Consider the following 137,858-nt stretch of genomic DNA (forward strand, 5'->3'; position numbering starts at 1 on the left):
TGCAAAGTTCAAGGGGGCTGAATACTTTCGCAAGGCACTGTAATTAGTCATTATTGATTAAAAAAATCCCTTCACAAGTAGGCTTCTTCCTTGCTGAGTAGCCTTTCAGGTTATGTCGATATAGGACTAATTTTACTGTGGATATAGATACTTTTGTTCTTGTTTCCTCCAGCATTTTCTCAAGATCCTTTGCTGTTGTTCTGGGATTGATTTGCACTTTTCGCACCAAAGTACGTACATCTCTTAGTATATATAAACTTCTGACTTCAACTGTATTTATGACCTTTGTAAAATCTAATGTGGGAGAGAGAATGAGATAGTACCCTCAAAACACCAGTCTCAACATTTAAGAGGTGACTCTGGGATGCTGATCTTCTAGGCAGAGTTCCTCTGTCCTGTGTCTGTGTTCTTTTGCCAATCATAATCTTTTGTCTTTTTATTGGCCAGTCTGAGATATGGCTTTTTCTTTGCAACTCTGCCTAGAAGGCCAGCATCCCGGAGTCGCCTCTTCACTGTCGATGTTGAGACTGGTGTTTTATTTAATGAAGCTGCCAGTTGAGGACTTGTGAGGCTTCTGTTTTTCAAACTGTATTTCTGATCAATTTGATGTTCTTTTAATGGACAAAAAAAATATTTTTCTTTCAAAAACAAGGACATTTCTAAGTGACTCCAAACGTTTGAAGGCCAGTGTATATAAAGTGTAATATTGGAATGCAAACTCAAAATTGAATACATTTCAACTCTATATCTGATGTGGTACAGGTTTCTTCTTTTTTTAAGCCAATAACCATGTGTGTGAGGTGTATACTTTTGTTTCAATGTATATTTGTTTAAGACTACCAAGAAGCCCTCTGTGTGACCCTGATTTAGCCCATTGCAATTAATATGAAAGGCGAATCCTAAATATGAAAATACTACATGTCATGTCTCAAACCTGATATACATCTTACCCCTGTATTGGTTCATGTCCTGTGGATTGGAGAAGAAAATAGACGAGTTCAGCAGGAAAGTGAGCTAGTCAGGTAGCCGGGAGCCTTAATTCTTGCACAAAATCCAGCCTAGCTGACAGATGCACTTTTTCTGATTTTGGACCACTTTTTTTTCTCTGGCCTCCATTGATTTAGTCACCCTAATTCTGTGGTTTTTGATTGGATACCCTATGTAAATGAAGAATGCGTGTGGGTGAATGACAAATCAACGGTTTGTGACTTTGTAGTGCCATTAGGACAACAGACTGTACCACTGGCTCACTAGTGGATTCTATCCAGGCTCCATGGTTAAGCATGAACCAGCGAAACCATGTCAAGGCCTATCTATCCACCGCAGGGTGGCCCTGGGTAAGTTGGCAGTATTAATCTTATTATACCTGCATTCACATTTCAACCAGAGGGAGAGCGAAGAGAGATGGAAATGCCCCTCTTTAAGTATTCAGGTCGTGCTGCATATTGTTTGATATAATCAGTGTGGGCCTGGAGGTAACGCTAGCTAGCACAGCACTCAAATACACAGCTCTCCCCAGGGTAATATAAGTCTAAATAACACCGGCATGATTTATGTGGATCCAACACATGCTGTGGGAGATACTACATGTGAAAGAACATGGCATATTTCCCCCAGCTCTTGGTTGACGATGTTACAGTATGAATTTGTGTGTGTGTGTGTGTGTGTGTGTGTGTGTGTGTGTGTGTGTGTGTGTGTCGGCGTCGGCGTCTAGATCAGTTATTGCATGGTTTGGTAAACAGAAAGAGGATTGTGCCGATGGGTGTATTTGGTGTGCATGGATGAGAATCACAAAGCTGGCCCACATTGTTATGCTTCACCTGAAATGTATTTTTCTTCCCACCAGTGGCCCTGCTACCACAATACAGACAGACACAGGGAGAATACAGTGCAACATTTAGGCTCACACACTCTATACATTTCCACAGTAAGCTTAAGATTCATGTAGCCTTGGAGAGGTTAAGGTTCCACATGCCTGGGTCTAGATGAGACTTTACATATGAATGGAACGAGTCGGGTGTCTCAAGTTTGAAAAACAATGGACTTATTCCTCGATAGCACCAGATCCCTCTTCAGACAATAATCTGTTTGGTTTTGAATGTGGACTTAAGTTTTTGAGTAATGTTGACTGTTGGGGCCCACTAACCCATTTTAGTGGGTTGAGTTGTGGGTTGAGTGCTTGGTGGAGAGGGACAGACTGGAGGAGATGATAGGTAACGTAAATCATGGCCAGTGCTTCAGTATTATGTATTGTTCAATATTGTGTGTGTGTGCGTGTGCACGTGTGCATGTGTGTGTGCGTGTATTGTTCAATATTGTGTGCGTGTGCATGTGCGTTTGTGTGCGTGTGTGTGTGGAGCAGAGAGAGAGTGATGGGAGAGAGAGAGGGAGAGAGGGAGAGAGGGAGAGAGAGGGAGAAGCCCCTATCACTCCCCTCTGCTAATTAAAACTAACGACTCCAGGTGCTGCAAGGAGTCGGACAGAAGAGGGGCCGGGCGGCTGTGTTTGTGTTGGTGGTTCTCCTTCGTTATGATCTCCATCCATTCTCTTTAGGAATCTCCTCACTATCGACTCCATCACGCTCGACGTCCAGTATGCAATCCAAGAACAGGGGTGATCTAAATGCAAATGACATGACATGATGTATTATGATGTGATGGAACTATACTATAGATAGGCGGTCGGAAGACATTTTTTAATGACATAATCTCAATATTAGCTGTCAGTCAATAGGCCTCGGTTATTACCCTCTAGCAGTAGGCCTACTGTTGGAGAGTATTTCGACACTCTCTATCCTCTGTCTCTATCCTCGACACTCTTTATCCTCTGTCTTAACCCATTCAGTGCCCTTAGAGCTCAGAATAGATTGAGATAGAGAGATAGAGGGAGAGGCAGAGAGAGAGGGGCAGAGGGGAAGAGAGTGAGAAAGGCAGAGGGAGATAGAGAGGGTGAATGAGAGAGCAGGAGAGAGGGAGTGAGGCAGAGGGAGAGAAAGTGAAAGTGAAGAGGGGAGGCAGAGAGAGAGAGGGGGAGAGAGGGAGAGAGGCAGAGGGAAAGGGAGAGGCAGTGTCAGAGAGAGAGAGGAAGAGAGAGGGAGAGAGGGAGAGAGGCAGAGGGAAAGGGAGAGGCAGTGTCAGAGAGAGAGAGGGAGAGAGAGGGAGAGAGGCAAAGGGAGAGGCAGTGTCAGAGAGAGAGAGGGGAGAGAGAGAGAGAGAGAGAGGCAGTGTCAGAGAGAGAGAGAGAGAGAGGGAGAGAGGCAGAGGGAAAGGGAGAGGCAGTGTCAGAGAGGGAGAGAGAGAGAGAGAGAGGCAGTGTCAGAGAGAGAGAGGGCGAGAGGGAGAGATGCAGAGGGAAAGGGAGAGGCAGTGTCAGAGAGAGAGAGGGAGAGAGAGAGAGAGAGAGAGAGAGAGAGAGAGGCAGTGTCAGAGAGAGAGAGAGAGTGAGAAAGGCAGAGGGAGATAGAGAGGGTGAATGAGAGAGCAGGAGAGAGGGAGTGAGGCAGAGGGAGAGAAAGTGAAAGTGCAGAGGGGAGGCAGAGAGAGAGAGAGGGAGAGAGGCAGTGGGAAGGGGAGAGGCAGTGGCAGAGAGAGAGGGAGAGAGAGAGGGAGAGAGAGGCAGTGTCAGAGAGAGAGAGAGAGAGAGAGGGAGAGAGGCAGTGTCAGAGAGAGAGAGAGAGAGAGAGGGAGAGGGCAGTGTCAGGGAGAGAGAGGAGAGAGAGAGAGAGAGAGAGAGAGAGAGAGAGAGAGAGAGAGAGAGAGAGAGAGGGAGAGAGGCAGTGGGAAGGGGAGAGGCAGTGGCAGAGAGAGAGGGAGAGAGAGAGGCAGTGTCAGAGAGAGAGAGAGAGAGAAAGAGAGAGGCAGTGTCAGAGGGAGAGAGAGAGAGAGAGAGAGAGGCAGTGTCAGAGAGAGAGAGAGAGAGAGAGAGAGAGAGAGAGAGAGAGAGAGAGAGAGAGAGAGAGAGAGAGAGAGGAAGTGTCAGAGAGAGAGAGAGAGAGAGAGAGGGAGAGAGAGAGAGAGAGAGAGGCAGTGTCAGAGAGAGAGAGGGAGATGGTGAGAATATGTTTATGTTAGACCCAGATAGAGCCTGGCTCTCAGTATTAACCTATTCTGTGGCCTTTTGGAGAGAGAGAGAGTGAGAGTAGGAGAGAGAGAGACAGAAAAAGCTGAGTGTGCCCATGTTTATTCGAATGTGTGACATGTTGAATCACACTTGAATGAACAGTCATTATGGCTATTGCTCGAATGGGAGGCCTATTTAAATGTCACAATCCATGGTGTCTAGCACTCCCTATATGCTGAAAACTGTATTACACAGAATACTGAGCAACAATGTCAACCACCCTCCCACCTCAAAGGGTTACCAGGTGCAATAGACTGATCATAAAACATTGACAACTTAGACTCAGAACAGTCCAGGAATGAATGTGTGTGTGTGTGTGTGTGTGTGTGTGTGTGTGTGTGTGTGTGTGTGTGTGTGTGTGTGTGTGTGTGTGTGTGTGTGTGTGTGTGCATTCATACCCCTTGACTTACCACACCTGAACCACCCCCCCATAAAAAAAAAATCTAACCCATCTACACACAATACACCCGAATGACAAAGTGAAAACATGTTTTTGGAAATGTTTGCATATTTATTGAAAATGAAATGCAGATATGTCCTTTCCAACAATGGACGATGGAGCAGCACCTGGGGAGGGGTGCTCCATGGCGGCAGAGAGGCTACTGGAGGCAGTGCATCGGGAAGATGGTAGTGCAGTGGGAGGCAAGTTACACGTGGATCGGAAATTCAGTGAGGCCTTTGGGAAGAAGGGTTTACATCTTGTGCCCTTAAACGTCCGAAGCCTACTACCGAGGATTGATGAGATATGCTTGTTGGTTTGCAAATCAGAGGTGGGAGTCTTATGTTTTACCGAGACATGGCTAGATTCATCTGTTTGTGACTCAGAAATTGAGATAGTCAATTACTCTGTTGTCAGGAAGGATCGGAACGGTGGGGGAATATGTGCGTTTGTAAGATTGGACATTGCTTTTAACGTCAGATCGGATTTAAGCGTTGATCTGGAGATTGTCTGACTGGATATCTGCCTTCCCAAAAACCAAGCCGATTTTGTTGGGGGTGTGTTACATGCCGCCCAATCAGAATTCCTTCTATGAAGGTCTCGAAATTGTGTTGTCAAACTGTAAAGATTCCCTGGTGAAGGAAATCATTTTGTTTGAGGATTTCAATGCTGATGTCTGTAAAAAGGATAGCCCAACCCACAGTGTATTTTTGTACTTCTGTAGATCACTTGCTCTGACCCAAATGATAAAAGATCCCTCCAGGGTATGTGAAACAGTGCCAAGTACAATTGACTTAATGTTGGTGTCTGATAAATCCAAAATATCGCAGAGTGGAGTAATAGTATATGGAATCAGTGATCATTTTATTACATTTTGCAGAAGGAGGGTTTTTAAATATACATTTCTGTGTCACAAAACCGTTAGAATCAGAGGACATAAAATACTGTGTTGAAATGTTTAGGGAGCAGGTGGGTAAAATTGACTGGTCACCTGTGTTGGATAGTGTAGGGGTAGACAGTGCCTGGGAAGCCTTTAAATGTAGATTCCTTGATGTGGTGAATGTGGTGGCTCCCATTAGACGGGTCAGGGTAAAACAGAGATCTAGCCCTTGGTTTAATCATGAGATTCTAGAACCTATCCAAGCAAGGAATAAGGCCTTTAAGAAATGGTGAAGTCTCAAGAGCTGCCTGATTTTTTCCCTATATAAACGTCACAGAAACAAAGCACAGAGCAGGATGGATGAAGCTAAGAGGGGTTACTTTGTTGAGAAAATAATTGAGAACAAAAATGCTTTGGAAATCATTTAAGGAACTAGGCTGTAGTAGTACTACCAAAAACAGACTAAACAGTATTGGACTGAACATCAGGGGGGAGATGGAATATTGCCAGCAAGCCGGTTAGCAAGCTGTCTACCAGTTCTGGTTTGTATGGAAACAACCAAGTCAAAAAGTATTAAGCCGAGTTAGGGGTTCAGCCAAACTCTTTTTCTTTTGAAAAGGTAACAACAGACAAAATAGTCAGTATGCTAGCGGAGCTTAAATATTCCAAAGCTGCAGGCCTGGATAATATTCCTGTATGGTTTCTTATAGATTCTGCTGAGCAAATTCGCCCTTATATTATGCATATTGTTAATCTCTCTTGAACAAGGCATCTTTCCCAGGGACATGAAACAAGCTAAAGTTATATCTCTGTATAAGAAGGGGTCAAAGTCTGATAGGCCTGTATCTATTCTCAGTATAACATCACAGATCCTGGAGAGAGTTGTACATGAGCAAATTTATGAATATATCAACTAACAAAGTCTAATATATGATTTTCAGTTGGGTTTTAGAAAAACATACTTCACCGATTCATGTCTACTTTACTTGACTGACTACATCAGGAAAGAGATTGATGAGGGAAATATCTGTGGAATGGTACTGCTTGACCTACAAAAGGCCTTTGATACAGTTAACCACTGTCTCCTAATCTCCAAAGTAGAGGCACTGGGGTTAAGCATTATCCCTCTAGGCTGGGTAAATTCCTATTTATCAGGTAGGGAGCAAGTAGTAGAGGTTAATGGGAGCAAAACCAATGAGTTGTGGTGTTCCGCAGGGGAGAGTGCTTGGGCCTCTACTGTTTTTACTGTATATTAACGATATGAAAGATGCTTGTTCTTGACGTCTTTTCCTTTATGCGGATGACTCTACACTTCTGGTGTCTCACAAAAGTAAAACTATGTTGGAAAGCATACTAAGCACAGAGCTTACTAACATTAGCAAATGGCTTGGAGATAATAAGCTAAGTTAGAATGGTGAGGTGCTGACTACTAAAACCTCTGTTAGCTACCTGAGATGTATCCTTGATGGAAGCTTGGGAGGTGTGTGCAAGTGCTAGGGAAGGTTAATGCCAGCACTACGTTTTTGGCTAGAAAGTCCAAGCTGCTTGATAAGGACTCCACGAAAGTGCTAGCCACTGCCCTCATTCAATGCCATTTTGACTATGCTAGTAATTCCTGGTTTGGGGGCTTATCTAAGCTTATGAAGGGGAAGCTCCAGATAGCCTAGAATAAGCTGATCGGGGTAGTATTGAAGGTGAGTCCACATACTCACATAGGCAGGAGCTGCTTTCAGGAACTAAACTGGCTGCCTGTTGAGGCAAGGGTGTCCCAGATTAGACTAGGTTTCGTTTACAGGAGTAATTATGGATCTGCGCCCAGATATCTAACTGATTACTTTCCCCGTGTTAGGGATGCACACAATCACAGCACCAGATCAGGTGTTGCTGATGTGTGCTTATACAGAATGCCCTTCTTTCCGAAGCATTGGAAAACCTCCCTGGTCTTTTTGGTTGAATCTGTGTTTGAAATGCACTGCTCAACTGAGGGACCTTACAGATAAAATTGTATGTGTGGGGTACAGAGATGAGGTAATCATTCAAAAGTCATGTCAAACACTATTATTGCACTCAATGAGTGTGACTTGTTAAGTGCATTTTTACTACTGAACTTATTTAGGCTTGCCATGAAAAAAGGGGTTGAATACCTCTTCAAAGAGTGTGTTTGTTTATGTAAAAACAAATCATTATAAGAAGTGATTTAACAAATCATTATCATTGTTACGAAAACAACATCTTAGAATGAAAACATTGTACAAACTAGATTTTTTAAATTTGATAAAATGTACAAAATAGAAAATAAAAATCCTCAGTTAATTCAAATAGTTAAGTATTTTTCTTGTGTCATTACAATAGATATACGACATGATACAAAACATTTATGTACAAGACTGAGGTTGTGCAGTGAGAAAGACATCAATGAGATAGCATCTTCTCCACAGAGTCCAAAGGAAATGTAGAAGAATATGGGGGAAATTAAAGGCAATAAGTTAATAAGATGGTTTTAATGCAGGCAGGTCCTCAGAATTTGCAGCAGAAGCCACAGCCCTTGTTGTGACAGCAGTTGCAGCACCAACGGCACAGGGAGAGGTGGCTCTGACGCTTGAACCTGAAGTGCTCCTGTATCCCGGCCAAGAAAAGAAAATGAAAAAGGTGAGAACAAGCTCATGGTAAGTACTTTTGTCCAAGTCTCCACTTCACAAGCACGTTGTGCACAGTTCGCCCCGAAGCCCTCTCTAACGGCTCACAATCAAACGATAACAGGTAGCGCAAGTAGGTTAATTCAATTCTGCGGGGCAAAAGCAACCACGTCGATTTTAATTTGCTAAAGGTAATTACTTCATTAATTCACTCAATTGAACGTACTGGTGGACGCATGGACTCGCCGCCCGGCTGTTGATGTTCCCCAACTGGACTGTCAATGCTTCCAACCTCCTAATTTTTTCTCCTGCAAATACATTTTGCACAAATGAATAATGATCAACCTCTTAAATAGATGCAGACATGTTTGAAGTGAGTTGGTGTTAGAAAATTAGCCATACCTCAGAGAAAGGAACAGCGGTGTTTTCAAGGATGAACATACATGCGAGGTTGACTGCACATGCAACACCGAAGGCCTCCATTCTCGGTTTTGTTAGGAAGGTTATAGCCTATTTAAAAAGTCTGGTTGAAATCAGTTGGAATTCAAGTGGCAGTTCATAAAGAAGATCAGAACTCTTCAATTTTCCCATAAAGAGACACTCTCCAACGCACAATTTTAAATGCAATAGATGAGTCCCAAGTTAGTTGATGGTCCTTTTGGTGTCTGTGGTTGAGGGACTTCTCTGTCTTTTGTTGAGACTGTGGTACACCGGTATTATACACACTTTGGCCACTATTGTGCAATCCTGCCACTTGACCCGATTCCCACTAGATGACACAGCCACAAAGTCAAAACAGCTTTCCCGTTTTGCCGCTCCGGCGGAAGTAATCAATTGACAAATATCCCAGCCAATCACAACACTGTAAGTAATACTGTGAAACAATATCATTCCACTATTACATCAGATATATTATGGACATTTTCATTACACTGCAATGCAAAAATGAAAGAAAAAAATTCCTCTGTGGCACCTTTCATTCAGTTGTTTCAAGTGTTATTAGGAATACAAGAATATGATATTATTAGGTGGCAGGTATTGTATTATGTAGTGTTCATCAGACCTTATGAAAAATACATTTATTTAAAAGGTCTAGGTAGGCTATATAATAGTGATTCATGCAAGGAATTATTAGGCAATGGTCATTTTGTAGTTGAGAAAAGGCAGCTGTAATGGCAGCTGAAATGTCTTGTGTGGCTCAGTTGGTAGAGCATGTTGCTTGCAATGCCAGGGTTGTGGGTTCAATTTCCAAGGGGGGAAAAGTATGAGGTTAATACGCTTACTGTAAGTTGCTCTGGATAAGAGTGCATCTATAAAAAAAATGTACAATGACACATTTCATGCTATGCTGCTATATCACATTTCATTAACACAAAATTATAGAAAATTGTTATAGAAAATTGTAATTTGCATCCTCAAAAAAGTCTGATAAGTGGTTAATAGCCTAATAATAACAAATTGTAAGTGCTCTCAGGGGCTCAACTTGTTTGATACTATACTATTACATTGGAATCCATTCAATAATTATTTTGTTGGCTGTGCCCAACTTGTCTCTGTAAGTGAAAATAGCATTGTTGTGGGGACCACTGAGCCCATCTGTCTTGTATACAGAGAACCCTTTGCCATCGTTTGTTGACTTTGGGTGACTGGAACATCAGTGTTAACAAATATAACCACGAGTGACTTCACGTTGGAATCCACCCACCTAGCTTCATTTGTTGAGTAGTCGTGAAAGTGGGGGTGAGGGAGGAACTTTCTGCAGTGTCACCAGCCGCCAGCACTATCTTTGAGAATCTTCTGGTCAAACATAGCTCGGCTCCAGTGGGGCGGACACAGAGACACAGTCAGCTAGACAGGCGCCAGTCCACCACTCGCTCCTCCTGGGCCGGTGCATTGGCCCCCTGTTTCCCCCCTCTGTCATTCTAACTACCTCTGTCTCCTCCCTCCTCCCTCTCATGTACTTTATTTGCCTGGGCACTTGACACAAAATGTCCCAAAAATTAAGTTAAGAAAAATATTTACTAATGAAATAGCCAACCGCCAAAAAAATACAATTGGCAGCTTTTTTCCAACCCCCACCTTCTCCAGACCAGCCAGAAAGCTTGTTGGCTTGCACAATTGCTGTGGCTAATTTGTTAATGTAGAACTGGGTCACTATCAGCTCATTATTTGAAATAAAGGTAAACAATATGCTAATGAACTCCAGTAGTGTTCAGTGTTCTAAAACCCTACAGCAACTCTGTCCAACTAGTCCCCTGTTTGCTGGGACATTCTCTGCCTCATGGGGCAGTGTTGAGCACTGACTGTTTTTTTAGGCTGTACTAACAAGCCAGACCTAGTTCATACAGGAGATAGGATTTTCAAAGTGCATATACTAATCCCAATTTCAGTCTCCTTTTAGCAGAGTAGTATGGACTACACTGAGTGTACAAAAAAAGAACACCTTCCTAATAGTTGCAAATTCATCGGGGCATGGACTCTACATGGTGTCGAAAGCGTTTCACAGGGATGTTGGCCCATGTTCACTCCAATCCCACAGTTGTGTCAAATTGGCTGGATGTCCTTTGGGTGGTGGACCATTCTTGATACACACAGGAAACGGTTGAGCGTGAAAAACCCAGCAGCGGTGCAGTTCTTGACACAAACCAGTGTGCCTGGCACCTATTACCATACCCTGTTGGAAGGCACTTAAATATTCTGTCTTTCCCATTCAACCTCTGAATGGCACACATTCACAATCAATGTCTCAGTTGTCTCAAGGCTTTAAAAAATAACATTTTACCTGTGTCCTCCCCTTCATCTACACTGATTGAAATGGATTTAACAAGTAACAACAACAACAGTATCAATAAGGGATCATAGATTTCACCTGGACTCACCTGGTCAGTCTATGTCATGGAATGTGTGCCATTCAGAGTGGTTAAATATCCCTATTTTGAAATACAGTCCCTTCAGAAAGTTTCTCATACTTATTTCAAATTGTGTTGTGTTACTTACTGCCTGAATTCAAACGGTATTCAATATATTTTGTTCACTCACCCATCTACATACAATACCCCATAATGACAAAGTGAAAACATGTTTTTTAGAAATATTAACAAATGTATTGAAATTAAATACAGATATATCTAATTTGCATAAGTCTTCACACCCCTGAGTCAATACTTTGTAGAAGCACCTTAGGCAGTGATTACAGCTGTGAGTCTTTCTGGGTAAGTGCCTGAGAGCTTTCCACACCTGGAAATTGCGCAACATTTGCCCATTATTATTTTCAAAATTCTTCAAGCTCTGTCAAATTGTTTGTTGATCATTGCTAGACAACCATTTTCAGGTTTTGCCATAGATTTTCAAGTAGATTTAAGTCAAACTGTAACTCGGCCACTCAGGAACATTCACTGTCTTCTTGGTAAGCAACTCCAGTGTAGATTTGGCCTTATGTTTTAGGTTATTGTCCTGATGAAATGTACATTCATTTCCCAGTGTCTAGTGGAAAGCAGACTGAACCAGGTTTTCCTCTAGGATTTTACCTGTGCTTAGCTCCATTCCGTAAATTGTTTATCCTGAAAAACTCCCAGTCCTTAGCGATTACAAGCATACACATAACATGAAAATATGGCGAGTGGTACTGAGAAATGTTTTGTATTGGATTTGCCCCAAACATAACACTTTGTATTCAGAAAAAAAGTGAATTGCTTTGCCATATTTTTTTGCAGTATTACTTTTGTGCCTTGTTGCAAGCAGGATTCATACTTTTCACTCTGTCAATTAGGTTAGTATTGTGGAACAACTACAACATTGTTGATCCATCCTCAGTTTCTATGAGATTGCCATTAAACTGTACAACTGTTTTAAAGTCACCATTGGCTTCATGGTGAAATCGCTTAACGGTTTCTGTCCTCTCTGGCAACTGAGATAGGAAGGACGCCTGTATCTTTGTAGTGACTGAGTGTATTGATACATCATCCAAAGTCTAATGAATAATTTCAACATGCTCAAAGGGATATTCAATGTGTGTTTCATTTTTTTCAACCTATCAACCAATAAGTTCCCTTCTTTGCTAGGCACTGGACAACCTCCCTGGTCTTTATAGTTGAGTGTTTGAAATTCACTGCTTGACTGAGGGACCTGAAAGATAATTGAATGTGTGTGGTACTGAAATGAGGTAGTCATTAAAAAATCATGTTAATTAACCAATAACAGTCTAAGCCCTTTCTAAACTATAATGGAATTGTTTTAATACGGTCATGACAAGGATCATTTAGCGATTATATTTTAAGACCCCTTGAAGTAGCCTTAAATATATATAGAAATATATTTTATGGAAAAAAAATGTTGGGCCTTATTGTTATTAGCCCATACAAATGCATTGAATAACAGATTCACTACATGGAACAACAGATAGTCCCCAAAATAAATCTAAAGAAAGTTTGTTCTGAAGTGTCTGTCCTATATTTGAGAGATATAAGAAAGATCAGGAAACACACACACTACTGTTCAAAAGTTTGGGGTCACGTAGAAATGTCCTTGTTTTCCATGAAAACATAAATTAAATGAGTTGCAAAATAAATAGGAAATATAGTCAAGACGTTGACAAGGTTATAAATAATGATTTTTAATTTAAATAATGATTGTGTCCTTCAAACTTTGCTTCGTCAAAGAATCCTCCATTTGCAGCAATTACAGCCTTGCAGACCTTTGGCATTCAAGTTGTCAATTTGTTGAGGCAATCAAAGAGATTTCACCCCATGCTTCCTGAAGCACCTCCCATAAGTTGGCTTGTCTTGATGGGCACTTCTTAAGTACCATACGGTCAAGCTGCTCCCACAACAGCTCAATAGGGTTGAGATCCAGTGACTGTGTTGGCTACTGAATTATGGACAGAATACCAGCTAATTGCTTCTTCACTAAATAGTTATTTCATAGTTTGGAGCTGTGCTTTGGGTCATTGACCTGTTGTAGGAGGAAATTGGCTCCAATTAATCGCTGTCCACAGGGTATGGCAAGGCGTTGCAAAATGGAGTGATAGCCTTCCTTCTTCAAGATCCCTTTTACCCTGTACAAATCTCCCATTTTACCACCACCAAATCACCTCCAGACCATCACATTGCCTCCACCATGCTTGACAGATGGTGTCAAGCACTCCTCCAGCATCTTTTCATTTTTTCTGCATTTCACAAATGTTATTCTTTGTGATCTGAATACCTCAAACTTAGATTTGTCTGTCCATAACACTTTTTTCCAATCTTCCCCTGTCTAGTGTCTGTGTTCTTTTGCCCATCTTAATCTTTTCTTTTTATTGGCTTGTCAGAGATATGGCTTTTTCTTTGCAACACTGTCTAGAAGGCCAGCATCCCGGAGTCGCCTCTTCACTGTTGATGTTGAGACTGGTGTTTTGCGGATACTATTTAATGAAGCTGCCAGTTGAGGAATTGTGAGGCGTCTGTTTCTCAAAGTAGACACTCTAATGTACTTGTCCTCTTGCTCAGTTGTGCACCGGGGCCTCCCACTCCTCTTTCTATTCTGGTTAGAGCCAGTTTGCGCTGTTCTGTGAAGGGAGGAGTACACAGCGTTGTACAAGATCTTCAGATTCTTGGCAATTTCTCGCATGGAATAGCCTTCATTTCTCAGAACAAGAATAAACTGACGAGTTTCAGAAGAAAGTTCTTTGTTTCTGGTCATTTTCAGCCTGCAATCAAACCTGCAAATGCTGATGCTCCAGATACTCGACTAGTCTAAAGAATGCCAGTTTTATTGCTTCTTTAATCAGGAAAACAGTTTTCAGCTGTGCTAACAGCAAGATGGTTTTCTAATGATCAATTAGCCTTTTAAAATGATAAACTTGGATTAGTGTCATTGGAACACAGGAGTGATGGTTGCTGATAATGGGCCTCTGTACGCCTATGTAGATATCCCATTAAACATTTCCAGCTGTTTCCAGCTACAATAGTCATTTACAACATTAACAATGTCTACACTGTATTTCTGATCAATTTGATGTTCTTTCAATGGACAAGAAATGTGCTTTTCACTTAGACACTTCTAAGTGACCCCAAACCTTTGAACGGTAATGTACAGTATACTGTTGAAGTCGGAAGTTCACATACACCTTAGCCAAATACATTTAAACTCAGTTTTTCCACAATTCCTGACATTTAATACTAGTAAAGATTCCCTGTCTTAGGTCAGCTAGGATCACCACTTTATTTTAATAATTTGAAATGTCAGAATAATAGTAGAGAGAATTATTTATTCCAGCTTTTATTTCTTTCATCACATTCCCAGTGGGTCAGAGGTTTACATATACTCAATTAGTATTTGGCAGCATTGCCTTTAAATTGTTTAACTTGGATCAAAGGTTTTGGGTAGCCTTCCACAAGCTTCCCACAATAACTTAGGTGATTGTTGGCCTATTCCTCTTGACAGAGCTGGTGTAACTGAGTCAGGTTTGTAGGCCTCCTTGCTCGCACATGCTTTTTCAGTTCTGCCCACAAATGTTCTATAGGATTGAGGTCAGGGCTTTGTGATGGCCACTCCAATACCTTGACTTTGTTGTCCTTAAGCCATTTTGCCACAACTTTGGAAGAATGCTTGGGGTCATTGTCCATTTGGAAGACACATTTGCGACCAAGCTTTATCTTCCTGACCGACGTTTTGAGATGCTGCTTCAATATATCCACATAATTTTCCTCCTCATGATGCCATCTATTTTGTGAAGTGCACCAGCCCCTCTTGCAGCAAAGCACCCCCACAACATGATGCTGCCACCCCCGTGCTTCACGGTTGGGATGGTGTTCTTCGGCTTGCAAGCCTTCCCCTTTTCCCCCCCAAAATAACGATGGTCATTATGGCCAAACAGTTCTATTTTTGATTCATCAGACCAGAGGACGTTTCTCCAAAAAGTACCATCTATGTCCCCAAGTGCAGTTGCAAACCGTAGTCTGGCTTTTTTATGGCTGTTTAGGAGCAGTGGCCTCTTCCTTTCTGAGCGGCCTTTCAGGTTATGTCGATATAGGACTCGTTTTACTGTGGATATAGATACTTTTGTAGCTGTTTCCTCCAGCATCTTCACAAGGTCCTTTGCTGTTGTTCTGGGATTGATGTACACTTTTCACACCAAAGTACATTCATCTCTAGGAGACAGAATGTGTGTCCTTCCTGAGCATTATGACGGCTGCGTGGTCCCATGGTGTTTATACTTGCATACTGTTGTTTGTTCAGATGAATGTGGTACCTTCAGGCATTTGGAAATTGCTCCCAAGGATGAACCAGACTTGTGGAGGTCTACAATTATGTTTCTGAGGTCTTGGCTGATTTCTTTTGATTTTCCCATGATGTCAAGCAAAGAGGCACTGAGTTTGAAGGTAGGCCTAGAAATACATGCACAGGTACACCTCCAATTGACTCAAATTATGTTAATTAGCCTACCAGAAGCTTCTAAAGCCATGACATCATTTTCTGGAAGTTTCCAAGATGTTTATAGGCACAGTCAGTGTAGTGTATGTAAAGCTTCTGACCCACTGGAATTGTGATACAGTGAATTATAAGTGAAATAATCTGTCTGTAAACAATTGTTGGAAAAATGACTTGTGTTATGCACAAAGTCCATGTCCTAACCGACTTGCCAAAACTATAGTTTGTTAACAAGAAATTTGGGGAGAGGTTGAAAAACGAGTTTTAATGGCTCCAACCTAAATGTATGTAAACTTCCGACTTCAACTGTATATATTTGTACATGTAGTTAACCCCTTATTTTTGCACTAAACAATTTCCATATATATAGTACTTCCATTCATTTTTTTCAACTGGTACCTGGGGACCTTCAGACGAGTCCCGTGAGGCCTGTGGGCGTCCTAGCGCAAAACAACCAACATGTACGTGTTTGTTAGAGTCTCACCTTCCATGGAGGAGTCATTTTAGCCCAAACGGTTCAGAAGCTACAGACAGAAGTTGGCAGACTAGTTGGCAGACTAGTTGGCAAACTAGCTTTCCCAGAAAAAAATGGAGAAAACCATCATGTTTGTGAGAGTCTCATCTTTCCATAATAGTTTGAAGGCCAAAGTTTTCACAACAGAGGATTTTGTAAGAAGACCAATTTTCAGGAAGTCTCATGATCTGACAAACACTGCTATAGCTCTGTCACCTTACACCACAGATGCGGAAGTGCAACATCGGCGGATTTAGTGGATGGAGATGCATAAAAAAAACAGATATCTCTAGCTTAAACTGACAGATTTTTATGGGGATTTTATTATGCCATTTTTTTCCCTGTGGGGGCTTGGATTTCCGTTGGGGCTCGGACATCGACTTTAGTTTTCTTTAAACACTATTATTGCACACAGAGTGAGCCCATGCAACTTATTGTGTGACTTGTTAAGCACATTTTTACTAGTGCATTTATTTAGGCTTACCATAATAAAAGGGTTAAAGACTAATTACTTCAAGACATTTCAGATTTTTGTTTTTCATTCATTTGTAAACATTTCTAGAAACATAATTCCACTTCGACATTATGTAGGCCAGTGACACAAAATCTCAACTTAATCAATTTTAAATTCAAGCTGTAACACAACAAATGTGGAAAAAGTCAAGAGGTGTGAATACTTTCTGAAGGCACTGTGGATTCCATTCCCAGACGCGACTAATTTGAATACGCCTCTGGCTGTCATGCCTGAACATTTAGCCACAGGGTACACATCTATAGCAGATTCATAATTCAGAAACAACCATGTTTGTTATTCAAAGAATGTGTTTATTTATATTTTAAAAAGTGTCACTGTAAGAAATCATTTAACAAATCATTATCAGAGCTACAAAAACAACATCTTAGAAAGAATATATTGCAAACATGTACAAACTAGAAAATGTACAAAACAATTTACACATAGAAAATAGAAAATAAAAATCCCCACTTATTTCAATTGGCTATGTCTTTTTCCTGCGTCATTAGGCTATACAACAGATATACAACATGATGCAAAACATTTATGTACAAGACTGAGGTTGTGCAGTGAGAAAGACATCAATGAGATAGCATCTTCTCCACAGAGTCCAAAGGAAATGTAGAAGAATAGGGGGGAAATTAAAGGCAATAAGTTAATAAGATGGTTTTAATGCAGGCAGGTCCTCAGAATTTGCAGCAGAAGCCACAGCCCTTGTTGTGACAGCAGTTGCAGCACCAACGGCACAGGGAGAGGTGGCTCTGACGCTTGAACCTGAAATGCTCCTGTATCCCAAAAAGAAAAGAAAATGAAAAAGGTGAGAACAAGCACATGGTAAGTATTTCTGTCCAAGTCTCCCCTTCACAAGCACATTGCACACTGCTCACCCTGAAGCCCTTGCTAATGGCTCACAATCAAATGGTTAACAACTAGCGCTCGTAGGCTAATTCAATTCCAAGGGTGAAACGCAACCACTTAGATGTTAATTTGCCAAAGGTAATTACTTAATTCATTCACTCAATTGAACGTACCGGCAGATGCATGGACTCGCTGCCAGGCTGTTGATGTTCCCCAACTGGACTGTCAATGCTTCCAACTTCCTCCGTTCGCACCTGCAAAGACATTATGTACAAATGAGTAATGACCAACTTCTAATATCGATACACACATGTTTGTAGTGGGTTGGTGTTGGAGAATTAGCCATACCTCGGAGAAAGGAACAGCGGTGCTTTCAAGGATGAACATACATGCGAGGACGACCACCACTGCAAATGCAACACTGAAGGCCTTCATTCTCGGTTTTGTTAGGAAGCTTATAGCCTATTTAAAAGTCCTGTTGAAAACAGTTGGAATTGAAGTGACAGTTTGTGATGAAGATCAGAGCTCTTCAATTTTCCCAAAAAGCGGCACTCTCCAATGCACAATTTTCAATGCACTAAGACGAGTCCAAAGTTGATTGATTGTCCTTTTGATGTCAGCAGATGAGGGACTTCTCTGTCATGTGGTGAGACTGCGGTGCACTGGTATTTATACACACTTTGGCCACTATTGTGCAATCATGCCCCCCCATTTGGACAATGGAGCGCCTTCCCGTCACATATTACCTAATCCACTTTCCCGTTTTCAAAAATGGGAAATTGTATCGTTTTTTTTTGTCTTTCCTTTATGATAATTTATTTCCTCTGTCGAAATCTGAAAGAATTGTGGAAATTACCCAACAGCAGGAGTCATGGACGAATAGTTACTGGAAGTGCATGGCTGGCTGCACAGCCCTTTTGTCTGACCTGGGAAATCCCTCCACATGAGGGAGTGAGCCATTACAGTATCTATTCCTCTGTCTAAAGGACGCAATTATAACCCTTCCAATGGAATAATTAGCCCTCTTTTGACATGTAATTAGCAATGCTTTCATTTGACGTATAATGTGGTGTAATGTGAGGAACCTGCAGTCTAACAGAATAAACTTCATTTGAAAGAAAAGGAGCAGTAAAAGAGTAGAAAGGAAAAGAGAGGTGCAAACTGATCACTTCATTCAGGGTGTTTCAAGTGTTATTAGAAATAGAGGAATATGACAATAATATGTGACACGCATCATGTTGTGTTCATCAGACCTAATGAAAAATACATTTCAAAGGTCAGGCAGGCTATATAATAGTGATTCACACTTGAATTGTTTCATAAAGGTATTTTGTAGTTGAAAAAAAAAGAAGACGCATTTAATATCCTGCTATGCTGCTACACTGAGTGTACAAAACATTACGAACACCTTCCTAATTCATCGGGGAATGGACTATATAATGTGTTCGAAAGCGTTTCACAGGGATCCTGGCCCATGTTGACTCCAATACTTCTCACAGTTGTGTCAAGTTGGCTGGATGTCCTTTGGGTGTTGAACCATTCTTGATACACACAGGAAACTGTTGAGCGTGAAGAACTCAGCAGTGTTGCAGCCCTTGAGACAAACCTGTGTGCCTGGCACCTACTACCATACCCCGTTCAAAGGTACTTTTTTGTCTTGCTCATTCCCCCTCTAAATGGCACATGTACACAATCCATGTCTCAATTGTTTTAAGGCTTAAAAATCCTTCTTTAATCTGTCTCCTCCCCTTCATCTACACTGATTGAAGTGGATTTAACAAGTGATGGGAAGAGCAGGTGTTCTTAATGTTTTGTACACTCAGTGTAAATCATATTTCATGTACACAAAATCATACTGCAAATTGTAAGCCTGTGAATGCCTAATTTGCATCCTCAAAGAGTCTGTGATGAGTTGATAAGTGGTTAATAGCCTAATAATAATTAATTGGATGTTCACTCAAGGGCTCAACTTGTTGGATATTATATCATTATACTATTAGGTTTTAATCTATTCACTAAGTATTTTATTGGCTCTGCCCAACTTGTCTCTTTAAAGGGATACTTCAGGAGTTTTACAATGAGACCCTTTATCTACTTCCAACTGCACGCGGAGACATACAAATGGTATTAATCCACAATTAATCTCACTCTGGGAAAGTAGATAAAGGTCCTTATTGCCAAAATCATCCCAAAGTATTAAGTGAAATAACATGTTGTGGGAACCCCTGCGTCAGTCTGTCTCGTATATAGAGAACTCTTTGCCATCACTTGTTGACTTTGGGTGACCGGAACATCAGTGTCAACAAATATAACCACGAATGTCTCCTCAATGGAATCCACCCAGCAAGTTTAATTGGTTGAGTATTAGTGAGCGCGGGGGAGAGGTAGGAGGTTTTTGCCAGTGTCACCAGCCGCCAGCACTATCTTTGAGAATCTTCTGGTCAAACAGAGCTCGGCTCCAGTGGGGCGGACACAGAGACACAGTCACCTAGACAGGCGCCAGTCCACCACTCGCTCCTCCTGGGCCGGTGCATTGGCCCCCTGTTTCCCCCCTCTGTCATCCTAATTACCTTTGTCCCCCCCCCCTCCCCACTCTCACCACCTCATATGTACTTTATTTGTTCTGGCACTTGACCCAAAAGTTCAGAAAAATCATTTTTACTCCTGAAATAGCCAACTCCGCAAAAACCCAATAGTCATATTTCTTCCGACCCCCCACCTTCTCCAGACCTGCCAGAAAGCCTGTCGTCTTGCACGGTTACTGTGGATAATTTGTTCATGTAGAACTGGGTCACTATCAGCTCATTAGCGAAAAACGTAAACAGTATGCTAATGAACTGTAGTAGAATTTAGTATTCAAAGACCCTGCCCTAAACCTGACTATAGCAACTCTGTCCAATTAGTCCTCCTTTTGCTGTGACATTATCTGCCTCACGGGGCAGTGTTTTCCCTGACTGTTTTAGTAGGCTGTACTAGCAAGACAGACACAGTTAGTACAGGGGTCAGGATTTTCCCAGTGCAGATACTGTGCTACTGCGAATCTTCTTGGGAAATTCCAGTCTCCTTTTAGCAGAGTAATATGGACCAAGTTAAATGTTCAATTGAGAAATGGACCGTCTTGCTTCCCATTTGTCTAGCAGAACCTACCAGAGAAAAACTGAAATATCCACATAAGCAACGCAGAGAACTTGTCTTGTAGGTCCCCGTGAGCACATGACTTGTCCTTCTCACCACTGATTGGCCTGTCTGTCTCGTTGTAAATAAGAAAAGATGTATCCTGTAGTGCTTACTGTAGAGCTAGATCAGAGTCTGTGGAGAATAGAGGTACTGGGGGAATGTGAATCACTAAAGCTCTTCTGCTTTGCACTCTTGACACGAACAAGCCTCAGACTGACAGAGCTGGACAGGCTGAGTTTGGAGACCATACCCGTTGTTGAAATGCAATTTCTCTAAGGTAGAGAACATCTCAGCACACAAAGGAGAGAAAGTCATTCATGCAATGTTTTCGAACTCTTGAGTGTTAAGGGTTATTCATTGGGCCTACAGTACAAGAGCGTATTGAGGACTGTGGCATTTGTTGGAGTCAACCATGCATGTTTATTACTAGCCAGCAAATCTCGCTGGGTAAGCATTGTAATTATAAAGACATCCTGTTCAAATTCTCCTCGAAGAATTGAGGACAGTTGTGCTGTATAGTGCTATTTAAGGCCATACAAAAATAAGAATAGTAGAGGTAGCTAGTGGGGGAAAAGGTGAATCTCAGGTATGATATGAAACGCACCCAGACCGTTTCAAACAAATAACCATATGAGGATTCATAGTTCTACTCAAACACTATAAAAGAACAAATAAGTGACCTAACTATATTTATTACAGTATTACAATAAATGTAGCGATACATTTCTGACATATTATGTCAGCCTTGAGGACATCCCACTGGGTACAGACTGCAGTTCAACCTCTAGTTTTGATTTACATTCATAGCGTGAAATCAACTAAAAATATCACCCTTTCATTGGATTTAGGTTCAAAATTGAGTGAAAAAAAGCAAAATTCCCTTACGTTGATGACTTTCTGCAAATCCAATCAGTTTTCCACTATGATTCAACATCCACACATTTTTTAAAAAATAATTAAAAAGGGGGGAAAAATAAATACATTTGTTTGGTAAAAACACCGCAATATTATGGCAGCCTTGGTGACATTCTGAATAACTACAATGTTTAAATGTCCCTATTTTGTCATATCTAATGAGACCATGTTGATTCTTAACATGGTATCTATGTTGACATTTTTAATGCTTATTATGGGGTTGTCCGATGTACCATAACTCAAACCCTGTACGGCTGCTACTCTTTGAATAAGCCAGTTGTCTGCATCGGTCTATTAGAGTACCATCCCAACTGTGGGGAAAGAAAGAGAGAGAGAGTATGTCTCAATCTGAGGTACATGGGATCAGAGATCAACCCATTCAAACAGAGCAGGGGGCACACAGGCGCCTGGCTGGCTGTGTGTGTTTGATTGGCGGCTGTCAGACTGGCCGAGAGACAAGCACAGAGGGAGGGAGTGAGGGAAGGTGGAGGGGGAAGTAAGGGAGGCGTGTGGAGGTGGTGAGATCATGTGGCAGAGGAGAAAAATGAGATGCATCAGTATTAATAAGGATCGTGGTGATTTTGCAGCAGCATCTGTCCATCTGTGAGGGTTGAGTGACGGACCGTGCAAATTTAATTCATATCTATGATGAATTTACTGGTGATAAGATATTGTGGTTACTTGTTAAATTCATTGGATTTTTCATATAAAGATGTAAATAGAGAGAAAACAAGACAAATGTGAACTGTCTAACATTGTGACTTTCGCGCTAAATATGTATTTTTTGTGCTGTACATCTGATTATGTAAATAGATGTATACATGCATCTAGAGACTAATATGCTGTACGATCATTTATTAATGAATTCACCAAATAATAATTAAGAGTAACCCAAAAATTATACTTGGAGACTGTTTACGATACTCTCTGTTTGTGGAGATGGAGGTCCTTTGGATGAAGATCCTGGTCATTCTGAGTTTAACTGTTACTGTGTTCTCTGAACCAGCTGGCGACAAAGTCTCTGAATATCTTAAAGTCCCCTGTATATGAGCCAGGGATGGGGAACAGTTTCCTGTCTCATGTGGGTTTTGTATGTGTTACAGAGGCACGCCTCTCTGCGAAGACATACACTGTTATACATTGTGCAACGACCCTTACACACAACCAGGACACTGCTGTGGAGAATGTAACCAAAGTCCTCAACAACGGCCAGTCAGAGGGGTTGGGTTAAATGCGGACCACACATTTCAGTTGCATTGCATTGAGTTGTACAACTGACTAGGTATCCCCCTTTCCCTTTTCCCTTTCATTCCCTGACCCAAGAGACTCTTGCTGGAACTGCACCTGCAATGACGGCTCACAGATTTGTGAGAGGACGACGGAGTGCCCCAATGCTCCAAAGGTGGAGAATGAATTCAATAAGAACATTATCTTCAGCAACGGCAGGTCCATCTCTGACCCCGAAGACTCCTGCAGAGTGTACCACTGCCATTATGCTGCACAGTAGTGTACAATGAAGAAACCGTGTCCCACTGCTGCTACAGAGAGTGTAAGTGTACGTACTCCTACACCGACCGTACGTACACCTACACCGACCGTACATACTCCTACACCGACCGTACGTACACCTATACCGACCGTACAAACACCTACACTAACCGTACATACACCTACACCGACTGTACGTACACCGACCGTACATACACCTACACCGACCGTACGTACACCTACACCGACCGTACGTACACCTACACCGACTGTACATACACCTACACCGACCGTACGTACACCTACACTGACCATACAAACACCTACACCGACCGTACGTACACCGACACCGACCGTACGTACACCTACACCGACCGTACGTACTCCTACACCGACCGTACGTACACCTACACCGACCGTACATACACCTACACCGACCGTACGTACACCTACACTGACCATACAAACACCTACACCGACCATACGTACACCGACCGTACGTACACCGACCGTACGTACACCGACCGTACGTACACCACCGTACGTACACCGACCGTACGTACACCTACACCGACCGTACGTACACCTACACCGACCGTACGAACACCTACACCGACCGTACGTACACCTACACGGACCGTACGTACACCTACACCGACCGTACGTACACCTACACCGACCGTACGTACACCTACACCGACCGTACGTACACCGACAGTACGTACACCGACACCGACCGTACGTACACCTACAGCAGTGTCCCCAACAACAGCCAGTCCACCCGTGCCCCCAAACATCCGTTACATGTACAGTACCAGTCAAAAGTTTGGACACACCTACTCATTCAAGGGTTTTTCTTTATTTGTACTATTTTCTGCATTGTAGAATAATAGTGAAGACATCAAAACTATGAAATAACACATATGGAATCAGGTAGTATCAAAAAAAGTGTTAAACATATCAAAATATATTTGGGATATTTCCAAGCAGCCACCCTTTGCCTTGATGAAAGCTTTGCACACTCTTGGCATTCTCTCAACCAGCTTCATGAGGAATGCTTTAACAACAGTCTTGAATGAGCCCTTACACAGGCTGGAGGAGTGTTTTGGGTCATTGTCCTGTTGAAAAACAAATGATAGTCACAAACCAGATGGGATGGCGTATTGCTGCAGAATGGTAGCCATGCTGGTTAAGTGTGCCTTGAATTTTAAATAGATCACAGACAGTCACAAGCAAATCACAAACACACACCATTACACCTCCTCCTCCATGCTTCACGGTGGGAACCACACATGTGGAGATCATTCATTCACCTACTCTGCGTCTCACAAAGACATGGCAGTTGCAACCAAAAATCTCAAATTTGGACGAAAGGACAGATTTCCACCGGGCGAATGTCCATTGCTCATGTTTCTTGGCCCAAGCAAGTCTCTTAGAAGTGGTTTCTTTGAGGCAATTCGACCATGATGGCCTGATTCATGCAGTCTCCTCTGAAAAGTTGATGTTGAGATGTGTCTGTTACTTGAACTCTTTGAATCATTTATTTGGGCTGCCATTTCTGAGGCTGGTAACTCTAATGAACATATCCTGTGCAGCAGAGGTTACTCTGGGTCTTCCATTCCTGTAGTGGTCCTCATGAGAGCCAGTTTCATCATAGTGCTTGATGGTTTTTGCGACTGCACTTGAAGAAAATGTCAAAGTTCTTAAAATGTTCCGTATTGACTGACCTTCATGTCTTAAAGTAATAATGGACTGTCGTTTCTCTTTGCTTATTTGAGCTGTTCTTGCCATAATATGGATTTGGTCTTTTACCAAATAGGGCTATTTTCTGTATACCACCCCTACCTTGTCACAACACAACTGATTGTCTCAAACGCATTAACAAGGAAAGAAATTCCACAAATGTACTTTTAACAAAGCACACCTGTTAATTGAAATGTATTCCAGGTGACTACCTCATGAAACTGGTTGAGAGAATTCCAAGAGTGTGCAAAGCTGTCATCAAGGCAAAGGTTGGCTACATGCGCAATGCCAAGCGTCGGCTGGAGTGGAGTTAAAGCTTGGGGCCATTGTTCTCTGGAGCAGTGGAAACGCGTTCTCTGGAGTGATGATGAATCACGCTTCAACATCTGGCAGTCCGATGGACTAATCTGAGGTTGGCGGAGGCCAGGAAAACGCTACCTGCCCCAATGCATAGTGCTAACTGTAAAGTTTGATGGAGGAGGAATAATGCTCTTGTTTTTCATGTTTCAGGCTAAGCCCCTTAGTTCCATTAAAGGGAAATCTTCACGCTACAGCATACAACATTTTAGACAGTTCTGTGCTTCCAACTTTGTGGCAAGTCTGGGGAAGCCCCTTTCCTGTTTCAGCATGACAGTGCTCCCATACACAAAGCGAGGTAGCTACAGCAATGGTTTGTCAAAATTGGTGTGGAAGAACTTGACTGGCCTGCACAGAGCCCTGACCTCAACCCTATCGAACACCTTTGGGATGAATTGGAACGCCGACTGCGAGCCAGGCCTAATCGCCCAACATCAGTGCCTGACCTCACTAATGCTCTTGTGGCTGAATGGAAGCAAGTTCGCGCAGCAATGTTCCAACATTTAGTGGAAAGCCTTCCCAGAAGAATAGTGTCTGTTATATTAGCAAAGGGGGGACCAACTCCATATTAATGTCCATGATTTTGGAATGATATGTTTGACGAGCATGTGTCCACATACTTTTGGACATGTAGTTTACTTTTGTGTTGGGTGTTTTCAAACAACAAAAAATACTACACATTTTTGGTAAACTAAGTCTTATGGCACTGGATCAGTGCACAAGCTTGAAAGAAAGTTAATGCACATGGATGTACTTCCAGAGCGAGGATAATACAGTGAATTTGGTCCTAAAGGGAGAAGTTAACTGGACTTTGAAAGCGAACACATTATGTTATTATTGCCACACTGTCACGACACTCACTGGTGTCTCGTGCCTCGACTTTCATTCAAACACCTTTGCACCTCAGATAACATCACGCTCATGGTCACAGCATCTCATTTCTGACACTAATGCAGTGAATTTGGAATAGAGGGCCACAAAGCTATGAGGACTAACAACTGTGTCATTTGTCTGGGCTATTGGTACTGTTCATAGCATGTTAACCAAGGGTCACAGTTTGTTTTATAACTATACTAAACAAACATATAAATGCCGCATGTTAAGTGTTGGTCCTATAATCATGAGCTGAAATAAAAGGTCCCAGAAATGCTCCATACGCACAAAGAGCTTATTTCTCTCTAATTTTGTACACAAATTTGTTTACATCCCCGTTAGTGAGCATTGGGGATAATAAAAGACCACTCTAAAATGTGTAGTTTTGTCACACAACACAATGCCACAAATGTCTCAAGTTTTGAGGGAGCACGCAATTAGCATGCTGACTGTAGGAATGTCCACCAGAGCTGTTGTCAGAGAATTGAATTTCTCTACCATAAGCCGCCTCCAATGTCATTTTAGAGAATTTGGCACAACGTCCAACCGTTCTCACAACTGCAGACCACGTGCAACCACGCCATCCCAGGACCTCAACATCCTGCTTTTTCGCCTGCGGGATCGTCTGAGACAAGCAACCCGGACAGCTGATGAAACTTAAGAGTATTCCTGTCTGTAATAAAAACCCTTTTGAGGGGAAAAACATGTTCTGATTGGCTGGGCCTCCCAAGTGGGTGGGCCTGGCTCCCAAGTGACTGCACCCAAGACCAGTCATATGAAATCCATAGACCCATAGATCCTAATGAATTCATTTCAATTGACTGATTTCCTTATATGAACTGTAACTCAGTAAAATCCTTGAAATTGTTACATATCGAGCTTGTATTTTAGTACAGTATAATTAAGGAGGGTACTTGCCAATGTATTTTCTATATTTTAAATTAAATATATTTTGGCAACAGTATTTTGTATATTTTGGTCTTTTGTATTTTTATGAATTTTGCCCATCTCAGCCCCCAAATCCCTGCTGAAAGACCACCTGAAAGAGGGGCCCAGGCAGGAGTTGCCCCAATGCCTATGAGATGTCCATCTACACAGAATGAAACACATGTGTGGATGTGACACCACACACCTGCTGCTGAACATAGTTAAATAAAAGGATCATCTTCTTATTAAAGATGACCAGATTTTGGATTTATTTCAGGAGAAAAAAAATGAGCAACCATCTGTTGCAGCTTATAATGAGAACAGCTCTTCTAGCTTTATCATTATTCATAGCCTGGGCACAGATCAGTTTGTGCTTGTCTACTCCATTGCTGTCAGTGTCAAACATGTTATCTTTGGCCTGACAAGTCCAAAGGGAGTTGGCAAGAGCAGAAACAGACTGGCAACCAGGCTACATTATTCACCCATGTGCCCTCAATGTCTATCACTAATTCTCTTCAACCTTTGTTATTAATATACAGTATTAGTAGGCCTTCCTTCATCCAAAGTATTTTAACAATTATGAATACATTAGAAGGGAAGACATTCTGTATAGGGGAAAAGACAATGAGCCAGAACACATGCTGACAAGGTTATTTGAAAGTCAATTATTTATTTTTCTGCCATTTTACTTATAAAAAGTCTTATAATCTAACCTGAGAATAGCACGTCTGCTACAGGGGATAGAGGCTGGTAAATTTCGCTTTTGATATTTCAAATAAGATCAAATTAACTACAGCCAACAATTTCCTTTCGCTACCTTATTTTCACCATAATTGACCGTGCTCACTTCCCACTAAATGTGTAGAATTCAACTGCAAAATAAAACATTATCAGTCAACTTTGGCTTATTCAGCTGAAGAGCAACAGTTCTAAGAGACGGTAGAGCAAAAACAGGATAACAATTTTATTCTGCACTTACAAAAGCACAAGGTCACAGAGTAGGAGAGCTTGTCGAGGTGGAATCATTGAGTATACATTACTTTTCACCGGGTTGAGTATTAGTGCTGCTTTGCTGATTCCGGAGCCAGACAGTACATGCCTAAAACACCCTGATCAGAGACTAAAACACAAATTGACCTATTCCCATTTCCCCAAATTCAGGACAAAAATACACAATGCAAATCCAGTCATCAGTAACATTGGTATCATCATCAACTTGCCTGTTCGCACGTTGAACACATTTCAACTAGGTTATTGTCCTAGATGGGTGAAAGAGTGTCTGAGATTAAAATGTTTTCCCAAGTCTTTATTAGCATCCATTCGTTTGCAAGGAGAGGCAAGTCAGAACACAGAAACAAGGTGCAAGAACGGGAAGTTTCTCTGTTCTTGGTTTCTATCTTGAGCAGTGAGTTGGTTCATTTATTCTCTCCAGAGTCTTTCTCCCTGGGTGCATTAATCTCCATTTGATGTGTTGGTTAGAAAAATAAAAGCCAAAACGCTAGACATGATACTTGTGGTTATTCTTACACATATCAAGACAGATGCATCACACACACACACACACACACACTCGCGAAAAACATCCAGACTTCTGTAGCCGCTAAATTTAGCTCAGCAGTGAACTCAATGCGCTTTCTCAAGAGTGAGTTTTAAACGTGACACAATGTTGAAATTAAAAACTTGGTGGTGTCTGAAATGGCACCCTATCCCTTACATAAATCACTGGTGGTCAAAAGTAGTGCACTACATAATAGGGTGCCATTTCAGATGCAACCTGTGATGTTCCACCCAGAATCATATACATTTGCAGTCACTTCATATGTCAGGTGACATTTTAAGAGCTCCACCTTTCTCTCAGAGGCCGTATCAGTGGTCTAGCAAATGCTCTATGATCGAACCCGGCCAGTCTCAGACCAGCCTTAAAGATTGTGTATTAAATTGCGTAATTGTAGAAAAGGGCCAGCGTACACAGTAAATTAATTGATTACCATTTATTTTCCCACTAACGCCAGTGGCCATTGGCTTTACTTCAACATGACACATTTATATAACGTTGCATTGATGCTATTTTAACAACAACTCTGTTAATGCAAGCACTGTAAAACTGTGATATTGGGCAAAGCACAGCTATTCCTCTGGGTATACCAAAATTGCATCCTTGAGATAGTTGTTTTGGCTCTGTACTCCAGCACTTTGGATTTGAAATGATGCTATGATGGAGGTTAAAGTGCAGACTGTCAGCTTTAATTTGAGGGCATTTTCATCAATATCGGTGCTGTTTAGAAATTAATACACAAATGAATGTCACAATACTTTTGGTCCCCTAAAAATCAGGGGGGGAACTATGTAAAAAAAAAATATTTAAAAAAAATAGATATGTAAAATAAGTGCTGTGAAGTACTCAAAGGTTTAGTATTTGGTCCCACATTCCTAGAACGCAATGATTACGTCAAGCTTGTGACTACAAACTTCTTAGATGCATTTGCTGTTTGTTTGCTTGTGTTTGATGATTACGGACAGCCCTGAATGAATCGAGAACAATGACGAGTGAGAAAGTTAGAGGCATAAACATCATACCCCCCAAAATACAATAACCTCCCGTTATCGTAATGGTGAGAGGTTAGCAAGTCTTGGAGTTACGATATTTGTGCGTCTAACTTTCACTCATCATTATTCACGATTCATTCAGGATTATCCACAATCATGGTAGCATCCACATTCACGTACAAGTGTTTAGAAATGTACAATAAAAGGGGCTCCAAAATGACAATATTTACCATTGTTTCAGATTATTTTGTGCCCAATCGAAATCAATTAAAACAAATGGCATATGCATCCAACAAGTTTGTAGAGTCACAAGCTTTATGCAATCATTGCATGCTAGGAATATGGGACCAAATACTCAACTTTTGACTACTTTATTACACAAGTGAATTCATCCAAATACTTCTGGTCCCCTAAAATGGGGGGACTATGTACAAAATGTGCTATAATTTCTAAACGGTTCACCCAATATGGACGAAAATACCCCAAAACTAAAGCTGACAGTGTGCACTTTAACCTCATAGCCATTATATCATTTCAAAGTGCTGGAGTACAGAGCCAAAACTAAAAATGTGTCACTGTCCCAATACTTCTAATAATATTGGCAACTATCAAGGCAATTCTTTCACATAGTTCTGCAATGCAGCGGTTTATTTGTATCGTGTTTCTGTTCTACTGGCTGGTAGCCTACCACTCACTCACACATCATCTATTCCTCCAGGATACATCAGCTTTTCTAAATGAGTCTTTCTGGGCAGATTTTTAACAATACACAAACTAATAAATTAAAAATGGCTAATGTAACAAAACTGTAATATGACCCTCAACCACAAATGCAGACTAAAATAAAACATGACTGAAGAGAATGGGAAAAGAACAACTCAACAACAAAATATCCAACGTCACAGTCCACAGGTGAGGAACTAAATAAATATAGAAAGGGAGGGAGGAGTTGTGCAGTGGGTTTCTCTGGGCTAGTAGAGGGTTTTTCTCTGGTGGTTGTGACCTCTTCTCTCTCTGAGACATGTCTATGGTCTACACGGTGGCTTCTTTTGTCATTTCGACTGATCCTGGATCAGTCGAGTGCAGCCAACAAAGCAGCAGGAGCCTGCCAAGAGTCTCGGATGCAGCCTCAAAGACGAGGCAAGGGAAGACTGTCTAACTGTCAGCGACTGTGAAAAAGAGTGATTCGTCAGTAGCTCGTTCGTTTTGTTCTGCTCCTACGTGTCATCACCAGTCTGCCTCGTCCTCCTCTTCCTTCTACCCGTCCTGCTCTCCCAGTCTCCCTCGTTCATTGCGGCGGCGTCTCGCCCACGCTCTCGATGCCGTGCTGCTGGAGTTGAGCTCGGAGAAGGGCATTCTCATTCTTCAGCTCCTCGATCTGAGACAAACAACAAACAATGTCCGCCGACGAACAACAAATGGGTGTCCTCAATGTAATCAATGAATTAGCAGCGACTTAGCAAAATACAAAGTCAACTTCTAGGCCTCACTTGTTCTTTCAATGATTCTAGACAGAAACATCTGTTGTATACACTTTTCAACAAAAGTTTTAGACAATTTTGGCCACAACAGCCATCTGTTTTAAATCTCAAGGTACTGTACTATCATCCCAGTTTCTCCTCTGGGCTATCACACACTCACTGCCTCTCTCTCCCCCACAGGACTGGAGACTTCACTTCTGAGCATTAGAATGAGGACATGAAGAACAGTGCTTTGGGATTCAGTAAGGAATGAAAAGGAAAAACTCTCTCCGTGCAAATATATGCTATAACTTAATTTTGAAGTAAAAACGGCACTTCGGTCATCAGACGTAAAATGAATGTTAAACATAATCAAACGCGTACGTACATTTGTTCGAACATTAACCCTTTCTGATCGCAGGAATGTGATCCTATGTGATAGCCTGGTCCCAAAAATCGGTTTGTGCGGTCTTGCAAACTCCTATGTTGTGCCTGACAATGACCATAGAAGTTGGCACGACGGCACTAACAGATCCAGGTCCAGGCTAGGCCTCTGATTCTTTGGGATAGCCTTCTTTCTAGGCTGTTTTACCTGCTGTCTGCAGAGCTCGTTGTCCACCTGTACTCTCTCCACCTCTTTGACACTGTCCAGGAGCCTCTGGTTATTCTGACGGAGCTCTCGGATGTAGTCACACGCCTTAGACAGGATGCCCCCTTTACTCTGGGGGAAGGAGAGAGGAGTTAATTAAGACATCCTGCCGTGGGGATGACAGGAAGAGTAGCCGCTGCTTTCGCAACAGCTGTTGGGGATCCTAATAAAATACCAATTCGTGCATGCACACACACGTCTAAATGAATGCAAACACCCCCCCCACCCACAATTGGTTCCAATTCAAAATCTTATTTTCCCTAAGCCTACCCTTAACCCTAAATCTTAACCTAACCCCTAGGCTTAATATAGCCTTTATAAAAAGGGAGGACTGGCAATATGTCCTCACAGCTTTGAATTTAAGATGGTTTACCATTCTTCTGGTACTCACAAGTATATTAAAATGTGTACACACACACACACACACACGACAAAGTTGCTGAGAGTGCCTTACAGAGTGACTTACAGCCCCCGTCTTGGTGCTGTCTATGTTGCAGTCGGGGATGATTTTGGAGAGCGTGACGATCCAATTGTTGATCTTGTCTCTCCGCCGCCTCTCAACTGTTGACACACAGAACAGGTTCAGAGAAAGAGGAACAATAGGGATACATATGGGGAGTGGTTAGTGTCTACATGGATATTTTTCTCTGTATGCCTTGAATAGTCACTTAGCTAGACATGTGACATTGTGGGAACAGACAGTTCAACAGCAGCATCTAGTGGTTGATTGATATACAAAATTAAATTCCCAAAAAGTGCCTCCACTTGAGAAGAGTCTTTGGGATAGAATAAGAAAAAAATATCTACTGTCCACTTAACGTGGCTTTGGCTTCAACAAACAAAACATCACAAGGTGCAACTCATGTAAAAAGAAATTCAACAAGATATTGCATACACTACATGGCCAAAAGTATGTGGACCCCCCTTCAAATTAGTAGAGTCAACCATTTCACCCACACCCGTTGCTGACAGGTGTATAAATTTTTTAAATTTTTTTAAATCGAGCACACAGCCATGCAATCTCCATAGACAAGCATTGGCAGTAGAATGGCTTGTACTGAAGAGCTCAGTGACTTTCAACGTGGCACCTTTCCAACAAGTCAGTTCATCAAATTTCTGCCTTGCTAGAGCTGCCACGGTCAACTGTAAATGCTGTTATTGTGAAGTGGAAACGTCTAGGAGCAACAACGGCTCATCCGTGAAGTGGTAGGCCACACAAGCTCACAGAACGGGACCAATAAGTGCTGAAGCGTGTAAAAAAATGGTCTGTCCTCGGTTGCAACACTCACTACAGAGTTCCAAACTGCCTCTGGAAGCAACGCCAGCACAAGAACTGTTCATCGGAAGCTTCATGAAATGGGTTTCCATGGCCAAGCAGCCGCACACAAGCCTAAGATCACCATGAGCAATGGCAAGCATCGGCTGGAGTGGTGTAAAGCTCGCCGCCATTGAACACTGGAGCAGTGGAAACGCGTTCTCTGGAGTGATGAATCACGCGTCACCATCTGGCAGTCCGACGGAAGAATCTGGGTTTGGCAGAAGACAGGAGAATGCCACCTGCCCGAATGCACAGTGCCAACCTTAAAGTTTGGAGGAGGTATATTGGTCTGGGCCTGTTTTTCATGGTTCGGGCTAGGCCCCTTAGTTCCAGTGAATGGAAATCTTAACGCTACAGCATAAAATGACATTCTAACTTTGTGGCAACTTTCCTGTTTCAGCATGACAATTAGTGCACAATGCAAAGTCCATACAGAAGTGGTTTGTCAAGATCGGTGTGGAAGAACTTGACTGGCCTGCACAGAGCCCTGACCTCGACCCCATCTAACACCTTTTGGATTAATTGGAACACCGACTGTGAACCAGGCCTAGTCGCCCAACATCACTAATGCTTGTGGCTGAATGGAAGTAAGTCCCTGCAGCAATGTTCAGACATCTAGTGGAAAGCCTTCCCAGAAGAGTGGAGGCTGTTATAGCAGCAAAGGGGAGGGGGGGGTCCAACTCCATATTAATGTCCATGATTTTAGAATGTATACAAAAGTACCATATACTTTTGCCATGTACAGTGCCTTGCGAAAGTATTCGGCCCCCTTGAACTTTGCGACCTTTTGCCACATTTCAGGCTTCAAACATAAAGATATAAAACTATATTTTTTTGTGAAGACTCAACAAGTGGGACACAATCAAAGGCCAGATTTGTGCAATATACGACTGATTGTTGTCCTATGGACAGAGTCTCCCACCTCAGCTGTAGATCTCTGCAGTTCATCCAGAGTGATCATGGGCCTCTTGGCTGCATCTCTGATCAGTCTTCTTCTTGTATGAGCTGAAAATTTAGAGGGACGGCCAGGTCTTGGTAGATTTGCAGTGGTCTGATACTCCTTCCATTTCAATATTATCGCTTGCACAGTGCTCCTTGGGATGTTTAAAGCTTGGGAAATATTTTTGCATCCTTCACAACAGTATCTCGGACCTGCCTGGTGTGTTCCTTGTTCTTCATGATGCTCTCTGCGCTTTTAACGGACCTCTGAGACTATCACAGTGCAGGTGCATTTATACGGAGACTTGATTGTATTGTATTTATCATCATTAGTCATTTAGGTCAACATTGGATCATTCAGAGATCCTCACTGAACTTCTGGAGAGTTTGCTGCACTGAAAGTAAAGGGGCTGAATAATTTTGCAAGCCCAATTTTTCAGTTTTTGATTTGTTAATTTTTTTTGAAATATCCAATAAATGTCGTTCCACTTCATGATTGTGTCCCACTCGTTGTTGATTCTTCACAAAAAAATACAGTTTTATATCTTTATGTTTGAAGCCTGAAATGTGGCAAAAGGTCGCAAAGTTCAAGGGGGCCGAACACTTTCACAAGGCACTGTAGTGTATCTTGGAATGCAGAAGTAAAGCACAGAGTTGCATGGTTAAGATAGAATGGGGCGGCAGGTAGCCTAGTGGTTAGAGCATTGGACTAGTAACCGAAAGGTTTGCAAGATCGAATCCCCGAGCTGACAAGCAAAAAAATGTTGCTCTGCCCCTGAACAAGACAGTAAACCACTGTTCCTTGGCCGTCATTGAAAATAAATACGAATTTGTTCTTAATTGAGTTGCCTAATTAAATAAAGGTAAAAAAAAGAAAAAAGATTGGCTCTGAGAGAACATTAAGCTGGGAGGATTGTGGGTGATGTAGGCCCTTCTCTTTGCTCACCTTCATTGTGTTGAGCTCTCCTCCTCTCATCTCTGGGTGTCCGTGGGCCATCCATTTTCCTACAGACAAAAACAAATAGCACATTTCAGCCATGTTCTAAACCCGGGAGTCCTCAGGCCACCTCCGTACAAAACAGGTGCAACTCTTCAGACTAAAAGAAAATAAATCTTCAGACTACAGCGCTCCACGCAACTAATCTAGTGCAGAAATCCCCCACCAGAACCACTATCTCAAAGCACCTGACCCTTTTACAATTACACTCCACTCAGGCACCAGAGCCGTACTCTGCAGGGGGGCCGCCCTGCACTGCCTTGGGCAGCCGTGCTGATCTGAAGCAGCCGTATGGGCCAGTATATGAGGCAATAACACCACCTTGGTGCTGACAGCGAGACGCAGTGACTGGAATTACTGTATTACTGATTTTCTGACGGCCGTCTGGACAGGCAGATTTCTTGGAGGTGTACGTGCCCTTCCTCACTATACCTCAGGGAGTCTAAGGCGCGGGCATCATTATAATCCTAAATTGCGATGTTGTCGCATTGTTGTCCAGAGTAATGGCTAATGACAACTGTTTTTCATGTGTGTGTGTGTGTCTTCCCCGAGGTATTCTTTAATTAAGTTCCCCATACGTGACAGCCAGATGAGCTCATAAAGGCACTGGGGCCGAGATGCGCAGGGCCGTGGCAGTAAACTAATACAATTCAACAGCACTTACTTTGACAAAGCTTTAATCCGTCTAATGAATTGTGTCATAAATTAAACCAAAACGGCTGGTGTTCGCACAGTGCACTTACCTTTTTCGCATCTAATGAGTAAAAGCAATTAAAAGCCAGCAAAAACAAAGTGGGCTGTTTATACTTTACACTAGCTCTTCAACGTCTTACAGAACTGAACTGAAAACAACTCATGGCAATACTGCATCAGGACTACCATCAAAGAGTACACACACATTTTCCAATGCTAAATGTAGCTCAATCACATCAAGGGTCTAACATAATCACCAGGGAGTTGTACTAAAGGGACTGAAGGGGGAATAGGGAGGTGGTATGATTGTTCCTTCTTCTTTGTGGTATATGATCAAGGCCTAATTTGATTGGTTACAGTGGGAGATGTGGAAGTTGTCCTCACCAGTTTAAACCGTCATGTTGCAGCATCTCGGTTTCGTCTCTGCGAACGGCAGGTAAGCGGTGGAAGTTTTCATTTAATTTCATGTATTTGAACAGATCAAATATGTTCAGTCATGGATTAGTTTATGCGTTGTTGATGTAAGAACAAATTTTAAAAAAGACAAATTAATCACACACAAGAAAAACATATGGAAAGGGGGAATAGAATGGCAAACCACAGAAAAACAAGTCCTTCCTAGACAACAGCACACACTGCAGTGGTATCCAGCCCTTTAAGACTGTATATTTAACAGTGAAGTAGATAAAAGCTTTACTGGTATCCCAGGAGACCTGGGGAATCACTGCAGCCCGACACTAGAAACTCAACTGGGATAGTCTTGTACGAACGTCCCACACAAAAGCCCCAAGTAGCCTAAAGAACTTGGGAAGAGTCAAGATCAGTCCTAATAACAAACCCATAGCCCCACCTTACTGTGTACAAATTGATGGCCATCCCCTTTACCTAAAGCTATATTGTAAAATGTATTTTTCAGAGTATAAGAGGTGCAAAATCTCCATGTTGTTCTACAGGCCTGAGAATAAGAGTTCATCACATACAGGCAGGGAAATTGCAAGGGATATCCATTCAGTCCAACACAAATTACAGTTCAGAGGATCATGCGTTCGTTCTGGATGGCAAAACAAGCACGGCATTATGTCAAATTTTTAAAAAGCACTTTGACCTATTCTTCCAAACCATTTCCCTTATGTGCACAACTATAGAAACACAATCTCATAAACACACAACTCCTTGTTTTATATTCAAACACTTGCCTGGCACTCCCACCTTCTAGATTATGTCTAGTTTATGAGCATGTTTACAATTTACTCACACCCCTTGGCACTGGGCATGCAGTATGTCTTCGTTGAAAAATAATTAATTTCCTAAATTAACCAGAACACTAATGTCAAATTAATTCACTGACACACATATCATTAATCATCCATTTGGCATGAGAGATTATTTTGATTTTCAGAATGGATTAACCAGATTTAACAGTTTGGTTTTGATTCAGTGTTACTCATTCAGAGTGGTTTGAGGAAAATAATTTAATCACATGATAATGATATTGATGATTGAAAGAGATAAACAAATGAGGAAGTAGACAAGGAATTGGGAAACCAGGGCAACAAGGACAGGGACACAACAACCCTGTGATGACATCATCCATCCCACAAGAACAGCTGAGTGTTCAAGGAAACCACACACACACACACGTCTGACCCAGGTCCAGGTCACTCTCTTGCTCAACCCAAATCTCTGTGAAAGTGAATGGGGGGGGGCAGTGCAACTTTACTTTCAGATTTTTGGAGAGAATAGTCAATATACTATTTTTTCAATAGTCAATATCAGTGACTTATCGTTTTCCAGGCTAACTGATACATCTCAGAGTCGATGTAAACCAACTCTTAGATGCTCTTGGAAAATCCAGTCAAATTACTTCTTAACAGGTCATTATTGATGAAAAGTTGAAATTATCACATAACACCTAGGGGTATAGGCTAGGTTCTACTTGCAAAACATGTCTGACATGCTTGTGGAAGATGAACTTAAGGACTGCATAGGTAGGTTTTTGACTGCTTAACATCTGGAGTGGCTCAGACTGCTGTGTGCATGGGCTCTCCTTTCAGAGTCCCCCTAAAATGAGGGACATAGGAGGAGAGGAAGAAGCAGTGTGGTTGATACTCACTCAGGGTAGGGGTGTGTGCGTGGGGCTATGGTTCGCTGTGTGCCTGTCTGTAAGATGTCAGGAGGGGTCATCATCACGTAGAACTGACCTGTGGAAGAAGAGATGACATGGAAACGAGAGCGAGAGATGGGGCAGGTTGGAGATCTCAGTGACAAAGTCTTAAGGGAGAATTTGCTGAGTGACACTGGACTCCAGCACCGAGACAAACCTTGTGGCTGAGGGGATGAACAGTTAATCTCTCTCAGTCAGCACTGGGTCATGGTACTCAAAATGTCAATTTGATAAGTGGTCATTCTTCTTTATGTCTGTTTGGACTTGAACCAAAAGCGAGGGACAGTATTTTGCCCTCAGAAGACTGCTAGACTAGCGTTAGAAGTAGAGCTGACTCACCCCCGGCCTGAGTGGGGTCGGAGGTGGTCTGCACAGACACAGTGCCGTCGCTCACAGCCGTAGCTGGGAAGTAGGCAAAGCGCGTCTCCCCTCCCAGCGTCTCTCCCACGGGGCTACCCCCATTACTGAAAGGGTTCTGGATCACAGCCTGACAGGGAACAAGGTGGGAAGGGTTAGATAACGATCAATAGTTTGACACATTGAAGTATGTCAGGCTCCGTAGCCATTAGGGAACTGTGTTATTGTAAGGGGTGACAGTAGTGGCCTCGGTTCCTGGTGTTCTGATACCTACCTGGGCCACTGCTTGAGGAGCGCCGGGGAAGGCAGCCGTGGAGACCACGCTAACCGGCCCTCCCCCGTCATCTCTCCCCTCCAGCTGCTGGTCAGTTACCTGGACAACGCGGTAAGTCACCTGAGGAAGAGAGGGAGACAGAGATGGAGAGACAGAGAGAAACCAGTCATTAATTCTACAACAAAGAGCGTGGGATACCTTCTAGCCTGACCATGGTCATTTTAATGTCACTGTGTTTTCAGTACTTGCAGGTTATTTACCACAAACTGATGTTCACACCCTAGGCTATAGTAGTTAAGACCTTGCACATCGAATGATACCACTAGGCCTATAAGTGATCTACGCACCCAACTTATGCTTATATGGCAGAATGTGCCTAATTCAATATAAAAACAGCCAGATCCAGAAAAGCACGTGTTCGTTTCAAAATAATCAGTATTTGTACCCCTTCATCGTGTGACTCGCCTCCTGACTAACATGTGACACCAGCCGCATGCCAATCCAGGAAGGGGATTGGAATCACATGATCACTCACACCAGCTCTGTTTACTCCAAATGAGCAGCGAAAGGACCAGCTCTAACTAGCTTATTCCTTCACCCTCCCAAAAAAAATGGTTTATGTGAAGATATAACATTTTCTGTGACAATCCACAAAAGCGTAGACGTAAACAGTCACAATTAAGAACCAATTTGACATCCAAACCTGTAGGCCTATATCAGTGTCCTGGCCGGTTCTATTGTCTGTGTTCAGAGCGAACGCACACAAGGCTCTCAATTCAACGGAGAGGCTAGTGTTACAGAGTAATTCAGGGTTTTCCATTGTGTGATACGGTTGATTCTCTAGTGGAGGGATGGACAACACCAGTCCTCTGGGGCCTGATTGGGTGTCCAGCCCCAGCTAACACACCAGATTTCCAATAATCAACTAATCATGATCTTAAGTTGATAATGCAATTTGTTCAAATCAGCTGTGTTTGCTATGGATGGGGGGGGGGGGAAAGAGTATGACACCACTCTGGCCCCTGGGGACCGGAGTTTCCCAACCCTGTTCTAGTGTGAGAAAGTGATATAGTAAACTGACCTCATACAGCATAAACAAACCTATGTGAATTCAGCTAGTTAAATGTTTCTAAAATCAGCAAAACGCTGTTCACAGGACACCCACCTGACCACCCTCCGAGCGGAACTGGTACTGAATGTTGTGGTCCGCGAATGCCTGGGCCTGCTGAATACTGCCTATGGTAACAGCAGTCTGCTCCCCTTCCCCGTCTCCTGAGAGAAGGACAGTGGAATGAGAGGATCGATAGAAGAGAAAAATAACACTCATATATCCATTGATGAGAAATTAGTGAGGCAAGGTGCATTATTGCAAAAAAAGCTAGGCCTAAAACTATGACACTTAAGCGTGTGTTTTTGGTCTGTTCTTTGGTCGGTTTTTAAAGCAGGTTTTTCAAGAGGATGTCTGAAACGTCAGTACTTTGAAATGTGTGAAAGAGTCAGAATGGTGAAGTTACGCACAATGGCACACATGCACCCGAAATCATACATCCCAACATAAATTCTTACCTTCTAATTGGACGACCTCCTCTTCTTGTTTTTCGTGACTAGGAAGACATAAACAAGGAACAATCCTAAATATAGGCAAGCAAGGTCTAGCAGACAAGGTTAACAGAGTAGGGATGGCAGTGGAGTACAAATGTTACAGTGACCTGGCTAATTGCCAGCAGTGGCAGAAAAAGTACCCAATTGTCATACAGTAAAGATACCGTAATAGAAAGTCAAAGTATTTGGTTTTAAATATACTTTAGTTTCAAAAGTAAATATAATTTCTAAAAAGTAAATATAATTGCTAAAATATACTTAAGTATAAAAAATAAAAGAATAAATAATTTCAAATTCCTTATATTAAGCAAACCAGACTAGAGGTCGACCGATTTAAAATCGGCTAAGCCGATTTCAAGTTTATTACAAATCGGTAAATCTGCCTTTTTGGACGCCGATTACATTGCAATCCACAAGGAAACTGAGTGACAGGCTGACCACCTGTTATGCGAGTGCAGCGTCAAAAGGACCTTGTGGCTGCAAGGAGCCACGGTAAGTTGCTAGCTAGCTAGCAGTAAACTTATCTTATTAAAAAAAAGGATCAACCTTCACATAATCACTAGTTAACTACACATGGTTGATGATATTACTAGGTTAACTAGCTTGTCCTGTGTTGCATATAATCAATGCGGTGCCTGTTAATTTATCTTCAAATCACAGCCTACTACAACTTCGCCAAACGGGTGATGATTTAACAAAAGCGCATTTGCGAAAAAAGCACAATCGTTGTACAAATGTACCTAATCATAAACATCAATGCCTTTATTAAAAGCAATACACAGAAGTATATATATTTTTAAACCTGCATATTTAGTTCAAAGAAATTAATGTTAGCAGGCAATATTAACTAGGGAAATTGTGTCCCTTCTCTTGCGTTCAGTGCAAGCAGAGTCAGGGTATATGCAATGGCTTGGGCCGCCAGGCTCGTTGCTAACTGTGTGACCATAAATAATTTTCAAGGAATTTTACATAATTATGACATAATATTAAAGGTTGTGCAATGTAACAGCAATATTTAGACTTAGGGTTGCCACCCGTTTGATAAAATATAGAACGGTTCCGTATTTCACTGAAAGAATAAATGTTTTGTTTTCGAAATGATAGTTTCCGGAATTTGACCACATTAATAACCAAAGGCTCGCATTTCTGTGTTTATTACATTATAATTAAGTCTATGATTTGATATTTAACAGAGAAGTCTGACTGAGCAGTGGTAGGCAGCAGCAGGCTCGTAAGCATTCATTCAAACAGCACTTTCGTGTGTTTGCCAGCAGCTCTTAGCAATGCTTGAATCACAGCGCTGTTTATGACTTCAAGTCTATAAACTCCCGAGATTAGGCTGGCAATCCTAAAATGCCTGTAAGAACATCCAATAGTCAAAGATATATGAAATACAAATGGTATAGGGAGAAATAGTCGATGCGTTATAATTCCTACAACCTAAAACTTCTTAACTGGGAGTATTGAACCACCAGCATTCATATATTCATGTTCTGAGCAAGGAACTTAAATGTTAGCTTTTTTTACATGGCACATATTGCACTTTTACTTTCTTCTCCAACACTGTGTTTTTGCATTATTTAAACCAAATTGAACATGCTTCATTATTTGAGACTAAATAGATGCTATTTACGTATTAAATTAAGTTAAAATAAAGAAAAGTGTTCATTGTTCATTCAGTATTGTTGTAATTATCATCACACACACATAAAACCAGACGGCATCCTTTTATTGTTTTATTTATTTATGGATAACCAGGGGCATATTCCAACACTCAGACATCATTAACAAACTAAGCAGTATTTTTACACCACTGCTCCCTCCCTTACATCAGCTTCATTAAAAGGCATGGTCATCGCCTCCTCAATCACAACGAACAATGGCAGACTGGGGCAAGGGGCCGATGTAGAAATCGCTCTGCCATTTCCTGGTTGCTAAAATTCTACACTCGTCACACAATTTGAATAGTGTAGGGAATCATTCTGCAGGGAATAATCTAAATCGCAGGACAATACATTTTCAATAACAACAACAAAAAACATGGCTGTTTGAAGTTGGTGAACTTAAAGTAAAATAGTCTACACCATCATCTATGCAATCTTGAATCCTTGGGGAGGTAACCACCATGGTCTACAGTATGATATCTGGGATCCTTGGGACATTAACTTCCTCACAGAATTGTGGGAAAATTTGATGCAGGGAAGGGGGAAGAGTTGTTTATATTCAAAGTGTTGTTGCAATTCACCTAGCATCCACATGGATGAGATATTCTAAATGTAGTATGTTTAATTCTTCAAGAATCAATGGGACGCGTTTTCCTCTATTCATTTAGCAGTGGTGGCCCACTACTGCTACATTATTGCCACTGCTGCAAAAAATATGATTTAAAAAACCAAACACACACAGAGTACATCAAACATTAGGAACACCTAAAGGTGTCAAAGGCATTCCACAAGGATGTTGGCCCGTGTTGACTCCAATGCTTCCCACAGTTGAGTCAAGTTGGCTAGATGTCCTTTGGGTGGTGGACCATTCTTTATTACTATGGGAAACTGTTAAGCATGGAAAAACCCAGCAGTGTTGCAGTTCTTGACACAAACCGTGTGCCTGGCACCTACTACTATACCCCATTCAAAGGCACTTAAATCTTGGTCTCGCTCATTCATCCTCTGAATGGCAAACATACACAATCTTTGTCTCAATTGTATTAAGGCTTAAAAATCATTCTTAACCGGTCTCCTCCCCTTCATCTACACTGATTAAAGTGGATTTAACAAGTGACATCAATATGGGATCATAGCTGTCAGAGCAGGTGTATACTCATATACTAGGTGTGAATGTTTAAACGTTTACCTGAAGTTGGGATCATGAACATTAAACAACATCCCTAACCTAAAAACACCCACTCCCCCCACATAATTAAAATCACAGGGCAGTTATCACAAAACATTATTTTCCCTGTTATAGCCCAACTAGACAATAGAAAATAAAAGGCCTGGGGAAAGTTGTGTAATTTAAATAAATATAGGGAGGAAGAGGCAAACTTCAGTGAATATACGAGGCATGCAAGACAAAACATTGCGAGGTGCAGATACCAAGAGATCATATAGGCATGGTTCTGCCAGCTCCATCCTCTCTCCTGGGCACTGCCTTGCCTGAGCATTTTCATGGCTAGTGATGCAAGCTTGTGTTCAGTCTTCGGTCTGTTGCATGTAGAATAGCCTAGCCTGTATCAATTACACTTGAAAGCGGCTCGGCTGTTTCTTTGTCTTTTAGGGTAGGCTACACTACGGCTTATTAAAATGCTGACACAAAACCTTCTCTGGATGTATGAAGCGGGACTAACGTCCATCACTAGGCAACCAGAACTGTCAATCAAATAATATAGACCACACTCTCCTAAAAAAAGTACTTTAATGTTTGTGAAATACTGTGGCTTACCAAGCAAGACATTTAGTAGAAAGAAAACACATCTAGCTACCCTACCATAACAAACATCAGTACATTGAATCAGCAAAGTTTATTGTTGTCATGGTAAAAATACAGATAATTCTATGCCGGAGCAGAATTCTACGGTCTGAAATGGTAGGCCTACAGACGCTTCTGATGCGTCCCTTTTTTAAAATTCTCTAAAAAGTACATTGTTGCTATCGAGTAACATATCTATCGCAACCCTTTACAGACATAACTTCCTCACCCGGCCGTAGTGGTCATACATAGGCTACGTCATATGATCATTATTCTGCATCGTGAATTGACGTGGAACTTTATGATTAATATATATATATATATATATATATATATACACACACACATACACACACAGTACCAGGCAAAGGTTTGGACACACCTACTCATTCCAGGGTTTCTTTATTTGTACTATTTTCTACATTGTAAAATAACAGTGAAAACAAAACTAGAAAATAACATATATGGAATGTAGTAGTCACAACAACAACAAAAAAAAAAGTGTTAAATAAATCAAAATATATTTTATATTTGAGATTCTTCAAAGTTGCCACTGCTTACTGGAAGCTGAAAATGTCCCAGTTCTTCCCTGGCTTGCATACTCAGACATGTAACCCATTAAACATGTTTGGGATGCTCTGGATCGACGTGTACTACAGCGTGTTCCAGTTCCCGCCAATATCTAGGAACTTCGCACAGCCATTGAAGAGGTGTGAGAGGAGGTACTGACTGGTTCTGATCCACACCCATACCTTAAGGTATCCGTGACCAACAGATGCATATCTGTATTCCAAATCATGTGAAATCCATAGATTAGGGTCTAATGGATTTATTTAAATTGACCAATTTCCTTATATGACCTGACCAAATTCACATAGAATAATACATTATAGATGTGTCACTCTCATTGAAAGCAAATCTATGAAGCAGCAGATCTATTCTCTCTGTGCCATTTCTATTCTTCCCGGTCTTAAGTTTCGTTTTTGAGTCTTTTACTTTCAGTTTTGTACACCTCCTTCAAACAGCAGAAAATACAATATGTTTGGTTATGGAAAATATATTTCACTGTGGTTTAGATGGTACTATGATTCTCTACACTATATTTGCTTGTTTTGTGGCAGAGCGATTTCTACATAGTGCATAGTGCATATTTAATTTTTAAAGTCCAAAATTGGATGTAGCAACTACATTCTAGCTGTAAACTAGCAAGTTAACTTTGGATCTCTAACTAACGTTAGTTTAGTTAGTTAGCTGCCTAGCGTTACTACTAGCAAGATGACTTACCTACTGTAAATTCACTACCGTAGATAAGTGTTTGCATGAAATGCTACAATCGTTTGCTATACTGTAACCCTTTCCTATTTGGATTTGCTAGATTAACTGTGCAAAAATATTACAAAATTAAACCACTTTATTGTATCTAGTTTATACTACACATAATCAAGCTGTTCTCTAGAAAATGGAGGCCAGGCCTTCGCTTTCTAGAGGAGACTTCCGTACATGATGGAGAGGAAGTGGTGGACATTGTATTACCTTGTCGCGGTGTCCAGACTCTGTTCGAGGTGCATATCCATCAGGGTTGGAATAAAATGTGATATTCACTGACACAGACGCGTAGATGGAAGTGCTGATCACGGGAACAAACACTCGGGTCATGTGAGAGAGACAGTCCAAGACACGTGAGGCATAGATCGGACTCGAAGTTAAAATGGAGACCGCTGCCGCTGGCTGGGGTTTATGTCGCTCTCGAAGCCTTCGTTCTCACGGGTTCACTCGCGCTACTCGCACTGCTAAATTGAGTCAGTGTCGTCAGGATAGCAACTTGGACTGTTGGAATTGTTTCGTTGCAGGGTTATGGCACAGTGATTCGTCGAGTAATTTCGGTAAATGTTTTCTCACGCTCGGTTTTTTTAATCCTCTCAACCTCTGCAGTAAACCAGCGTCCGTCGTGTCTCACAAAATATGGAGTGGACTGTTGGTGTTAGCTAAATTTAATTCCCCGCCCTGCATCTATTTTTGTTCAACTTTTGATCTTGGAAGAGGAGTATGTAGAAATGTGTTTTATGTACAGTAGGCTACACAGCAATGTTGATTTGATGTGCCCCTGTTTGAAATGAATGTCAACCTTCTCAATTCCATTCTATCCATTGCGTGCCAACCATTTGTATCATTACACAACATTACAAATACACCTCTGATTATTTTTTTTCTGTCTACATTCATGTCTGATATTTACAACAAAGATGGTTTAGAAACTGTGTTCGGAGTACAAATCAAGCTCATGTGACATGATGCTGCTGATCACGTTGGTTTACTCAGGTGAGAGCTGAGATCGAATCCGGGTTTTTGCTTTAACCACATGACTACCCTTTTTAAATAAAAGTGATATACGATAACAAATCGCACCCTTTTGTGGGGCATTGAGCAATTTGTAAACATTGAATCAATAAAAATAAAAATCGTGTGCAAAGTCTACCTAGAGACAGTGGTTGATATATAATAGTTCCATTTAAATAGCTCAATTTAAGAGGATATGTGTAGGAGATTCTTCTTCCACTAATATTTTCTATTGACCAAGGAACATGTTGCATATTTGATATGATTTAATACGTTTTAGATTGTGTAAGCATGATCATTTTCTTGACAGCTTCCCTAAATATGATCTACAGTAGCTCAGTCTTAGGAGTTTGCCAGAGATCAAAGATCCCTAGTGATAAAGCAGCTGAAATTGTGTGAGTAACTGTGTTCTGGGCCTATTAAAGACCTGGGCCCAAAGAGTGTTCCAAAGAGTGTTTTCTCAAAGTCTGAGAGGCCTCCAAAGAGTATATATTTTCAGGTATGATTTTAACTGAATGTGTGATTGTTTGGCCAACATGTTCATAAAAGTACCGACAGATCAGTGACGGTATATTTGTATTTCTATTACAACATTTTGGATGATTCTCATTCATATTCCATTCACCAAGTTCAATGTAACAGCGATAGGTTTAGGCTACTGATACTCAAATTTCCCTGTACCCATTATGAGGTTGCTTCAACCTAGTCTATCAATGAAAGTTTACAAAGTAGGTGCAAACAAGTCGAGAGCCAAATTTGAGTTGACTGACACATGAACATACATTCAATACCGCCTTGCAAACTCTTGCCTGCATCTCGCTGATATAGGATGTAATACACCCCTGACCAGGCGTAAACACGTTGTATTCCTTCTTGCATCTATGCGCTCTCCTCTCACCTCTCCCATTTGCTTCTGGACTTCAATGCACAACACATCAGCTCAGCTGTGTGACCATGCGAAAAACCTTTCCAAGCCAAACCGCTACACACATCGTTGTCACCATATTAGCTAAAGTAACGTCATTGTCAGCATAGCTAATAGAACTAAGGCGTTAGTAAACCCGCTACAATCATGCAGTAACGTTACAGTGTACAGTCAGTCAGCAGTTACACCGGAGGGCCCCGGTGGCAATAAATGAGTAATAGCAAAAGCTTACCTTGACTTGGAAGAGTTCCAGTGTTGTGTTGGAAAGTCATAGCCAGCTAGCTAACACAGCATCCTTCTGTTTAAGCAGGGTGTTTCAGTAGGCTACACTAGGTAGCTGCATTTGCTAGCTAAGTAAGTGATACTGAAATTGATTAAAAAAAATAAAAAATTCTCCTTCATTTTGGAAGAAATTAATTTATTCAAAACTGTTCAACTATTATCTTTCTCGTTGAGTCAACTACTCACCACATTGTATACACCGCAGTGCTAGCTAGCTGTTGCTTATGCTTCCAGTACTAGATTAAATCTCTGATCCTTTGATTGGGTGGACATCATGTCAGTTCATGCTGCAAAAACTCTGATAGGCTGGAGGACGTCCGCCAGAAGTTGTCATGATTACTGTGTCTAAATCTATGGAAGGGGGTGAGAACCATGAGCCTCCTAGGTTTTGTATTGAAGTCAATGTACCCAAAGGAGGGCAGAAGCTAGCTGTCCTCCGGCTACACCATGGTGCTACCCTACAGAGTGCTGTTGAGGCTAATGTAGAGCTTCTTTGCAAAATGGTTAGTTTTAATTGATTATTTGGTGACGTGATTGTATTTAGTATAATTTTATTTAAAAAATATAACTTTTTAAATGTTACAATATTTAACATTTTATGAAATTCACTGAGGAGAATGGTCCTCTTTTCCTCTTCTGAGGAGCCTCCACTGCTACAGACAATCTTGAGATTACCTGCCTGCCCTGTTTGAACCAGACTTCTATTCCCATAAAACATTTTTTTACTATGAAGTGTTATTGAACCCTATCCATGCATAGTCATTTTATCCCTACCTAAATGTATATATTCATACCACAGGTGTAGACCTTACCGTGAAATGCTTACTTACAAGCTCTTAACCAACATTGCAGTTCAAGAAATAGAGTTAAGAAGATATTTTCTAAATAAACTTTTTTTTAAGAAAAAAGACTATGCATAGATAAAACAAAGGGGGGTCAATGTAAATTGTCCATGGCCATTTGATTAATTGTTCAGCAGTCTTATGGCTTGGGGGTAGAAATTGTTAAGGAGCCTTTTGGACCTAGACTTGATGCTCCGGTACCGCTTGCCGTGAGGTAGCAGAGATAAGAGTCTATGACTTGGGTGACTGCAATCTTTGACAATTTTTGTGGCCTTCCTCTGACGGAAGGCCTGGATGGCAAGAAGCTTGGCCCCAGTGATGTACTAGGCCATATGCACTACCATTTGTAGCGCCTTACGGTTGGATGCCAAGCGGTTGCCATACCAGACAGTGATGCAACCGGTCAGGATGTTCTTGATGGTGCAGCTGTAGAACGTTTTGAGGATCTGAGGACCCATGCCAAATCTTTTCAGTCTCCTGAGGGGGAAAAGGTGTTGTCGTGCCCTCTTCACGACTGTCTTGGTGTGTTTGGACCATGATAGTTTGTTGGTGACATGGACACCAAGGAACTTGAAACTCAGCTCCACTGCAGCCCCGTCATTAATGAGGGCCTTTTCGGCCCTCCTTTTCCTGTAGTCCATGATCAGCTCCTTTGTCTTGCTAACATTGAGGGAGGGGTTGTTGGCCTGGCACCAGACTGACATTTCTCTGACCTTCTCCATATATAGGCTGTCTCGTCGTTGTGGGTGATCAGGCCTACCACTGTTGTGTCGTCAGTAAACTTAATGATGGTGTTGGAGTCGTGCATGGCCATGCCCTCACAGGAGGGGACTAAGCACGCACCCCTGAGGGGCCCCAGTGTTGAGGATCAGCGTGGCATATGTGTTGTTGCCTACCCTTACCAACTGGGGGCAGCCCGTCAGGCAGTCCAGGATCGAGTTGCAGAGGGAGGTGTTTAGTCCCAGGGTCCTTAGCTTAGTGATGAGCTTTGTGGGCACTATGGTGTTGAATGCTGAGCTGTAGTCAATGAACAATATTCTCACATACGTGTTCCTTTTGTCCAGGTGGAAAAGGGCATTGTGGAGTGCGATTGAGATTGTGTCATCTGTGGATCTGTTGGGGCTGTATGCAAATTGGAGTGGGTCTAGTGTTTCCGGGATGATGGCGTTGATGTGAGCCATGACCAGCCTTTCAAAGCACTTCATGGCTACTGACGTGAGTGTTACGGGGTGGTAGCCATTTAGGCAGGTTACCTTCGCTTTCTTAGGTACAGCGACTATGGTGGTCTGCTTCAAACATGTAGGTATTACAGACTCGGTAAGGGAGGGGTGGAAAATATCAGTGAAGACACTTGCCAGTTGTTCCACACGTGCTCTGAGTACACGTCCTAGTAATCCATCTGGCCCTGTGGCCTTGTGTAAATGTTAACTTGTTTTAAGGTTTTGCTCACATCGGCTACAGAGAGCGGTATCACACAGTCGTCTGGAACAGCTGGTGCTCTCATGCATGCTTCAGTGTTGCTTGCCTCGAAGCGAGCATAAAAGACATTTAGCTCGTCTGGTAGGCTCGTGTCACTGGGTAGTTCGCGTCTGTGTTTCCCTTTGTAGTCCGTAATAGTTTGCAAGCCCTGCAACATCCGACGAGCGTCAGAGGCGGTGTAGTGGGATTCAATCTTAGTCCTGTATTGACGCTTTGCCTGTTTGATGGTTCGTCTGAGTCATAGCTGGATTTCTTATAAGCCTCCGGATTAGTGTCCCACTCCTTGAAAGCGGCATCTCTTGCCTTTAGCCAGGTGCAGATGTCTCCTGTAATCCATGGCTTCTGGTTGGAATATGTATGTAAGGTCACTGTGGGGACGACGTCGTCAATGTACTTATTGATGAACCTGGTGACTGAGGTGGTATACTCCTCGATGTCATTGGATGAATCCCTGAACATATTCCAGTCTGTGCTAGTAAAACAGTCCTGTAGCGTAGCATATTACCTCAGTTACCTCAACTAACTTGTACCCCTGCACATTGACACGGTACCGTTACCCACAGTATATAGCCTCGTTATTGTTATTTTACTGTGTTACTTTTTTTCTAACTTTAGTTTATTTTAAATTTTTTGGCAAATATATTCTTACCTACTTTAAAAAAAAAACTGCATTGTTGGTTAAGGGCTTGTTGTAATTGCACCGAATACCTGCTGTATTCGGTGCAAATACATCTATATTTTTTTTACATAAACAGTTGTTTTCACGTCATGTAAGTAGTTTATAAAGATGAGATATTCCTTTAAATACACCATGACCTTTACCCTAGTTGACCCAAGAGTGGAACACATTTCCTGGGCTTTGTGTCCGACTGAAATAGCAGGAGCACCAGCTTGTTCTCTGTGATTGGTTACAGGTCACTTTTGCTGACAGTCTTCAATTTCACATAGTTTTAATTGGTTCCAACAATGGGCGGTCCCGTTTAGACCCGCCTTCTTTCTTTTCAACGGAATCGCTCTCAAATCTTTCCGACCTCTCCTGCATTTACCGTTCTCCTAGCAGCAGTATGATCATGGTTTTCTTTTTCAAAATAATAGTTCCCCCGCAGAGACACGCAAACTTCGATTTTTTTTTTTATCACAAGTATAGTACAACTGTTTTTCACAGCATTGCAACCCACTCTGAAAAAATGTATTGCTAATTTGACGTATTTTATTTGCAATATTAAATTATTTATCCCAGTATGTTGAAAATTATTGTGTAGGTGTAACGGATGTGAAACGGCTAGTTTAGTTACCGGTGGTGCGCGCTAAATAGCGTTTCAATCGGTGACGTAACTTGCTCTGAGACCTTGAAGTTGTTGTTCCCCTTGATCTGCAAGGGCCGCGGCTTTTGTGGATCGATGGGTAACGATGCTTCGTGGGTGTAGGTTGTTCATGTGTGCAGAGGGTCCCTGGTTCGTGCCCGGGTATGGGCGAGGGCACGGTCTAAAGTTATACTGTTACATAGGCTATATTTAAAGAAATACACTTTTAATAAAATACAAATATATGTTATTGGGAATACTCAATAGAGTCTGCAAAACTTGAATTGGTCTTGTGCTGGGCAACTAGTTTAATACAGAGTACTGGTGACTCCTTTACTCCACCCACTCCTTTCACTGCAACGCAATGCACGATAGATGGGATACTTATTGGCTTGTAGAGAGAAAACCTTACTACCTGTCTCAGCTAAAGTGGGGTGGGAAATATTATGTAAGGTCTCTACCAACCAAATATGTATAGTTTTGGAGGGGGACTGCTGCTGGCTGAGAACGAAGTCCTTCTGGATATGTACAACACTGTCCCACTCCAAAACGAACCATAATATTTGGTTAGTAGAGACCCTAATTAATATTTCCCACCCACTTTAACTGAAACAGGTAGAACATTTATCTCTATGAGCCAATATGGAACCCATGTACAGTCGATTACGGTGTCTTGCATTGGGGGCTATTGGGGGGGGACACAATAGCCCCCAGTGTCATGTATTTTTCATTATTGGTATAAAAATAAATAATTTAAAACATGTTTGGGATTTGTTTTCATAACTTACTCATTGCATTTTCTTGTTGTCACAATGGAGGTGGCTATTGATTACAATTCAATGTCTTTTGAATGAGTTATCCATTTAGTTGAAAGGTTTCCTCATTACCATACCGAAGTGACGTTATCATTTGTGCTGCTAGCAGAATACGAGTCTCCTGCTTCTTGGGTGAAGGTTCGTTGTGGTGACTCGGTAGCTACTGTACATTGTTGAACCGAAGAATCGCTAACAATGTCGCGGGTTCTTGTTGGAGTTAAACGTGTAATTGACTATGCTGTCAAGGTAGCTACTTCCCCACTGTCTTCTATTTTAAAACAATTCAACATTTCACGTGCGGAATTTCCATTCGAGACTTCATATGGCTATGGTAGCTAGCTAACGTTAAGGTGGGTAGATGGATGAAGGGTTAGTTTAGCAAGCTAGCATTCATTGTTTGAATGTCAAGTCTGTTCAACTAACAACCATAACTTCAAGGAAAATACCAAGGTCATTACAGGGTTGTCTAGGTAACAGTTTAATTTGTCTAGCGTGCTACTTCTAGAATTGGTAAAACGATAAACGACTGTCAACATTAAAAAAGAAAGCTAGCTAACAATACATTGTCACTGTGTTGTGACAGTGTATTGCAAATATTAAGCTACATGTATAATCATCATTCAGGCTTCATCAGAGTGATTTAAAAACATAAAATCAACTAGGTGTCACAGCATCAGGACAGTTAACTTAGTAGGCTATCACTATCCAAGCCACTCCTATCAGATAGTTCCAAGGTAATATTTTTCTGTAAAGGAAGCCTAACACCATATCTATTACCAGTTATTTCATACTACATACAGTCTGAGCACTCCTGCTTCAGCTGCACCCAACTAGATCCCTGTAGCTGTCTCTCCATGCACTCGGTTAAGCTATGTTTGTACTCTTCCCCCGTCCCATATGCTGCCCCAACTCTTATCAGACAGAGGAAGGGAGGAATGAGGGTGGTGTGTTTGTGAGAGAGAGACATAGTCTGGGCCAGTCATGTATTTATGAGGTGACTAATGTATATGGGATGGACTTAAGACAGAATCTTGGCGTTTTAAAAGGTTTATTTACAATGGCTGTTCCAATACTATTGGGATAGTGGCAGACTTTGAAAAGTGTTCCAGAGTTGGTTTGACTGCCTCACATACTCAATTGGAAAGCTCTGAGAGCACACCTACATTGGGCCCACAGCAACTATTTCCAAGTGCCCAGACTGCACAGTGTCCCCACACTCAACTCCGGCACATTGACTGCATGCACTTCATGTCTCCAGCCTCTGTCTTTGTCTGTCTCTCTCTGACCCTTCTGAGTGACTATCCAGTAGTCACTTATGTTCAGTAGGGCAAAGCTCTTTGAAACTGAATTAGCATTTCTTATTGAAGTTCAGGTAGTCCCACCCCTTTTCAGTCTGTTTTTTTTCTGTTTGGTGCCTAATGAAGACAACCCTGCTCTCTCCCCTAGATCCGCGTGAAGCCCGACCACAGCGGGGTGGTGACAGATGGCGTCAAGCACTCCATGAACCCCTTCTGTGAGATCGCTGTAGAGGAGGCCGTCAAACTCAAGGAGAAGAAGTTCATCAAAGAGGTGGTGGCCGTCAGCTGTGGGCCCACGCAAGTAACGGTAAGAGTGACGGAATGCTCTGGCGACACCATTTTGAAGTCAGGTGTATTCAACGATGCAGAACATTTTCCTTGTTCTACATGACATTATACATATCTGTTCTACTCTATTCATTTCTATCTTAAGATCCTGTAGTTTTAGGCTTCATTTCTACCTGAACGTTCTGTATCATTAGGCTTCATCCTCCTTCACAGGCCTTCAATAGCTAACATTTGGAGGGAAGCTTTGGATCTTGTTTCTTCATTAGGATAGCGGTCATGAGTATGTTTTCATTCTATTGTAAGATGGATTCTGCAGATGGTCTCCTCCAACTTGACTGTGCCAATGATTGTATTATTCTGTCATTGTTCTCAGATGGTGTTCTTATATATTTTTGAGAACCCTACCGCTCAAGTGTGTGTGTGTGTGTGTGTGTGTGTGTGTGTGTGTGTGTAGGAGACCATCCGTACTGCACTGGCCATGGGGTGTGACCGCGGCATCCACGTGGAGGTCTCAGGAAAAGACTACGAGGCCATGGGACCCCTGCAGATCGCCAAGATCTTTGCTGCCCTAGCAAAGAAGGAGGAGGCCTCACTCGTCATCCTGGGCAAACAGGTCATCCGATGCAATAGATTGCGCCACTGCCACACCAATGCCAGTTGACTTTGAAATCAAACCTCATGATCTCATGTAATGCTCACTGATTGTGTTGGTATTTTTTGACAGGCTATTGACGATGACTGTAACCAGACAGGTCAGATGACGGCAGCCTTGTTAGACTGGCCTCAGGTCAGTAGTGGTTTCTTCTTGTTGTAATCCTTTTTCTCAGCAGGAATCACTAAACTGATCTCAGAGCATAGAGGCCTAGTTTACTGCTGACTTGGATACCATTGTAGTCCAGACCAGGACCTTTTCTCATGGTCTTTATAAGCATTAGCATATCGATGTAATGTCAGGTGAAGAGACCAGCTGAACTAGCAGGCCTTAGATTATGTCACAACAGTCAACACAGTCTGCACTGAAAAGTAGACCAAAGGCCAAATGAAGGGCAAAATTAGGGTGTATTTACATGGTTAAACCACCAGATGTCACACTTGGATTGCCTTGTGGCCTACAACGGGTTTACAGTTGTCAGGTAACATAGGAAAGAAGGCTTTGTTTTAGTTATAAATTCATTTGTTAATTTCAGATAATATTTAATCTCAATGTGGATTATGACATCTACTAAATGTAGGACCTCCCATTCTTGCAGGGCACATTTGCCTCTGAGGTGACCATCGATGGGGAAAAGGTGAAGGTGGTGAGGGAAATCGATGGTGGTCTAGAGACCATCAAAATCAGCATGCCAGCCGTCCTCACAGCAGACCTTCGACTCAACACCCCCAGATACGCCACCCTGCCCAACATCATGGTAATACACACCATGTACATTTCCTCAAAGTGTACACACACACACACACACACATAGCACTTTAATTTCTCATCTCCTTCTCCCTCCACCTACCAGAAAGCCAAGAAGAAGAAGATAGCCAATATGAAACCAGCAGACCTGGGGGTGGACATGGTGTCGCGAGTGGAGGTGTTGAGGGTGGATGAGCCCCCAACGAGACTGGCTGGAGTGAAGGTGGAGACGGTGGATGACCTGGTCGCCAAACTCAAGGCTAACGGAACAATCTAGAGGCCCTGTGGGAGTCAAAGGGGGAGTGCAGGGGACACACAGGGGTAAGTCTCAATACCTAAAAACAGTATGACTGTTTGAGATAATATTTGTAACCCATTAGAAAATGTTAGAGCACTGATGAATTTCATTTTCATGTAACAACTTACTCTTGTGAATGTTGAGAGAATTTTTCATTTTTGTGGAATAGTGAAGATTGTACAATCATATGCTTCTTCCACCAAATCTCCTCAACTGTAAACGCAGACCTTTGCCATAGTGTGCTGTACTTGACCAAGCTCAGTGTTTCTGTTTCTATTTGGCTGTAATATGTCATTTCCCCCTTTCATTTTGCAGGTCTCTGTTTGAGAGATGGAACAAAGTAATTTAGCAAACGTGGAGGACTGGTTGCATAAGGCAGAACCCATCGTCACCCGGCTCTCTGTGTTTAACTCTGACTTCCATGATAGTAGCCTACTGACCTGGAATAAAGGGACACTGAGAAACACTGTCCTATAGGAACCCACACAGCCCAGAGGGTGAAGAAGAAGAGGGTCTGTTGTTATTGTGCAATTTAATCCACATGGTACATCTGTATTGTAATTAATGTATCTTGTATGTGAGTATAGGTAACTAGGTATGGAGGACCTAGACTCAAAAAATGCACAACTTCCAAGCCAGTAATATGTCAGTAACTTTCTTTCACCCATGTTTCTATATGTGTTGCACTGTACATTCAAGAGTGTCACAATAACATTTTCATCTGTAACATGGACCTATGAAAACCCTATCACGAAGCCCTACAATGACACATCTGGGCTATGCAGTTTGAGTTGGATGCTATGTGTAAATAAGAACCCAAAGCTGCAGTGCTGAATGTGCATTCAGGGTTTGTGATATGTCTACTGACTCGGTTTGTATAAAGTTTATATAAATATAATTATTTCTGAGTTGGGTGGCAGCTCCGGTTGGACAGTGTCTCTCAGATGTGGGAAAATGATTTTAAAAACACACGCAGTTTACTTTTAACCATAAGCGCCTCTTCTGTTTAGATTGTACAGCATCCTACCATAACAATAAAGGTATCTTTTTCATATCTACATCTGCTGTTTTCCACTGTCATTCTATGTTGTTGTATTCTGTCTTTCCATATTGTTTTGGTTTTAAGATAGTCTCTTGAGTAGCAAGTACTTGGCAACAACCATCCAGTCATTAGAGGGCATGTTCCGAACCCCCTAAATCCCTGAGGAAGATGGTACTCTTATCTTAAATGGTTTCCTAACTGTAGCAAAAGTAATTTTATAATGAGAGGATTTGCTTATCTGTCCCAGGTTAGCCAGTGGGAGGAATTTGCACCAGGTGAAAAGTAATTGCATTTGTTTTGGAACCGGGCTGCCTCCCGGGCGTGAGCCAGGGGCTGTTCAAAGCCACAATGAAGTCTGCTCAAGACAAAAGTTGTGCAGCCTAGGCTAGTGGCACATGGGAGTAATGAGTTGGATTCTGTTTTTATATGCAAAAATGATTGCTTTTGATAAAAATGCCTTCTCAATGAAAACAACTTGATTTGAAAATTCCAACACAACATATTTTATGGAAAAGAGATGCATGTTTCTAGGTGATGCACTGTGCTGCCTTGTTGACAACCTGACCATGAGGCACAGATTACTGTTCGATTTGAGAAGGGCGCTCCTCCCTCTGCTTTTGCCCATTCAAGTCACGGGCCATTGACGGGTGCACTGCAGCTCAGGTTAATAGAACTCCCTCAATGGAACTAAACTATATCAGTGGTAACCAATAACTGGAATAGCTGTTTGTGATTGGCCCATTCCTTGGGACCAGACACCAAGGTTGTTTCTCCAGAGAGGAATAGTCCAAACTCAGCAGGAAATCTTTCTCCCTCCAGCAGGTGGCGTTTTTGTATTGAGGTTAATGAGTGTCGAATTTGGTCAACAACAAAAACATTATGGCATATTTGCTCCATAAGGTTTATTTGATCAAATAGAAATGAAAAAATCTTAAATTATTACGAGTGTACCGATAAGTAGGAAACGTGACATCCCGGCAACCTTGAGAAAAACAACAACACTTTAAATCGGAGTTGTCTCAATGACTCAATTCATGGCATGAAGCTAGTATCATAGCCTCTCCATTGAATTACAGACGGTTGACGTCAACAACTCTCCTCGAATATTCAAAATAGATGACAATATTGAGATGTGTCCACCAATCCAAAGAAAGGATAGGCGAGAATTAGGCAGCCAAGCCGTGTTGCTTTGTGAACAACAACTCTGGTTGTTAAGGCGGGGAGATCTTTGGTTTCTCCCAGAGGACAAGCGCAATAGGTGATGGAAAGAATGCAGTCCAACCGGTTACCTTTCATTAATCGGATCATTCTGTTACAATAGACCTGAAACACTGGTAAATCACCAGCCTACATCTTTTTATTTTGTGTCAACGTCTAGGTGACTGCGCAATAAATCATATTCCTCTTTCTCACATTACTGTTTGGTTGAATATGCCATTCTAGACTAGTTTACCTGTAGATATTGATATAGTAAAGGACTGTCCCGCCTCAAAGCTCAACAAGCAGTCACGTTTGCATTGTTTATTGAACGTTTTCCTGTAAAAGTAAAGCCCACGTTTACCAATATTTTACCAATCAAGGCTTTGACATCGACACAGGTGAATTGCTCTCGAATCTTGATGACAGATAGCCCGGACATCTCGACAGTGAAGCAAGGTTGAGTGCAATAGAGGACACAACGCAGGAGCGATTGTATTACATCAGTTGTCCGTCGAACTTTCACAAGGACTACCCAGATTTTTTTTTTGTGGTATCTTAAAAAGCTAAAATGTGGAATATTATTTTTACGTGAAAGCTGTGGGCAATTTATGGTTTCGGTTTTCGTGGATTTTTCTTTCAAGTAAAAAAAATAAAATAAAAGAATAATGTCCTCAGACCAGTTTGGTGTCCACAAATGGCACATTTTTAAGTTCATTCTATTGATATTTATGATTGGAGGTAAGTTTTAATTTATCATGCTGTTTAATTTTGTATGTCACGTGCCAATAAACAAAACTAGCCTGCTTTCTATAGGCCTACACCATATTGTAAACCTATAAGTTATACAATAAACAAATGATTGATTCACCTAATTAACTACCCAATAAATTGTGACCATATAGAATGTATCACGAGATGATTGAGATCCTATTTTTGTGTAGGATTTAGTTACAATTTGTGACCCTTAATCAACTTTGTATTAATGTTAACATTTCCATTAATTCTTTGCTTCATCATGATCAACTACAGGTGTAAACTGTGATTTGACCATCTCTACCCTGGGACCCTCACTGGTCAACACCACTGTTGGCAGCAATGTGACTCTGGTAGTGACCATCAGTGGTGTACCTGACCCTGTGATCACATGGAAGATGGGGAGTTTACCTGTGGTTACCTGGACCCTTGGCTCCAGTGTTGCACCAGACATAGCCATCATTCACCGTGATGTGCTGAAGATTGAGACCGATGGGTCCCTCACCTTCCAAAATGTGTCATTTGCCTACAGTAACACCTACACTGTGGAGATAGTCAAGTCTGGATTCAAAACTGTCTCAGCCACATTTGTGCTGAAGGTCTATGGTGAGTATTGATCATTTGGTGCCAGTTTCCCAGACTCAGATTAATCATATTCCTGTAGTAAAAAGCAGTTTCAATAGATATTTTCCTTTGAGCACACCTTTTAGTTGAATGTTACACATTTTAGTTGAATATTAGACTTCATGTAGAGTTTAGTCATGTTAGGATTTCATGTACGTCTCTTTTACCTGTTCAAAGAATTATGCAGCTCCATTGTCCTCCACCATGGAGAAGCAATATGGTTTGTCCATCCATCTGTGTCCTTTACCCCAACTTTCTGCTTTCAGACTACATCCGGAACGTGTCTGTGAACACAGAGCCTGCCGATGCCTTAGAGGGAGCCGAAAAGTTCACTTTGCAGTACAGCACACTGCAGGGTGAGGCCGACCAGTGGAGGTGGTACTTTAACAGTGTGGAGATACAGAACAACTCTCACTACACAGTGGGCCAGAAGAGCCTGGTCATCCATCAGCCCAACCGGAACGACACAGGACCTTACACCCTGGTCCTGACCAACCCTTTCAGCACTGTCACATTTCATAGGAAAATAACTGTTCTCTGTAAGAAGGAGTATTTGAATCTCGCTTTATTTGTCCGAAGCATTAGTCTGAGCATTACTTTTACTCTACTTTATTAGTTATGTTCTGTCTTGTGCACCCGTAATTACTCGCATGTCTCTAGTTTTGTAGTTGAATCCTTTATCCTTTACTGAAAACAACATGTTTCCCTGTCTCACAAATCCACTTTCCCACTGCATGTTTTTATTTTCTTCAAGTCCTCTATATGGAACTCGCATGTGGAAATGGCAATAGTCCTCCTCACTTTCTTACTCTTCTACCCTACACTGCACAAAACATGCTATTACACAAATGACATCCACTTTAACCAGCCATTTGATGACACCGATATGCCCTTAAATGGTCATCTGACTTCCCTTTCCACTACCTGTCGTCTACCGTAGATGGACCAGACGAGCCCATGCTTGGAGCCAGTCCGTCCCAGGCCTTCTTTGTTTCTGGAGATACCCTCTCTCTCTCCTGTCAGGCCGAGGGGGTTCCCCAACCCTCCACCTCCTGGATGTTTGGGGGTCAGACCCTGCCCGTTTCCCAAGGAGGAAGTCTCAATCTGACCAATGTCCAAACTAGCCAGGGGGGCATATACACCTGTGTGCTGGTCAATGTGAACACTGGAGCGCAGCGCAAGAGGAACTTGACAGTCAACGTTTATGGTAGAGTATTAGCGTCTGTTGAGGGGTAATACGGTACACATGTTTTGTGGTGGTTGATATCATTGATCTTAGCGTAAGGGGTCTTTTAAACATCTGGATGGACCATTGTGTCTGTGCTATGCAACCTGTGTGTGTGCGCCAAACCGATAAGCTTTTTGCATTTATTTAGGGTGCAAGTGTTCTAATTACCACGTCTTCCTACCATTACAGAGAGCCCGACAGCCAGCCCACTGTGCTCAGTCAGTGCAGTGAACGGAAATGTCGACCTGCAGTTCCACTGCAGGTGGCCAGGAGGCACCCCAGAAGCTCTGCTGTCCTTTCCTGCCTTGACTAACGCCACTAGCGGTGCTGGAGACGTCAATCTGACCATACCCGCCTCTCAGGACCTCAATGGGAAAATGGTCCTCTGTAGGGCCAATCACCCCCTCCGTCAGACACGGTGCAATATTACTGCCAGTGAGTTACTTATTCCATACTAGACTATGTAAGGTCCATGCATTTTGCAGGTCTGCACAACAAACAATGTTTGAGGATCACACAGGATAACTAGTGGTCTCATTACTCCTTAGCTGGTCCTGCAAAGTTTTTACCGATGGTCTTGACCACAGTGGACCGAGAGGGTAAAATAGTGGTCACCATCCACTGCAACAGCCAGGCCATGCCCAAGGCTATGGTCACATGGTCCAAAGGTACCGAGCTCTTAGCCAATGGCTTGCAGTACCAGATCAGCGTGGACACTGCGCAGCTCAACATCCATGATTTTAACACCAGCACCGCTCAGCTCTACACTTACACCTGTAACTGTAGCAACCCACTGGGCAACAATGGAAAAAAGACTCAGTTACTGGGTATGTCATCGACCAGTTTCTCAGGTGGTGGTTAGTGGCCTGTTTCTCTTGGCTCATGGATAGAGTTAGAGCGAAATACATGGTTTTGCTTACTTGTTGGGTCACTGTGAAATTTGAAAGACTTTATGTAAGATTTTGATCCACTGTTATAGTAGTGTTTTACGCTATACAGTAGTTACAGCATGTGGTTAAACATACATCATGTGATCTCTGTGCTGAGCACTGAGAAGGAGTTGTACTGTTTTTAAATGACTGGAGAATCAGATGTTATCTGAAAGTTTTGGAGCACTAGAGTTACTCGACTGAAGCAGCACAATGGGGTCTTAGACTGTGTAAAGAAAAACATGCTTTTAAAAAAAATTTTTTTTTACACAAAGCTCCATAGTATTCCTCTCACCCCTCTCCAGGCCCCACCATCTCAGATTCAAGTCTTTTCCCTAATCAAAATGGAACCATCGTCACAATGACCTGGGAGGTCCCTCCCACCTCTGTGATTACAGGTAAAGCTGCCGACGTACCTACTCTCTCAAATGTTCCTGTAAAAACAATATTGTCAGAATCTAAGAATAGTGTTTTCCATTGTTATTTGACAACCTTTTGTTCAAATTATTTTGATCTCACTGCTGAACTGCTCGACCTCACCAATAATGCGGGTGGGAAAAGATGCAAATCCAAACACAGTAGATGGGGGTGTACTGTAAATATTGCTTAATGTCTGAGACCATCTGGACTATCCGGCTTTGTTCTAGAGTGCAAAATTCTTTGGTGTGAGAAACTGATATTGTAGCCTAATGGGTCTTAACCAATTCTTTTTTTTTAAATGAGTGCTTTCTTGTTGCCATTTTCCTTTTATGTTGGATTTGGTCTATAAGTCTGTCTTCAAGCAGTTGGCTGAGAACCTTGTATAATACCACTCTGTAGTAACAGCTTGGGGATACAATTTGACATTTGACCTGGTTTTCCATGTATCTTGACTGTAGTTAATGTCAAATGATATGGAACATCCCTTTAAGTACTGCTCAACACTGGTTTCTGTCCCTCTGTTGCTTTGAAGGCTTTGACATTCAGATGAGCGGACCAGACCTCCTAACTGTCACTAAAAATGGCAGCCGAAGGAAAAGAGCCATAGAGGGATTCCGGAGCATTCAGCAGAGGCCCGGTTCCTCCCGGAGCACTGATATCTCTGTTCTGGATCCCAAATCCACATACTACTTCCGGGTCATCCCCATTGCTGGCCGAACTCAGGGGGAACCATCAGCGATGCAGAGAATTGGACCCGGTATTTGAACTGACCCTATTTAGATTGTTTGGAGGATGCTAATCTGATTGCCACTTACTAGTAGGCTTGGCGTTGTTTCATGTGAAGCAATGCATTCATTTCTTTATAAGATAGTCTGTTGTATTGTTGAATGAGCTGGATGTTAACATAAAGGTAGACTTCTACATGATACTGGTAAAGTTAAACTTCTAGTAAACATTATGCTTCCATGTCGCCTTTGGCGCATCAGTGGAGAGTAGGCTCTGTGAGTGCTGCTCTAACAGATTGTACTGTGTCTGTGCTGGTATGACAGGTGGTCTGAGCAGACCACAGATTATAGGCCTCGCTGTCGGGATCCCCTGTGGCCTCCTCTTCCTCCTCCTCCTCATCGGCCTCATATACCTCTGTGTCTACTGCTGCAGGAAGAAACGTAGGAGCACTACTCTCAATCCCCTGATCTTCCATCCTTTTTTTATTATCACATCCGGAATCAAGTGGCTTTCGCTCTAAAATTGTGTTTCTGTTTCATAGGTCAACAGAACAGATATCCTGTGCCCAGAGCTGTAGAGAAGGTAATGTCAGTAACTGGGGAAATTTGTTATTGCACCAATGTCATGTTCATAGTGATAACCCCCCCCCCCGCCCGCCCCATGCAGGTGGTGTCAACCCAACCAGACGTAAACACTCCCAACCACCTGCTGACTGGAGGACTCAAACCACTGCCTGATTACAACAGAATGACATCGCAGGCGGTAATTCACCACGCCTTGTCATGACATACACTTTCAAAATATCTGAAGGGCCCGTATTCACAAAACATAGTTGAGTAGGAGTGCTGATCTAGGATCAGTTTAGCCTTTTAAACCATAATGAATAAGACTCCAACTCTGAGACGATTTGTGAATATGGTCCCTGTGGAATTGCTACTGGGTTAGAACATGTAGGAATGTGTATTCAGAAATGATTTACCAGCCATGCTTTGTATCTGATATCTTTTCCAGGCTCCGGCTGAGCGGTCAATCCCTCTCCCCACGTTTGTCGCTCCTCCCCCTGTGAGAACTGCCACAATTGTGTAAATGAATAAAACGGTAATTTTCAATGTGATGTGCAATATTTTATGTCTTGAATGTTTTCATATTTTATATTCTTGATATTATTTTATCACTAATGTGAAAAGCTCATATGTGAGGTTGATTTTAATATGGGGATATGTTGCTCTCTGTAACTGCAGAACTGACTATGGTGTTTCTTTATCAAAATTGTAAATACATGTATATCCGAACGCCAATCTCTGTGATCAGCAAACTTTGTACTGATGTTTATTTTAAATAAATATTATAAAAATGGCAGTGTCTATTGTATAGATATACTGAGTGTACAAAACATAATGAACACCTGCTCTTTCCATGACAGACTGACCAGGTCAATCCAGGTGAAAGCTATGCCCTCTTATTGATAACACTTGTTTAATCCACTTCAATCAGTGTAGATGTAGGAGAGGAGACTGGTTAAAGAAGGATTTTTAAGCCTTGAGACAAAGATTGTGTGTGTGGGCCATTCAAAGGGGGAATGGCAAAGCAAAAGCTTTAAGTGCCTTTGAACGGGGTATGGTAGTAGGAGACGGGCACACTGGTTTGTATCAAGAACTGGAAATGCTGCTAGGGTTTTCAAAATGCAACAGTGCCCCATGTGTTTCAAGAATCGTCCACCACCTAAAGGACATCCAGCCATATTGACACAACTGTGGGAAGCATTGGAGTCAACATGAGCCAGCATGAGTTGAGTAGAGTTACTTTATTAATCTCAACTTGGGAAATTGTTATATCACAGCATGCATGCATCATCAATGACAGAACCTGCAACCATGGCCAACACACGATCAAAAATAGAAACCCATTATTAAGACAAAGGCACATGAACCAACGATAGTATCCCTAAAAGAATAGTCTGATTCAAAATTCTGTTTTCTATCCTACTCTGGGAAAACAGGCAACAACATTTTCCAACAGAAAGACTGCATAAACAAGTTATTCCACGACACAAAGCCTCATGACCGTCTTAACCCCTGGAACATCTGGGCAGGATGAACCTGCTACTCAAGCTGCTCCTGTGTAGGAATAGAGTGATGTGGAGTGGGTGTGTGTCATCAGAGTGCTGTGGAGTGGGTGTGTGTCATCAGAGTGCTGTGGAGTGGGTGTGTGTCATCAGAGTGCTGTGGAGTGGGTGTGTGTCATCAGAGTGCTGTGGAGTGGGTGTGTGTCATCAGAGTGCTGTGGAGTGGGTGTGGGTCATCAGAGTGCTGTGGAGTGGGTGTGTGTCATCAGAGTGCTGTGGAGTGGGTGTGGGTCATCAGAGTGCTGTGGAGTGGGTGTGGGTCATCAGAGTGCTGTGGAGTGGGTGTGGGTCATCAGAGTGCTGTGGGGTGTGTCATCAGAGTGCTGTGGTGTGGGTCATCAGAGTGCTGTGGAGTGGGTGTGGGTCATCAGAGTGGAGTGGGTGTGGGTCATCAGAGTGCTGTGGAGTGGGTGTGTGTCATCAGAGGGCTGTGGAGTGGGTGTGGGTCATCAGAGTGCTGTGGAGTGGGTGTGGGTCATCAGAATGGGTGTGGGTCATCAGAGTGCTGTGGAGTGGGTGTGGGTCATCAGAGTGCTGTGGAGTGGGTGTGGGTCATCAGAGTGCTGTGGAGTGGGTGTGTGTCATCAGAGTGCTGTGGAGTGGGTGTGGGTCATCAGAGTGCTGTGGAGTGGGTGTGGGTCATCAGAATGGGTGTGGGTCATCAGAGTGCTGTGGAGTGGGTGTGGGTCATCAGAGTGCTGTGGAGTGGGTGTGGGTCATCAGAGTGCTGTGGAGTGGGTGTGTGTCATCAGAGTGCTGTGGAGTGGGTGTGGGTCATCAGAGTGCTGTGGAGTGGGTGTGGGTCATCAGAGTGGGTGTGGGTCATCAGAGTGCTGTGGAGTGGGTGTGGGTCAGTGGGTGTGGGTCATCAGAGTGCTGTGGAGTGGGTGTGGGTCATCAGAGTGCTGTGGAGTGGGTGTGGGTCATCAGAGTGCTGTGGAGTGGGTGTGTGTCATCAGAGGGCTGTGGAGTGGGTGTGGGTCATCAGAGTGCTGTGGAGTGGGTGTGGGTCATCAGAATGGGTGTGGGTCATCAGAGTGCTGTGGAGTGGGTGTGGGTCATCAGAGTGCTGTGGAGTGGGTGTGGGTCATCAGAGTGCTGTGGAGTGGGTGTGTGTCATCAGAGTGCTGTGGAGTGGGTGTGGGTCATCAGAGTGCTGTGGAGTGGGTGTGGGTCATCAGAGTGCTGTGGAGTGGGTGTGGGTCATCAGAGTGCTGTGGGTGGGTGTGGGTCATCAGAGTGCTGTGGGTGGGTGTGGGTCATCAGAGTGGGTGTGGGTCATCAGAGTGCTGTGGAGTGGGTGTGGGTCATCAGAGTGCTGTGGAGTGGGTGTGGGTCATCAGAGTGCTGTGGAGTGGGTGTGGGTCATCAGAGTGCTGTGGAGTGGGTGTGGTCATCAGAGTGGGTGTGGGTCATCAGAGTGCTGTGGAGTGGGTGTGGGTCATCCGAGTGCTGTGGAGTGGGTGTGGGTCATCAGAGTGCTGTGGAGTGGGTGTGGGTCATCAGAGTGCTGTGGAGTGGGTGTGGGTCATCAGAGTGCTGTGGAGTGGGTGTGGGTCATCAGAGTGCTGTGGAGTGGGTGTGGGTCATCAGAGTGCTGTGGAGTGGGTGTGAGTCATCAGAGTGCTGGGTGTGGGTCATCAGAGTGCTGTGGAGTGGGTGTGGGTCATCAGAGTGCTGTGGAGTGGGTGTGGGTCATCAGAGTGCTGTGGAGTGGGTGTGTGTCATCAGAGTGCTGTGGAGTGGGTGTGGGTCATCAGAGTGCTGTGGAGTGGGTGTGGGTCATCAGAGTGGGTGTGGGTCATCAGAGTGCTGTGGAGTGGGTGTGGGTCATCAGAGTGCTGTGGAGTGGGTGTGGGTCATCAGAGTGCTGTGGAGTGGGTGTGTGTCATCAGAGTGCTGTGGAGTGGGTGTGGGTCATCAGAGTGCTGTGGAGTGGGTGTGAGTCATCAGAGTGGGTGTGGGTCATCAGAGTGCTGTGGAGTGGGTGTGGGTCATCAGAGTGCTGTGGAGTGGGTGTGTGTCATCAGAGTGCTGTGGAGTGGGTGTGGGTCATCAGAGTGCTGTGGAGTGGGTGTGGGTCATCAGAGTGGGTGTGGGTCATCAGAGTGCTGTGGAGTGGGTGTGGGTCATCAGAGTGCTGTGGAGTGGGTGTGGGTCATCAGAGTGCTGTGGAGTGGGTGTGGGTCATCAGAGTGCTGTGGAGTGGGTGTGGGTCATCAGAGTGCTGTGGAGTGGGTGTGGGTCATCAGAGTGCTGTGGAGTGGGTGTGGTCATCAGAGTGGTGTGGGTCATCAGAGTGCTGTGGAATGGGTGTGGGTCATCAGAGTGCTGTGGAGTGGGTGTGGGTCATCAGAGTGCTGTGGAGTGGGTGTGTGTCATCAGAGTGCTGTGGAGTGGGTGTGGGTCATCAGAGTGCTGTGGAGTGGGTGTGGGTCAGAGTGCTGAGTGGGTGTGGGTCATCAGAGTGCTGTGGAGTGGGTGTGGGTCCTCAGCTGTGGGTGTGGGTCATCAGAGTCCTGTGGAGTGGGTGTGGGTCATCAGAGTGCTGTGGAGTGGGTGTGGGTCATCAGAGTGCTGTGGAGTGGGTGTGGGTCATCAGAGTGCTGTGGAGTGGGTGTGGGTCATCAGAGTGCTGTGGAGTGGGTGTGGGTCATCAGAGTGCTGTGGAGTGGGTGTGGGTCATCAGAGTGCTGTGGAGTGGGTGTGGGTCATCAGAGTGCTGTGGAGTGGGTGTGGGTCATCAGAGTGCTGTGGAGTGGGTGTGGGTCATCAGAGTGCTGTGGAGTGGGTGTGGGTCATCAGAGTGCTGTGGAGTGGGTGTGGGTCATCAGAGTGGGTGTGGGTCATCAGAGTGCTGTGGAGTGGGTGTGGGTCATCAGAGTGCTGTGGAGTGGGTGTGGGTCATCAGAGTGCTGTGGAGTGGGTGTGAGTCATCAGAGTGGGTGTGGGTCATCAGAGTGCTGTGGAGTGGGTGTGGGTCATCCGAGTGCTGTGGAGTGGGTGTGGGTCATCAGAGTGCTGTGGAGTGGGTGTGGGTCATCAGAGTGCTGTGGAGTGGGTGTGGGTCATCAGAGTGCTGTGGAGTGGGTGTGGGTCATCAGAGTGCTGTGGAGTGGGTGTGGGTCATCAGAGTGCTGTGGAGTGGGTGTGAGTCATCAGAGTGGGTGTGGGTCATCAGAGTGCTGTGGAGTGGGTGTGGGTCATCCAAGTGCTGTGGAGTGGGTGTGGGTCATCAGAGTGCTGTGGAGTGGGTGTGTGTCATCAGAGTGCTGTGGAGTGGGTGTGGGTCATCAGAGTGCTGTGGAGTGGGTGTGGGTCATCAGAGTGGGTGTGGGTCATCAGAGTGCTGTGGAGTGGGTGTGGGTCATCAGAGTGCTGTGGAGTGGGTGTGGGTCATCAGAGTGCTGTGGAGTGGGTGTGTGTCATCAGAGTGCTGTGGAGTGGGTGTGGGTCATCAGAGTGCTGTGGAGTGGGTGTGAGTCATCAGAGTGGGTGTGGGTCATCCGAGTGCTGTGGAGTGGGTGTGGGTCATCAGAGTGCTGTGGTCATCAGAGTGTGGGTGTGTGTCATCAGAGTGCTGTGGAGTGGGTGTGGGTCATCAGAGTGCTGTGGAGTGGGTGTGGGTCATCAGAGTGGGTGTGGGTCATCAGAGTGCTGTGGAGTGGGTGTGGGTCATCAGAGTGCTGTGGAGTGGGTGTGGGTCATCAGAGTGCTGTGGAGTGGGTGTGGGTCATCAGAGTGCTGTGGAGTGGGTGTGGGTCATCAGAGTGCTGTGGAGTGGGTGTGGGTCATCAGAGTGCTGTGGAGTGGGTGTGAGTCATCAGAGTAGGTGTGGGTCATCAGAGTGCTGTGGAGTGGGTGTGGGTCATCCGAGTGCTGTGGAGTGGGTGTAGGTCATCAGAGTGCTGTGGAGTGGGTGTGTGTCATCAGAGTGCTGTGGAGTGGGTGTGGGTCATCAGAGTGCTGTGGAGTGGGTGTGGGTCATCAGAGTGGGTGTGGGTCATCAGAGTGCTGTGGAGTGGGTGTGGGTCCTCAGAGTGGGTGTGGGTCATCAGAGTCCTGTGGAGTGGGTGTGGGTCATCAGAGTGCTGTGGAGTGGGTGTGGGTCATCAGAGTGCTGTGGAGTGGGTGTGGGTCATCAGAGTGCTGTGGAGTGGGTGTGGGTCATCAGAGTGCTGTGGAGTGGGTGTAGGTCATCAGAGTGCTGTGGAGTGGGTGTGGGTCATCAGAGTGCTGTGGAGTGGGTGTGGGTCATCAGAGTGCTGTGGAGTGGTGTGTGTCATCAGAGTGCTGTTTTGGGTGTGGGTCATCAGAGTGCTGTGGAGTCCAGGGTCATCAGAGTGGGTGTGGGTCTTTGAGTGCTGTGGATTTTGTGGGTCCTCAGATTGGGTTAAGGGTCATCAGAGTCCTGTGGAGTGGGTGTGGGTCATCAGAGTGCTGTGGAGTGGGTGTGGGTCATCAGAGTGCTGTGGATGGGTTTGGGTCATCAGAGTGCTGTCAAAAGTGGGTAAGGGTCATCAGAGTGCTGTGGAGTGGGTGTGGGTCATCAGAGTGCTGTTTGTGGGTGTGGGTCATCAGAGTGCTGTGGAGTGGGTGTGAGTCATCAGAGTGGGTGTGGGTCATCAGAGTGCTGTGGAGTGGGTGTGGGTCATCCAAGTGCTGTGGAGTGGTGTGGGTCATCAGAGTGCTGTGGAGTGGGTGTGTGTCATCAGAGTGCTGTGATGAGGGTGTGGGTCATCAGAGTGCTGTGGAGTGGGTGTGGGTCATCAGAGTGGGAATGGGTTCAGTAAGTGCTGTGGAGTGGGTGTGGGTCATCAGAGTGCTGTGGAGTGGGTGTGGGTCATCAGAGTGCTGTTGGGTGTGTGTCATCAGAGTGCTGTGGCGGTGGGTCATCAGAGTGCTGTGGAGTGGGTGTGAGTCATCAGAGTGGGTGTGGGTCATCCGAGTGCTGTGGAGTGGGTGTGGGTCATCAGAGTGCTGTGGAGTGGGTGTGTGTCATCAGAGTGCTGTGGAGTGGGTGTGGGTCATCAGAGTGCTGTGGAGTGGGTGTGGGTCATCAGTGGGTGTGGGTCATCAGAGTGCTGTGGAGTGGGTGTGGGTCATCAGAGTGCTGTGGAGTTGGGTGTGGGTCATCAGAGTGCTGTGGAGTGGGTGTGGGTCATCAGAGTGCTGTGGAGTGGGTGTGGGTCATCAGAGTGCTGTGGAGTGGGTGTGGGTCATCAGAGTGCTGTGGAGTGGGTGTGAGTCATCAGAGTGGTGTGGGTCATCAGAGTGCTGTGGAGTGGGTGTGGGTCATCCTGAGTGCTGTGGAGTGGGTGGGTCATCAGAGTGCTGTGGAGTGGGTGTGTGTCATCAGAGTGCTGTGGAGTGGGTGTGGGTCATCAGAGTGCTGTGGAGTGGGTTGGGTCATCAGAGTGGGTGTGGGTCATCAGAGTGCTGTGAAGTGGGTGTGGGTCCTCAGAGTGGGTGTGGGTCATCAGAGTCCTGTGGAGTGGGTGTGGGTCATCAGAGTGCTGTGGAGTGGGTGTGGGTCATCAGAGTGCTGTGGAGTGGGTGTGGGTCATCAGAGTGCTGTGGAGTGGTGTGGGTCATCAGAGTGCTGTGGAGTCAAATCTGGGTCATCAGAGTGCTGTGGAGTGGGTGTGGGTCATCAGAGTGCTGTGGAGTGGGTGTGGGTCATTGTCCATGGTCATGTGTTTTTACTTGAAGCCTTTTTATGAACATGTCCTGCATCGATTCCAGGCTGCAGCCAATTGTAGCACTGGCTTTGTTAATGATTTTGTCAAGATTGTTTAAGTCTTCCTTAGCTAAACTCCCTTTTCAGCAAACAATGGGATGGGTCACTACACTCGCCACAACACTGCTATAGAACATATGAAGCATTTTGTCACATAATTCAAAAGATTTAAGCTTCCTTAGTGCTTTTTAGTCGACACTGAGGATTCTCCTTCCAGTTCAGTTTGTTGTCCACCATTACACCCAAGTACTTAAAAGAGTCAACAGGGCCAATCTCTTCACAATTAATAGAAATGGGATTCAAAACATCTTTCTTTATTCCTAAAATCTACCATGGCTCCTTGGCCTCACACCATTTCACAAAGGACTCTGTTGTATCCCTATGATGAGCATCGTCTCCCCCACATGACACAGTTTACTATAGCAAAGTCATCAGAGAATTTCAGTAAGTGTCTCAGTTCGTTGTTGTGTGTGAAGTCATTTGTGTAAAGAGTAAACATTAAGAGTTGAGGCGGAAGCCTATCTGGAACCTTTGCAATTTGACCACCGCCCAAAAACTGGTGTTGACGATGCTCTGCTCGGTCTGGAGAAGCCCGGCTGTGTGGCGAGAACAATGTTCTTCCACTTCTCAAGTGCTTTCAATACCATACAACCCCACCTGCTGGCCCAAAAGCTAAAGGACATTCATGTAAATCCACATACAATCAAATGGATTGTGAACTACCTGACCAATTGACGACAGTTTGTAAGACCGAACCAGGCAGTATCAGATCGGATATGTATATGTACGGGAGAAGTCACCTTTTTTAAGGATATTAAAAACCGCTCAGAGGTTTTCATGACCTGTGATGTCAAAGCCACTGGTCTAAATGATTCCTTTGCAGTCCCTCCTGATTTCTTTGAGATGGGCACCATGCAGGTTGTTCTCCATTTAGTAGGAATATCTGATAGTATGAAGGACAGGTTGAAAATATACTGCAGTATGAAAGCCAGTTGATTAGAACATACCTTGAGTATTCTGGTTTTAACCCCATCAGACCCTGCTGACTTGCTGGGATTGATCCTCTTCAACTGCTTCACCACTTGTTCCTCCAAGATGCTCATGGGCTCAGTGCTTCCCAGATCAGAATCCAGCACCCCCCCCCCCTATCTGCTACTGCTCTGCTGAGAAATCATACTCATCAAATCTGGTAAAAAAAACTGGTTGAAATCTGTGGCTCTGTCCCTTCCCTCATCACTCTGTAGTTGTCCCCTGGTGCTGTATTCTGTAGCCTTCTTCATACCATCCCAGACATCCTCAATGTTGTTCGCTTGCAGCTTGCGTTCTAGCTTCAGTTTAATGTTTGCCTTTCCTGATCAGACCTTTAATTTCCTTCTGTACTACTTTCAACTCATCCCTATTTTCCAGTTTCATCCCTTTGGAACGCATTCCAGCTTAATCCCTGTGGAACGCATTCCAGTTTCATCCCTGTGGAACGCATTCCAGTTTCATCCCTGTGGAATGCATTCCAGCTTAATCCCTGTGGAACGCATTCCAGTTTCATCCCTGTGGAACGCATTCCAGTTTCATCCCTGTGGAATGCATTCCAGCTTAATCCCTGTGGAACGCATTCCAGTTTCATCCCTGTGGAACACATTCCAATTTCATCCCTGTGGAACAACGCATTACAGTTTCATCCCTGTGGAATGCATTCCAGCTTAATCCCTGTGGAACGCATTCCAGTTTCATCCCTGTGGAACGACGCATTACAGTTTCATCCCTGTGGAATGCATTCCAGCTTAATCCCTGTGGAACGCATTTCAGTTTCATCCCTGTGGAACGCATTCCAGTTCATCCCTGTGGAACGACGCATTCCAATTTCATCCCTGTGGAACGCATTCCAGTTTCATCCCTGTGGAACTCATTCCAGTTTCATCCCTGTGGAACATTCCAGTTTCATCCCTGTGAACAACGCATTCCATTCCAGAGTTTCATCCCTGTGGAACACATTCCAGTTTCATCCCTGTGGAACGCATTCCAGTTTCATCCCTGTGGAACGCATTCCAGTGTCATCCCTGTGGAACAACGCATTCCAGTTTCATCCCTGTGGAACAACGCATTCCAGTTTCATCCCTGTGGAACAACGCATTCCAGTTTCATCCCTGTGGAACGCATTCCAGTTTCATCCCTGTGGAACGCATTCCAGTTTCATCCCTGTGGAATGCATTTCAGTTTCATCCCTGTGGAACAACGCATTGCAGTTTCATCCCTGTGGAACGCATTCCAGTTTCATCCCTGTGGAACAACGCATTCCAGTTTCATCCCTGTGGAACGCATTCCAGTTTCATCCCTGTGGAACAACGCATTCCAGTTTCATCCCTGTGGAACAATGCATTCCAGTTTCATCCCTGTGGAACAACGCATTCCAGTTTCATCCCTGTGGAACAACGCATTCTAGTTTCATCCCTGTGGAACAATGCATTCCAGTTTCATCCCTGTGGAACGCATTCCAGTTTCATCCCTGTGGAACAACGCATTCCAGTTTCATCCCTGTGGAACAACGCATTCTAGTTTCATCCCTGTGGAATGACACATTCCAGTTTCATCCCTGTGGAACGCATTCCAGTGTCATCCCTGTGGAACAACGCATTCCAGTTTCATCCCTGTGGAACAACGCATTCTAGTTTCATCCCTGTGGAACGACACATTTCAGTTTCATCCCTGTGGAGCGCATTCCAGTTTCATCCCTGTGGAACAACGCATTCCAGTTTCATCCCTGTGGAACAACGCATTTCAGTTTCATCCCTGTGGAACGCATTCCAGTTTCATCCCTGTGGAACGCATTCGATACCTTGTAGAGTCCATGCCATGACGAATTGAGGCTGTTCTGAGGGAAAAAGTGGTGCAACTCAATATTAGGAAGGTGTTATTAATGCTCTGTACGCTCAGTCCGATGTGATTGCAATGCCGTTCAGTCAGTTACACAATATCCAGTTTTTTTCAACACTTTTTAAGCAACCCATGACAGTTGATATTTTAAGAAATTCCTTTTTCCACCAATTTACAAGTTTCATAACTAGGGGGATTATTACAGTTCATATAACCACTCTGTTCTGGTTTTAAAGACGGGCCTATTTTATTGTCTTTAAGGGCTACTTATGGTTGTGCCCCTTGTACATATAAACGTGGTCATCTCTGACAACCACTTTCAAATCCATTTCTATCCTCTGCTCTTTGAAAAGAGCTTCCTAGATTCAACAATGAACTCAGCCTTGAATGGGTGTACAATCTGGCAGATAAGACAATGTATTGTTTCCAAGATAAATGTACATTGGATCTTTATATTCTCAATATCAATACACATTTTTGATACATTTGAGCCCACAAATTAAATGTTTTCTGGAAGTTGTTTTATTATTTTGCCATATATGACAGCATTCAGCTATCAAACAATACTCATCAAATGTCTGTCTTTCTCTCATTTCTTTTCACCCTCTCTCTTTCGGTCCAGTGTTGTGGTGTGTGTTGGTAGTGGCTGAGGAGTGGACCGTGACCATATCCTAATCAGATATCTGGCCTGACGGGGGTCTTGTATCCTCATCCCCTGTTCCTTCACACACCCCAACTCTTACATCTCCACTAATGTCACCTGGTACCAGCATTCCAAGCTGCCTGGTAAATACCCAGTCATCTTCAGCTGCACCAAACCAGCAGATATCATAGAGCACTACAGTGGTAGAACTGAACTGGTGGGAAGGGCCTCTGATGGAGACTGCTGCCTGATGACCAATGGAATGATATTAGAACATAACGGAGAGGACATTTGCCCCTGGGTTGATGAGGTCCACAAGTCTGTCTTTGCATTCTTTCAGTGGAGGGTGACACTGGAGGTTCCAGGTAATGAATTATGCAAAACCTGACAAAAGGGCTCCTGAAGATGGATTGAGATTTTTTAAATTAACCAAATATGATAACATGAATCCAAAAGAAAATGATTCTTAATGTAGTTTTTGACCGATAACACAATGAGTGAACCCATAGTTAGTGTCTTAGACTTAGTGTCTCTTGTTATTTCCAGATACAGCACCAAGGCCACAGCTGTCACTCAGTGAAGAGCAGAAGGAGGGGGGGGGGCAACATCACTGTTTCCTGTACTGTCCTCCACACCTGCCACTCCTCCCCTCCCTCCCTCTCTTTCAGGGACCAGAGGGAGGTGGTCCAGGGGTACCACACCGAGGAGATACAGGGTTGATTGCGCGTCCTCTCCACCATCTCGTTTGTGGCCCGAGCAGAGGATCATGAGAAAGTGCTGGCGTGTAACGTGACACATCCAGGAGAACAGACAGCTGCAGGGCAGGTGGTGCTCGACGTGAGCTGTGAGTTTCAGCTAGAGTCACTCTACTCTACTCTTACTGTTCCATTTGTTTCTATTCACTGTGTACCTTATCATTTAAATTGTAGCATTACATCAGCTAACAGAGGTCTTTGAGTGAGGTTCTAGATCTGCACAGCAGATGTTGCAGTATCGCAGTAGGAGCTTTGCTTTTTAGGCTGGGAACATTCTGTGATACAACTTGGGACATAGGAACATCCGATTTGAAAATTAGGAGCAATTCCCCCATCAATAATGAACGATGAACTCCATTTAAAGGCTCACTGTGATATTTCCAGCATCTCTCCTTTGTCCCTCTTCTCTCTCAGATGCCCCCAGGTCTGTGAGTGTCTCAGGGGGAAGCACTGTGGTCCAGGTTGGCACTAACCTGTCCCTGTCCTGTGTGAGTGATGCCAAACCCCCCTGCCAGCTCCTACCTGTGGTATTTTCGGAGAGATGGCCTGGTCATGCCAATGAACCACAGCACAGAGACCGCTGCGGTCACAGACCTGGCCCCAGACGAGAATGCGTTCCACTGCACAGCTATCAACCCTCTGGGGAGGTCCAAGCCCTCCTCTAGTTTTGTGGTCACTGCAGAATGTGAGTTTTAGGTTGATCTGTGGTTTACTGAATGGATATGTGGATTTAGAGTCTTGAAATCAAATCTATTCCAATGAAAAAAATGGATTAAAAAGAGAAAATGTGTTTGTCCAGAATTATTCCACCACTACAAAATGCAGACCATGGAGGGGAGCGCATTGACTATTACTGCCAACATATGGACTGTGAGATTTTGTTTAATATGAAGTAGGCCTAAATGTGAACTTTGATTCATAGTTAATGGAATTAACACTGAACGTATTTTCATTCTCCAGACAAACCATCTATATTGGCAAACTCCAGCTGATCCTACCACACTGGCCAAGTCATCTGCAGGTTTCAGGCCCGGGCTTGACCAAGGGCCACAGTGCTGTGGATGGTGGATGGATGACCCCTGTTTCCCGGCTCTGACTCAACCCCCCTCCCCCCAGAACTACATGGTGATGGATATCTGGGCTGCAGAGGGCACCTATGAAAATATGTCTGTCACCTGTCTAGTCAACAACACACATGGCCATGATAAGCTTCTCCTGAGTGTATTTGTGAAAGGTATTATGAAAATGTCCTCAGTGGAGTGGTAGACGAGGGTCTCCTTTTGTAATGGTCATTATTAATTGAATATGTCGTATGACTTATGTTCAATTAAAGAAATTAGAGACTGTACACTCAATTGTGACATTTATGCTTTCCACAACACTTTTTCTACTCAACATAAATGTACTTGAAGATTATGTCACTGTGAGAGCTATTGGATACATTTTTAACATGCCTATATTTTCCTCAATGTTTTGTCTTCACCAGCACCACCCACCAATGTGTCTATCAGCCTGCTCCCAGCCCGGGCTCTGGTTTTTTAATTTATTTTTATTTGCGAGAAAAGGTCACTCTGTCCTGTCTGGGTCACGGTCACCTCCCAGTCAGCTCCTACAGGTGGTACCGTGTGTCAGTCAGTCCTGCTTAGAGAGGATTCTGGGAGTTTGAGTCTCTCTGTGACCAGAGACGTGGGGCAGTTCCGCTGTTCTGCTCTGAACGAGATGGGAGAGTGGAGTTCAGACACCACGCCTGTGAACGTTGAGGGTATGTATCATTATGCCATAAACATTTTTGTAACCACTTTATAATCCATGTTATATATGGACGTTTGCCACAGTCGTTTTGTCATTTTCTCTCTTTCCATTTCTCTTCCTCTCTTTTAGATGCTCCGGCTGTATACCTCCCATCTCCTTCTGTTCTGTGAATGATGGGGAGGTGAGGTGTGCCTGTGTGGTGGACTCTCACCCTGTGGCGAAGATCATTTGGACACCATGGAGCATCCAGGACAATCAGACTCACAACATCACTGACCTGCTCAACTGCAGGATCCTGAGGTCCATTCTCATTGGGCCCAAGGGTGATGACATGGGAGATGTCCTCTGCAATTCAACCAATGAGCATTCAGGGTAAGTTTGGCCTTATCTGAGTGAAGGACATAGGGTAATTGGCAAAATGTTAAAGAAATCAATATCTAAAGGACAGACTTAATAGTGAAATGTGCCATCTTTATCAAGCAGAAGCTATACCACATTCACTAGAACGTAGTGAAGAGAGTCAGATAAATTCAAAGAGTGAAAATGAAGCTGGAGTGTTATCGTATCGTATTGTTACTGTAGCGTCTGGCTTGCCCTAATGTACCTTTGGAGATTGAATGAATCCAGACGATATTTCATGTGAATGTAGAACGTTGGAAAGCTCCAAGTAGTAAGACTGATGATCCCTTTGTGGATTTTTCAATAGCAGGTGAAACGTCTGCCCAGCAGTCCCTGTTCTATGTAGGATTGGGGAAGCCCTATTGCTGGTGCTCTCCTTTCCCTCCTTTTTATTTTGGAGATTTTACTCCACCAAGAGGTGAGCACGATGATAAAACACCATAAGTTACTGATCTTATAAACGTTTCCATAACCAATATTGCAATATTGCACACCACAGCCTCAATTGGTCGGGGCATGGACTCTACAAGGTGTCGACAGCGTTCCACAGGGATGCTGGCGCATGTTGACTCCAATGCTTCCCTTAGTTGAGTCAAGTTGGCTGGATGTCCTTTGGGTGGTGGACCATTTTTGATTCACACGGGAAACTGTTGAGCGTGAAAAACCCAGCAGCGTTGCAGTTCTTGACACAATATACTACCATATCCCGTTCAAAGGCATTTCAATATTTTGTCTTGCCCATTCACCCTCTGAATGGTACACATACACAATCCATGTCTCAATTGTCTCAAGGCTTAAAAATCCTTCTTTACCTGTCTCCTCCCCTTCGTCTACACCGATTGAAGTGGATTTAACAAGCGACATCGATAAGGGATCCTAGATTTCACCTGGTTAGTCCATGTCATGTGTTTCCCTGAAATACTTTATTTAGGGTATTTTGACATTTTATTGGCAGTTGCATATCAGAATATGAGATGGTAGTGTTTATTGGGGATTGGCGGAACGGGTGATCAAACCGTTGTGGTCCAAGGACAGCAGCACTACCAGTTTTTCAAACAGCTTATACACTATACACTTATACACAGCTTACACACTTATACACATTTATCAGGTATCAAGGTAAGACCCAGGTGCAGACTGTGTCGAAGTAACAATGTTTATTACAGGGCGCCGACAGAGATGGCCGCCTCGCTTCGCGTTCCTAGGAAACTATGCAGTTTTTTGTTTTTTTTACGTGTTATTTCTTACAATGGTACCCCAGGTCATCTTAGGTTTCTTTACATAGTCGAGAAGAACTACTGAACATAAGAGCAGCGTCAACTCACCATCAGTACGACCAAGAATATGACTTTCGCGAAGCGGATCCTGTGTTCTGCCTTTCACCCAGGACAACGGAATGGATCCCAGCCGGCGACCCCAAAAAACGACTTCGTAAAAGGGGGAAACGGAGCGGTCTTCTGGTCAGACTCTGGAGACGGGCACATCGTGCACCACTCCCTAGCATTCTTCTCGCCAATGTCCAGTCTCTTGACAACGAGGTTGATGAAATCCGAGCAAGGGTAGCATTCCAGAGGGACATCAGAGACTGTAACGTTCTTTGCTTCACGGAAACGTGGCTCACTGGAGAGACGCTATCGGAGTCGGTGCAGCCAACTGGTTTCTCCACGCATCGCGCAGACAGAAACAAACATCTTTCTGGTAAGAAGAGGGGCGGGGGCGTATGCTTCATGGTTAACGTGACGTGGTGTGATCATAACAACATACAGGTACTCAAGTCCTTCTGTTCACCTGATTTAGAATTCCTCACAATCAAATGTCGACCGCATTATCTACCAAGGGAATTCTCTTTGATTATAATCACAGCAGACACAACGATGGCTCTGAACGAACTTTATTTGACTCTTTGCAAACTGGAATCCATTTATCCGGAGGCTGCATTCATTGTAGCTGGGGATTTTAACAAGGCTAACCTGAAAACAAGACTCCCTAAATTTTATCAGCATATCGATTGCGCAACCAGGGCTGGAAAAACCTTGGATCACTGCTATTCTAACTTCCGCGACGCATATAAGGCCCTGCCCCGCCCTCCTTTCGGAAAAGCTGACCACGACTCCATTTTGTTGATCCCTGCCTACAGACAGAAACTAAAACAAGAAGCTCCCGCGCTGAGGTCTGTTCAACGCTGGTCCGACCAATCTGATTCCACACTCCAAGACTGCTTCCATCACGTGGACTGGGATATGTTTCGTATTGCGTCAGACAACAACATTGTGCTGCCATCCTGTTAGAAGGTAACAGATTATTTTATTACAATGGTTAAATTGGATTTTCATTGTGTTCAATGGTGTTATTTGCCCCCTAGTGGCGCTTTCTGGTACTTAGAAAGACGACGCAAACAGGAAGTACAGAATTTGTTTTGCACGCATAGAAGCAGCTACAAACAACGCTACGGTGCAGGTCTTTCAATGTAGTTATTTCTTGTCACGCTTCAGCCTTGGAAAATATTTGTTTGTAAGTTCGATTCAAGCATTTAGCTAATGATGATAATCTTGTTATTGACAGAGTTGCTTACATATCAATGTTGGTTGCATTTACTCACAAATTGCAATGCCTTTAAATGTATGTCGTTAGCTGTATTACTTTGCTCGTGCGTCATGCAAACGAATTGTAAAATATACAATACTGTAGTTTTGTTACTGTTTCTAGTGTAATATGCTTTGTTATTCTACATAAATGGTTGTACATTATTAGAGTAATGAAAGGAGCCAATTACCATATGGTTAACAATTAGCTATATGGTTTGGCATCATGCCAGATGCATGGTACCTTAGCGCGTGCTTTGTATTTATGCAACTTCAAACGTTTAATGTACAGCTACAGTATGTCGGTGTGAATTGAATACTAAAGTATATTCTTTTCTGTATTTTGCAGTTTCACAACATAAACGTTTTCAATATATTTATTCAAGAAAAGTCACGCCTTGGGAGTTTTATTGAAGACTTAGTTGTTAGCTATCTGTCTAGTTTTGCATGGGAACGCAACTCAAGGGCAGACTAAACATTGACGAATACGCTGATTCGGTGAGCGAGTTCATTAGAACGTGCTTTGAAGATGTCGTTCCCATAGCAACGATTAAAACATTCCCAAACCAGAAACCGTGGATTGATGGCAGCATTCGCGTGAAACTGAAAGCCGAACCACTGCTTTCAATCAGGGCAAGGTGAGTCAGTATAGAGACAAAGTAGAATCTCAATTCAACGGCTCAGACACAAGAGGTATGTGGCAGGGTCTACAGTCAATCACGGATTACAAGAAGAAAACCAGCCCCGTCACGGACCAGGATGTCTTGCTCCCAGGCAGACTAAATAACTTTTTTGCACGCTTTGAGGACAATACAGTGCCACTGACACGGCCCGCAACTAAAACATGCGGACTCTCCTTCACTGCAGCCGACGTGAGGAAAACATTTAAACGTGTCAACCCTCGCAAGGCTGCAGGCCCAGACGGCAACCCCAGCCGCGCCCTCAGAGCATGCGCAGACCAGCTGGCTGGTGTGTTTACGGACATATTCAATCAATCCCTATCCCAGTCTGTTGTTCCCACATGCTTCAAGAGGGTAACCATTGTTCCTGTTCCCAAGAAAGCTAAGGTAACTGAGCTAAACGACTACCGCCCCGTAGCACTCACTTCCGTCATCATGAAGTGCTTTGAGAGACTAGTCAAGGACCATATCACCTCCACCCTACCTGACACCCTAGACCCACTCCAATTTGCTTACCGCCCAAATAGGTCCACAGACGATGCAATCTCAACCACACTGCACACTGCCCTAACCCATCTGGACAAGAGGAATACCTATGTGAGAATGCTGTTCATCGACTACAGCTCAGCATTTAACACCATAGTACCCTCCAAACTCGTCATCAAGCTCGAGACCCTGGGTCTCGACCCCGCCCTGTGCAACTGGGTACTGGACTTCCTGACGGGGCGCCCCCAGGTGGTGAGGGTAGGCAACAACATTTCCACCCCGCTGATCCTCAACACTGGGGCGCCACAAGGGTGCATTCTGAGCCCTCTCCTGTACTCCCTGTTCACTCACAACTGCGTGGCCACGCACGCCTCCAACTCAATCATCAAGTTTGCGGACGACACAACAGTGGTAGGCTTGATTACCAACAACGACGAGACGGCCTACAGGGAGGAGGTGAGGGCCCTCGGAGTGTGGTGTCAGGAAAATAACCTCACACTCAACGTCAACAAAACTAAGGAGATGATTGTGGACTTCAGGAAACAGCAGAGGGAACACCCCCCTATCCACATCGATGGAACAGTAGTGGAGAGGGTAGTAAGTTTTAAGTTCCTTGGCGTACACATCACAGACAAACTGAATTGGTCCACCCACACAGACAGCATCGTGAAGGCGGCGCAGCAGCGCCTCTTCAACCTCAGGAGGCTGAAGAAATTTGGCTTGTCACCAAATGCACTCACAAACTTCTACAGATGCACAATCGAGAGCATCCTGTCGGGCTGTATCACCGCCTGGTACGGCAACTGCTCCGCCCACAACCGTAAGGCTCTCCAGAGGGTAGTGAGGTCTGCACAACGCATCACCGGGGGCAAACTACCTGCCCTCCAGGACACCTACACCACCCGATGTCACAGGAAGGCCATAAAGATCATCAAGGACAACAACCACCCGAGCCACTGCCTGTTCACCCCGCTATCATCCAGAAGGCGAGGTCAGTACAGGTGCATCAAAGCTGGGACCGAGAGACTGAAAAACAGCTTCTATCTCAAGGCCATCAGACTGTTAAACAGCCACCACTAACATTGAGTGGCTGCTGCCAACACACTGACTCAACTCCAGGCACTTTAATAATGGGAATTGATGGGAAATGATTTAAAATACATCACTAGCCACTTTAAACAATGCTACCTAATATAATGTTTACATACCCTACATTATTCATCTCATATGTATATGTATATACTGTACTCTATATCATCTACTGCATCTTTATGTAATACATGTATCACTAGCCACTTTAACTATGCCACTTTGTTTACATACTCATCTCATATGTATATACTGCACTCAATACCATCTACTGTATCTTGCCTATGCCGCTCTGTACCATCACTCATTCATATATCTTCATGTACATATTCTTTATCCCCTTACACTTGTGTGTATAAGACAGTAGTTTTGGAATTGTTAGTTAGATTACTTGTTGGTTATTACTGCATTGTCGGAACTAGAAGCACAAGCATTTCGCTACGCTCGCATTAACATCTGCTAACCATGTGTATGTGACAAATAAAATTGGATTTGATTTGATTTTTGAGCATCGAACCCACAACCCTGGCGTTGCAAACGCCATACTCTACCAACTGAGCCACTCAGGACACTAAAAGGACATTATCATAATTTTCACACTATTATTCCAATCGAATAGTGTGGAAATATATATATTAAACATTGGAAAATCACGTTTTGGACTGCACTAAACTATAATGTCAGCGATGTCATCTAATAACTGTGGTTTTCCCATCACAGAAGAGATTGCCGCGTTGCACTGGAGGAGGTTGAACTGAAGGGGGCACTGCAGGTTATACACCATGAGCCTACTGACTGCCCAGGTAATACACTCACTCTGATGGTGTCAGAAGAGGACTCCCCCTATAATGTGTGTGACACCGGGTACAGTGTTCAAAATGGCTGTCTCCTCCTTTGTATAAAGCTGGGAGGATCAAATCAAATCAAATTTATTTATATAGCCCTTCGTACATCAGCTGATATCTCAAAGTGCTGTACAGAAACCCAGCCTAAAACCCCAAACAGCAAGCAATGCAGGTGTAGAAGCACGGTGGCTAGGAAAAACTCCCTAGAAAGGCCAAAACCTAGGAAGAAACCTAGAGAGGAACCAGGCTATGTGGGGTGGCCAGTCCTCTTCTGGCTGTGCCGGGTGGAGATTAGAACAGAACATGGCCAAGATGTTCAAATGTTCATAAATGACCAGCATGGTCGTATAATAATAATAAGGCAGAACAGTTGAAACTGGAGCAGCAGCACGGCCAGGTGGACTGGGGACAGCAAGGAGTCATCATGTCAGGTAGTCCTGGGGCATGGTCCTAGGGCTCAGGTCCTCCGAGAGAGAGAAAGAAAGAGAGAATTAGAGAGAGCATATGTGGGGTGGCCAGTCCTCTTCTGGCTGTGCCGGGTGGAGATTATAACAGAGCATGGCCAAGATGTTCAAATGTTCATAAATGAGGATAATATTGGAGATATTAAAAAACACACTAGCACACAGACCAATAGATATGGAAAGATGTTTATTAGAACAAGAGGTCAGTGAGAAATGGACTCGAGAACATCTTTGAATGATCATCATAGAATCATTTCCTGTGTTTGTTTAGGCAGCCCAGATGCCCCTTGTTCACTGGATTTTAGGTCTATGAGGCCTGGACCTAAATAACTGAGAGTCAGACACACAATCAGTTCTGTTTCACCCTCTGTGTTGGTACAGTTCACTGGTGTATTTATTTATCATTAAAAAAAATTATCCTTGAATTCTGGGCATGAATGTTAATACTTAATTAAGCTCCTTATTGACTGATCAAACCAATTTGTCTGACTGCAAGTTATCTAATATGCATGCATGGAAATTCTGTGTAAATAATAATATTGTAATTACTTGGCAACAGATCATTTTGAATAAATTAAAAGTGATCATCATTGGCTGCGATGTCAGGATGATACTGCGTATGTATGTTGACATTGTGTGTGTCTGTGAGCATGTGCATGTGAGTACATGTCATTGCGTGCGTGAGAGAGCGAGAGGGAGTTCATCTAAGCCATGCGTGTGGGCATGTATCTGAGCGTGTATCTGCCATCATGGCCATACCCAGGTGACAGTTGCCTCCTCCAACTGAAAGAAAGTGTGAGCTTCAGCATGTTGCATTGACCACCCCCAGTACTGCAAGCCTCTGCACATTCACAGTTCTAGAACACCAGATACAACAACAGAAAGGAGACCAAGGCACACCGGTGGCGCCCCCCCCAATCCACCACTGTCCCATACTATCAACCCAATCCCCCCTCCAACAATCCCCATGGTCGCTCAATGGGAAAGAGCCACGTGCCTCTGCGCCCACCAGCTCACGTGCATTTGTTCTCGCTGATTGTTGTTGTAAAGGATTTGCCTCCATAGACAGAAAAGAGGAGCGGATAACTTTTTGGAATTCGGCCTAGGGGGTCCTCTTTGACTTTTTGGAATTCGGCCTAGGGGGTCCTCTTTGACTTTTTGGAATTCGGCCTAGGGGTCCTCTTTGACTTTTGGGGCCTAGGGGTCCTCTTTGACTTTTTGACTAGGGGTTTTGGAATTCGGCCTAGGGGTCCTCTTTGGGTCCTAGGGGGTCCTCTTTGACTTTTTGGAATTCGGCCTAGGGGTCCTCTTTGACTTTTTGGAATTCGGCCTAGGGGTCCTCTTTGACTTTTTGGAATTCGGCCTAGGGGTCCTCTTTGACTTTTTGGAATTCGGCCTAGGGGTCCTCTTTGACTTTTTGGAATTCGGCCTAGGGGTCCTCTTTGACTTTTTGGAATTCGGCCTAGGGTCCTCTTTGACTTTTTGGAATTCGGCCTAGGGGTCCTCTTTGACTTTTTGGAAAGGGGTCCTCTTTGACTTTTTGGGCCTAGGGGTCCTCTTTGACTTTTTGGAATTCGGCCTAAGGGGTCCTCTTTGACTTTTTGGAATTCGGCCTAGGGGTCCTCTTTGACTTTTTGGAATTCGGCCTAGGGGGTCCTCTTTGACTTTTTGGAATTCGGCCTAGGGGGTCCTCTTTGACTTTTTGGAATTCGGCCTAGGGGGTCCTCTTTGACTTTTTGGATTACGGCCTAGGGGTTCCTCTTTGACTTTTTGGATTACGGCCTAGGGGTTCCTCTTTGACTTTTTGCTCACTCCAGGCTTGCACTCTCTCTCTTTCTCTCTCAGTCTTTCCCTGCGGAAAGGTTGACACTTAAGAGGGTTTATTTATCCTGAAGAACTCAGGTAAGATGCATCATGGTACTTTACTCCTGGTGCTGTTATGTTGTGTTGCCAGATTGGGCCGTTTGGACTGATTGGACTAATAAGCAAGCGTATACAGTAAATCTGTGTGGAGTAAAACATTGTAGCCATATGGGGCACAGGTGGGCAAAGAGGGACACTTCTGTCCATGGAGAAAAATAGCAGAGCTCCTGAATGTAAGCATATTTTTCGAAGACTAAGGAAGACTTGGTCTGAAGGGCAATTAAATGGTTAAGGGCTAGTTAGATTGAAATCATTCAGTACTAATCAGAATGAGATAATGCTTGAGTCTCTAAAGCGAAATAAGTAAATCATTTTTCTTCAATCATTGTCATTTTATGTCAAAGTATGCATTAAAATGAATGCAATCACAACCAATTGAGCATTCTACAGATATTGACTTCAACGCTTGACCTCAAGAAACGTTCAATGAAAGCATGTTGAATGTAGCGCATGTCGTACATGGGCTGGATGGCCAAGATGGATGCAAAAAGTATGAGGCATCCATTAGTCTCTGCAGTACATAGGGCCTTGGTGAATGGTCTGACTGTGTTGCAAATAGTATTCACTTTTGCGTTGAACCACTGAACTGAATGTTTATTTTCTAGTTCCGCCTCGGGTGCAAGATCAATGAGTAAAACAGTGAGCTCTTCGTTTCCTCAACCCTGAAGGAACCTCTATGGACGTTTTATCTTCTGGAAACAGGTGTTCCAGAGGTGTTATGACTGTTGGCTGGATGGTCATGAATCACTGTCTCAGGAAATACCATCCAGCTTTTATATCCATCATTTGTTGTTGGTTAGTTCTACATGAGCCGGGAAATACTTACAGCACTGCCCCTCCTCCACTCTCACTTTGAAATGTAACACTTCCATATTTCAGTATAACCACTCTTGTGGAGTGTTTGTGTATTTTTGTATGCGTTTGAGGTTACTGAGCTGACGTCTCTAAAATGCATGCGGGTAATGGAAAGCGTAAGTGGATTGCACAGTGTTGACAGTGATACAGAAATTGAACATGTACAGTTCAAAATAGGGTCCATACGGTCTCTGTGCAACTACAGAGACACTTTGCCATCCTGTGCTATTGAATATGACACATGTTCACGTGTGTCCCTGCAAATAAGGAAGTGATACTGTGTTGCTTCATCTGGTTTGTGCTGAGTGTGTGTCATGTCTCTGCGCTGTTGCTGAGTGAAGCACTGCCTGCATTGTCTGGTTCTGTGCACCATTGATGCGTCTGTCTAGGTCTGTGTGTTGTGCTTAGTGTGTGGGCACAATGTGTGGCATTATGGCCTGCCGTACTGGGGTCAGTTCTATTTAAATTCAGTCAATCCAGGAAGTATTTTTTTTTTTTTAATAATGATAAACATAAGCAGCTATTTGTAATTCTGGACATGCAATTCACTTCCTGAACTCTCTGAATTAAAATGGAATTGACCCCAACCCTGGCTGCCTGCAACTTTGTGTAGTAGGACCTTGAAGGCATCCGCAAAATATTGCATTGGTCAATAGCTAACTCTATTGCCTGTGCCCCATGATTGACTGTGTTGCCTGTGCCCCATGATTGACTGTGTTGCCTGTGCCCCATGGTTGCCTGTGTTGCCTGTGCCCCATGGTTGACTGTGTTGCCTGTGCCCCATAGTTGACTGTGTTGCCTGTATTGACTGTGCCATTGACCCTGTCCCTCTGCCTTGCTGTGCGCTGCAGTGCGTAGAGCCTCGCCACCGTCGCAGTGTCACTCAGGATGCACAGCTTTATGGGAGGGGGAGCCTGTATGGGAGGGGGCCTGTTCTGCGCCATAGTGGGGAACATCCTGCTGGTGGTCTCAACTGCGACAGACTACTGGATGCAGTACCGCCTGTCGGGCAGCTTCGCCCACCAGGGCCTGTGGAGGTATTGCATGTCGGGCAAGTGCTACATGCAGACAGACAGCATCGGTGAGTGGGGCGCACTGGGGACCCATAGCACCACTGGGACTGCCTGTACGGCATCTATATTAGGACGTCCCTCAGTTGTCAGACGAAACTCCCTTAGTTGAATGACTTCCTAATGTGAATGCTGTATGCCTGTCCTACCCATGTTCAGGACTACCAAGGAGGACTGTAAATGAAGGAGACGACTGAATGACTGAAATAGCAACATGTGTCATTAGACTCAGACTCAATAGAATCAATACGTTTTTTAGACTCAACATGTCTTTACAGTTAACTATGGAGGCAAATCATGCACCCATTGTCCCTAATTGGCTGGTACTAGTTTAGGTGAAAAATTATATTTGGAGCATTAGACTGGCGTGTGGGCTTGCGACTTTCTCTAATCTTTGAAATTGTATCTGTCCTCTCTTTTTCTTGTTTTATTCCTCTCTCTCTCTCTCTCTCTCTCTCTCAGCCTACTGGAATGCCACCCGTGCCTTCATGATCCTGTCGGCCATGTCGTGCTTCGCCGGCATTATAGCAGGCATTCTCTCCTTCGCCCATTTCTCCGCCTTCGAGAGGTTCAACCGCTCCTTCGCTGCAGGGATCATGTTCTTTGTCTCCAGTAAGTCCCACTGGACATTGCGAAGCTAACAGAGCTAGACACAATACACAAATAGTCACAGCTTCAATACACAAATGTAAATGAATCCAGGACAAATCATTTTGTCTCTGTTTACAAGACCCGATCGCTATTTTACCTAGAATTCTGTCTACTGTAAATTGGGAGTCCGAATTTGTCCTGTATTAACTCTCCACCAGCTCTATTTGTTCTGCTTGCAATGGCCATCTACACTGGAGTGACGGTGAACTTCCTGGGGAAGCGATTCGGTGACTGGCGCTTCTCTTGGTCCTACATACTGGGCTGGGTGGCACTGCTCATGACCTTCTTTGCAGGTAAAAATGAAAAAAAATATGGATAGAGGGCACACTTGCCAGAAAGTCTGTTTTAGCATGGGCAGCACCTGTTTTACAGCACAGTAGGTGGCTGTATGCACTTTGTCCTTTTGTTTACAGACCGCCGATAAATGTATAGAAGAAAATAATATGCCAACTACTTTATTCTCTGTCCCCAACGCACTAGACGGACAGTTTTGATAGCCTTTAGCCGTACCCTAATCCTACTCCTCCTCTGTTCCTCTGGTGATGTGGAGGTTAACCCAGGCCCTGCGTGTCCCCAGGCGCTCTCATTTGTTGACTTCTGTAATCGAAAAGGCCTTGGTTTCATGCATGGTAACATCAGAAGCCTCCTCCCTACGTTTGTTTTACTCACTGCTTTAGCACACTCTGCCAACCCTGATGTCCTTGCCGTGTCTGAATCCTGGCTTAGGAAGGCCACCAAAAATTCTGAGATTTCCATACCCAACTACAACATTTTCTCTCCAGAAAATGTTTCTCTTCAGAAATAAGTATCTCACTGTTGCCGCCAGTTATATAGACCCCCCTCAGCTCCCAGCTGTTCCCTGGACACCATATGTGAATTGATTGCCCCCCATATATCTTCAGAGTTTGTTCTGTTAGGTGACCTAAACTGGGATATGCTTAACACCCCAGCAGTCCTACAATCTAAGCTAGATGCCCTCAATCTCACACAAATGATCAAGGAAACCACCAGGTACAACCCTAAATCCGTAAACATGGACACCCTCATAGATATTATCCTGACCAACTTGCCCTCTAAATACGTCCGCTATGGGTCCGTGGTCAAACGACCACCCCTCATCAAATGCTCCCTAAATCACTTCTGCGAGCAGGCCTTTCTAATCAACCTGGCCCGGGTATCCTGGAAGGATATTGACCTCATCCCGTCAGTCGAGGATGCCTGGTCGTTCTTTAAAAGTAATTTCCTCACCATCTTAACTCTAGGCTAGATGGGACGTTACCGTCCCACCTGACCAACATCCAGTGAAAGTGCAGGGCGCCAAATTCAAACTACAGAATTGTAAATATTTAACATTCTTGAAAATACACATGCAATATGTCAAAATAAAGCTTAACTTCTTGTTAATCCAGCCACGGTGTCAGATTTCAAAATAACTTCACGGCGAAAGCAAACCATGCGATTATCTGAGGACAGCACCCCATCAAACAAACACAGACAATCATATTTCATCCCGCCAGGCGTGACACAAAACTCAGAAATAAAAATATAATTCATGCCTTACCTTTGAAGAGCTTCTTCTGTTGGCACTCCAATATGTCCCATAAACATCACAAATGGTCATTTTGTTTGATCAATTCTGTCGTTATATCTCCAAAATGTCCATTTATTTGAAGCGTTTAATCCAGAAAAACACCGGTTCCAACTCGCGCAACATGACTACAAAATATCTAATAAGTTACCTGTAATCAAACAACTTTCCTAATACAACTTTAGGTATTTTTAAAAGTAAATAATCGATCAAATTTAAGACGGGAAAAACTGCGTTCAATAGCGGATAAAGAGCGAGCTTTCAACCACAACAGCACACTAGACTCGACCCTCGTGCTCCCCAACCACAACAGCACACTAGACTCGACCCTCGTTCTGAACAACCCTACTTCTTCATTTCTCAAAGGAAACACATCAACCAATTTCTAAAGACTGTTGACATCCAGTGGAAGCGATAGGAACTGCAAGCAAGTGCCTTAGAAATCTAGATCCACATAGAAAACCCATTGAAAAGAGTGACCTCAAAATGTTTTTCCTGGATGGTTTGTCCTCAGGATCCTGCCTGCCAAATAAGTTATGTTATACTCACAGACATCATTCAAACATTGTGAGAAACTTCAGAGTGTGTTCTATCCAAATATACTAATAATATGCATATCCTAGCTTCTGGGCCTGAGTAGCAGGCAGTTTACTTTGGGCACGCTTTTCATCCGGACATGAAAATACCGTCCCCTAGCCTAGAGAGGTTAAATAAGCATGTCCCTTTCAGAAAATGCAGAACTAAGAACAGATATAGCCCTTGGTTCACTTCAGACCTGACTGCCCTTGAACAGCACAAAAACATCCTGCGGCGGACTGCAATAGCATCGAATAGTCCCCGCGATATGCAACTTTTCAGGGAAGTCAGGAATCAGTAGAGTCAGTCAGGAAAGCAAAGGCTAGCTTTTTCAAACAGAAATTTGCATCCTGTATCTCTAACTCCAAAAAGTTTTGGGACACTGTAAAGTCCATGGTGAACAAGAGCACCCCCTCCCAGCTGCCCACTGCACTGAGGCTAGGAAACACGGTCACCACCGATAAATCCACGATAATCGAAATTTTCAATAAGCATTTCTCTACGGCTGGCCATGCTTTCCTCCTTTCTACCCCAAACCTGGCTAACAGTGCCGCACCCCCTGCAGCTACTTGCCTGAGCCTCCCCAGTTTCTCCTTCACCCAAATCCAGATAGCAGATGTTCTGACTGAGCTGCAAAACCTGGACCCGTACAAATCAGCTGGGCCTGACAATCTGGACCTTTTCTTTCTAAAATGATCCGCCGCCATTGTTGCAACCCCTATTACCAGTCTGTTCAACCTCTCTTTCATATCATCTGAGATCCCTAAAGATTGGAAAGCTGCCACGGTCATCTCCCTCTTTAAAGGGGGTGACACTTTAGACCCAAACTGTTATATACCTATATCCATCCTGCTCTGCCTTTCTAAAGTCTTCGAAAGCCAAGTTAACTTATTTCGGATCATTGGGACGCTAGCGTCCCACCTCGACAACGTCCGGCGAAATTCAGAGCATGAAATTCAAAATACAAAAGTAGTAATATTAAACATTCATAACAATACAAGTGTTATACCCCCTTCTTTAGCTTAGTATCTTGGTAATTGAACCGCTTTGTCCGATTTACAATAGGCTTTGAAAGCATAGCATTTGATCGTCTGAGGACAGCGCCTCACCCACTTCCTGCATTAACATGAATTCATATCCTGCACAGGTGTCACAACTCAAAAATGTCGATAAAATAAATCACTTACCTTTGAAGATCTTCATCTTTTTGCAATCCAAAGGGTCCCAGTTATACAATGAGTGGTCGTTTTGTTCGATAAAGTCCTTCTTTATATCCCAAAAAATGTCAGTTTATTTGGCGCGTTTGATTCAGAAATCACTTGATCCAACTCGCCCAACATGCAGTTACAGGTAAAACCTTGTCCGAACAATTCAAACAATGTTTCTAATCCAACCTCCGGTACCCTAATATGTAAATAATCGTTCAAATTTAAGACGGAATATACAGTGTTCAATACCGGAGAAAAAGAACGAGGAGTGAGCACTCATTCACGCGCGCCAAAAGACTAGAGTCCTTCTGATGGATACTTTGGAAGAATTCGAATACTTCTTCATTTTTCAAAAAACAAGCATGAAACAATTTCTAAAGGCTGTTGACATCTAGTGGAAGCCATGGGAACTGCTATCTGGGTCCTAATTATCAGACTTTCCCATAGAAAAGCATTGAAAAGTCCAATGACCTCGGGGTTTCACCTGCCATATCAGTTCTAATATACCCACAGACAATATTTGAACAGTTTTAGAAACTTCAGAGTGTTGTCTATCCAATGCTACATATGCACATCCTAGCTTCTTGGCCTGAGTAACAGGCAGTTTACTTTGGGCAGATCTGCCCCTTAGCCCAAAGAAGTTAATAAACAGATCACTGACCATTTCAAATCCCACCGTACCTTCTCCGCTGTGCAATCCGGTTTCCGAGCTGGTCATGGGTGCACCTCAGCCACGCTCAAGGTACTAAACGATATCATATCCGCCATCGATAAAAGACAGTACTGTGCAGCTGTCTTCATCGACCTGGCCAAGGCTTTCGACTCTGTCAATCACCGTATTCTTATCGGCAGACTCAATAGCCTTGGTTTCTCAAATGACTGCCTCGTCTGGTTCACCAACTACTTCGCAGACAGACTTTAGTTTGTCAAATCAGAGGGCCTGTTGTCCGGACCTTTGGCAGTCTCTACGGGGGTAGCACAGGGTTCAATTCTCGGGCCGACTCTTTTCTCTGTATACATCAACGATGTTGCTCTTGCTGCGGGTGATTCCCTGATCCACCTCTATGCAGAGGACACCATTCTGTATACAGACCCACTGGCTCCAGGTCATCTATAAGTCTATGCTAGGTAAAGCTCCACCTTATCTCAGCTCACTGGTCACGATAACAACACCCACCCGTAGCACGCGCTCCAGCAGGTATATCTCACTGATCATCCCCAAAGCCAACACCTCCTTTGGCCACCTTTCCTTCCAGTTCTCTGCTGCCAGTGACTGGAAATAATTGCAAAAATCGCTGGAGACTTATATTTCCCTCACTAACTTTAAACATCAGCTATCTGAGCAGCTAACCGATAACTGCAGCTGTACATAGCCCATCTGTAAATAGCCCACCCAATCTACCTACCTCATCTCCATATTGTTTTTATTTACTTTTCTGCTCTTTTGCAAACCACTACTTGCATACTCATCATCTGCTCTTCATCATCTGCTCATCTATCTCTCCAGTGTTAATCTGCTGAATTGTAATTCCTTTACTACTATGGCTTATTTATTGCCTTACCTCCTCAAGCCATTTGCACACACTGTATGTAGACTCTTTTTTTCTCTATTGTGTTATTGACTGTACGTTTGTTTATTCCATGTGTAATTCTGTGCTGTTGTTTGTGTCGCACTGCTTTGCTTTATCTTGGCCAGGTCGCAGTTGTAAATGAGAACTTGTTCTCAACTGGCCTACCTGGTTAAATAAAAGTCAAATAAAAAAATACAAAAATGGAGGAGCTGTCACAGATGAGATCAATGGAAAATATAGGAGTATGCCCTCTTTTGTTCTCTATGGATAAGCAGAACTAGAATCAAATGGCACATGTTCTTCTCATCTCCTAAGTAATTATTTGAAATCCAAAATTGCTAGTCGAATTGTCAAACTAAACACTGCAGAATATCATCAATTGTTCTAGTTTTATTGATGAAACATGCAGACAATGCTGGTGTTCATTTGATAGCAGGTAAGACACTATTCTTTATCTATCTATATGGGAACTACCTCAAGTAGCATGGATGCTGGACAGTTGATTTACAATTTTTTCTTTTGCAGGAATATTTTACATGTGTGCCTACAGAATGCATGAATGCAGGAGAGTGGTGGGCCCACGCTAAAAGAGAAAGGAAAGCCAGTGGAAAGAAAATCGGGACATTTTGGCACCGCAATTCCAACGTGATGAAAGAATCAAGCTTACACCAATAGACATATCCCTGAAATATAGGAACTGTACTGGAAAATTGAGAACCAAAGATTAATACAAATGTTTGATTCTGCCTAAGCAGTTTACGCGTCATTTTAATAAAGCTATAACTCTCTTTAGCAGTAAAACATTTATGCTCTTTGTTACATTCAGCCTTGAAACTCTTGAATACAGAAAGGTCTTTGCAACACAAATGTGTTAGCTGATTCATGCCAATACAAATGGAGGTAGAAAATATTTAGCATTATGTGTCAATTAAAATGGGTAACACAGCACATACTCTAACCAAACAAATTCAGAATTTTAAAGGGTAACAACCAAGCTTTCACATAGTGTGCAATTCAAAAGGGTAACAGAAGCTACTGTGATGAAACAAATGAATCTTGTATGAAGTGCTCACTTTAGTAAAATGGAATGTAAAGATTTGAACATTTAAATATGAATGACTTTGGCAAGAAAGGTACAGTTCACCGAAATGTGTAAAACACAAACTACATATTATCTTGAAATATACCGCACATAGCTAGGTCTCTCCACGAATAGAGTGCCTTTTTGTCATTTCAATGGAATCACATGCATCTATGCTTTAACTAAGCCAAGCCTTTTGAAATGTGTTTTTATTTACACATTCTAATAGCAGTGTGTTTTCATTAAAGTAAGGTATTTGTTTCTCTCTGAAAATCCCCATTTGGCATGTCCATTGTCGTCTTTGTTCACCTTCTACGAAATATATCTACTTAATTACAAGTCCAAGTTATTTTGTTACTTTAGGAAAGTAATGGCTGAAGATTCCTACTTATTTAATGATTCATTTACATTTGTCCCTCAGGTTTATGTTAGCCCTGTAAAATGAACTGAACTCACATTTTAATATGGTAAAACTATTCGTTTTGTAAATGATTGAATCCCCAAAAAAACGTACCATCTAGTAATATAGCCATATGATAGTGTAAAAGCAGGTGAGCTGGTTCTACTTTTTTTAGGTCATTTGCTTTGTGCTGGAAAACATGTTGAGCATAACCCATCAACCCTGTGTTACCCATAGATAGATAGGCTAGAAATGTTTTCAACAAGTCACTAGAAATGTTTTTGTTGAACTTGCATTGCAATTGCCTCCCGCTGCTGCACACAACATGCTTCCATTCACCCTGTCACAAAGGGAGTTATGTCGGATTTAAGATAACATTGTTAACCCTATTACAGTCAATCCTGTCACTTTAATTTGAATTTGTATAGTTATTCTTCTTAATTGAACCTCTTGAGATGGGAAAACATGTTTTTTTGAATGAAGTTGAACATTGGCTCTTTATGATAGAATTAAAACTATTGGTGAAATGAATAGTTCTTTTTGACAAAATTACCCAAAAGGCACCTTGGAGTAAGGTGATTACATTTTCTACTCTTGGCCCATATTGGCTATTGTGCTTTCCCTTTGGACTGCAGCCTGACCCTGTCGCAGTCCCAGCATCTTGCAGATGGCCATCTTGGTAGTGATGCAGAAAGCAGAGGAGGAGAAGTAGAAGATGATAGGGTCCAGGCAGGTGTTGAAGGCGCTGAGCAGCAGGGTGTAGTACCCCCACGAGGGGCTGGAGCCTGTGAAGAAAACCCAGCACATGGGAGAAGTTGTAGGGAAAGACACACACAAGGAAGACGGCCAGAGTACCCAACGCCATCCCGATGGCCTTCTGCTTCTGGCCCGGGCTGATCCTGGGGAGCGTGTACAGGATCCAGATACAGCGGAGGTAGCAGAAGACGCAAAACTATGAGAGGAACCAAGCAGAGCATGATGAAGAACTCCAGACGCACCGGGAGGAGGATGGCCAGTTGTTGTTCGGTGAAGTCCTCGTAGCAGACGGAGGTGTTGCTTGGGGAGAGGTCCGGATGGTGCTGGATGATGAACACGATGCTGCAGTGGGCGGTGGAGAGAAGCCAGACGATTGTGCTGGCCACCACAGAATAGAAAGGTTTGTGAAGTTGGTGGTAGGCGATGGGATAGACCACCACCAGGTAACGGACCACACTGACAGCCATCAACAGGAGAGAACTGGTGTAGATAGTGGAGAAGAAGGTGTAGGAAGTGATGGAGCAGAGGAACTCGGGCAGGTTCCACAGCATGCCGGAGGCCGCCTCATACATCTTGAGAGGCAGGAAGAGAAGAAAGAGGAGGTTGGACACAATCAGGTTGAGCAGGAGGATGTCTGTGGGAGTGGGTTTGTTGTGGATCTTGACGCTGAAGGCGTAGAGTGCCAGGATGTTGGCAGGCAGGCCCATCAGGAAGGTGATGATGTAGACGGATAGAATCACCTCACTTTTCACCCACACCATGGCTCTGAAGCTATAAGGTCAACAAAACCAAAAATAACACATTCAGGGTGCCCAATAATCATATTTTAAAATCATACAAATGTAGCTGTTTTCAATGATCAATGTATTTTTGTTACAATATCTCAGCCAACTCCTTATCACCAATGAATGAATCACAATTAGCTTATAGGTACATTCTTCACACAGTACACTTGCAGCTCAACAGTGAAAACCTTAAAGGGAGAAGGATAACACATTCTTAATTCCAAATGGTCATAACCTACCTGGCTGTGGATGTGTATTTATTTTGAATCAGGAATTGGAGAGCTCAGCCATGTGTATTCAAGCTTCCCAAGAAGGTTGTTACTTTGGTCAAAACAGCAGAATGTTCTATTTACATGTTCTAGCATATCTAGCAGTCAAGCAGACCTGTTTGAGTGCACAGCAGACTTATTGAACAGTGCAAACATGAGGAGGTGAGAGTGCATGGTAACGATTAACTAAAATGCAAAACATTGCTGTGCTTACATCTGATATTACATATGTGTAGGAGGGAGGGAAATACCCATGTCTAATTTTAATATTGATTTTGTAAATAGTGTGGAAACAGACATTGACTTCCCAAGAGAACAGTCATGTAAATGATAACAGAATCCAAACATGTATTTTTCCATGTGCCCAAGGTTGATGTAACATCATATGTGTATTAGCATTTTGCTAACACTTGACGAGTACTGTAGCAACAAACCACTAATTGTTACTGTATGTGTCCATGTGGTTGTATGTGTCCAGGGACCAACTAGGACCAACCCTGCTTAGCTTCATAGTTAAGTGAGCAGTAGGATGTAGGTTGGTATTCTGCTGGCAGGTATGCTGCTGGCAGGTCTCTCTCTTGTCTACATCATTGGCTGTGAACTGGTGACTGTCTGCCCCGTAATATGGCATCCATATTAGGAAGTCTTCAATTGTCATCAAAAGCTCTGTCACTTGTCAGACAAACCTCCCTCAGTTGTGGCTGGGTTACTGTGTCCCTCTATGTCTCTAGTGTTGTTTTGAGCTGTCATGAAGACACCAGGGGTGCTGTTCCTTCGCTTCCCAGTTAGGATCCTCTTCATGGTGGCCTGGAACATGGAGGAGGAGAAGTAGAACGTCACAGGATCCAGGACGGTGTTGACCGTGGTCAGGAGCAGAGCGTAGAGCCGCCACTCCACGTTGTCTTGGATGATGAACCCCTGTACATGGGTGACATTATAGGGCAGGAAGCAGACAACAAAAACAAGCAAGGTCCCCACAGCCATTCCGACGGCTCTCTTCTTTTTCTCTGCACAAAGGTTTGGGGTCCTATTGAGGATGAGGATGAAGTTCAGGTAGCAGAACACACAGACCAACAGTGGCACGATGTATAGAACCACACACAGCTCCAAGCGCATGGGAAGCACCACCTTCAGCTGCTCCTGGGTGAAGTTGTCATAGCAGGTATATAAATCAGATGAGGTCTGGTTCCCCACGATGTAGATGAAGCAGAGGTGGACCGAGCTGAAGACCCACACCACCAGGCTGCTCACCACTCCGTACAATGGCTTGCGGCGGAGCCTGTACTGGACAGGGAAGGCCACACACAGGTAGCGGTCAACACTGACCACCATCAGCAGGAGGGAGCTGGTGTAGATTGTGGAGAAGAAGACGAAAGAGGTAACGTTGCAGAGAAGCCTGGGGAGAGTCCAGACCATGCCGGAGGCTGCCTCGTGCATCTTGAGGGGCAGGAAGAGCAGGAAGATAAGGTCGGACACAGTCAGGTTGAGCAGGAGGATGTCTGTGGGAGTGGGTTTGTTGTGGATCTTGACGCTGAAGGCGTAAAGTGCCAGGATGTTGCCAGGCAGGCCAATCAGGAAGGTGATGATGTAGACAGACAGAATCACCCCACTCCTCACCACCATGGCTTTCAACTGAGGACGAGCAGAGAATGACAGCAACTATTATCTATATTTGATCATATAGCACACGGTTTTAGCTGAAAAATGTTCAACTCTAAATTAAGATCAACCATTATCTCAAATGATGATGTAATGGATGCAGCTTGCTGAGGAAAGTTTGAAATGAAAATGAAACCATCCATGAAATCATCTCCTATTCCATTTGTATAGTTCAAACCCAAGCTCCACCATGTCGAAACAAAAGCATCATGGTATAATGTAGATTGTTTAGATTGTTTTTTGAGATGATTGTATCAGCTCCCAGTATTAGGCTATCTAATAACATAAATTTGCAGTGCGCTGTCAGGACCAAGGCTTAAATAACAATAATGAACAGTCATTGAAGTATTACTCACGCTATCAACAGGTCATCAAACAGAGGATATGGTGGAAAGTCCAAGGCTATCCGCTACACAGGCTTCACGGAAAGTTATTTGTGCAGATTAAAGTCACTTCTCTCCTCAGCTTGGTTGGGGAGGACTGTCCACCTCTTTCTAATTACATGCTCCTAATTTAACTTGGAAAAAATGTTCTCTCTAGCTCATTTTATCAGAACAAGTAAGCAGTCAATGAATGGGTGGTTTGTATATAATGAGATAAGCAACGGTGTAATAAACCAAGTGTAACAGCCATCACTGGGCCTAAATCATTGAAGTTTTGCATAACTGTCACCATAAGGTGTCCCTTTGACTAGGGGGTTAATTAAGGTGCTACACTCTTAGAAAACGGGTTCCAAAGGGTTATTCAGCTGTCCCCATAGGAGAACCCTTTTTGGTTCCAGTTAGAACCCTTTTGTGTCACGCGAAGCGGAACAGGTGAACCCAGGTGAACAGGTGACTGGGATGAGGTGACCAAGGTATTTATTAAAACACAGGGGGAAGATTGAGGGCAGGCCAGGGGGAGCTAAGGCAGGTTGCAGTAAACCAGGTGCGGAGGCCGAGGCTGGAGCGAGACGTGTTGGGACAGGGTAAGCAGATCCAGAGGGGAATCCAAGGGAGCCGTAGAGTGGGGGATCCAGGACAGAGTAGCAGGACTGACGAGAAGTAGGACTGGAGACAGGGACCAGAGTCAGAGTGGGCAGAACTGTAGTAGAGAGGAAAACAGCATCAGTCAAGGGAAGACAGGCACAGCAGGACAACAGGATCTAAAAAGGAACATAGACTGACTGAGCAGAGATTACGATCTGACGGCGTGGAAGTGGCAGGGCTGAGTATTTGTAGAGGTCTTGATTATGGAACAGGTTGCAGCTGGTGGGAATCTGCTCTGACTCCAGCACACCTGTCTCTGCCCACACAATCACACACACACACAGAAAAGGAAAGAGCACTGGGGGAGTGGAGGCAGGTCAAGGAGACACCGGATAAGCAGTAGAGGGCATGGCAGGAGCAGATGTCAAATTTGGGGTTCCAGGTAGAATCCTTTTGGGTTCTATATAGAACCTTCTGTAGAAAGGGTACTACCTGGAACCCAAAAGGGTTCTACCTGGAACCAAAAGAGTACTACTAGGAACCAAAACGGGTTCTTCAAAGGGTTATCCTATGTTACTTTTGGGGATTGCTGTACCTTAGGGACAGGTTGCCTTAAAGACAAAAACATCTCAATGTCAATGAGCTTGAACATTATTATTTGTTGTATGTAAAATACAGATGCAAAAATGAGAGCACCTTAGAGGGATATCCAAAGTGGAGAGATTAGAACTGGCCTTTGGTCTACAGATAATGTAGATGGGAGACATCATTCAAAATGACACACCTAATATGGTTTAATATGTGACATCATCATCATCAAGAACCATACAAACCTCTCTCTGCAACGTATTCTGCGTACAAACATTACAGCTCCCCACAGAAAGACACAACTGCCAGAGCAGTCAGCATCCATGGCAGAACTGTGTTCAAAGAAAGACAGACAGAGAGAGACAGTGAGAGCAAGAGAGAGAGAGAGAGTGGGGACACGTGGGGGGGCAGAGGAGGAAGAATGACAGTCACTGTGTGCCGATTATAATGATATCAGAAGATAAACAACAGAAATTCTGTACTGAATGCTTACTTACACTGTCCAGCTGTGAATTTTGTGTCAAGGGGCAGCTGCTGGATGTCAGTGGCCAGTGAGTTACTGGCTACACAGGAGACATTCGGGCCTCTTTCCACAGGCCCAGTGAGTTCTGCTGACACCATATTTTCTCTGTATATGGTGATGGAAGTGAAGGAGGATGGGAGAGTGCTGCTTCCGTTGATCGTCCAGTGCAGAGTGGCATTAGGTCGGGCTTCTGCTCTACACACACAGTGCAGAATCCCACCCTTCAAGGAGCAAGTGGAGTCAGAGAGGATTGCTGGGGGGACTGGAGTGACAGAATGACACAAAGGTTTAAAAATGTTTTTTTTGACACTACACATTTGCCTTCCTTCCTGTTGTGAGTGAGAAACAATGACAATAGAACTATGTTAGGGTGGAAAGGAGTCCTTTCTTCTATTTTACACACATAATGTGTCGCTAGAATTAGCATCTCATAGTACAAATATAATGTTAGTTCCATTGGAAACTGTGCAACCACACATAGACACATACAATGAGATACTTACAGTTGACATCCAGAAACAGCCAGGCTGACTGATTTGATCCAATATTATTTTGGACAATGCAGGAGAATGAGGTGTCTCTGCTAATGTTGGGATAGGACATTTTGCCCTGAGTTGAATTCATTTGGATGCTTTGGCCTCCCTGTCGTCTGATCCACACATACCTGCCTGGCTGGGGGTTGCTGTCAGCAACACACTCCAGGTTGACACTATGACCTTCACTGACTGGCAGTTCATCCACCATCACCATTTATTTAAGTGATGGCCTGTGAACGGAATAATTACACAACTGGGATCAAACAAGAAAGACCAAAAACGTACATGAGATGTTAAGAATGACTGGTTGACTCAGTTTGTACTCTAGCGAATTGAGCTGTGCATTTCATCTCTTTTTTGTGCAGTTGGCACGTTCCTCTTCCTTGTATTGTCTCAGTAGACACCCACAGCCCTCCCTTTTCCTTCATGGAAGTCACTGCTGTAGAATTTACAGGCAAATGGCTCCATTGAAGGGATGGAGGAGAGGATGGGCAGGAATGCCAGACAGTACAGTTGGCCTGGAATAAGGCTCCATCCACCAATGCATTCTTCATGGATAAGGCAGGGGCTTTTCTATCTGCAAGTTCAAATAAATGATTATTAGCTGGAACCAAAGGCAAACAAGGCATTACCAGTTCCTGTGACTAATGGTTTAACGCCCTGTCTGCAATTCTCATTCAGTTTTAACATAGTGCTCCAACTACTTATCACTATCACTCCTAAATACAGATGTCAAAGTAATGAAGTACTGTTAATCTGATCACAATCTGTTGTATTTTTTCAGTTGTTTAACGACAACAAATATTCAATCTAATACTCCTCTCCATGAGTGTGCTTACTTTCAATTTTAATCCTTGCGATCTGACGATGGAAATTTTGTGTAGCTGACTCATCAGGGTTGATCCACACGTAGAGCTGGAGGTTATTGTCGGTCCATGTCACACTCTCAACCCTCAGTGTACAGTCACCCTCTGATGCATTGCCTGGCACTGATGTACGCCCTCTAAAGCTGCTCTCCACACTGGTCGGTTCCTTGCCATCATAAACCTTGGGATAGAGAATGCTATGATACCGGTACCAGATGACCCTGTGGTGGGGTCGGTGTGACAGGACACTTCTACACAACTACCATCTACTGCCTTCACAGTATTGGGCACCTTCACTATCCAACAGTGACCAAGCGAGACAAGTGTGCACCCTGAGGAAGAAGACCTAACAAGTCAGTTTACATTGTATGAGTTCTCTTTCATTACTTTTCCAGCTGTATCAAGTGGAGTTTAAATAACCTTCCCCAATTTGAGGAACAGAAGAGTTGGTTGATCCACAGTAGTACAGTGCATTTGGAAAGAATTCAGACCCCTTCCCTTTTTCCACATTTTGTTACATTACAGCCTCATTCTAAATTGGATTCATTAGTTTTTCTCCTCATCAATCTAAGCACAATACCCCATAATGACAAAGCACATTTTGGTTTTATTCATCTTTGCACATTTTGTCGTCGTCGTTGTCTTTCTTCATACATGAAGCACTTTCACAACAATCAGATTGACGGGATGCCAAATAATTGGGTTCCATTATAAAAGCTTCATCAGTTTCTGAAGCACCAGCTGCTCCAAAGCAAAATAAGTAGCATTTACTGTAAACATACAGTATTTACCATGTGGTGACATTTAATGGCTTAAAGCTAGAAAACTAAAGTCAGATAATGCACATGTTGATGCAGAAATAAAATGTTACCATGCAAACAAATGTAATTTAATAAGATGTGTATAATGTACCTGTGATGAAGCTGAGGATGTCCATTACAGTCGGCGGTGTCTATAGTCTATTAAGGTCCCGATGTCATGTGATGGATAGGATGCTGAAGTTTGTAGCTATTAAACAAACAATCAATCACCCAATCAATTAATAAAGGAAAACTATATTTTGGTTCAAGATATGTAACTTTCAAAATACAGAAATACAGATTGCTGACAAGTAAAATATTTGGGGTATTTTCCTTTACGTTGTCACGAGTCCGACCGAAGGTGGCTCCCCTTCCCGTTCGGGTGGCGCTCGGCGGTCGTCGTCACCGGCCTACTAGCTGCCACTGATTTCTTTCCTCCCCCTCCTTATGTGTTTATTGGTATCACCTGTTTTAGTTTGTTGTAATTAGTTGGGCTTTATTAGTCAACCGGCCCGCCCGTTTCTTTGAGCGGGATTGATTATTGTAACCCTGGTGTTTGTTATTGTCGAACGTGTTGGTTTATGTTCGTGTATAGTGCGGGACTGCTTCGTTCCCCGTGTCTGGGGCATTTTGTTTTGAGCACCCAGTATTTAGTGAGGTGGCCGTGGTTCACCGTGTGTGCATTAAAAGAGCACTATATTGAACTCTCTGTTTTCCTGCGCCTGACTTCCCACTCACGACACCCAGTACCTTACATACGTCAATGATGTACTTTTATTTCATTTCTGTTTTAATATGGATTGAATCGCAACATAAATACATTCAGAATATTTAATGTTTTTGTATATTTTCTAATGAAAACATCTCACTATACTGCAGCTCTAGCACTTGACTACATAGAACAGGGCTCTTCAACCTTTACTTAATGGCAAGGAGAGGCCTTTTCAAATCCTATGTCAGATACTCCAGTGAGTGTATGTGTCTCCAATTAGTGTAATTGGCTCAGTATTGGAGTTCATAAATACAGTTGACATTATTAGAAACAAGATATTCTCCTCTTTTCTACTGTAGGTATGTAATTCAAATTGAGTTTATTCTGTTATTGCTTGCGATATTCATAAAAACATTGAAGTAAAACAAAATAAAAATTCCACCAAAAAATATACAGTATATTCGTGGACCCCCTGCAGTACCTCCGCTAACCCCTGGTTGAATACCCCTGAGATAGAGCCATGAATACAGGGAACTTTCTTCCACATCAAATAACTCAAGAGAACAGTAAAATATGATTTAAAAAAAAGATTAAACAACCTCAAGCCACAACGCGGACAGTGAAGAGACACTATGCGCACACACTCACGCATACTTACACTGATACTCCAACACATACACACACACAATCACACCCACACACACACACAACACGTACACACAGGCATACATTCACCACACACCACAGGGCGTTGGTGGCACCTTAATTGGGGAGGACTCATGGGCTCATGGTAATGGCTGGAACGGAATAAGTGGAATGGTATCAAATACATCAAACACGTGGTTTCCATGTGCTTGATGCCATTCCATTAGCTCCGTTCCAGACATAATTATGAGCCTTCCTCTCCTCAGCAGCCTCCACTGACACACACACACTTAAACACTTACACACTCATCTCATCCGGTGCTGCTACTGTCTACATTCTATCCTGTTGCCTAGTCAATTTACCCCTACCTATATGTACACATCTACCTCAATTACCTCATACCCATGCACATCGACTCGGTAGTCGTACCCCATCTATATATCCAAGCTATCATTGCTCATTGTGTATTTATTCTTCGTGTTACTATTGTTTTACTCTATTATTATTATTATCATTATTGTATTCTGCATTGTTGGTAAGGGCCTGTAAGTAAGCATTTCACTGTTAGTCTACACCTGTAGTTTTACGAAGTGTATTTATTTTATTTGACACACACACACACACACACACACACACACACACACACACACACACACACGCACACACACACACACTAACACAAACACACATTTTAATATTGTAATACTCCACATTTATAAAGTATATTTGTAATAATAGAGTAATAATGTAATGTCTTGTATGATGTATTCTTTTACTTTTGATGTAGGCTGTTGTTTTGTTGAGATGTAATTATTTTGTTCCTGTTTGTACTACAGGAAGAGTAGCTGCTGCCTTATGGGGATCCTTATGGGGATCCTAATAAATATTTAATATTTATTTATTCCATGTGGCTCAGTTGGTAGAGTGTGACACTTACAAAATCAAGGTTGTGGGTTCGATTCCCACGGGGGACCAATACGAGAAAATAATACAAATGTATTCATTCACTGCTGTGAATTGCTCTGGACATTGCCCCTGGTGAGTAACAAATAGAAAACGATATATTATGTGATAGGTCCTGTGGGAAGAGGTTACTGGAAATGCATCACAGTGTACCTGCAGGCTACAAAACAACATTATAAACCTGTCATTGAAATGTGGTCACAAATCCCCATTAAACTAGAGATTAACATCATGCCTTACCTTCAGAGGTGGTGTTGAGCGTCTGTCTGTGTTGGCCCTCTGTTCCTCTCACAAAGCGAAACCCACTACATCATCCTCCCCTTTGATCTTTTCAAACAGGAAACTCAATGAGTTTGTCTGAGCCTACTTTCCAATTGGCCAAGAGTTTGTTCTATTGTTAGCTTTCAAACACATCTTCGTATTTTTTTTCTCATTTTTTTGTTAGTGTTGGTACATTCAATGATATTAGAGTAAGTTTAAGAGTTGTAAATACCTTGACAACATTAAAGGTTATACAGAACGTAGGTCATCATAATGCTGTGAACAATTACATTAGGTTACAATAAAGTGGACATTTCATGTTTTTATTTGTTTTGTGGTGAAAAAGACAGCGTTATACTTTCATTAAGAGCAATATATCTCTGTGAAAGTACAATAGACCTACATTATATTCATGAAAAACTAAAGAAACTGCAGGTGATCCATCTCCAGTACCTTACTTATTCTGTGTCTGCCTACATTTCCCAGCACACACCTTTCTTCCTCCAGGTAGGAACCGCTAGACGCCTCCCTTCCCCCGTCCACGGACCCCTCATTCTTCTTCATCCACTTCTTCTTCTTCCAAATCACACTGGAATAAAACACATCCTCCCCCTCCTTCTTTGCAGTGCCTTCTCCTGGATTTGTAGCAGTGTCAGCGATAAGATTGGGCAGGCTGGTTCGGTCGGTCTCAGAGATGGCTTTGGAGGAAGGCAGGGGTTTGGGACCCGGATTCGGGGCCTCTAGGTCTTGTTTACGTCCCTGTCTCCTGGCCTGACTCGGTATCATGCTGTTGGCGTATATGTCTTCTTCTGGCACAGGAGGATCCTGCAATGACATACATTTATAGACATTTAACAGATTTGTTTTGTTGTCATTTCATTATCAACATATTTCCAGGATGAATCTGATGATGCTTACCTGTGTCCTCTCACCACTGGCCGGAACTAGGTTCATCCCCACATCACTGTCGTAATATTTGTAATGACCTCTGAGTACCGTAAAACAAGGATACCAAACCCTGTGAAATCATCATACAAAAACTGGTCAAATCAGATAGCTATAAATAAGTGTTGGCTTCAGAGTCAGGAACTAAGTTAATGTAAAGCACAAAAAGTATAAAGACACAAATATGTGCAGTATTTCCGTAACATTTAAAGAGTGATGACCTTACCTTCGGAGATACAGTAAAGCACATATCAGTGCTGTCATTAATGCCGAAACAAATATTGCAGTGATGAAGATTGGCAAGGAAACTTGACCTAGGGGAGAACAGAAAAAACTTTCATCGATAGACTTACAAAAGGTGTTATCAAGGTTATCAAGATCATTAATCCAGTCAATTCTGGTGTCCAAACCCCTTATGAATGATGATGACTGGTTTGTGTATTTCAAAGTACCTATACTATACAATTATGTTTTGACCAGATCTAAATTGCTTTTACTGCAGAAAAACACCAAATGCTGCACAACGTGTATGTATGGCATTTGATAACATAAAGCACTTACCCTCAAGAACTTCAACGCTTTTGCCCAGCCCCTGGTGACTCCCCAGGCATTGAATACAGAACTGGAGGCTGGAAGATCCTACAGAGTTGGTGCTGAGGCAGACCAGAGGGGGCGTGTCCTCCTCCTGTGATTGGTGGGTGGTGAGGGAGCTTCTCAGGCCTGTGCTGCCCATTGACTCTCTGACGACAGTGTTAGTAAAGTGATTGACAGGCTGTCCAGCCAATCGCCACTCCACTTTGGGAGAGGGGTTCCCATGACTCTCACAGGTACAGTTGATCTGATCAGCAGTTCTGATGCAGCGAGAGGAGGGCAGAATCTTTGGAGCAACTATAGACAACAGAGGAGGAAGACAGTTAAGTCAAAAATATTTATAACTAACCCGAGATAGTTCTGTGTCGTTTTCAATGGGGGAAAATTAAGCATAGTGGGCAGAACAAGCAAGGAGGTGGGCAGAGCCAAGCAAGAGCTAGCGAGATCCTATTGGTGGGTTCTAGCATGTATTTGCACATTTCCGTTAGGGAACACCTTCGCTGTGAAGTGTGCGTTGCGTGTGCAATAACTCAATTTGCCATTGCGGTCCTTGTAAACAACACAACTTTTAGAAACTTTGACAAAGGGTCACATCTACAAAACTTACTGCACTCTGTTCATAACAGATTCTAGTTTTAGGAACAGAAAATTGTATTGACATCAGGCTTGGTGTGAGCCAAATCAGGTGGAAGCAGTACTCGCTAAGCAAGCAGTGTTACGTCCTTTACAGTAGTTCCTAGTGACTCAGATCTACAGTTGAGGTCAGCTCAAAGCTGGGGTTGCTGTTGAGTAAGTTTGAGGGGTGAATTTAGCACATTGGTATGTGTGAAACTTATTCCTCAGCCGGAAGAGTCCCCACTTGAAACAGCAAATAGCTGGCTCAAGTGGACATCTCATTAAAAAATCTGTGAAGGCTTTCCACTAGATGTTGGAACATTGCTGCGGGGACTTCCTTCCATTCAGCCATAAGAGCCTTAGTGAGGTCGGGCACTGCTGTTGGGCAATTAGGCCTGGCTCGCAGTCGGCATTCCAATTGATCCCAAAGGTGTTTGATGGGGTTGACGTCAAGGCTATGTGCAGGCCAGTCAAGGTCTTCCATACCAATCTTGACAAACCATTTCTGTATAGACCTCACTTTATGCATGGGGCATTGTCATGATGAAACAGGAAAGGGCCTTCCCCAAACTGTTTGCACAAAGTTGGAAGCACAGAATCGTCTAAAATGTCATTGTATGCTGTAGTGTTAAGCTTTCCATTCACTGGAACTAAGAGGCCTAGCCCGAACCATGAAAAACTGCCCCAGACCATTATTTCTCCTCCACCAAACTTTACAGTTGGCACTATGCATTCGGGCAGGTAGCTTTCTCCTGAGTGAAAAAGTTTGGGAACCCCGGGTCTAGACTTAAAAGTAGGAGGATACACATGCAAATAAAAGATGACGAGTCATTGGTGAGAATAATCAGATCAGATTGTGATGTCATGCCGTGGGCCAAAAACTCCATCCCACCTGAACATGCTGAAATGCAAAACATATACACTACCGTTCAAAAGTTTGGGGTCACTTAGAAATGTCCTTGTTTTCAGCTGTGCTAACATGCAAAAGGGTTTTCTAATGATCAATTTGCCTTTTAAAATTATAAACTTGGATTAGGTAACACAACGTGCCATTGGCACACAGGAGTGATGGTTGATGATAATGGACCTCTGTATGCCTATGTAGATATTTCATTAAAAAATCAGCTGTTTCCAGCTACAATAGTCATTTACAACATTAACAATGTCTACACTGTATTTCTGATCAATTTGATGTTATTTTAATGGGCAAAAAGTTGCTTTCCTTCCAAAAACCAGGACATTTCCAAGTGGCCCCAAACTTGAACGGTGGTGTATATTTCTATATTTTTTTGCTCTTACACTAAAAGGGAATAATTTTCAAAATTTCAGAGTGTTAGTATGACCTCAGTGTATATATATATACATTGAGGACATACTAACACTCTGAAATTGTGAAAATTTCACGTTTTTGACTGCACTGCCCCTTTAAAGTATGTTCACAGGATATGGAAGTGTAACAACTTACATGTCACATCTATGTTAGTAGTTGTTGAGTTGTCCACCCCATGCTTGTTCTCTGCTTCGCAATAGTACCGCCCACTATCACTGATAGCAATCTTATTGAAGGTGAAGCTCTGTCCAGATCCTACAATGACTCCCTCCCTCCCATTGACTCTGTACCAGGTGTAGGTCTTCACTGCTGGGTTGGCATTGCTGCTGCAGGTCAGAGTCACAGAGCTGCCCTCTACCACTGAACCAGAGGGACTGACCGACAATGAGGTGTTCTTGGCAGGATCTGAAGAAGTGAAGAAGCATATTGTATGGAAACAGGTAGTTTAGAGTGTGTTATGACACTAGCCATAGTGTTAAACTATTGTGTACATTTGTTTTTATTTTGCACTTACACATCCCATCTAGTTGAGTGACAGATGAGTTCTGGGATCCAAGACGATTTCTGGTCTCACAATAGAACTGGCTGTTGTCTGCTGGTACCTTGATAGTTAGCAATCTGCTAGATCCCACTTCTGTGACCTGTTCTTGATTGACTCTGTGCCAGGTGTAACTCCCCACTGGTGGGTTGGCATTGCTGCTGCAGGTCAGAGTCACAGAGCTGCCCTCTATTGCTGAACTAGAGGGACTGACTGATACTGAGGTGTTCTTTGGTGGGTCTGAAAAACCAAAACAAATGATGCAGTGAAATGTTATATCTGTTGTTCGATTAAGTGATAACGCCAGAGAAGCCGGTGTTTGGAGGATAAATTGGCACGGTGTTGTTAGGGCCGAGACGAAGTTGAGGGCGTGCAAATTGTACCAATATATCCTTCAAGCACCGGCATTCGAGGGCATTATCACTTTTATACAACGGGACACCAACATATTCAAATAATGATTTAGATATTTTAATTAAAACCATTATTTTGATCTATTTATTAATACTATTTCATCCTTCCGCAAGACATAGTCCCGACACAAATCTAGGGTTGCTATCCAAGCCGGCTGGTCGTTCGTTCTATCGGTTCGGTTGCCAGAGACGCGAGCCAGTCATTAAGTCTTTTTGTTCTTATAGCAAAAGCCTAATAAAGTTTGCTTAAATATATATATTTGTCTGCCGTGACTACAACACAAAGCATATTGAAACAGTTCTGTATCTATGGACGCGACCCAGTCGTTGGTTCTAAATGTTCCATTGCCATAATTGTCTGGAGACGTTCTTATCTCTTGCTTGCTAGCGAGCCAACTACGGCTAACTGACAGTCACGTCAAACAGTGTAGCCAGAATAACAGCAAAGTAGCCGGGTTTGTTTAAACTGTTTTCTAGTGATATTTATTTGGATACATCCATAACAATGAGCTAATAAGGCGCGACTTCGCCTGGCATTGAAAATGTACTCTCTTGTCAGGACACTTGTTCAGAGGAGCTGGCCAGCAACACAGCTAACACAATACCATTAAACGGAATCTGGAAAGACAGCAACCTAATTACACATTGTTTTGTTTTACCTGTTTTCTATTGATAGTTCTTTGTATATATCCATAAAAATTATGTTATAAATGATTTTGACTGGCTGAGAAAAGCTGCCTGCCTGTCTGTCTCATCCCGATGAGGTCATTACTATGGGACATCTGGAGATCTAATTTTAATATTGAAACAATGTTGCAAATGTCAGCGAGATAGACAGCAAGGTTTATACAAATGCCCTCTGTTGAAAACTAAATGTTAGTCTAAAAGAAATATGAGAGAATGTCAATATGCTTTTTATAGTGAAGATCAAGTTTATAAAGTGCCTGGCTGGGCTGATGAGACAGTGGATTGTGCAGTCAGATGGAACAGAGTAAATAGGCATTTTAATGTAATAGATTTAGCTGGTGGTAACTTATGGAATAGACACTGACTGGAATGTGGTTTTAACCAATCAGCATTCAGGATTAGACCCACCCGTTGTATAATGTTTAATAAGTCATGGAACGCATTTAAAGGAACTCAACCCGGCTTTCAACTTACACTTGGAAGTTGGAATAATAGAATGCACAAGGTGCATTTTCGTAATATGGTAGTGACCCATCAGTTTTCTTCTTGTCATTTCATACCTTGGAGAGCTATTTGTAACTTGTCAGAAATGTCCAAATCAAGTAGCCCATGTCAGCGTCTGTTTTTTTAAGCTAGGTTTTTTAGCTCATAGATTTTGTTGTAATGTTTGTGACGCTCAAATATCACATGAATACACATTAGACATGGCAAAATGTATAGACTTGCAAGAAACGTTGCTTTAAAACTGCAAAATGTTCTCTGCACTCGATGACAGAATGTGTAGAATTGCAGGACATAAGCTTTAAACCTACAAAATGTTCTCTCCATCAACAAGAGGGGTGTGAACAGTTTGTATCATGAACCGTGCTTGTGCCCATAGAAATAGACGTTTTGTGTGCGCGCGGGGGGAGAGATATTTCCCAATGCTGGAAGGGGGCCTGAGTGAAAAAGTTTGGGAACCCCTGGTCCAGACTCTCTAGAGCCTACCCCACTTACCACTTAAAAGTAGGAGGATACATACTGTATACAAATAAAAGATGACTGGTCATTGGTCAGAATAATTAGATCAGAATGTGATGACATTCTGTGGGCCAAAAACTCCATCCCACATGATTAGGCTGAAATTCCAGGCATTCTCCCCCAAACATTTTTAAGCACTTACACAAAAAGGGCATCGTTTCCACAATTTCAGAGTGTTAGTATGACCTCAGTGCTTGGAAATATATATATTTTTTATCACGTTTTTGACTGCACTGCCCCTTTAAAGTATGTTCACAGGATATGGAAGTGTAACAACTTACATGTCACATCTATGTTAGTAGTTGTTGAGTTGTCCACCCCATGCTTGTTCTCTGCTTCGCAATAGTACCGCCCACTATCACTGATAGCAATCTTATTGAAGGTGAAGCTCTGTCCAGATCCTACAATGACTCCCTCCCTCCCATTGACTCTGTACCAGGTGTAGGTCTTCACTGCTGGGTTGGCATTGCTGCTGCAGTTCAGAGTCACAGAGCTGCCCTCTACCACTGAACCAGAGGGACTGACCGACAATGAGGTGTTCTTGGCAGGATCTGAAGAAGTGAAGAAGCATATTGTATGGAAACAGGTAGTTTAGAGTGTGTTATGACACTAGCCATAGTGTTAAACTATTGTGTACATTTGTTTTTATTTTGCACTTACACATCCCATCTAGTTGAGTGACAGATGAGTTCTGGGATCCAAGACGATTTCTGGTCTCACAATAGAACTGGCTGTTGTCTGCGGGTACCTTGATAGTTAGCATTCTGCTAGATCCCACTTCTGTGACCTGTTCTTGATTGACTCTGTACCAGGTGTAGCTCCCCACTGGTGGGTTGGCATTGCTGCTGCAGGTCAGAGTCACAGAGCTGCCCTCTATTGCTGAACTAGAGGGACTGACTGACACTGAGGTGTTCTTTGGTGGGTCTGAAAAACAACAAAGAATATGCAATTAAAATGTTCTACCTGTTTTTTTGTTTGTTTAATAAGTTATTACTTGAGGCTCCAGTATGTTTGTAATGTTGTACTTACATAGCACATTCAGTAGAATGATTGATGAGTTCTTTGTACCATGGTCATTTCTGGCCTCACAGTAGAACTGGTGGTTGTCTATAGATGCTTCCGTTTTTAACTCTCTTTCATTAGCAATTTGTGTCACATGGTCTCCATTGACTCTGTACCAGGTGTAGTTTTTCACTGCTGGGTTGGCATTGCTGCTGCAGGTCAGAGTCACAGAGCTGCCCTCTAACACTGAACCAGAGGGACTGACTGACACTGAGGTGTTCTTGGGAGGATCTGAAGAGACAGGTGTAAAAACAGTAAAAAGGCTTTAAAAAATAGTTATAGTATATAGTATAATAGTATCCTCAAAACTAAAATTGAGTACAAACAATAGTTCCAGAATTATACGTACACAATACATCCAGTTCAATGACTGATGAGTTCTTAGTGCCATGGTCATTTGTGGCACCACAGTAAAACTGTCTGTGATCTGTGTACACCTGGGTCTGATGTTTGTTTCCATGTCCTATTGATGTCACCTGATCTCCAATGACTCTGTACCAGGTGTAGGTCCCCGCTGGGTTGGCATTGCTGCTGCAGGTCAGAGTCACAGAGCTGCCCTCTAACACTGAATCAGAGGGACTGACAGATACTGAGGTGTTCTTGGGAGGGTCTGGGGGAAAGAAACAACAGATACTGAATGAAATAAGTAAACATAGTGTGTGTTATGATACTGGCTACACACTTAGAAAATCGGGTTCCTCCAGGGTTATTTTGGAAGGGTGATGGCTCCAAGAACCCTTTGAGCTCCTCATTGATTCTTTGCATTTCTGAAAAGGGTTCTTTCCTCTCTTAGTGATAATTAAAATGTAAGGGGCGCCACCTCATTCAAATATTTTGGGATGTGGTTTGCTCACAGCTCTTCTTGTGCAACCACAAGTGAGAGTGTCATTCCAGTTCCATCTTTTTTGTGTTATGCTATTTCATCATCATTATGACTACGGTCAGTCACAGTGTCTTGTGAAATACTCCTGTATGGCCTTCCGTCAACTGAGAACAATTCTCTCCTCAGATGTCTCCAGCTGTTCTAGAGCTGGCACACCTGATTCAACTTGTCAATTAACACAATTATGACACCTAAAGAATTTTAAAAGCCCAGTGCTGTCAAACATAGGTATTCCTGTGTTTCATATAAATGTATTATATCAAACGTTAGGAACACCTTCTTAATATTGAGTTGCACCCCCCGTCCCCGTCTCCTTTTGAACTCAGAACGGCCTCAATTCGTCGGGGCATGGACTCTATAAGGTGTCAAAAGTGTCCCACAGTTCTGACAAGATGGCTGGATGTCCTTTGGTTGGTGGACAATTCTTGATACACACAGGAAACTGTTGAGCGTGAAAAACACAGCAGGGTTACAGATCTTGACACAAACCTGTGCGCCTGGCATCTACTACCATACCCTGTTCAAAGGCACAAAAATATTTTGTCTTGCCCAATAACCCTTTGAATGTTGCACATACACAATCCATGTGTCAATTGTCTCAAGGCTTAGAGATCCTTCTTTAATCTGTCTCCTCCCCTTCATCTACACTGATTTAAGTGGATTTAACAAGTGACATCAATACGGGATCATAGTTTTCACCTGGAATCACCTGGTCAGTCAATGTGATGGAAAGAGCAGGTGTTCTTAATGTTTTGTACTCTCAGATTCTATTTCCACACCATGGGGTTGGAATAATACTGTGAAATTGTATGAACGTATGATAACGCTCTTTTAACGTAACAGCTGTTTAAAAAGATGGTCTGAAATTTCCGCCTGTTTTGGTGGGATGGAATTTTGGCCTGCTTGGTGACAGAGAAATTGTTCTGCTAAGAAGATATTTTTGTTTCTTTTTGACACGTTTTCATTTAAAACAATCCCAGTCAGGTACTTAATTGCTACTCAGAAATGATATGATATTGAGATAAAAATGGCTGCATTGGACCTTTAACCATGTGATATGGTTAAACAAAATAATGAACCCTGTATGGTTCTTCAAAAAGATCTACAAAGAACCTTTGAGACCGAGGAAGTATCTTTATAAAACTATTGTCCATAAAGATTCTATATAAAAAAAAAACATGAAAAAAGGGTTCTATATAGCCCCCAAAAGGCTTGTAACCATAGCGGAACTCTGTTTTGGTGTTCTTCAGAACCTTTTATTAATGATTATTTATAGACCCTTAGGAAATGGTTATGTTTATCACCACAGAGGTTCCATTTAGAACCTTATGAGCATGGTTATTTATAGAAGCTTATTTTTGTGTATAAATATATATATAAATATACCAAAAAAGGATCCGCTATGGTTACAAGCAAAATAACCCTTATTTGGCACTATATAGAACAATTGTTTTTGTGTGTATAGCTCAAAAATATTATACACATGTATTTTATTGTGTACTTACACATCATATCTAGTTGAAAGGCAGATGATTTCTGGATTCCATGGTCATTTTTGGCCTCACAGTAGAACATGCTGTTATCTGTCAACACCTGGACAGTTAGCTCTGGCATATTCTTCACTGGTGTCTCCCGACCTCCCCTGATTGTGTACCAGGTGTAGGTCTTCACTGCTGGGTTGGCATTGCTGTTGCAGGTCAGAGTCACAGAGCTGCCCTCTATCATTGAACCAGAGGGACTGACTGACACTGAGGTGTTCTTTGGGGAGTCTAATGAAAAAAATACTAATATGTATATATATATATATATATATATATATATATATATACACAGTTGAAGTCAGAAGTTTACATACACTTAGGTTGGAGTCATTAAAACTTGTTTTTCAACCACTCTACAAATTTCTTGCTAACAAACTATAGTTTTGGCAAGTCAGTTAGACATCTCTTTGTGCATGACACAAGTCATTTTTCCAACAATTGTTTACAAACAGATTATTTAACTTATAATTCACTGTATCACAATTCCAGTGTGTCAGAAGTTTACATACACTAAGTTGACTGTGCCTTTAAACAGCTTGGAAAATTCCAGAAAATTATGTCATGGCTTTAGAAGATTCTGATAGGCTAATTGAGTCAATGAGTCATTTGGAGGTGTACCTGTGGGTGTATTTCAAGGCCTACCTTTAAACTCAGTGTCTCTTTGCTTGACTTCATGGGAAAATCAAAAGAAATCAGAAAACAAATTCTAGATCTCCACAAGTCTGGTTCATCCTTGGGAGCAATTTCCAAATGCCTGAAGGTACCACGTTCATCTGTACAAACAATAGTATGCAAGGATAAACACCATGGGACCACGCAGCCATCATACCGCTCAGGAAGGAGACGCGTTCTGTCTTCTAGAGATGAAGATACTTTGGTGAGAAAAGTGCAAAACAATCCCAGAACAACAGCAAAGGACCTTGTGAAGATGCTGGTGGAAACAGGTACAAAAGTATCTATATCCACAGTAAAACGAGTCCTATATCGATATAACCTGAAAGGCCGCTCAGCAAGGAAGAAGCCACTGCTCCAAAACCGCCATGAAAAGCCAGAATACTGTTAGCAACTGCACGTGGGGACAAAGATCATCATTTTTGGAGAAATGTCCTCCGGTCTGATGAACCAAAAATATAACTTTTTTAACATAATGACCATCGTTATGTTTGGAGGAAAAAGGGGGATGCTTGCAAGCCGAAGAACACCATCCTAACCGTGAAGCACGGGGTGGCGGCATCATGGTGTGGGGGTGCTTTGCTGCAGACTGGTGCACTTCACAAAATAGATGGCATCATGAGGCAGGAACATTATGTGGATATATTGAGGCAACATCTCAAAACATCAGTCAGGAAGTTAAAGCTTGGTTGCAAATGTGTCTTCCAAATGGACAATGACCCCAAGCATACTTGGCTTAAAATGGCTTAAAGACAACAAAGTCAAGGTATTGGAGTGGCCATCACAAAGCCCTGACCTGAATCCTATAAAAAACTTGTGGGCAGAACTGAAAAAGCGTGTGCGAGCAAGGAGGCCTACAAACCTGACTCAGTTACACCAGCTCTGTCAGGAGGAATGGGCCAAATTTCACCCAACTTATTGTGGGAAGGTTGTGGAAGGCTACCCGAAACGTTTGACCCAAGTTAAACAATTTAAAGGCAATGCTACCAAATACTAATTGAGTGTATGTAAACTTCTGACCCACTGGGAATGTGATGAAAGAATTAAAGGCTGAAATAAATCATTCTCTCTACTATTATTCTGACATTTCACATTCTTAAAATAAAGTGGTGATCCTAACTGACCTAAGACTGGGAATTTATACTAGGATTAAATGTCAGGAAATGTGAAATACGTATTTGGCTAAGGTGTATGTAAACTTCCGACTTCAACTGTACAAAGTGATTGCAAAGAAATATTCAATACTTGTATTTAATATGGATGGGCATTTGAAAAAATATCGGTGTTTGAGTACTCTCATAAAAATAAATGTAAGTTGTACTGGTTGTGCTGGTTATTCTTTACACAACTGAAAAACAAACTGAACATATTTTCACTGCATTTGACATACTGTATTCTCTAAACATCAAATCCATCTTAGAGTTGAAATGTCAGTGCTTATGAATTTAACCAGCTAAATAGTTGCATTTGTACAGTTTGAGTACTTGCATTTGATTATAGGAAATAAATACAAACCTTAAATCGAGTACCTGAGTACTCAAATACTCGCGCCCATCCATAGTTTCATTGTATACTTACACATAACATCCAGTTCAAAGACTGATGCGTTCTGTGTTCCATGGACATTTTTAGCCTCACAGTAGAACTTTCTTTGATCTGTGTACACTTGAGTCTGATGTTTCTCTCCATGTCCTATTGATGTCACCTGAACTCCATTGACTCTATACCAGGTGTAGGTCTTCACTGCAGGGTTGGCATTGCTGCTGCAGATCAGAGTCACAGAGCTGCCCTCTACCACTGGACCAGAGGGACTGACTAACACTGAGGTATACATGGGAGGATCTGAAAAACAGGGACAACGTTTGAGACAAGCGAATTTAGTGGTGCCGCCATTGCACCCATTGCTACTGAGATAGTGCAGGTACTTACATGGCAAATCTAGTTGAATGACAGAGGAGTTCTCGGTTCCATGGTCATTTCTGGCTTCACAGTAGAACTGACTGTTGTTTGCAGACACCTGGATAGTTAGCATTCTGCTAGACCCCACTGTTGTCACCTGAACACCATTGACTCTGTACCAGGTGTAGCTCACTGCTGGGTTGGCATTGCCGCTGCAGGTCAGAGTCATGGAGCTGCCCTCTAACACCGAACCAGAGGGACTGACTGACACTGAGGTGTTCTTGGGAGAAACTTAGAGAAAGTGCACACAATGTTATTCATGTTTGACTGAAACAAAACCAAACTACTGATGCTAATATGAGGTGGGGAAAAAGTCCAAATGATCTTACATAGAACCGTGACGGTCAGACTAGTTTCAGGTGATTTGACATTCTTGCCATCTTGTTGTTTGTAGAGAGCAGTGCAGGAGATATTCTGTTCATGATGGAGGTATGAAGCAGTGAAGGTCAGAGAAGAGGTCTTGACTTGAGTTTTATCCTGATTCTCCTGTAGTCCCTCCTCACTTTGACCCAGACTGGGGTTCCAGGTCAGAGTTGGGTGGAGAGAGGGACATGGGGCTGCAGCAGAGCAAATCAAACTCACTGAGGTCCCCTCCCTCACTTCCACTGTAGCTGGGGTTAGAGTGGGTGTGGGGGGAGTGTCTAGAGTAGAAAGACACGTTACTAGCTCAATGAAACAAAAAGGAACAAACACACCCACTATCAATGATAATCAATCAATTGTTCAATAAGATAAGTGAAAACAAAGTCTATAAATAAAAATATGTTAAATACAATTTCATGTAGTTTTTGTCGAGGTAAAGTGTATAGAATCATGTGTGGTCAGTAATTCCATTTGATTGGATAGCTATGTGTCTTACCTGCGATATTGATTTGAACAGGTGTGCCAAAATTAAACTTGACACAGTTGCCACATTCTAGTCTGAAGTAAAGCTCGTCACCAGTAGGCATGTTGTCCAGGATTGTAGTACAGTCTTTCTGGTTCAAGTTCCCAGATGGACTGGAGCCTACTGTGTTTGTCTTATCTGTTCCCCCTCTCATCCAAATGGCATTACATGAGTGAGTTTTTAGGCAGGGATTATAGTCCACTGCCTTTATGGAACCAAGTGTAAATGAGCAGGGAATGCGCACACATGATCCCTTCAGAGCCTCTATACTCTGAGGCATCAAGGCTGTCCAATCTGCACAGAGAACACCTAAAACACACACACACAACAGCACACGTCTTTATAGAGTTTGATTTGACTCATTCAACTCAACAAAGACAGCATTTTAGGTGTACTGTGTATCAGCACCAGTTATCACTGTAAATCCATTTTTCCAGCTGGGTGACACTTTATTAGAATTTTTATATTTACGATCAACATAGGACATTTGTTAGGGTGTGAGTGTGTATCAAGAACTATTTAATTATTATTACCACACATTGCTGCTGCACATATCATCTTAGCCAGGGGTGAAAGAAGGTTTAATTCCTTCCCGGTACGGGACCTCTTATGTGTGCATTTTCATGGGCCTAATCATAGAATTAGTTATAGAATCCCTGTTAATTCAATACGATCTCTGTGGGCCTAGTCGTAAAGATTTGTCATTTAACTTTTAAAATGTATTACCTTTATTTATGTCATAAACACAACCCGTCATGAGGTTTTCATCTGATATCATAATCCGAACAGCTCCTTTACCAGGCTATACCCGAGCACCTTCATCCACTCGAACCACATCACATTTTGGAGCGTAGGCAATACCACACATTTTCAAGTCAATTCACAAATGTTTCATGCCTCTGACATGCAGTAATGATACATAATAGTGTAATAGCCTACTTTTTAATGATATTTTTAAATTATTATTGTGATAGGGTCATGATTACCGGTACGGCGTACCTCCTCTCTTTATTTTGCCTGGATGCCATACTGGACCGTACCGCCTTACTTTCACCCCTGATCTTGGCCAGTGATCCCAACTCCCACAGCCACCCACCTTGCAGCAGACAGCCACTGAGGAGGAATCTTAAAGCGCCAGCCATGTCTCTGTCGGGGAAGAGCAGGGGGAATAACACAGTTATTAGCTTGTATTACCTCTGCATGTGAAATGAAGGATTTCTTTTTTTACAGTCAACATCCGCTGTGTGGCATTTATTCATGGTATAGTGGTAGAGCTGTTATACATTCCCCTGCCTGTGAGACTTACTCCACCCATCCCCTGACGCTGCCAGAGAGACTAGGGGGTCATAAACTGTCTGCCCAAACTCCCAGTGACCTCTGTGACCAGGCCACTGATAGGTTGCCAGGATCAGGTGGTTGCTATGGGGTCGGACACCTGACAATCTTCTTGCCTGCTCTCTTCAAGTAACCTGTCTAAGTCACTATTGCCTTGTAGCATTCATTTTGTAGCCATGAAATGCTTTCAAAGGCTGGTCATGACTCACATCAACAACATTATCCCAGATGCCCTGGACCATCTCCAATTTGCATACCGCACCAAAAGATCCACAGATGATGCAATCTCTATTGCACTCCACACTGCCCTCTCCAACCTGGACAAGAGGAACATCTATATGAGAATTGTATTTATTGACTACAGCTCAGTGTTCAACACCATAGTTCCCTCCAGGCTCATCACTAAGCTCAGGACCCTGGAACTGAACACCTCCCTCTGTCACTGGTTCCTGGACTTCCTGACGGGCCACCCCTAGGTGGTGAGGGTAGGCAACAACACATCCACCATGCTGACCCTCAACACATGGGCACCTCAGGGGTGCATGCTTAGTCCTCTCCTGTACTCCCTAATACCCCATGACTGTGTGGCTGCGCACAACTCCAACACCATCATTAAGTTTGCTGACGACACAACGGTGGTAGGCCTGATCACCAATGACAACAAGAAAGCCTATTAGGTAGGGGATCAGAGACCTGGCAGTGTGGTGCAAGGACAACAACCTCTCCCTCAACAAAGGAGCTGATCGTGTACTACAGGAAATGGAACTTGATTTGACAAATGTCAATAAAAAAATTGGTGTAAAAAAACCTAATGAAAAATGTATTTATAAGAATGCTGTAAGTACCGGTAACTGTTTGCTCAGCTGGAAATAATATCTGTCTGGGGAGTTTGTGACAGCAACTACGTTAGCTTATTACAGTATTATAGACACTATGTCCTGGAAACTTCTTACATTCTAACAACTCTTGTGTGGCTTGTGAGAGTCATATTCCAGCAGTCTGTAGCTCAAACACGCAAAGTTTAACAGGGGTTAGAATTCCAAAACGTCCAGGCATCACAGTGGAACTGTAGTAATCTCCATACAACACATTAGCCCAAGTCATATAGCCTCGCACACACCATTGTGAGCTCGGTCCGTGAAGCGAAACAGAATGTGAGCTTGCGAGATCAGGATGATTTGTACAAGGCTAATGCATGCAAAGTGCTTGAGTGGGTGGTAGCATCACAAATCCAACAACACAGGGTCTCTCATGAACTTTTGAACCCCTCCAGTCGGGCTTCTGGGCTATGCATAGCACTGAAACTGCCTTGGTAAAGATAGTGAACGACCTCCTCTCTGCTGCTGAGTTCCCTGTAAGTTATCAGGACGTCATTGAGGACCATGTTAGGACGTTTGTAAAATGTTCTCAAGACATTTGCTTTACCAGTCATCAGGGGCCAGTTTTTCAAATGGATTCATCTGGATTAGAATGGGATCAAGGTATTCCTGATTTCCGGCATCAAAACTATCCTAATCACCACCTTTGAGTTTTGAAAAATGCAATAAACAACTTTTATCCTGATTAAAGGTCAGATTGGATTACCAAATCCGGATCCCTATCTGGAGGATCAGAATAAAACATTTCCATTTTGAAAAACTCTAACATTCTAACAGTTAAATCTATTCAATTTACAGAAAAAAACCCAGCTCAAAACCAGCTAGATCAATCTGATCCTGGATTGCAAAAAAGTGGATTACAAAATCCGGATCATTCTGATCCATATTTAAAAATGTGAATCTGGATCATGAGATTTGAACTCATAACCTCTGGATTTGCTGATCTTTCTGCTTAGTACTTCACTATGATGATGTCACGTCCTGACCTTAGTTCCTTTTCTTTAGTTCCGTCTCTATTTTAGTTTGGTCAGGGTGTGAGTTGGGGTGGGCATTCTATGTTTTTGTTCTATGTTTTGTATTTCTGGTTTTGGCCTGGTATGGTTCCCAATCAGAGGCAGCTGTCAATCGTTGTCTCTGATTGAGAACCATACTTAGGCAGCCTGTTTTCCCACTGTGGGTTGTGGGTAGATGTTTTCGGTTTTGTGTTGCTGCACCTTACAGGACTGTTTCGTTTTCGTTTCACTCTCTTTGTTATTTTGTTGTGTTTCTGTTCCTTATAAATAACATGAACACTCACCACGCTGCGCATTGGTCCGATCCTTCATACTCCTCGTCAGAAGAGGAGGAAAAACTTTACAGATGAATATAATAGTTTTCCTTCCGTGTATTTTTAACAGAGCTGAGATTTACTTTGAAGTACTAAGTGTAGGAATACAGGTGAAATCCGTCATTGAGTCAGACATGGTGGCGTTGCCAAAAGATCGGAATGCCATGAACCAAGAGGGTGTGAGTTCAGATCAGGAAAGGGTGAATAATAATTACTGTAAATGAACACACAATGTATTCATGTATGTCAAAGTGTGTAATGTATGTAAATTGAAAACACTGTATGCTGCAAGCACTGTGTGGGAGTATCCATAACATTGCCAACAGACAAAGAGCTGTGAATGGATCAGTGGTTCACCAATCAGGGCTTTTTTGGGCTTGGCGACAGTAAGAAGTGGTTCTGAAAATGGGTAGGGCATTTTTTGTGTGTGTGTGGGGGGGGGGGGCATCAGGTCTTTGCAAGCATCAGGTGACGTCCCCGGAGCAAGCCGGGAACTAAACAAAAATATCCAGGAGACAATGACAGAATCTTCTAAAAACATCCTATAAACCTTTGGGATATCTCCAGAACAAACCGGGAACTAGACAAAACCTCCAGGGGACCATGACACAATGTCCTGGCAAATTTGGGTGAACACCTGTGACGTTCCGGGATTCCAAAAGGGTTGTTTGCGGAGGGATAGGGTTTATTTTGTGACTACTGCTGTGTGCTACTGCTTTCAAAGAATGATTTAACCAAAGCTGTGCTGTGCTGCTGCCTGTAAACACACAGTCCAGTGCAGTAAAATATCAAAGTGAATGGCACACGCCCGTATAGCTCTGATTGGTTATGGCGCAGCAGTCTGTGTCCAGTGTTTTTACTTAATGAAGTGTCTATTAATTGCCCAAACGCACGGCCACTTTCCCACTCGTATTTATATAGATTTTTTTTTTTTTTACAAATACCTGACTCTACATCATTTCCAAACATTCTATGAATGGATGAGAACATGAACATTTGCATATCTTTATGCTTGCTTGTCACAAAATGTAAACAAATGCAACATATTCTTCCCGAAGGTGTATATGCACAGATTGTAATACGATTTGATGGTGCTAACACAGTGTAAATTCCTCTTTAACAGTTTCATTTTACATTCCAGTGCCTTTATTGCTGTGTAATTGTCCCTGTAGTGTAACAAGTATTGTAGTTACTCATTGTTACACTGGACTTACCCTGTACTTAGGGTTTAGGGTAAGGGTTAGGGTTACTGCTGTAAGTACAGGGCAAGCACAGTGTAACAATGACTAATCACAACACCTATTACACTGTACTTACAGGAATAACTACACAGTAAAATGTTCCAATCAATTACCCAAAAATATATATATTTGAGTAATAAGGGCACCATAATGTTAAGTGTTACCGAGTATAATCACTAAAACGGTTTTGATCCGTAAATAAATGTTCACTCCTATACATTTATTATGATATTATTAAATAACTTACCCTTTTTTGCCAACAGATAGAATAGTAGGGAGGATCAAATAAGAAGTATGTTGTGTTTGTATGTCCTATTCAACTGCAACTGTGTCTGACTGACTGACTGACTGTGTCTTTGGAAAATGAGGAACTTTCAAAGCTGTATGTATTATAAATCTTTAACCCTGCGAGACCCAAGCATATATCCAAATTAGAAGAAAAAAATGTTATTACCCTTGAGAAATACTTGTAATAGGCCTCTGATTATGAAAATAATCTATTTTTTAAAATTTTGTTTGTAGAAAGAATTTCTGGAAACAGCAAAAATGCAACATTAGGCTTTGATGGTAGAACATTGTGAAATTCTATAAAAATCACATCAAAATGGATCAAAAGCATTGAGAGTATTGTGTAATGGTATTTACATTGGAAATTAAGTCATATATTGTCTGAAATAGCAACATTGGTCAACTTGACCAATCCAACTATCATGCTATCAAAAACTAATATCTTTGAAAGCATCAATTATTTTGCAGGTTTCCTATTTATGGAGAACATCTATCGTACTTTTATTAATATTTGTTTGGTTGTCCTTTCTGGCTTAACTTGGAAAGAGATTTTGTTCTACCCGCGCTGCTGACAACTATTTTTGTCCACTCATACAGGAGTTATGAAGGCTTAGTGCACTGATTTCCGATTCATCAGGGGATGCTGCTCAGCACCCCTACCTCCCACAGCTATGTTTGGTTGTCCATATTTGCAGAATCTGGAAGGGAAACAATCTCTAACCTGTCTATCAATATATTAATGTGACCTACATCTCAGTTTGGAAACTCTTTAAGCCCAGTGTTGTCTTTTTGTGACACTTATAAAACTACTGTACCTTTAGCTCTGGCTCAGAATGTTTGATTCTCAATATCCTTTATTTTCTACATAATCACCACATATTAGAGAAGACAGGAAAAATATGTAATACACTTGTTTAGCATTGGCACAACACATGCTTGTGTAGTGGTCTCAGACGAGTGGACAGATTTCTAATGTTTCAGAGGCTACAAATGCCACAACAATCATGATGACATACAAAAAATACTACTAAGAGATACATCTGGGACTGAGGAGATTAAGTTTAACATTCTTGTTTGGTTCGGGTCCTGTGCAGGATGCCATTTTGAGGCCGTGGGTCTCAGATAAACTGTAACAATGTTCCATCAAAATGTGTATATTTTCATATACTAACTTCCATCTCGTTTTCTTGATCACTGCTATTGAGTGTCAGTGCTATTCAGCCGATAAATAATTGAACAGGTTGTATTTTCGATTGTATTTTCACCAAGTAATGTATATTCTTATTACAAAAGCATGTGAACAAATGGTAGCAACACTATATCAACAGAGAAGATGGAATTAACACTGATTGACATAATTAAACAGTATCTATTTCATTTTTACAGATATGTTGAATATCTAAATATGAACAGACAATATTTCTGCATAAACCAGCCCTACAAATCCCAGCTCCATCTTTATCATTTCTTTTTAATATTACAAAATCCACATATAATCTCCAAGAAATCTCCAAAATGGGTTAAACAAATTTGTTTGCATATTAATTATTGCTTTTCAGTAAATATATATACTTTTTTTATTGAAATCCACATAGAGAAATCAGAAATGGGAATAGAAACAGAAAACAGAAATATGTAATTGACACTACATTGACACTGAACAAAATGTGCTGTAAGTAGCCAGTAAGCACATTTCTCACATTATGTGACCAAAGGTTAAAGATACTGCATGTGATTCTCTGATTTTCTTTCTTTATACATGTAGCACTTTCAACAAAGTTGAAATGTTCATGAGAAGGGTCTAAGGTGACTCAATGTCTGGTAGGGTCCAGATGCTAGTGATGGATAGGCTGTTGAGGTTTATAGCTATAAAACAATCAACCAATTACATCAATGAAGTACTTTTTATTACATTTCAGTTTCAACTATACATTGAATCACAACATAAATACATTCTGAATATTATATATATTTAAAAAAATACTTTCTACTGAAAACATTTCACTATACTGCAGCCCTGCAGGCTATACTGCAGTAACCAAAGGCTATATTTTACCAAACAAACATATTTCATGCTGATGTGCAAAGGGATGCGAAACTGCAATGAGGTCACTACTTCTGCCAATTTCATTTTGGTTTGATTAAACAGGATGCAGATGGACAGTTCTTACACATCCCCCCCAGTGAATAGAAATTAGATAATAAATGGAAAATGATATCAAGATGGATAGTCTATAGCAGATTATGTAGGACCTGTGGGTAGAGTTTACTGGAAATGCATCACAGTCTCCCTGAAGTCTACAGTACCAAGTGCTGCATGTGTACACTAAAGAAAATATTGTTGTTTTTACTACATCTGAGAAAGAGAAAGGCCATAATGTATTATTCCAGCCCATGCTCAATTTAGATTTTGGCCACTGGATAGGATCAGTGTATGCGCACATTTTTAGACTGATCCAATGAACCATTGTATATCTGTTCAAAATGTTGCATCAAGACTGCCCAAATGTACCTAATTGGTTTATTAATACATTTTCAAGTTCATAATTGTGCACTCACCTCAAACAATAGGATAGTATTCTTTCACTGTATTAGCTACTGTAAATTGGACAGTGCAGTTAGATTAACAAGAATTTAAGCTTCCTGCCAATATCAGATATGTCTATGTCCTGGGAAATATTCTTGTCACTTACAACCTCATGCTAATCATATTAGCCTGCGTTAGCTCAACCGTCCCGCGGGGGGACACTGATCCTGTAGACACCAATCCTTTTTCTGTTCAAATGTAGGTCAAGTGTCCTTACCACTCTTTATCACTGGGATATGTGTTTCTGCATTAATAACAGAACTGATGTGTGCTTTACCGCTAACTCAAAGACCATCTGTAAAGTATATCAGTAACATTTTTGTGTTGCAAACACACAGGCCATACAACATGAAAGCTGCAGGTCCGTCTCAACTGAAGTAATCTCAGTTTTAACTTGAGTGTTTACATGAATGGTCTTCTTTGCACAAAGTGCAACAGTCAATATTATTTTTGAGAATGATTAAAATCATAAGAGGTTTCTTTGATATTGGCTTTCTAACAAGAGTTATATTTCTAAAGTGACCTTTTAGCACGGAATTACCGTGATGTTCTTTTTCAGGAAGTTAAAAACTATTGACTGAATATATAATTATTCTAGCAATGGTTTAACTTTACATCATAACTGTTGGTGTTGGTTTGTACAAATTCAGACAGTAAATTTATGAATATTGTAAAACACCAGTCATTATGTTGAAACATCAATAATTAGTAATTAACTCATAGTATCACTGCTGTAAATAGGTTTTTCTTTCTCACAGGTTGTCAAAGAGGACGATGGTAAGTCCTGCATTCTTCCTGTTGATTGGTGCTTCAAGGTTTTATCAACATGGCCTCAATGGGAAGTTCAGCATTTTACAACTTGATGATGGTTTATCAACCTAAAAGTAGTCTATGGGCCAGGAGAAACAGTAATTGGTTTTCATTAAACAGCCACTACAAACTTCAACTATCTTTAGCAAACCCTAGGAGCTAGCTAACAATCATCGGAAGTGATAAGGGTAAACAAGCAATGTTTTTTTTTAAATAAACTCAATATTTGGTTTGATGTTTAAAAGAACATCCCTAAAATATGTCTACTATTAGATACAGTGGGGCAAAAAAGTATTTAGTCAGCCACCAATTGTGCAACTTCTCCCACTTAAAAAGATGAGAGAGGCCTGTAATTTTCATCATATTGTAGGATTTTTAATGAATTTATTTGCAAGTTATGGTGGAAAATAAGTATTTGGTCAATAACAAAAGTTTATCTCAAAACAGAAGTCAAACGTTTTCTGTAAGTCTTCACAAGGTTTTCACACACTGTTGCTGGTATTTTGGCCCATTCCTCCATGCAGATCTCCTCTAGAGCAGTGATGTTTTGGGGCTGTTGCTGGGCAACACGGACTTTCAACTCCCTCCAAAGATTTTCTATGGGGTTGAGATCTGGAGACTGGCTAGGCCACTCCAGGACCTTGAAATGCTTCTTACGAAGCCACTCCTTTGTTGCCCAGGCGGTGTGTTTAGGATCATTGTCATGCTGAAAGACCCAGCCACGTTTCATCTTCAATGCCCTTGCTGATGGAAGGAGGTTTTCACTCAAAATCTCACCATACATGGCCCCATTCATTCTTTCCTTTACATGGATCAGTCGTCCTGGTCCCTTTGCAGAAAAACAGCCCCAAAACATGATGTTTCCACCCCCATGCTTCACAGTAGGTATGGTGTTCTTTGGATGCAACTCAGCATTCTTTGTCCTCCAAACACGACGAGTTGAGTTTTTACCAAAAAGTTATATTTTGGTTTCCTCTGACCATATGACATTCTCCCAATCTTCTTCTGGATCATCCAAATGCTCTCTAGCAAACTTCAGACAGGCCTGGACATGTACTGGCTTAAGCAGGGGGACACGTCTGGCACTGCAGGATTTGAGTCCCTGGAGGCATAGTGTGTTACTGATGTTAGGTTTTGTTACTTTGGTCCCAGCTCTCATTCACTAGGTCCCTCCGTGTGGTTCTGGGATTTTTGCTCACCGTTCTTGTGATCATTTAGACCCCACGTGGTGAGATCTTGCGTGGAGCCCCAGATCGAGGGAGATTATCAGTGGTCTTGTATGTCTTCCATTTCCATCACAGTTGATTTCTTCAAACCAAGCTGCTTACCTATTGCAGATTCAGATTTCCCAGCCTGGTGCAGGTCTACAATTTTGTTTCTGGTGTCCTTTGACAGCTCTTTGGTCTTGGCCATAGTGGAGTTTGGAGTGTGACTGTTTGAGGTTGTGGACAGGTGTCTTTTATACTGATAACAAGTTCAAACAGGTGCCATTAATACAGGTAACGAGTGGAGGACAGAGGAGCCTCTTAAAGAAGAAGTTACAGGTCTCTGAGAGCCAGAAATCTTGCTTGTTTGTAGGTGACCAAATACTTATTTTCCACCATAATTTGCAAATAAATTCATTAAAAATCCTACAATGTGATTTTCTGGATTATTTTTCTTCTTATTTTGTCTGTCATAGTTGAAGTGTACCTATGATGAAAATTACAGACCTCTCTCATCTTTTTAAGTGGGAGAACTTGCACAATTGGTGGCTGACTAAATACTTTTTTGCCCCACTGTATATTCAATTTGCTTTTAAAGCACAATCATTTCAGCCGATATACTATGCTGCATTTAGAACATACTGTACATCAAAATGATATATTTTAGACTACAGGAAAAGGAGGACTGAGCACGCCCCATTCTCATCGACGGGGCTGGAGTGGAGCAGATTGAGAGTTCAAGTTCCTTGGCGTCCACATCACAAATAAACTAACATGGTCCAAGCACACCAAGACTGTTGTGAAGAGGGCACGACAAAATCTATTCCCCCTCAGGAGACTGAAAAGATTTGGCATGGGTCCTCAGATCCTCAAAAGGTTTTACAGCTGCACCATCGAGAGCATCCTGATAGGTTGCATCACTGCCTGGTATGGCAACTGCTCGACCTCTGACCACAAGGCACTACAAAGGGTAGTGCGTACGGCCCAGTACATCACTGGGGCCAATCTTCCTGCCATCAAGGACCTCTATACCAGGCGGTGTCAAAGACTCCAACCACCCTAGTCATAGTCTGTTCTCTCTGCTACCGCACGGAAAACGGTACCGGAGTGCCAAGTGTAGGTCCAAGAGGCTTCTAAACAGCTTCTACCCCCAAACCATAAGACTCCCCACCACCCTTCTGCGCTGCTGCTACTCTCTGTTATTATCTATGCATAGTCACTTTAATAACTCTACATACATGTACATATTACCTCGACACCGGTGCCCCCACACATTGTCTCTGTACCGGTTCCACCTGCTGTTATTTACTGCTGCTCTTTAATTATTTGATATTCTTATCTCTTACTTTTTTTCTTTTTTTTTCTTCTTAAAACTGCATCGTTGGTTAAGGGCTTGTAAGTAAGCATTTCACTGTAAGGTCTACACCTTGTGACAAATACCATTTGATTTGATTTGAAAGATACTTTTGTGCAAAATATCTAAAACAAAATGACCTAGACATTAATGGGATTTCATTGCAATCAAGCAGGTTTGGAAATGTTGTTTCTATCCTCCACTTTACACATTATTTCACACATCATCAATACTATGAGGATATTTTAGAGGGAAGTTTTTTTTTGTATTGCGTTACTATAATCATACTGTAGCTATGTTTCTGTAACACATAGTAGTAAAGTACAGTGGGGTCTGAAATTGGCACGCTTGATTACGATGATTAAAAATTGTCAGTTAGAAAATAAATTAAGCTTGATTTTATGCGCCACATGTTTCTTTTTTAAACTAATACAATTGCACAGAGAAAGAGTGTGTTTAACAAGTAATAGGGTCAAAATGATTGACAACCTTGTTTTCAAGGATAACAGCACTGAGCCTTTTTCTGCAATGTTTGAGTTGTAGAACACATTGGTAGGGGTTTTAGACCATTCCTCCATATAGAATCCATCCAATCCTTGTTATCCGCACTTATGGACATCCCTCTTCAATTTAAACCACAGGTTTTCAATGTGTTTCAAGTCCAGAGACTGAGATGGCTATTGCAAACGGTTGATTTTGTGGCCAATTAACCATTTCTTTGTGGATTCTGATGTGTACTTGGAGTCATTCTCTTGCTGGAAGATCCACTTGCGGCCAAAGTTTGAGCCTCCTGAGTCCTGGCAGAAGCAACCAGGTTTGTGGCTAAAATGTCCTGGGTAAAGTTCATGATGCTGTTGACTTTAACATGGGCCCCAGGACCAGTGGAAGCAAAAATAGACCATAACAAATATTCTCCATATTTGACAGTAGTTATGGGGTCATTTTCTGCTCATGCACTCTCATGTTGACGCCAAACCCAGCACTGCTGAGCTCAAATTTTACGTCATCTGACAAAAGCACCTGTTCCAAGCCTAATGCCAATGAGCAATCTCCAGGCGTTTACATATGTTGAACAACATGAAAATAGAGCTGTTTGGCCATGCCGGGTTTGTCTTTTTAGTATTATTATTTATTTATTTATTTTACTGCAACTCTCTAACTGAGAAAATGAGGAACTTTCAGAGCTGTATGTGTTAAGTATGTGTTAATTCACAAGTTACACTCAGCATGACACTAATTACTGTAAATGTATCAGATGTAACAGTGTCAGTGCTCTCAGTGTCAGTGCTGTTCAGCTGATACTTAATTTCACAGAAACAATGTTTGTCACTCGCAGAGTTCTAAAATCCCCCGGCAAACATTACCACAGAGACAGTGCAAAGTACACGCAAAGGAGCTTTATTACACATTCAGCTTTTCAGCAATGGCAACATAATCACTACGGCCCAATTAGAAAAGTATAAAAGGGCTAGGATTTAGGGCTATAGTGTCACGACTTCCACCGAAGTTGGCTTCTCTGCCTGTTCGGGCGGTGCTCGGCGGTCGTCGTCACCGGCCTACTAGCCGCCACCGATCCCTTTTCCGTTTGTCTGTTTGTTTTGTCTTATTAGTTTCACCTGTGTCCTGTTGTATGTGCTTAATGAGCTGGGTAGCCTACTGGTTAGAGTGTTGGATTAGTAACCGGAAGGTTGCAAGTTCAAATCCCCGAACTGACAAAGGTCCAAATCTGTCATTCTGCCCCTGAACAGGCAGTTAACCCACTGTTCCTAGGCCTTCATTGAAATTAAGAATTTTGTTCTTAACTGACTTGCCTAGTTAAATAAAAGAAATTAAAGTACGTGTACCCGTCATTGTTTTGTGCGGGATTGTCTTTGTGTTACGTGTGTGCGTTTAGGTAGAGGTGTGTAATTTTCTGGACTTGGCACCCTGTGTTTTGGGTCGTCACATTTACTGTCCGCGCCCTGTGTTGTTGGGCTTGTCTATTTTTGTGCCTTATTAAAGAGCACTTTTTCCCAGTGGAACTCTCTGCGCCTGATTCCTTCCTCACCCACCTAGTCCCGTGTGACATATAGACAGTGGCGTGTATTCATGGATGCCAAGGGAAGCCAGGCTTCCCAAAAATGTTTTACCAATAAAAAATGTGGGGCGTCAGGGTAGCCTAGTGGTTAGAGCATTGGACTAGTAACTAAAAGGTTGCAAGTTCATATCCCCGAGCTGACAAAGGTACAAATCTGTCATTTGCCCCTGAACAGGCAGTTAACCCACTGTTGCTAGGCCATCATTGAAAATAAGAATTTGTTCTTAACTGACTTGCCTAGTTAAATAAAAAAATGTATAATTTATCTTTCATCTCTCTGTGTGTTATAATTTTCCTTCAATTCGACAACAGGCTGAATGTATCTCATCGGACAAAGCATCCCAGCGAGCAAAACAGCGCCCCTCTGTCTGTCCATCTCTGTCCATCTATTGCTGCCGCCAATTGCATTGAATGGAATGCAAAGGAAGCCAGCAAGAATTTGGCCTCCCTTGATAAAAAAAGTATTAAAAAATGTGCCAATCTACGTTGAACTAAACTGAGCGAGCGCAATTGTGAATGGTCCTGGCGGGTCAAAAAAAAGTGTGTTGGGAAGCCAGCTTGAATTTCGGTGTCACTCCTATCAAATCGAATTGAGAGCATACGTCATTCACAGAAACAACACTCGTTGTGTTGTCCTCCGGTGGCTAGCTAGCTAGCTAAAGTTGTCACTTTGCTAAATTAGACATGGATGGAGATAAGGATTGGACTTGTGGTTTTACTTAATTCTGAGTGATTCTGATCCAACCATTTATTCATACACTGTTGTTCCCCTGGCCTGAAAGGATGGAAATTCAATATGTAGCTAGATGTAGAAGGCTAATATTAAATAGCTAATGTTGCCATGAATTGAAGTCAGTCTAGTGAGCAAGCATCTTAGCCAGGTAGCCTAGGACAACAAAGAATAAAAGCGTGTACTGTATGACAGAGTGGTTGACCGTTTCATCAACAAGTCGGGTGAGTCAACATATTTAATTACATGCAATAGCACACATACGCACACACACACACGCACACACACGCACACACACACACACACACACACACACACACACACACACACACACACACACACACACACACACACACACACACACACACACACACACACACACAGAAATTAGAACCATGGACAGCCACATAATATTTTGCTCAATGGACTAAATAGTTTTTGGTATCTTTTAATTGTCACTGTGTTAAACTAAGAACATGTGATTTGATGTGGTTGAAGTGTTGAAGTTGAAATGGTGCTGGAATAGTGGAGGCAGGTCCTGTTTTCTTTGAGACTCGTGGTAACTCTCCGTGGTTCTGAATCAATAGTTGTTTAGTGGTCAGAACATTTTGGAAACATTCACTTGCTTAACCATGCTGTAGGTCATGTAACAGTTTGTTACATGCAATATGCTTGCTTTGTGGACTTCACTGGACAGAGGTTGTTCTCTGGTTGTGACGATGCAAAGGTGTGGTTGCATTTTATTTAGCCCATTTAGACTTGATCAGTCATCTCACTTTGTGGATAACCTGTGCTCCTCACAGAGCAAACGGTTAAGTGAAGTCATCTCACTCCAGCCAGGTGAGTGGGAGCGTTCAAAAGCTCCAAGATCTTGGTCTCCAGCTCCAGGGCTTTGGCTGTGTTCTCTCCTTCCCCTCCCTCCCCATTTTCCCCACCTGCTCCCACCCTCAGCCCCTTCAAGATGGACTGTAGGGCATCTGCGTTCTTCACTGAGTCCATCTGGTCCCGGTCATCCCGTATCTCCTCTACCCAGTCCAGGTAGGCGTTTAGCAGTCCTAGGTCGTCCACAAAGTTCCCAATGATCTGGAGCCCCGGCCGTCGATGCCCTAGCTCCCTCAGCCTCCTCTTCCCCACCTCCCCAATGTCATTCCCCACGATGCTGGGAAGGAGAACATAACAGGTCAGACAGGATGTTATCATAGCAGCAACTATGAAATACACTAGATGGCAGTATGTCAACACCCATTGTAACTTCAGAGAAAACTGTCAACCTCAAATCAAAGTGTATTTGTGACCTGCACAGTATACAGCAGATATAAACAGTACAGTGAAATGCTTACTTGCAAGCTTTTCATCAACAATGCAGTAATATTAAGTCAGATAAAATAAATATTACAAAAAGATAGCCCATCTCTCTCTCCCCTTTCTCTTACGTCAGCGTTTTCAGAGAGGTGTTCTTGCTGAGGCAATTGACAATGTTCTCTGTTCCTCTCTCTGTGATGCCAGTGATGTCCAAGTAGAGTTCCTCCAGTGTAATGTTCTGCTCCAGGGCCTTCCACAGCTCCAGAACCCCTTCTGGACCCAAGTTGTTACCACACATACTGTACAAAATAGAGGAGTCAAGAGTTCAAGGGCGAGATAGAGGCGCTATGAAACAGTGTTAGAAATGAAATTATGTTATTTTCAGAGTCACTTACAAAAGCTTCTTCACCTGACACTCGTTTGATTTCAACACTGCAGATTCCAGGATTGCTGCCTCCCTTTCCAGACAGTTATATCGCAGACTGAGAAAAAATACAAATTATAGTTACCTACATTAATGAGTTAATTACTATATTTCTCATCAGTTAGTCCCTGTTAATTATCAAACATTTGCAACAGGCGGTGCAGAGCTGTGTCACACAAGTAAAATGCTATGAATACTCACTAAAGAGATTCACAGCGGTGCAATATCGGAGCTAGCCTGCTAAGACCTCTGTTTCCGATGTTGGAGTATCCCAGGTTGAGCTCCTCGAGCCTATGTGGGGAGAACTGCAACACATAGTGTAATGCTGCACAGTCCACCACGCTCATCTTAATCTTGAACAGGTTCAGACTCCGGATCTCTGGAGATGCCTTGCTGGTGACTTCCTTCATGTGCAGCTCCATCAAACAGTGGAGCAGGTTCAGCGCCGTCTGGTTGGCTAGCTGCCTACCCTTAAACTGGTTCTGGAACCAGATACCCAGCCTGGTGGAGATATCCTCCCCCTCCAAGCCCACCTCCAGAGGGGCCAGCACCAGCCCATCCAACTGCCCCCCCAGCCTGGCCCGGAGAAGTCCCATGAAGAAGCGAGTGAACATCTGCAGGTTCTCCACCCTAGTCTGGTCCAGGTGGAGGTCTTGGCTCAGTAGGGGAGTTGGGTAGGTGGAAGGTGGGGGGATCTCACCAAAGCACCAGAAGTCCAGAGCCTGGATTATGTGACCCTGCTTTGAGAGGTTGATCGCACAGTACAGGGCGGCCAGATGCTCCTGGACGGTCAAGTGGAAGAAGGAAAACATCTCCACCCTCTCCTCTTTCAGAGGCACCAGGATCTGACTGAGGAAGGTGCTCTGTATATCTACTGGCGTGAGACCATAACGTTCCAGGTCCTGTATGTCGAACATGATCTTACTCTTTAGAAGGTTTTCGTAAGCTAATCTCCCCAGGTTCGTCAGCTGTTGCCTAACTAGAGAAAGTACCTCCGATCTGAGGATGTTTCTCTTCGCCTTACCTTTCAGCGCATGGTGCTTGATGGCTGTAAACAGGTAGCAGTAGTAAACCTCGCTGACTGTCCTAGGTGGGTTCAACTCTAGAGACCGTGAGTCACTATCTTCCTGACTGGAGAAGAACTCAGCCAAGGCGGTGCAGATGATATAGCAATAGAGAGGGATGAAGGAGAGCACAAAGAGGTTGTCATTGTCCAGGATGTAGTTGTACACCTTCTCAGACACCTCGGGGTCCTTGTAGAACTTGGAGGTGTACTCCTTCACCTGGTCCTCCTCGAATCCCAGGACCACGCAGCAGCGTTGGAAGAACCGCTTAGGAGCATCCGTGGAAGGCCTGGATGTCAGGATGACTGAGGACTCTGGGAGTAGACTCCCCTTGATCAACGCCATTATCAGCTCTGATACAGGCACCTTGGAGTCCACGCCGATGTCCCTGTCAGGAGCATTCCAGTTCAGTTGGTATTGAAACTCGTCCAGCCCATCCAGAATGAAGAGCAAGGGACCTGGCGAGGCCAGAAGGTCTGGCAGGACAGTCTTGAAGTAGCGGAATCGGTCTTCGAGCAGGTCCAGTAAGCTCAGCGGGGCTTTGATCAGGTTCAGCTCGCGGAAGCGGAGGTCAAATACACAGGTGAACTCACGCATGTGCTTCCCCAGCGCCCATTCATAGACCAGCCTCTGCACTGCCACGCTCTTGCCGATGCCAGCAATGCCCTTCACCTTTACCCGCTTAGGTGGGCGCCCTGTAGTGCCTTGGGGGCTCAGGAGGTGGCGAGGGCAGATGCGTTGGCAGGCCTGGTGGGCGTAGATGCGTGCCCGTCGACTGGCCAGGGTGAAGTACTCATGCTGGCTGCTGTCAAATGACTCGTTGTCCTCGGTCACGAAGAGATCAGTGTATCGGATCTCAATGTGAGAAGCAGAGTTGGCGGCCTGTCCTCCCCCTTCTGCGTAAGATGTAAGTCGTTCTGTACGTTCCAGAAGGGTATTTCTGTGAGCTGAAAGGGGAACTGCAATAGAAGAGAGACAAGTAAATTACACGCAACATGGGCACACATACCTAACACATTACAATAAGATACTCAAGTCATATCTACGAGAAATGTTGCTGCAATTCGTGTATTATAATGTCTTTATAAGCAAATATTGATTCAACAGTCAATTCAATGTCAGTGTTACACAATTTGGCCCAACTCTTAATGTTATCAACCTACCTCTGAGATGAGAAGATTTTATACTCCGCCAAGGTTTCAACCCTTCCTCAACTAAATTATCAAGACAACGATTTAAATTATACATTTGACACATTTGAAAGATACATTTTCCCTACCTGGAGATTGAATACATTTAATTGTGTCATATTACTGATGCATGTCATTTGGGCACACTAGAAAGCATGTTAGTGATAATTGATTCATCATCTCATATCTTTACTATTGATGGTGGATTATAATGGAATTCATTACCTTTGACCTCAGGGGTCACAGTGAATTTACTCTTGGCTTTGAACAGTTTTGAAATGGGGCTTTTTGGCTTTTTCTTCTCTGTAGAGATGAGATAGAAAAAAATGCATGGACGTAAACTTGAAAAACATAACTAGGCATCAGGTGAGATGTTGTCCCAGACTTTGTTGATAATGAAAAGGTCTTTGACACTATCTGTACTTTCACCTAAGACTTACCTCACACCAGTGTGTCGCCAGTGTTTTATATTAATGTAAGCACGAGTGTAAGTGTTTTTCCATTAGGAGCGTAACACTAAAGACTTTGGGCGAGCATAATCAACAACCTTCGCATCATCAAGACTGTTGCTTTGTGAGAAGGTGTTAAAGTTCACAGTTAGCCATTGTTATGTAAATGCAATCTCAGATGGAAACTCAACAGAATGTTTTGTCACATTGACAGAGTATTTTATTGACTACTATATACAGGCTACAATTAATGACTTTTCTATCGCTGTGCAAGGATGAGCATGTATGCAAACCGCTTGCCAGTGCAATCTGCAGTAGATAAGACCTTGGCAAGACATTAGAGGCTTTGCCACAGTTCAGTGAATTGCACTTCAGTTGAATACTACAAGCCTGAATTGACTCTGTTAATCATTTCCCCATAATGTTCTACCCAGCCCTTTCACTTCGCATTCAGCATCAGGTTTGGGTCACACTGCCAATATCTTATTTTTTTGTCAAACATAATCAGAAGCCTGCCTTTGGCTAAACCTCAATGACAACACTATTACAACCATCAGCATTTTTTTTTTACAAACATCAAAACTGCCTTGCCACCTATCCTGGTCGCAGATCTGTTTGTGCTCTGCTAACCAATGACAATAGGAGTTGGCAGACGGTACAAACAGATCTGAGACCAGGCTACAACTCCCCTGCAGCCAGGCTCACCCTCCACTCTAACCGGTTTAGCCTCCTTCATCCCTTCTGTCCTCTCCCTGCAGTGTCTCTCCACCCAGACCTGCAGCTCCTCACAGTAGTAGTCCTGCACCTTATATTGACAAGGAAACAGTCACCGGACACCATTATGTTAGATACAGGAACAGAATTACGACGATGCCCTGCTTAATGTAAGTAACATATCAGGTTATTATACTGTAAGTACTGTGGTTCATCAACATACACACCTCCCTCAGGACCTGCAGGAAGCCGCGGCTGCTCTCCTCACTTGCGCACACCGTCTCCAGGGCCTGCGCAACGGCATTGGAGGGCGAACGCTCCAGCAGGGACAGGTAGTGGGCGTGAGAAAGTACCCCGGCGTCACATAGCCAGCGTAGTAGGGGGGCAGGGTGGACACGTGTCCACTCCAGGAGCACATCCCGCTGGGAGTGCAGCAGCTGCTGGGCTGTAGAGGTCATTATCCAATGGAGGTGTGGTGCTGCTGGTACTGCAGATATGTTAGTGTATGGTTATGAATTAATGATGAATCTGAATTGCTTTTATTTACTGTATATTGCAACATTCATTAATTAGGTTGCAAAGTACTTTATATTGTACCAATTCTTTATATTGTACTAATAAAAAGACTGGGGAGAAGACTGCCCTCTCTCATTAAAGTCCCGGACGTTCTAGCCTGACTGCGGAACTGCAGGCATTGGGATCCCCCATTATAGGGAATGGAAAAATTGAAATGTCTTTGGTCAATCTTCATATAAATACAAAACATTTTTGGAGACAATCATGGTACCAATAATTGCATCGGCAACACCAAATGTATGTCCTCAAACTGATTATTTACAAAATTGCACACAGAAGAAGTTATAAGGATCATTTAGTTGCTAATAGCAGCCTGCAGTACCCCGGTCGGCCTTCAACTTTAGTTATCGCATGAGAGGGGGTAGCACTGAGCTAGCCTGCGACGTCACTTCCTGGAGTAGCTCAAACTGCACATGTTATGTCTCAATGAGACTTCATCTTAACCTACTTCATTTGGCTTCAACGCTCTATTTGAGGCTTCACATAGGAATGAATGGTGTCACATGATCGATTGTTTTGGCCATCAATGTACTGTATATAATCATTAAAGAAGACCAGCTAGTAAGAGCTACAGCACATCCTATTTGAAAAGTTAGATAGAAATCAGATCTTATATTTTTTTATTTAGCTTTATTTAACTAGACAAGTCAGTTACGAACTAATTCTTATTTACAATGATGTCCTAACCTGGCCAAACCCGGACGACGCTGGGCCAATTGTGCGCCGCCCTATGGGACTCCCAATCACAGTTGGATGTGATGCAGCCTAGATTCAAACCAGGTACTGCAGTGAGGCGTCTTGCACTGAGATGTAGTGTCTTAGACCAATGCGCCACTCGGGAGCCCACTTATGTGGATCCTTATACAGCGCATTCGAATTGTTTAAGAAAAAAAGTTGGTTATTCGACTTTGTAGAACATAACATCCACACTGAAGCCAAAAACCCTGAGGTACAAAAAACAGCAAGAGATGTCCGTAAGAACCCTTACCTGAACAGAAGATATTCCTACATTCACTACTGCACCCTGCACTCTTTAGACCAAATACTGTTGACTGTATACAGGGATTGTATGAATACTCTGTCTTACCTGTTAGATGGTGGGAATGGTAGTGATACGCCCAGAACTACGAATACAGAGCAGCTCAAGGAGTCCATAGTCCACAGTTCAATCATGTGTCTATGAACTGGTTGTATCACTCTATTATTGTGTTAGATAGACCGATTCTCATGGCTATGATAATAACGCTGCCCACATGGAAAAGATAGAAGAATTGAACAAGATTCTTATGAATTCTACCTGGAACTTGTAAGTAACACATATGGCAGCAAATACACTTACAAGATTCATAGAAGATTCTTGTAATATCTGACTTATATGGGAGGTTTACGTTTAGACAACAGAAATGTTGCATGTATTGTATAAAAAACATACAAGAGACATGTAAGGTCTCACATACATGGGACACACATTTCAAATCACTTGGATAATGGTAATAACAAGCTGTTGCATGTTTTGCATAAAAAAACATACGAGAGACCTGTAAGCTAAGACCTCTAAGGTCTCACATGCATGGAACATACACATTTCAAAGCACTTGTATACCACCGCCTGACGTCATTCACACATGCAATGTAACACTTATTGAAAAAGAAGCAAAGTCCGCCTCGAGGAGGAGGAGGAGGAGCAGGAAGAGGAAGGGTGAAAGCAGAAGGAGAAGAGGAGGAGGAGGAGCAGGAGGAGGAGGAGGAGGAAGGGTGAAAAAAGAAGGAGGAGAGGAGGAGGAGCAGGAGGAGAAGAAGGGTGAAAGCAGAAGGAGGAGAGGAGGAGCAGGAGGAGGAGGAAGGGGAAAGCAGAAGGAGGAGAGGAGGAGGAGGAGGAGGAGGAAGGGTGAAAGCAGAAGGAGCAGGAGTAGGAGGAGCAGGAGTAGGGAGGGTGAAAGAAGAAGGAGGAGATGAGGAGGAGGAGCAGGAGGAG

General features: G+C 43.0%; 9 protein-coding genes, 1 long non-coding RNA gene and 1 pseudogene across 20 annotated transcripts; 3 read left to right on the forward strand and 8 right to left on the reverse strand.

Annotated features, from left to right (window-relative positions):
• Positions 1-7,780: 7,780 nt before the first annotated feature.
• Positions 7,781-8,557, reverse strand: LOC112222570 (hepcidin-like). The gene is made up of 3 exons (XM_024385315.2): positions 8,477-8,557; positions 8,301-8,369; positions 7,781-8,054 (listed from the first exon to the last, which is right to left on the reverse strand). The coding sequence occupies exons 1-3, from the start codon at positions 8,555-8,557 to the stop codon at positions 7,956-7,958; spliced, it is 249 nt and encodes an 82-aa protein (XP_024241083.1). The 3' UTR covers positions 7,781-7,955.
• Positions 8,558-16,802: 8,245 nt separating this feature from the next.
• Positions 16,803-18,020, reverse strand: LOC112222631 (hepcidin). Its single transcript, XM_024385362.2, has 3 exons — positions 17,719-18,020; positions 17,544-17,624; positions 16,803-17,297 (listed from the first exon to the last, which is right to left on the reverse strand). Exons 1-3 carry the CDS (start codon positions 17,803-17,805, stop codon positions 17,199-17,201), a joined length of 267 nt encoding a protein of 88 aa, XP_024241130.2. The 5' UTR covers positions 17,806-18,020; the 3' UTR covers positions 16,803-17,198.
• A 9,472-nt stretch (positions 18,021-27,492) lies between these two features.
• On the reverse strand, positions 27,493-45,469 carry LOC112223036 (upstream stimulatory factor 2). 6 transcript variants are annotated; one of them, XM_024385971.2, is made up of 11 exons: positions 44,852-45,469; positions 39,815-39,852; positions 39,414-39,517; positions 38,249-38,368; positions 37,957-38,104; positions 37,567-37,654; positions 35,838-35,876; positions 34,710-34,768; positions 31,961-32,067; positions 31,450-31,578; positions 27,493-30,775 (listed from the first exon to the last, which is right to left on the reverse strand). In XM_024385971.2, exons 1-11 carry the CDS (start codon positions 44,890-44,892, stop codon positions 30,686-30,688), a joined length of 963 nt encoding a protein of 320 aa, XP_024241739.1. In that variant the 5' UTR covers positions 44,893-45,469; the 3' UTR covers positions 27,493-30,685. The 6 variants fall into 6 exon arrangements, with proteins under 6 accessions (XP_024241739.1, XP_024241743.1, XP_024241738.1 ...); XM_024385975.2 differs by having other exon boundaries at positions 31,973-32,067; positions 44,852-45,466; XM_024385970.2 differs by having other exon boundaries at positions 39,414-39,520; positions 44,852-45,464.
• Positions 45,470-51,394: 5,925 nt separating this feature from the next.
• Positions 51,395-55,643, forward strand: LOC112223035 (electron transfer flavoprotein subunit beta). 2 transcript variants are annotated; one of them, XM_024385967.2, is made up of 7 exons: positions 51,395-51,548; positions 52,749-52,907; positions 53,343-53,501; positions 53,613-53,675; positions 54,139-54,297; positions 54,394-54,608; positions 54,901-55,643. In XM_024385967.2, the coding sequence occupies exons 1-6, from the start codon at positions 51,498-51,500 to the stop codon at positions 54,562-54,564; spliced, it is 762 nt and encodes a 253-aa protein (XP_024241735.1). In that variant the 5' UTR covers positions 51,395-51,497; the 3' UTR covers positions 54,565-54,608; positions 54,901-55,643. The 2 variants fall into 2 exon arrangements, with proteins under 2 accessions (XP_024241735.1, XP_024241736.1); XM_024385968.2 differs by having other exon boundaries at positions 51,539-51,652.
• Positions 55,644-56,808: 1,165 nt separating this feature from the next.
• On the forward strand, positions 56,809-62,864 carry vsig10l (V-set and immunoglobulin domain containing 10 like). 2 transcript variants are annotated; one of them, XM_042304516.1, is made up of 12 exons: positions 56,811-57,565; positions 57,857-58,186; positions 58,471-58,743; positions 59,145-59,411; positions 59,622-59,867; positions 59,981-60,259; positions 60,667-60,759; positions 61,314-61,538; positions 61,831-61,947; positions 62,049-62,089; positions 62,174-62,269; positions 62,519-62,864. In XM_042304516.1, the coding sequence occupies exons 1-12, from the start codon at positions 57,493-57,495 to the stop codon at positions 62,591-62,593; spliced, it is 2,115 nt and encodes a 704-aa protein (XP_042160450.1). In that variant the 5' UTR covers positions 56,811-57,492; the 3' UTR covers positions 62,594-62,864. The 2 variants fall into 2 exon arrangements, with proteins under 2 accessions (XP_042160451.1, XP_042160450.1); XM_042304517.1 differs by lacking the exon at positions 59,981-60,259 and having other exon boundaries at positions 56,809-57,565.
• Positions 62,865-83,553: 20,689 nt separating this feature from the next.
• Positions 83,554-92,737, forward strand: LOC112223032 (lens fiber membrane intrinsic protein-like). Its single transcript, XM_024385964.2, has 5 exons — positions 83,554-83,837; positions 85,565-85,794; positions 86,246-86,395; positions 86,593-86,727; positions 91,903-92,737. Exons 2-5 carry the CDS (start codon positions 85,602-85,604, stop codon positions 91,962-91,964), a joined length of 540 nt encoding a protein of 179 aa, XP_024241732.1. The 5' UTR covers positions 83,554-83,837; positions 85,565-85,601; the 3' UTR covers positions 91,965-92,737.
• Positions 92,738-92,768: 31 nt separating this feature from the next.
• LOC112223031 lies at positions 92,769-94,778 on the reverse strand (annotated as a pseudogene).
• LOC112223030 (free fatty acid receptor 2) lies at positions 94,462-97,593 on the reverse strand. The gene is made up of 2 exons (XM_024385963.2): positions 96,684-97,593; positions 94,462-96,300 (listed from the first exon to the last, which is right to left on the reverse strand). Exon 2 carries the CDS (start codon positions 96,289-96,291, stop codon positions 95,338-95,340), a length of 954 nt encoding a protein of 317 aa, XP_024241731.1. The 5' UTR covers positions 96,292-96,300; positions 96,684-97,593; the 3' UTR covers positions 94,462-95,337.
• A 174-nt stretch (positions 97,594-97,767) lies between these two features.
• On the reverse strand, positions 97,768-102,549 carry LOC112223029. Of its 2 annotated transcripts, none has more exons than XR_002949227.2 (4): positions 100,721-102,549; positions 99,782-100,140; positions 98,381-99,519; positions 97,768-98,215 (listed from the first exon to the last, which is right to left on the reverse strand). It is a non-coding gene; the product is annotated as an uncharacterized LOC112223029 (long non-coding RNA). The 2 variants fall into 2 exon arrangements; XR_006079707.1 differs by having other exon boundaries at positions 99,782-99,989; positions 100,721-102,548.
• A 950-nt stretch (positions 102,550-103,499) lies between these two features.
• On the reverse strand, positions 103,500-121,456 carry LOC112223028 (B-cell receptor CD22). Of its 3 annotated transcripts, XM_042304520.1 has the most exons (17): positions 121,361-121,456; positions 117,429-117,478; positions 116,306-116,641; positions 115,776-116,087; positions 115,417-115,677; positions 115,066-115,329; positions 112,780-113,043; positions 110,741-111,001; positions 110,359-110,622; positions 109,990-110,253; positions 109,611-109,880; positions 107,186-107,449; positions 106,807-107,076; positions 104,697-105,023; positions 104,362-104,449; positions 104,109-104,208; positions 103,500-104,015 (listed from the first exon to the last, which is right to left on the reverse strand). In XM_042304520.1, exons 2-17 carry the CDS (start codon positions 117,472-117,474, stop codon positions 103,611-103,613), a joined length of 3,996 nt encoding a protein of 1,331 aa, XP_042160454.1. In that variant the 5' UTR covers positions 117,475-117,478; positions 121,361-121,456; the 3' UTR covers positions 103,500-103,610. The 3 variants fall into 3 exon arrangements, with proteins under 3 accessions (XP_042160454.1, XP_042160453.1, XP_042160455.1); XM_042304519.1 differs by lacking the exons at positions 117,429-117,478; positions 121,361-121,456 and adding an exon at positions 117,059-117,283; XM_042304521.1 differs by lacking the exons at positions 106,807-107,076; positions 107,186-107,449; positions 117,429-117,478; positions 121,361-121,456 and adding an exon at positions 117,059-117,286.
• Positions 121,457-130,539: 9,083 nt separating this feature from the next.
• LOC112243324 (NLR family CARD domain-containing protein 3-like) lies at positions 130,540-137,007 on the reverse strand. Its single transcript, XM_042304522.1, has 9 exons — positions 136,971-137,007; positions 135,535-135,794; positions 135,299-135,398; positions 134,370-134,447; positions 134,118-134,168; positions 132,092-133,913; positions 131,862-131,948; positions 131,598-131,765; positions 130,540-131,323 (listed from the first exon to the last, which is right to left on the reverse strand). The coding sequence occupies exons 2-9, from the start codon at positions 135,763-135,765 to the stop codon at positions 130,987-130,989; spliced, it is 2,874 nt and encodes a 957-aa protein (XP_042160456.1). The 5' UTR covers positions 135,766-135,794; positions 136,971-137,007; the 3' UTR covers positions 130,540-130,986.
• Positions 137,008-137,858: the final 851 nt, after the last annotated feature.

Source organism: Oncorhynchus tshawytscha, linkage group LG23, assembly GCF_018296145.1.
Source record: "Oncorhynchus tshawytscha isolate Ot180627B linkage group LG23, Otsh_v2.0, whole genome shotgun sequence".
NCBI classification, from domain to species: Eukaryota; Metazoa; Chordata; class Actinopteri; order Salmoniformes; family Salmonidae; genus Oncorhynchus; species Oncorhynchus tshawytscha.

Coding starts and splice junctions, on each gene's coding strand:
- LOC112222570 (XM_024385315.2), bottom strand. CDS start 8,557: ATGGAGGCCTTCGGTGTTGCATGTGCAGTCAACCTCGCATGTATGTTC. Junction 8,370..8,476: donor CCGCTGTTCCTTTCTCTGAG/GTATGGCTAATT, acceptor AGAAAAAATTAG/GAGGTTGGAAGCATTGACAG. Junction 8,055..8,300: donor GCGAGTCCATGCGTCCACCA/GTACGTTCAATT, acceptor GCCGGGATACAG/GAGCACTTCAGGTTCAAGCG.
- LOC112222631 (XM_024385362.2), bottom strand. CDS start 17,805: ATGAAGGCCTTCAGTGTTGCATTTGCAGTGGTGGTCGTCCTCGCATGT. Junction 17,625..17,718: donor CCGCTGTTCCTTTCTCCGAG/GTATGGCTAATT, acceptor ATGTCTTTGCAG/GTGCGAACGGAGGAAGTTGG. Junction 17,298..17,543: donor GCGAGTCCATGCATCTGCCG/GTACGTTCAATT, acceptor TTTGGGATACAG/GAGCATTTCAGGTTCAAGCG.
- LOC112223036 (XM_024385970.2), bottom strand. CDS start 44,892: ATGGATATGCACCTCGAACAGAGTCTGGACACCGCGACAAG. Junction 39,521..39,814: donor GGAGGTCGTCCAATTAGAAG/GTAAGAATTTAT, acceptor TCCTTCTCTCAG/GAGACGGGGAAGGGGAGCAG. Junction 35,877..37,566: donor CGCACACACCCCTACCCTGA/GTGAGTATCAAC, acceptor TGCCGTTCGCAG/AGACGAAACCGAGATGCTGC.
- LOC112223035 (XM_024385967.2), top strand. CDS start 51,498: ATGTCGCGGGTTCTTGTTGGAGTTAAACGTGTAATTGACTATGCTGTC. Junction 51,549..52,748: donor TAATTGACTATGCTGTCAAG/GTAGCTACTTCC, acceptor TCTCTCCCCTAG/ATCCGCGTGAAGCCCGACCA. Junction 52,908..53,342: donor GTGGGCCCACGCAAGTAACG/GTAAGAGTGACG, acceptor GTGTGTGTGTAG/GAGACCATCCGTACTGCACT.
- vsig10l (XM_042304516.1), top strand. CDS start 57,493: ATGTCCTCAGACCAGTTTGGTGTCCACAAATGGCACATTTTTAAGTTC. Junction 61,948..62,048: donor CTACTGCTGCAGGAAGAAAC/GTAGGAGCACTA, acceptor TCTGTTTCATAG/GTCAACAGAACAGATATCCT. Junction 62,270..62,518: donor ACAGAATGACATCGCAGGCG/GTAATTCACCAC, acceptor TATCTTTTCCAG/GCTCCGGCTGAGCGGTCAAT.
- LOC112223032 (XM_024385964.2), top strand. CDS start 85,602: ATGCACAGCTTTATGGGAGGGGGAGCCTGTATGGGAGGGGGCCTGTTC. Junction 85,795..86,245: donor CATGCAGACAGACAGCATCG/GTGAGTGGGGCG, acceptor TCTCTCTCTCAG/CCTACTGGAATGCCACCCGT. Junction 86,728..91,902: donor GCTCATGACCTTCTTTGCAG/GTAAAAATGAAA, acceptor TTTCTTTTGCAG/GAATATTTTACATGTGTGCC.
- LOC112223030 (XM_024385963.2), bottom strand. CDS start 96,291: ATGGTGGTGAGGAGTGGGGTGATTCTGTCTGTCTACATCATCACCTTC.
- LOC112223028 (XM_042304519.1), bottom strand. CDS start 117,110: ATGATATCAGATGAAAACCTCATGACGGGTTGTGTTTATGACATAAAT. Junction 116,088..116,305: donor TGTTCAAATCAATATCGCAG/GTAAGACACATA, acceptor TTTCTACTCTAG/ACACTCCCCCCACACCCACT. Junction 115,678..115,775: donor TCTGACCGTCACGGTTCTAT/GTAAGATCATTT, acceptor ACTTTCTCTAAG/TTTCTCCCAAGAACACCTCA.
- LOC112243324 (XM_042304522.1), bottom strand. CDS start 135,765: ATGACCTCTACAGCCCAGCAGCTGCTGCACTCCCAGCGGGATGTGCTC. Junction 133,914..134,117: donor AAAATCTTCTCATCTCAGAG/GTAGGTTGATAA, acceptor CTTCTATTGCAG/TTCCCCTTTCAGCTCACAGA. Junction 131,324..131,597: donor ACCTCTCTGAAAACGCTGAC/GTAAGAGAAAGG, acceptor TCTCCTTCCCAG/CATCGTGGGGAATGACATTG.